Source organism: Cyclopterus lumpus, chromosome 17 (genome assembly GCF_009769545.1).
Source record: "Cyclopterus lumpus isolate fCycLum1 chromosome 17, fCycLum1.pri, whole genome shotgun sequence".
In the NCBI taxonomy this organism is placed as follows: Eukaryota; Metazoa; Chordata; class Actinopteri; order Perciformes; family Cyclopteridae; genus Cyclopterus; species Cyclopterus lumpus.
In genome coordinates this window covers 12,527,824-12,670,613 of record NC_046982.1, presented here as the reverse complement: position 1 = coordinate 12,670,613, position 142,790 = coordinate 12,527,824, and the positions used below count along the sequence as shown (strand labels likewise).

The 142,790-nt window shown below is 40.9% G+C and overlaps 9 protein-coding genes across 17 annotated transcripts in view; 6 read left to right on the top strand and 3 right to left on the bottom strand.

Moving 5' to 3' along the window:
* The window catches only part of insra (insulin receptor a), a 48,672-nt gene extending 46,143 nt beyond the window's left edge, over positions 1-2,529 (top strand). For both annotated transcript variants that reach the window (XM_034554670.1, XM_034554671.1), the window contains exons 20-21: positions 1-41; positions 926-2,529. The exon at positions 1-41 is cut by the window's left edge and continues 94 nt beyond it. In XM_034554670.1, coding sequence (XP_034410561.1) covers positions 1-41; positions 926-1,283 — 399 coding nt within the window. In that variant the 3' untranslated portion in view covers positions 1,284-2,529. The remainder of the gene's footprint in view (positions 42-925) is intronic.
* A 2,018-nt stretch (positions 2,530-4,547) lies between these two features.
* On the top strand, positions 4,548-21,563 carry arhgef18a (rho/rac guanine nucleotide exchange factor (GEF) 18a). 3 transcript variants are annotated; one of them, XM_034554672.1, is made up of 20 exons: positions 4,548-4,759; positions 9,967-10,095; positions 10,348-10,454; positions 10,988-11,128; positions 11,537-11,787; positions 12,795-12,920; positions 13,178-13,295; positions 13,495-13,746; positions 14,736-14,812; positions 15,012-15,193; positions 15,809-15,864; positions 16,467-16,646; positions 16,915-17,046; positions 17,497-17,570; positions 17,664-17,726; positions 17,846-17,893; positions 18,127-18,600; positions 18,793-19,093; positions 19,499-19,600; positions 20,568-21,563. In XM_034554672.1, the coding sequence occupies exons 2-20, from the start codon at positions 10,028-10,030 to the stop codon at positions 20,714-20,716; spliced, it is 2,901 nt and encodes a 966-aa protein (XP_034410563.1). In that variant the 5' UTR covers positions 4,548-4,759; positions 9,967-10,027; the 3' UTR covers positions 20,717-21,563. The 3 variants fall into 3 exon arrangements, with proteins under 3 accessions (XP_034410563.1, XP_034410564.1, XP_034410565.1); XM_034554673.1 differs by having other exon boundaries at positions 4,592-4,759; positions 16,915-17,031; XM_034554674.1 differs by lacking the exon at positions 4,548-4,759 and having other exon boundaries at positions 9,984-10,095; positions 10,364-10,454.
* A 562-nt stretch (positions 21,564-22,125) lies between these two features.
* On the bottom strand, positions 22,126-32,499 carry sppl2 (signal peptide peptidase-like 2). 2 transcript variants are annotated; one of them, XM_034554675.1, is made up of 15 exons: positions 32,374-32,438; positions 30,991-31,107; positions 30,266-30,448; positions 30,069-30,158; positions 29,669-29,808; positions 28,599-28,741; positions 27,523-27,619; positions 27,054-27,170; positions 26,428-26,509; positions 26,229-26,303; positions 26,071-26,133; positions 25,855-25,954; positions 25,399-25,476; positions 25,021-25,181; positions 22,126-24,267 (listed from the first exon to the last, which is right to left on the bottom strand). In XM_034554675.1, exons 1-15 carry the CDS (start codon positions 32,419-32,421, stop codon positions 24,100-24,102), a joined length of 1,662 nt encoding a protein of 553 aa, XP_034410566.1. In that variant the 5' UTR covers positions 32,422-32,438; the 3' UTR covers positions 22,126-24,099. The 2 variants fall into 2 exon arrangements, 1 of the variants encoding a protein (XP_034410566.1); XR_004611288.1 differs by having other exon boundaries at positions 23,026-24,267; positions 24,899-25,181; positions 32,374-32,499.
* Positions 32,500-35,534: 3,035 nt separating this feature from the next.
* Positions 35,535-41,967, top strand: dapk3 (death-associated protein kinase 3). Of its 2 annotated transcripts, none has more exons than XM_034554676.1 (9): positions 35,535-35,667; positions 36,410-36,507; positions 37,721-38,081; positions 38,844-38,973; positions 39,170-39,218; positions 39,309-39,335; positions 39,448-39,600; positions 39,695-39,740; positions 40,095-41,967. In XM_034554676.1, exons 2-9 carry the CDS (start codon positions 36,446-36,448, stop codon positions 40,623-40,625), a joined length of 1,359 nt encoding a protein of 452 aa, XP_034410567.1. In that variant the 5' UTR covers positions 35,535-35,667; positions 36,410-36,445; the 3' UTR covers positions 40,626-41,967. The 2 variants fall into 2 exon arrangements, with proteins under 2 accessions (XP_034410567.1, XP_034410568.1); XM_034554677.1 differs by having other exon boundaries at positions 35,588-35,693.
* Positions 41,968-43,322: 1,355 nt separating this feature from the next.
* Positions 43,323-52,216, bottom strand: phc3 (polyhomeotic homolog 3 (Drosophila)). The gene is made up of 14 exons (XM_034555969.1): positions 52,043-52,216; positions 51,471-51,626; positions 51,298-51,378; positions 51,066-51,218; positions 50,872-50,958; positions 50,411-50,633; positions 49,568-50,199; positions 49,349-49,472; positions 48,753-49,024; positions 47,986-48,150; positions 47,769-47,887; positions 46,527-46,659; positions 45,189-45,450; positions 43,323-43,721 (listed from the first exon to the last, which is right to left on the bottom strand). The coding sequence occupies exons 1-14, from the start codon at positions 52,214-52,216 to the stop codon at positions 43,567-43,569; spliced, it is 2,736 nt and encodes a 911-aa protein (XP_034411860.1). The 3' UTR covers positions 43,323-43,566.
* Positions 52,217-54,912: 2,696 nt separating this feature from the next.
* On the top strand, positions 54,913-84,017 carry prkci (protein kinase C, iota). The gene is made up of 18 exons (XM_034556440.1): positions 54,913-55,346; positions 63,090-63,211; positions 67,230-67,319; positions 69,948-69,998; positions 71,010-71,095; positions 71,467-71,604; positions 71,742-71,796; positions 72,997-73,046; positions 73,904-74,071; positions 76,176-76,273; positions 77,036-77,122; positions 77,239-77,374; positions 77,525-77,612; positions 79,519-79,644; positions 80,053-80,132; positions 80,328-80,417; positions 81,970-82,085; positions 82,188-84,017. The coding sequence occupies exons 1-18, from the start codon at positions 55,264-55,266 to the stop codon at positions 82,273-82,275; spliced, it is 1,752 nt and encodes a 583-aa protein (XP_034412331.1). The 5' UTR covers positions 54,913-55,263; the 3' UTR covers positions 82,276-84,017.
* A 5,502-nt stretch (positions 84,018-89,519) lies between these two features.
* Positions 89,520-119,566, top strand: skila (SKI-like proto-oncogene a). Of its 2 annotated transcripts, none has more exons than XM_034556439.1 (7): positions 89,520-90,790; positions 107,628-107,720; positions 108,368-108,456; positions 110,440-110,582; positions 112,826-113,184; positions 113,791-114,021; positions 115,132-119,566. In XM_034556439.1, exons 1-7 carry the CDS (start codon positions 89,669-89,671, stop codon positions 115,378-115,380), a joined length of 2,286 nt encoding a protein of 761 aa, XP_034412330.1. In that variant the 5' UTR covers positions 89,520-89,668; the 3' UTR covers positions 115,381-119,566. The 2 variants fall into 2 exon arrangements, with proteins under 2 accessions (XP_034412330.1, XP_034412329.1); XM_034556438.1 differs by having other exon boundaries at positions 107,625-107,720.
* A 5,103-nt stretch (positions 119,567-124,669) lies between these two features.
* gpr160 (G protein-coupled receptor 160) lies at positions 124,670-126,332 on the bottom strand. Its single transcript, XM_034555404.1, is given in 3 exon segments — positions 124,670-125,246; positions 125,248-125,626; positions 126,233-126,332. Coding segments are annotated over 2 exon segments (885 nt in total). The 5' UTR covers positions 125,556-125,626; positions 126,233-126,332.
* Positions 126,333-130,726: 4,394 nt separating this feature from the next.
* nadkb (NAD kinase b) lies at positions 130,727-141,164 on the top strand. Of its 3 annotated transcripts, none has more exons than XM_034555956.1 (12): positions 130,727-130,864; positions 132,072-132,365; positions 132,477-132,560; positions 133,142-133,271; positions 133,681-133,789; positions 134,471-134,556; positions 135,091-135,193; positions 135,344-135,519; positions 137,390-137,489; positions 137,585-137,742; positions 140,104-140,186; positions 140,278-141,164. In XM_034555956.1, the coding sequence occupies exons 2-12, from the start codon at positions 132,073-132,075 to the stop codon at positions 140,435-140,437; spliced, it is 1,482 nt and encodes a 493-aa protein (XP_034411847.1). In that variant the 5' UTR covers positions 130,727-130,864; position 132,072; the 3' UTR covers positions 140,438-141,164. The 3 variants fall into 3 exon arrangements, with proteins under 3 accessions (XP_034411847.1, XP_034411849.1, XP_034411850.1); XM_034555958.1 differs by having other exon boundaries at positions 130,727-130,943; XM_034555959.1 differs by having other exon boundaries at positions 140,127-140,186; positions 140,278-140,395.
* Positions 141,165-142,790: the final 1,626 nt, after the last annotated feature.

The window sequence follows — 142,790 nt, the reverse complement described above, 5'->3', positions numbered from 1 at the left end:
GGGGGCTACCTGGACCGGCCAGACAACTGCGCCGACAGAATGTGAGTGCAAGAGTAGGGCTGAGGTGGGATAGGGAGAAAAAGTTGTATTGTAATAATTACATTATTTCAGGCTACTTGATACAAGTGAGTTAGTTGTTATTGCTTAAAATCACAAACTTCCAGCTGTAATAAAGCTGTATTTGTTATATCATTTATCAATAGGAAACTAATCTGCAACTTTTTAGATACTTTATTTAGTTAATTCTTTTTCAAGTAAAAAAATCCCCCAAAGATTCTGTGGTTCAAGCTTAAAAAATGGTTGAGGATGTGTTGCTTCTCTCTCTTTTTATCACATATCATTTATATTACATATTCTCAAACTGAATATCTGTTTAGATATAGATTAAAGATTAAAGACAAATGAAGACCTTATCTTATATTCTGGATAAATACATAGGACAGTTTGCTCAGTTTTCTGGCATTTCTTTTTGCTAAACAGTTTAATCAATAATGAAAATAATAGTTTCATATTCTGTACAACAGACAGGAAAAAAAGAAGAAACCTGACGCATATAGACATAAACTCTAGTGACAACAGTAAAATCACAAAATAAAGAAACAACGTGACAACAAAGATTGATAGTATTTATAATACATTTATTTCTGATTATTTAGAGATAGATGGTATAATAGGTAAATATTAAGTATGCCAAAGGATGAGGCGGATGATGTTATGCATTTTTCTTATAAAAAAACAACATGAAAACCAATAATGTGAGTCAGTCCCGTCTGTGGCACTCAGCTGAGTGGATATTTGTGTAGTTTAAAACAAGACAACAACGTTAACAAGAATAAGTATGTTATGAAAGGAACCAATAACTCTGATAATCAAACTAAAATTCATCCTCTAACTGTGATCTCGCTCTCCCTGTGTCCTCTCCCAGACATAATCTGACGCAGATGTGTTGGCAGTACAACCCCAAGATGCGTCCCGCATTCCAGGAGATCATCGAGATGCTCCGCGAGGACCTGCATCCTTGCTTCCGGGAGGTCTCCTTCTTCTACAGTGAGGACAACAAGCCGCCCGAGACCGAAGACTTTGACCTGGACATGGAAAACATGGAGAGCATCCCGCTGGACCCGTCATCCTACTCCCAGAGGGAACAGTGTTCAGACAGGGACGAGGCCTCGTCTATGGGCCTGAGGGGCAGTTACGAGGAGCACCACATCCCGTTCACTCACATGAACGGGGGAAAGACCAACGGACGAATACTGGCCCTACCGCGGTCCAGCCCCTCCTAACATACTGCACACATCCCGCACAAACATGTCATTGCTATAGATTTGAATATATTTTTGTTTTTTGTTGTCATTTTATATAGATCACACTTTTAGCACTCTCTCTACAGGAGCCCCTCAGTGCATATCTCAGGACGTATTGTTCTCCTCAGATGCCACAAACACACACTACAGCAAGTCCACACATGGACACACTTTTTGTATTTAAGGACAAAACCTCCCACGTCTCTCTTGTTCATGATTGTAGTTTATATACTGTGTATATATTGCCAGGTTTGTGCGAGACTGGGTGGATAAATGGATTCAACTGTGAAACAAACTCTTGACAAACAAGAAGGCTGCTAAACCCACTCTCCCTCCCCGTGTCCAGACTTTGTCCTTCTCCCCTAATTCAACAAGAGGCTTCATCCCCGAGTTGCTAAATTTTGAAAAAAAAGTGCCCTTCTATTATGTTTGTGGTCTACTTTAATTGTCATGGAACTGTGTCGGAATCTACACACAAGCGGATGACGAGCTGAAAATGGTAGACTTTGGAAAATGTTGGATGGTCAAAGATGGTCCATCCTTGAACAAACTCTTATCCACTGGAGAAGCTGATTGAAGTGGCTTACCTCCTCACACTCTGCAGTATTCCAAAATGGCACACAGGATAAACACAGAACTTGTGTTGGGTTATATTTGTTTTAATTTATTTCCGTGTCTTTCTTTCTTTTCTTTTCCCTTTTTTTCTTTTCTTTTTCTTTTTGTTGAGTTTTCAGCTGAAGGATATTTAAACTGTTTTCAAAAACATGTTGGTGAATGAACTCCTCAGATTGACCAATAGCTGCTTCTTTGGTATATTTTAGTGGGTATAGAAGATTAAAAAGATATATATATATATAATATATATATATGAATATATATATATATAAATATTTATATATAATATATATATATATATATATATATATAAATAAATAAATATATTGTTGATGTTTTTGTACATAGTTGATATGTTATCATTCTTGAGGTATTTACAGTCATAGAAAATGTTTTTACATGTTAGTCTCTTATGTTTATTTTTTCTAATCCAGAAAATCATACTAATTAGCTTTTTTTGGACTCATGATCAACCAACAGCACTTGGTCTTTTTTGCTACGCGATGCCCGGTAGAAGGAGAATTTGGCGTCTTCAGCTTAAGATGTCTGCCCATCATATCAAGATCAAATAAAAAAGGCTGTAAATAATGCAGCAATGTGCATTCATGAAGAGGCTCCCGCTGTGCTTTTGTTATTTTCCATTCTCTCAATACCTGTGTTTTTCAAGTTGAGATTGTTGTGCGTGTTTGTGAAGGTAAGTTGTGCTTTTATCTATCAGTAGAGTATGAAGAGGTTTCCAACTGAGCCAGAAAATATGATGCACACACACTCAAAACTCAATTTACATACAAACTAAAGCCTGGTTGAGTTTTGTTTTTTTAGGCTAATACAGATACTGATGTTTGTGGATAAAAGACAAATCCTTCGGCATTTATGAATTTTTCAAAAAAACACTCAACGTTACACTCAATTAATACTTTTGGCAATGATGCCTACAATTTGGTTATTTTATAGTTTTGATAAAGGTATATACAGAGGAAAGGAAATGCACCTTTTCACGACTGATATTTTACAGATGATGAGTGACATTAAATTCAAAATAACTTAATATGATTAAGAACTCAAATAAAACTATCTAAGAAAAATAAGTGTCTATAAATCAAAATGCCACCTATAAAATGTTTATGTGTATGTCTGCCAACATATATGCTGATAGCAGTGACTTATCATATCTGTCAGACATTAATCAAAAGCATTTATCAAATTGCATTAAATGCTATGTGAGGGTATCATCTGTAATTGGTTATAATGTAGGTTTAGTGCAATGATGCCACCTGCTGGACAACATTGGTTTAGAAACTATCCTCTGGGACGACGATATTATTATACTGTATATACTATACAAGGCCAAGCTTTTCCCTTTTGACATAAGTTTTGTTTCTGTACAATATTGGATATTTACATGTTTTAATGACAATCTGAAAAAAATAAAAGAGCTTTCAAGCTAAATTGTTTTAACACTTGCAGTGTAACTATAGTGAAAACTATGTATAATAATTGTGACACTCAGTATTTCTCATAAAGACATAGGAGCTTGTTTATATGGTATTACATAATAGGTTCACGTTTTAATACAACACTCAAAAGGCCAAATGTTCTTTGAAAGTCATTGGTCGCTGTAATGCATGAATGTAAGTCACGGGGGACAAAAATCAAAAGTCCTTATTCCGTTTGTTCATCTTAAGTTAATATGACGCTTCAGCAGTCTGAATTTAAGGACTGGATTGTGTTGCACCATCTCTAACATTAGAGACCAATAACTCTTTAAATGTACATAGGGGCATGTGGGTGGTTTAAAACATATATATATATAACTTTCCCTTTAACTGACTAACACTGAACATGAAAAAATGCACTTATTTAAAAATATATTTTTGACCTTTGGGTTTCTGGTCAAAGTGTTCATAGATGGGTGTGTTCTGGAAATCACTAAATGCAACCTAAATCAAAGTATGTACCTGATATGACCAACTGAATAACCAATGCCTTCTCAACACATGGTCCACTCAGTGGCCGTTCAGGAGCTTTCAATTGTAGCAGACAATCTCCCCCATCAGGTGGAGTCACCCAGAATCATAGGCATGCACTTTTCTGGGCAATTAAAAGGACTATTTTTTTGCTTCAAATTTTTTGATTGAAAGTTTATTATAGATGCTGTAAATAGTGACACAATAGTCTCATCCCGATGTTCATTTAGCAGGGTGACTTTCTCCTCTGCTGTCAATATTGATACCTGTTGCACTCAATAACTAGCGGTACTCTGCTATTCTGGAATGGAACTCTAACCTTTTATAAGAAGGGGTGCACTCGAGCACTCCCTCTCAATATGTCTGGATCACAGCATGCATGCAAAGGTAGAGCGGTAAAAGCTGTTTTAAATATCATCTGGGTTCCTACCTACCCTGAAAAGCCATTTAATAATTCAAAATAAAAAAGGCATCTCAGTTTTCACACCAACTGGTTTCCACCCTGCTGGTGTGATTTGGATGGATTTTTTCTTTTACAGGAAAATTCATTAAGAAAAAGTAATTTATATCAATGCATGCAGGTTCATACTGGAAGCATGACACCTGTCTGCATTTGCCAAATGTGTTGCGCTGAACTAAACGATATCCCACAATGCTTAGCGAGAGAAGGAGGTTTACTTTTTAAACACCCTCCTCCCGCTCGCCTCCATTACTTCTCACGAGTGCACTTGTTGTTCCCGAGGCATCCTCACTGCCTCTCCTTTTTAGTGTGACTTGTTGAAAGACATTTATTCCCCTCAATTCCTATCCTGCCTTTGCCCTGGAAATAAACAGAAAGTCCTCCGCACTGCTGCTGCTTGGTTTCAACACCGGGTAAGAGGAAACTTGTTGGGTTGTTTAATTGTTATTGTCAGCAGTTGAACTAACAGGGCGGACGTGACAAGCAAGTTGATAAACGGGTGGCTCACGTTAAACAGTAGGGACGTTAGTGTTCATAATGTTGGCCTCAGGTGGTTAACTTTAGCTAACGTTCGCTACCTTGGTGTTCCTAAAGCGGTGACCTCACTCGACCTCGTAAAAACCTAGCTACGTCTTAATTTTGAGTTCGAACAGTTGAGTCGAGTGAGTAATTTGTCGTTAATGTCGATGTCAGCATTAACGATAGCCAAAGTAGCGTCGCTATGACGTCACATCTTCATTTGGTTGGGATACCTGTTTTTTATTTTTATAACAGCTTGGCAAATTCACCCAAATGAGACCGTGATGTGGTTTTCACGATGTGCTTTGAGGGAAACTATTAAAAAGCCTCGTCTATTTTCCATTTGGAGTAACGTTAATTTAAATTAAATAATGTTGAACGCGGAATGGTATGAAAAGAAGCCGTTCAAGCACCGCAAGGATTTAAAACCATCAAGTGTCAGTTGAAGGAAGAGGAAGTCATTAATGACTAGAAAAAAATTATAAAGAATGTATTTAGCAGCTGACCAAGGAATTCATTTTTTTTATTGTCACCATTGTGGTGTATTCTATTTTCAAGAGCGTGATATGACCTCTAAATGTTATAGTCACAATAAATACCAGGGGGTTTGCATCCTCTTGCCCATTTAACTCAAATGCACGTATACGTCAGAGCTCAGCGAGCCATTCTGCAAACCATTCTGTATTTTAGAAACTTGAGTATTGAAACTATTCCTTGCAGCCATTGGTTTCCATTTATTTTCTGGACAGCAAACATTTCAGGGTCTGGTAATCCATCACAGTAAACATCAAGTCCTTATGTAAACATTACAGTATTGTTAGGAAAAATTGCAAAGCAGGCTGTTCAAATTAATCTGAATCCATGAATGAATCCATTCAGCTCTAATGCAAGATACATCAATCAATGGTGTTCATATTGGAAATTAACTTAACCAATGGCTGCACGAAACTGTAAGGAAAATCCAACAAACGTTGTATAGCGTTCATTTGAAAATACTCGTACAAAATGGACAGCAAACATGAATTATAGTCAAAGAGCTCAAATCTGATAATGCCAGGATTTTATATTTAGGGTTAAAGCCCCTGATGCTGACCAATCATTAAAAAGATTAACATTTATTGGCAGACTAATACAGTCACAGGAAGGAAGTACTGCATTACCCGGGTCTCACGCAGCATTGTATGCACACATAAGTATATCTTGGTAAGGGAAGGATTCACCACCTTCACTGACAGAAATGCATGGCGTGCGTTTACAGATTAAAAACACAGACCGTATCCAGAAATTAATAATTCAACTGTGTCAAGGCTGGTGGATGTGAAGGCAACATGGATTACAAGCAAGACTCTGTTGTCTTTGAGGGTAGATTTCACTACGTCTCTGTTTTTGTAAAATTCTGCCTCTGTGATGACGTTAAACAAATTCAGTCTAAAGGGTTTATTAAGAACAAGAGCAACACGGATCACTGGTTTCTGTGTATCGGTCAGTTTTTATGGTCTCCTCGGACTAATGGGTATATTGATCATCAATTGCCTGGTTTCACTTTACTTGTCAAGGCAGAACATCAGCCACTTATTTGTTTTCACGGTGTTGTGGTGTTGAAGTGATTAGGGCCCATGTCTTTCAAAGTAAAATTACTTTCTACAAACGCAACAAACTTTTCCTCCTTTCTCTCTGTCCTCCGCAGGATACTTGGCAGACTTGCTGGTCTTGTTTTGTCTCTTGCAGGGAATGACCTGTATTTCATGCTGCTCTGTTTCCTTTCCACTCAGTGTGGGTGAATTACTTTAGGTGTGGTTGTCATTACCAACAAGGGGCTGAATAATTATACAACCACAATATGGCTAATAACACACCACAGGGCTTTAAAACAAGTCTTAAAGAAAGTAATGTAATCCAAGTACCTTGGGGAAAAAGTGCTTCAGCAACTGGTGCTGTAAAGTTTTTTTGTTAGTTTGTATGCTGAAGACATTCGTAGATCTTAAATGGGCCATATGGTAAGAAATTATGTATTTTGGAAATACTTTTAATATGGTCGGTTAAGTCCAAAGCACAGTTGTTGCTATTACTAAAATAGAAACAGGAAAGACTAGTAATGACAAACATCATGTGATTCTTTGGCAGATTATTGTAATAGAAACTGGGACATTGTGATTCTCCTCCATGACTGTTTTCAGGACACAACAAGAAATGGTTGATCAGCAGGTAGAGTTTTGAGATTCGAGGCTAGATGAGGGCTGCAAACAACAAATGTTTGTGTTTATTTACAAATAAATAATTATATGTTTATTTATTCTGTGAAATTGCAGTATTAAACACATCCTCACACTTGTAACTCTGACAGGAATGTCTGGCATATTCTAAAATTTACGGCATGGCTTTGTGGATGGTGAAGTTGGTCTTTCAGTTTGCCCGTCTGGTGGTCGTTCCACCATTTTCACCAGACTGATATATTTCAACTTATTAGATGAAACGTTGGTTCTGTCATTCATCAGGGTTCCTTGACCATACACTGTCTGGTCTGGTCAGATGGTTTATGACCAAATACCTTAAAAACTAATAATGATAATAATAATGCATTTTATTTGTAATGCACTTTTCATTCAAAAGAATCTCAGAGCCAGTAGATAGTTAAAAACAAACTATAATAGAAACGGCAGTGATTTGACACAAAGTCAAAACCACCTTCCTGAATAAAAAGGTTTTTAGGCCGGTCTTAAAAGAGTCCAGTGTCTGTTTTGGCCTCACGTGGTCAGGGAGACTGTGGGTCGCCCATGGTGCGGAGCTTGGTCTTGGGGACCCGGAGGAGAGAGATGTTTCTGGATCTGAGGTTTGGGCAGTAATGAGTTCTTGTAGATGGGGAGGTGCATTTCCATTTATGGGTGAGTAGTAGGACTTTGTAGTCAATCCGGAATGAGACAGGGAACCAGTGTAGTGAGTGTAGAACGGGTGTTATGTCCTCATATTTACGGACTCTCATCAGGATCCTGGCAGCGCTGTTTTGAATGTATTCCAGTTTCTGGATGTTGTTGCCAGTGATCCCAGTGAAGAGGGAATTATCAAAGTGGGGCGGAGTTTGGAGATGTTTTTGAGATGATAAAAGGAGGTTTTGCACAGGTATTTTATGTGGTCATCAGCTGTACTTTGTGTTTAGTGCTAATTTTAGCAAGCTGACATAAGCTTTAGCTCAAAGTACTACTGGGCCTAAACGCTTGACTGTGTTGTTGCTTGATAAATGACTTAAGCAGTTTATCGAAAATCACAATTGTAAGGATCTGTTCTCTAGTGAAGAGAAATCGAGGAACTTTGGCTGAATATTTGAATACAAATTTGCACATATTGACTCTACTTTCTCCTTCATTTTGTCATGGGGGTTCAACAAAAAAAGATAGATATGAAGTCCTAGACAATCAATCTACTGATGTGACTATAGCATCTACATTAAATCACCGCCCATATCACACGTATCAAATTAACAAATATAAAGTTTATTTTTTATTTTTTTTTAAAGACGGCCACCTGTAGCAGCATATAAAGCCGTCATGAATATGAACTGCTATAAGCCTCTCTAAGCTGTGTGTGTCACAGTGATATTGTTGCCTCTGCTCTTGTTCTGCAGGACTGAGACGGAGGCGAGTAAAAGAGCTCCTGTGTCCGTTTCTGTCACAACTCCTTTAGTCAAACAGTAATGTGTAAGTTTGAGGTGTGTCTGACTTTGAACAACTGCTGCTCCGATGCAATAGGAGAGCAGTTTCTATTGTAGATGGAAAATTAGTGGACATCTTTTAGCAATTGTGGATGTATTTTTTACATTGTTCTTATTTGTCCAGTATGATTTATTTTAGCACCCACATTACCACCCGTGTTATAGAGTCTTCTTCCTTCTGTCTGGTTGGCCACAAGCTTTGCTACTGCTGCCATTGAATCAGGTGGACCTTTGTAGTAAACACTGGATCAGTCTCATTGGCCCTCCAGGGGCATATAGACATACATTACATTACATTACATTACATGTCATTTAGCTGACGCTTTTATCCAAAGCGACTTACAATCATGTTACATTAACACACGTACAGGGAGCAACGCAGGGTTAAGTGTCTTGCTCAAGGACACATCGACTAGGGCGGGGATTGAATCACCAACCCCCTGATTGAAAGACGGACCTACTAACCACTGACCCACAGTCGCCCCACATAGCCAGCAGGGTCACGGTACTAAAACCAGCACACACTGCTTTCTGTCAGTTGGCACCAAATTCAATCAGACTGTTCAATGTCAGTTATTTTTCTGCATTTTTCTCTCTGATTTTATTTGCAGGATTTTCTTCCTCTTTTTTGTGTTCTCCAGTGTCACAAGGAAACTGTGGAACACTCAAAGTAATAAACAGAAGTGTATAGATGTGAACAAAGTGAGTAATTCCTGGTCACAGACGTAGAGATGATTGCCATTTAAAGTCATTCAAGAGCAGAAATAAGAAACTTCAAAGCTGGATTTTAAAACATGTAACAGTCATTATTATTATGGCAATTTTTACACCCAGTTCTGCAGAGATGTTTAGCTCATTGACATACATGTCATGTAATAGGGTCATAGGAATGATTAAGTATTGATATGTATGTGCAAACAACAACTGCACCTGTCACTGTAATCATGTCGTACAGTTCTGTGTTCTCTCTCCTCTAGCACTATTTAGTTATTTTATTTTTGCCTGAAGCTGGTCTGACGTGAGCTGGGTCGTTACAGTTTGCCAAACCAGTTCCCTCTCTACAATGCTAGATTAGTGATTGTGAAGTTATGTTAATTTGCATTTGTTGTTGAGTAATAACTTCTTAATCCTTGAAATGCTCATTGCTTTTAATGTGTCACTGGCCAATTATCTGTCCATTGTTATTGTATTGTGGTGATATAAACATTAAACTTTTTTCAAAAATGTAATTATTCAAAAAAGTTTACAGCTAAAGTTAGTCTTGTCTGATGTGTTGCATAATTGTAGATCACATCTTATTTATTTGACAATTCACTGTGATTTTACATAAATAACCAGGGGGAAGAATATATCAGTTTTCTGATGTTTGTTGTGTGTTCTCTCTCTCTCTCTCAGCTCTCAGCTCTGGGGAGAGCATTTCTCCTCCAGCCTCCCCGCCTGCATCCTCAGTCCAGGCATGACCGTTACCCCTAAAAAACACAGAATTCAGCCTGGTTCCTCCTCTTTCAACAACACAAGTCCCAGGTTGGTGAACATGAACTAATTTCCATTGTGTACCTTTTTGCTGACTTTTAACTACAAAATAAACATTTGCATGTTTTTCCGGGTTCCTTATCAACTTGATAGAGATAAGCGTTACAAAACCTGATTCTGACTCATGTAATGGTCAACATACCAAGAAGCTCCAACAAAAATGAAAACTAACAAGATGAGTGCAGTTTTGTGTGCTGACATAATTTTTACCCATGGAGCTTTATCTCGTCACTTGCTAACTAGATCCAGTCCCGTGCAGATGGATGAGGTCGAAGGCCTCCGATTGAAGCTCATCCCTGAGGACTCTGTGTCACTGGCTTCCTCTTTGGCTGAGCCCATCAACCTAGAAGGTCAGTGGGTCTCTGCCAGCAGGATAAGAAGCTGCTGAAAGCTCCCTGTACTTTTGGCACAACAAAACACAGACTTGGACATTATACCAAAAAGCATATTCATTCAGTATCCCAAAACGACACAAACAGTTATTTTTAAGAATTCATACCTCCTGTGTATATTTTTGATTGGAGATTTAACAAAGGGCATCTTTCCAGGGAACCTTTCAAAATAAGAATGACAACGTTTTTACACATTATAAAATAGTAACTATATGTTGGACAGAAAGAAAGATCGGTGCGTTACTTGACAGTGGCCTTTTTGTAAAGCATGGCCATAAAACCTGCAGTTAGAAGTGGCTACAATTGCTTGTTTTTGTTAAATTGAACCTTCCCCTTTTTTGAATGAAACAATAAAAATGTTAAATATATTTTTGCCACTAAAATAAGACTTTTAAAAAAAATGACCCGTACATGACTACTAATGAATCACTGAGATACATAACCACATGACCACAAAGCACAAGCCTTGTGAATGTCCATGTTTCATCCAGATTCCCATTATGCTCTGCTGCGAGGAGAGCTGGAGTCCGACCGCCAGAACCTGGAGGCGGAGTCGTGGGGCTTGGCTGTGGACCAGAACTACCTGAGGGCCCTGACAAAAGAGGCTGTTAAGAGACAGGAAGTCATCTATGGTAGGCTCAACCAGCGAAGTCTGTAAATGGATAATCCCCAAAATATTTTCCGAAATCAAATGGAGTAATCTTTGTTTTCTGATTGTAGCGACATAGTTGCAACATAGTTGCACTGTTTTATCTGAGATGACAGTGCCTATAATTATGTTGCTTTATGCTGTCTTTAACTCGGAGGACCTTTTTGAAGGTTAACATCTCAACTATGATAATAAGTATAATGACACCAGTAATTATAACAATTCAAGGTTAAACCTGGTGGCCTACTTTTTTTCACTTTCAGAACTTTGTTTGCTTTCGTTGTTACGCAAGGCGCTTACAATCACTTTCGCCCACACACATTTGACTGTACGTTTCAGGCACTTAACCTCGACGTATTAATCAAGACATCTCTCTTGATCAATTTTCTAGAGTTGATCCAGACGGAGAAGCACCATGTACGCACCTTAAAAATCCTTCTCCATGTCTACATGCACCAGTTGAAGAAGTCTTCGCTGTTAGAGGAGGCCAGGCTAGAGAGGCTCTTCCCTGTGGTGGAAGACCTGCTCATGGTCCACCAGCACTTCCTTGACTGCCTCAAAGTACGCAAACACCAAAGTCAGGAGGAAGGAAGCTCACACAACTACCAGATCACACAGCTAGGAGATATTCTCATCTCTCAGGTAGGGTTGAGTCATATTTTACAACAGCTAGCTTTTGTGTAAGTCATTGCAGTCAATGACAGGGGAGAAAGTTTCCACAGCCCCCTCCTTATCATAATACTGATTAAGCATAAGATTGCTACCATTTGTACTCTTTGATGCCATTGGAACTATTTATAGTCTAAAACTTTTCAACCTAAATACTTCATTTCATAATGATACACAGAAAAACATTTACATTTTAATCATGTCAAGATAAAATGAAATAATCCTTTCTTAATCCCCAAAAAAGCAGGTACATTTGAATGTTAAAACACGAGAATTTCGGTGTTTCAATTATTTGATCTTAAACACTTTTTCACAAAGTGAACAGTGGCAAGACTGGCATGGTCATAATAAATTCAGATATTTAAACATGGCAGTATAAAGCTAACTTTCACTTAGTGCTTCACCTTAAAGTACAAAATGTTTATTTTATTGGTTCAAATACTCCCCATCTGCAAGTATTGTATAGTACCATTTTATAATGTATTTACTTGCCTTCAGGTCAAATTGCCTGTAGGTTTGCATCTCAACATAAAATGGCAAGTTAGGTTCTTTTTCCATTTTTATCTTCTCCAAAATAACTGATGACGGTTCCAAAAAGGACCAAAAAAAATCATGAATTCACAATACAGATTGTTTAACATTATCCAGACGTTCATAAGACAAAGAATTGTATTATTGCCAAATACACTACATTGCCAATATTTTCATATTTGGGTTTCAGAACAACAGCTTCCTACAAGCTCCGTGGCGTTGTTTGTGTATGTTGCATTTTGTGTTCGCCATACAGCCACGATATCCTTGTTTCACGGCTTGTTTTGGGGTCTTTATGCTCAGCTTCTTTCTTTCCTCCATTATTCCCTCTACCAAAATAGAGGGAATCTTTATATTTTTTGTCATAAATTGGCAGTTGAAACATTGTTACTACGTCGTATCCTGTCTAGAAATACACATTAAATGTTTTTTTCCCCCTTTTGTATTAGTTTTCAGGTGCACTGGGAGAAAGAATGATGGGGTATTACAGTCAATTCTGCAGTAATCACAGTGAAGCCATCAGTCTCTACAAAGAGCAGCTGCAGAGTAACAAGAAAATGCAGCTCCTTATTAGGGTGAGCAATTTGTACTAATTGCTAAATGTATGTATGTATATGGATGTGATTTTTGTGTGTATTTGTTGCATGCCTGGAGCTTCAGAAGCAGTACCTAAGAGACTGAACTTTTCACAAGCAACCGTGATGACGTTCTGCAAAGAATGATGCAGCAAACAAAAATAGTTGTCTGTAATGTTTATAACCTAAGACAGTTTTCTGGCAGGAATATTGCACGTTTTAAAAAACAACGCCCTTCTTCTTCTTTTTAAAATCAGAAAATAGGGCAGCTTCCCCTTGTGCGACGGTTGGGAATCCCTGAGTGTTTTCTGTTGGTTACTCAACGCATCACAAAATATCCCGTCCTGGTTGAGCGAATCATCGAGAACACTGAAGGTATCATCTCATCACTTACCCGGATCTCAACTAGTCGTTATAGTCGATGTTCAGGCTTTGACAAACTGAATGAAAGGACTGCAATCCAATTGGCTATCTTCTTTGGCAATGCAAATGTTGGCTAGAATGCTGCCATGTATCTGATGTTATCAACTCTATATAAAGACTGGTTTATTAATATGTTTCACGCTCCTTTCAGCGGACACAGACGAGTACAAGTCTCTGGTACAGGGTTTGGCGCTGATCAAAGACACCATCTCGCAGGTGAACGATCAGGTCAGGGAATACGAGAAAGCCACTCGTCAGAGAGAGATCGCCCTTCGTCTGGAGCCAAAATCTCAGGGCCGACTGAAGGACGGCCGACTGCTCCGCAGGGAGGATCTGATCCATGGCAACAGGACACTGATACATGAAGGCACCTTCACCTGGAAGTCCTCCGGGAGACAAAAAGGTTTGTGGCACTGTCAATAATTGTTGCTCACAGCTATGTAGTAAAATGTTTTGCCAGATATCTTATTGTTAAGAGCTGTCATTAATTTGTTTGCTGGCTCCTAAATGGTGGAATGAGCTCTCCAATGACATCAGGACAGCAGAAAGTATCTTCTGCCACAAAGTAAATACATCTTTTCCGACTATACCTTGAATAAAATTTGTAATAACATTTTACAATATGTAGCATTTAAATGGCACTTAGAGCACTTTGTAGTTAGCCTTTCTTGAAGAAATTCTACTTCCTTTGATTTTTGTTTTGAGTTTGTACTCTCATGGTTGAATGCACTTATTGTGAATCGCTTTGGATAAAAGCGTTAACTAAATTAAATGTAATGTAATCAATGAAAACTGGCAATGTAGTGAGACTGATGGTCTGATGATCACTGTGCTTTTCCTGCACTGCAAGGGAATACATCTTCAATTAAAGTATCTTTTCATACGCTAATGTAGCAGAACAAGACAAAGTAACTAACTCTGCATATTGACCTCGACAAGGAACAAGTGTATCACGCAATACACCTGTATGGAAACGTCTGCAGTCTTTATGGTTCTCTACTCATTCAGGTTCTTCTTTTTAATGTATCACCTTTTTTGTACATGACACAAAACTTTGACACACTTCCAGCTACTCTTGCACGTTGCCTTATTGTCACCAAAGCGCGCGTGTGTTCTCACTGATCTAATTTTGAAGCTATTTTGAGGGATCAAGTGACTGACGCCTCAGTTGATTACTGCAGTATTATAAGGATGTGTGTTTTTAATATGTCGTTTATTTTTTGCGTCATTTTGCCTTTGTGAAAGATTAAAGAACCAGTATAGCAGCATATGTTATGTTTATGTCATTACATAGCGTCAAAGGTTAAAAGTCACATGCTAGACAGACGTGGCAGCTTGAGTCAAAACTTCAAGCAATTGTTTTGATGCTGAGCGACATTTGTGTCTCTTTAGAAATTCATGCTGTGCTGCTGTCAGACGTGCTCCTCCTCTTACAAGAGAAAGATCAGAAGCTTGTGTTTGCTGCTGTGGTGAGTTATTTTGCTGAATCACTACCTACTGTATCATGTATCCATTCCAATTTCATCCTGTTAATCTACATAACTAACATTCCTCATCATTTCATCAAGATGCATCATATCTTGCATGACATGTCATAATCTAGGACCGATTGTGATGATTATTTGAATACTAATAATAACACCTGCTGTATTATGGTGGCTCATGCAGGATAACAAACCCCCAGTGATCGCCCTTGAGAAGCTAATAGTTAGGGAGGTGGCTCATGAGGACAAAGCCATGTACCTTATCTCTGAATGCACCACTAGCACGCCGGAGATGTACGAGATCCATACGCCCTCCAGGGAGGAATGCATCACATGGACGGCTCTCATACGAGAAGCTGTGAACTGGTAAGCTGATGACCCCTCAATCTGTTTTGATTACAACTCTATGAACGTTTCATAGAATAGTTGCATCTGCCTGTGTTGATAGCATTGATATCTGATGATGGCTAAAAGACTGAAATGTGACTGAAATAAGAGCCTCATAATTTAGTTCTGTTTTGGTCAGTGCATTCTAAAAATAGTAATCAATAAAATTCTTGAAGCTTTATCACCATTACATGTCATGTCTCTCTGCCCATTAGATCATGATATATGGCTTGAATGTGACACAAATGAAAATCTCAGAGTTTCTAAAGTGAGAACTTTGATGTGCTCAAATGTCACGGAAATGTGCCCATTATATTAACAATGTCTTCTTCATAAAAATAATCTGTATTTTTTTTATATATATAAATATGGACACAGCATTTCATGATTATCTTATCGGTATTACTAGAGTTCTTTCCATCCTTAAATATACCACATCACGAGATGAAAATAAAAAGCAAAATGAAGAGAACATTCTCATAAGGGGGAAAAAAAAAATATATATATATATATATATATATATATATATATATATATATATATATATAATAATAATAATAATAATAATAATAACTGGTCAAATGTCTGATTCAGCTATCCAGAAGAGGAGCTGTACCTTCAACTGACTGCTACACTGCAACAATTTCAAGGTACTCTTTCATACACAAGAATCTAAAATGTGATTATGGGAAGAGATTTCTCGGCTATGCCACGCATTCAGTCAATTATCTTTCCCACCAAATAAATGTCCAGGTGGTGCTTAAAGCTTCTTTCCACGCATGCTTAGTCAGCTTCACATGGAGCCATACTTAAAGGCATTGAGGGTCCTATGAAACAACCTTTTGTAATTTATAAGTTTAATTATTTTGTTCTGTGGTTCAGTATTCCTCTGTAGATAGAGTACTTTTTTATTTGGGAAAGGTTGGATTGTGTATCATATGGTTTGGTTTTCATAAAGGAAAAGAAGAGGTTGTCCGCATATATATATATATATATATATATATATATATATATATATATATCTATCTATCTATCTATCTTAATTAGTTATAGTCATGTTTGTGAACTATATAGATCCAGAATCACTGAAAAGGAGTCAACTTCAGCTCTTTGAAGATAATTAAACGTACCTGTTTATCCTTCCAGTGCCCCTCAGGAGGGAATGCAGTAATCCAATCAATTTACTTTTCTCATCCTTTCTACTGCATCTATGAGACAAAAATGTTTCTTTTTTTATGCTGTTACTCCTTAGATAATCTAAAGATGAGGGATGAGCTGATAATGCAAAGTCTGGCGGAGAAGCAGCAGCTCTTTGCTGCTCTCTACGAGACAATTACGGAGCAGGAAACCCCCCATAAAGGGCTGCTGCTCCGAGGTGACGCCACTGACCTCCAGCAGGGGACGACTCTGCTCAAAGGAGCCATCAATGAGGGTAAGAGCTCAGTTTTTACTCGGAGGTTAGCCTCAGTTTTGAGAAGACTTGTTCATCCTGGTTGTAATAATGAGGCGGTAGTCAGTATTTACTTTTGGCATCGGCTAGCTATGAAAACACTGTCATGCCATAACAGTCCGTATTTTAATTGAGTTATGCACACAAGAAAATATCCTCTTTGGTTTCCATACAGCCAAGTCGTGACTCAGCACTGATGTCTTTTCAGGTGAAGATCTTTTAAGGGTTTGTTTTTTCCTTTTGTCTGCAGTGGAAAACCTGCAGAACCTGCTCTTCACGAGGATAAAAGACCCAAACCTTCTTATGGAAGTGAATGAGACGCAGGAGGGGCTGCTCTGGAAGGCCGAGACCTTTGTAGTGGCTGATGGTAACCCTGATGAAAGTAAATAAACTAAGATAGTTGGGACATTGTGTGCGTGCGTTGTGTGCGTTGTGTGACCTATTTACTTGCGTGATCTATAGCAAGACATTCTGACATGAGTTTTAATAGAAGTAGTCAGGGAATTTGCCAAAAACCTTCTTTTGAACGCAAGCATTATACTCACATATTACACATCAGGTTTACATATGGATACTCGGGTGTGTTTTAAACATTCATTGCATTGGTTTTACTTGCAACAAGCTTAATAATCCAGCAGGAATTGGGTGACATCTGCCATCTACAGATGAAAAATAGCCTATTGGCTAACTCTGGCACATTTACAGAAATATTTGTATTAATGTGCACTGTCCCTTATCGAATAAACCAAAGTAACCAAGTAAAAAAAGAAGAAGCTCATATTGAGTATATGAAAGTTTTTAACTTTGGATGTGTATGATTTTATTTGGTCAGACGGAGAAGCAGCTCACACCACTATTGACCCTCAGCTCCAGGAAAGTTACTGCTCTGCGAGCCTGGAACCGTCTGTGAGTGAGACGGATGTAAATAATCTAAACCTTACTTCCATCCGGTGATAAAACATCAGGTATTTACATTGCTTGTGCTATTTTGCTTTCAAGACTGATGACAACACACAGACACCAAACTGCAGTTTCACCACCAGTCATTTTTCTGAGGCAGAGGTAACCCTTTCCGTACTTTATTTTATTAATTGTTTTCTGTTTTATCTCTTTTCATTAATACGGAAATGTTTACATGTCACTGCAAGTCTTTTGGTGTGCATTGTTATTTTTCTCTGTAGGTGTGTGACAAGGTGATACTGCTTGCACAGAGGCTGTACAGCTTAGAAGTAAGACATTGTTGATGCTCTTAATATATATTTTATTTATATTTTTTTTATATATATATATATAATTGTTTGTTTTTTTAATTGCTTACTTTTGGCTATATTTGTAAAACGAATGATGTGCTTTATGTAAAGAATGCCAGACATTTTCGACCACAATAACAAAGTGTGTGCTTTCCTATGTTAGATTCCATATGTTTCACATTCATGGTTATATTCAATTCTTCAACGTGCAGGCAATAATCGCCCAGCAGGACAGCCAGATTGAGCTGCAGCACGCTTTTCAGACAAAGAGCAGGCAGCCCGCTCGTCATTACAGCAGTGTGCTGCTGGAGCAGGAGAAGCAACGCAACTCGGAGAAGCAGAAGGAGAAGCTTGCCAACATGCACAAGCTGCAGGCCCAGCATCGAGAGGAGCAGCAGCGCTGGGAGAAGGAGAAGGAGCAGCAGAGGATGCAGATTGAGAGTCTAGAGGCTCGGTTGCAACATAGGGAGGTGGACTGTCGAGAGTGGGAGGAGAAGCTCAATAAAGAGAAGGCTGAGCTGGAGAGCCTGAAGGAAAGCTATCAGGAGGACCTGGAGAGGCTGAGGGAGTCCACAAAATCAGTAGACAGGGACAAGGAGCGTCTAAATCAGGAGAGGGAACGTCTCGAACAGCTGCAGGAGAAGATAAAGAAGTTCTACCCGGGAAACTATGATGATCCTGCACAAGTACGGGATTGGGCGAGAATCTAATTAATTGTTGTTCATTTATCCTTTATAAAGTATAATCTAGTCAAGAAACATGAAGTCAGGAGAATTTATATAACACTGATGTTTTAAATCTTATGAAACAAATCGGTTAATCAAAAATATATTGATCCTTAACAGAGTTTGAAAAATGCATCTCCTCTTTCTCTCTAGTTCTTGAGTCTCTCCAGTCACCAGTCGTTCAGGGGAAGCATAGTGAACGGAGGTGGGACCTCAACTCTGAAGCCCCACTTGATGCTCACAAACTCCAACTCCTTGGAAATTCCTCCAAAGGTTCCACCGCGCAGGGAGAGCATGAGCCCCCTGCAGGTCCACCTGATCAGCCCCACCAACCAGTTACACAAATCTGCGTCCATGCAGCAGCAGCAGATCCCCACCAAGTTGGCTGCTCTGTCCAAGGGAAAGGACAAAGTCTCGAAGAAGAAAGGGTCGCACCAGAGAACACACAGTGCAGGTCAGGCCTGCACACCTTATCGCCTTGTGTTTCAGTAAAAGTGTTCAATTTGAGTTTAACATCTTTATGTATTTTCTTTCTCAAAAAGAGTTTAAAACTGCTATAGAGCACACAAGAGACTTCAGAAAGAAATCAGGGGATGTTTATTCTATACAGAGAAACATTTGCAGAGGCTGGACAGTGACCAACACTGCTTCATTTAGGTATTGATTGGTTTGAAACATTTATCTGCAGCTGAACTTTTAGGACACATTGTTCATCAAAAGTGGGCCAGTTGTTGGCACCACAGCAAGCAAAAGAGAAGCTTTAGAATTTCTTCAGAATTAAAGGACTTAAAGTTTTAGTTAGTGTGCCGACCTGCACGTGGTACCAACACTGACCCCAGCCCTGCCTCTCTACATCCAGCCTCTATAGACGTTAACCAGGTGCTGCCCATCCGAGTGACCGGGAAAGAAGGAGGCAGTCTGAGAGCCAAAAGTAACAGCAGGCCATCAACCTACCAGTCAGGTACAGACACTCTAACATAAGTGTCTTCTCCCTCACACATAAAGACGTCACCCCTTATAATCAGAAGTGTTCCCTTAAGTGATACCAATTGATTTGCATTGAAAGTCTGTTCAAAAGTCTTGAACTCTCACTAACTCCTGTGGTGTTGTTTATATGTAGAATAATTAACTCTGTAGAGGTGACTGTTTTTGCAGTCAACTTGATGGCCTTGTTCATAGATGAAGGTTAGCGATTTATTTTTATTAATTATAGTATTTTTAGCTAAGATGTAAAACAAAAAATAAACGGCAGCTGCACAAAATTGCAGCAGCTACTACTTTCTTTACCTTTTTTAGGTGGCGACATCAACACGTCTACCTCTACAAGCATATTACTCCTTTCTTTTCCTGCATGTGGTGCAAAGTGGCATGTGTCCAACTTGGTGACTTAGCACCTCTCTCTTGTGGAGAATCTGCAACATGCCAGATATGAGTGAAAAAGATAGTGAGTTCAGGTTAGTTTTATGACCAGTTTTATTTTCCACAGCGGCAGTTGCCTTTGGGAAGAGGGTGCAAGCGCATCTGTATTCTTTGACTGGATTTCCACTCTGAGTCAATATTGGCAAAATAGAAGAAAGCTCAGGTTCAGTGTCTTTCAAATATATATCTGATTGCAGTAGCATGAACAGTGTTGAGTGAAACGCAACATATGACAGTGAATTTAATTTGTTATCTAAGATATATGGGTATCCACTGCAGCCCATAAACTCTTACACTTGAACACTTTAATGTAATCCTCTGGTATGTTGGTACATATGCTTGATTTCCATAAATCCTACTTGGATCAGAAGATCATGTATGCAGTACAGAGGTGGTCAGGGAGATTTGTCTTATATTGTTGGCTTTTGCTGTAATTTTACCGGCATATACTGTAGCTCCGTTACTTCTCTTAATTTTTTTTTATTTATAAATGTATATGTATATTTCAGGTGCCTTCAACCTACCAGGATCTGTCCACAGTGGGAAGATATCTCAGTCCTTCAGCACGCAAAAGAGGAGCAACGAGGCTCCACCACCACCGCCTCCTTTTCCTTCTGAGGTTCTCGATGCGGGCAAAGAGAAGGTAACATTCCTTTAATCGTAAACTACAGACTGGAGTTTGGACGAGGACTTGTCCATCAAAAATACTTTTACACTTGGAAAGACAGATGGGGCTGTGGAAAGACATTGGACATGACTTCATGACGTCCATGTGTGTCCAGCATGAAAAGGACAGTTATATTTTATCACTAAAAACCAGCTGTTTGCATTCCGATTAGCTGGACAGGGTAAAAAAGTACAGAAATACTGATGGACATGATTTATAAATATATGTACATTTGTCTTGGAGGTTAAAAAAAAAGAAAAGTAAAAAGCTCGACCAAAATGGACATTGCGGAAGATACTATTTTAAATGAAGATTTTACAAGACTTTGCCAAAGTTTTTTTTTATCCTTTTTTAATTTAAATGGAAGTGGGTTGTCTTTAAGCATTATAACTCATGTCTTAACTCTAATGCATTATTTTTTATTTAATGAATGATAAAGACAGAGAATGAGGTGCCAAGCACAAATGTTTTATTTCAGAATGAATCAATGATCATAGATTTTGTGCTGTGGACCTGCTCCTCAGTATGTCTTGCAATCAAATCATTAATTAATAGGGTATATGGAAGAAAGTTCATTTTGGCTGTAAAGTTCTTGTTTGTAAATACTATCAGCTGTTTTGTGCGCTTCCTGACTAGAGACTGTGACAGCAGGTTGTTTCAGTTTACAACCAGATAACTGTTGGAAGCATTTATTTCTGAGTGACATTATCTGTTAAATAATGTTCCGGCATGATTTAACATTATGTTGATTGACCGCTGTCTCTTTTTGGTTCCATTTCAAATTTCATCCAAGTCTCAACTAAAGGGTCAGGGAATTAAAAAAAAATGGTTGACTTGACATCCTTGAGTTTTTTGTGGCTGAAGAAAACCTAAAATAGTTTTAAAGATACTGAACTGCAGGTGACTCAAAACTTTAAGTGATGTTGAGGTGCGTTCGGGTACCTTTTACTCGCTCCAGTAATTTCCTTTTATCCAGCGTAGAATGTTAACTTAACACACCCTCACAATCATCAGAATTATTTAATAGTGGCTGACTAGATCCATAATTATTAAAGCATATATTCACTTAATTTCTCTTGTTGAAGGAATGTGTGTTTAAAAGAAAGCCTGGTAGAGGGTCAGATAGTGATCCAGTATATGAACCGCCTTCCACTCTGAGCTGAGGCAACAAGGAGGCTCTTTGTCAGACTGCTGTTCATTTCTGCCGTCTTAACAGCAGTGGACCTTTTCCACAGCTGGATGTTCGACGATGAAAAGACACATTCAGACTCAGAAAGCACTGCAAGGAGCTCGTTTGTGCTCAGCATGAAGACATCTGAAAACTAACTAACTGATCAAAACCTGTAAACAAGTCTTAATCCGATGTAATATTGTGCAACAAAAACCCAACACACTAAATATCATATACAATGTTTCTTTATTGTATGTATTCCTCAACAGAGGCTTTAAAAACACTTGGTGACAACAAACCATACTTGTGGATGAATAATCTCATGTCCTGGAAAACACTGCTGTTGAATCAGCACATCCAGACAACTAAGCTGCTCTCATTTCAACTCTGAACACATTTTGAATTTGTTTTCCATTTGACCTCAACTTGTACACAGGGATGTTGAACTTGGTTAATATGCATCATAAATGGATGAGAATCAAGTGCTTGCTGGCCTCTGGTGATTTAAGATGAAACCCTCAGGTCAGAAGTGGACTTTCATAACAAAACCAGGATGAATATATGATATATTGATGCTGTGGTTTGAGTTAAACCCATTGCGTATACATAAACATACAGGCATGAAGCAACAACTTCTGTCAGCCTATGAATTAAAAAATATTGTGCAAATGCTTCATACAAACTAATCTAGGAACATTGGTAACACAACCCGTCACTCGCTCCTCAACTTGTACATTAAACTACAACACTGCATCATTTAGAGTTCAGTACTTTTAAAGCAACTTTTACACATGACATATTCTACTTTACCTCCCAACATGGACACAGTAAGGCTGAAACCAACTATTAAGACAACATGAATAACTGGGGAGAACAAAACGGCAATCCCAACATTTTAACTGTCGCACCAGGTTATACACTGGTTCAATATAAAGGATACAAATCAAAATGATAGCATGCAAAAGAAAATATATCAAAAGTAAGATGAAACCACTTCAACAAATGCTTCAGTAAAAAAAAAAGAAGAAATTGAATAGCTTTGGCTCAGTCATTTTAAAGAAACTCCCCCCGCCGTAATTTATATTGTGACACTGTAGTTTAGAGTAATGGAGAGGAAACAAGTATAATGGCTTGTTGAGTAGTGTGTATTTTCAAGCATACTGAGACCGTTAAGGCTCTGTCGCACCAGAAAATGGCACATTATACGTGGTCCAGGAGGACGACTGTCAGGTGGACTTCTGTGCCTGGTGAGCTAAACGCCAAGAACACGCTAGTGCTACTCTGTCACTAATGATCTCGAGCTTGTTTCTTTTTTTAAATAGTACACCATTTAATTTTATAGTTATTGAAGAGGGAAATAACTGTGGGATTGCATCTAAATATTATTTCCATTATCGATTTAATACGGCAATTATCCAAATCTGGATTAATCGTTTGTCCGTAAAATGTCAGAAAATATAAAATGCCTGCTTTAATTTCTTTCTTTTTTCATTTGAGTGCTTTGTCTGATCAACAGTTCAAAAATCAAAGATATTAAGTTATGTATGAGACAGAAAAGCTAAAAATCCTCCTAATTGAGAAGCTGAAACCTGCAAATATTTGGTTTTAAAGAAAATTCCGATACAATTATTTGATTATTAAAATAGATACTGGTTAATTTTCTGTTGATCAACTAATAGCTGCAGCTCCTCTTTTGTGGAGCACTTCATTTCTCAGGAGGTTCAGTAAGTTGTTGCTTATTATTATGACTCAAAGTTGAAAAGGTAGTGTGGCTTTACTTTGCTCCTGTTTTCAAATCCACTTATTGTATTGATGAATTGGTTTTGCTGGAAAATGTAGCTGTTCTTAAACACTGACTGGGCCTTTAAGGCTTCCAAGAGCCTCAGGTCAGTGTCATGGGAGTATTTAGTGTTTAAAAGTTTGTGTAGCTTCTAGATTTGGCTTTCCATTCCCTTAAGAGGTGGTACAGATTGTGGTGCAGGTTTGATACCTGGTGTGTTTGTCAGTTTCAATGCCTCGAACCTTGTGTGTCCAATCCTGGCGCCCTTCTGAAAGCACAGATCTCACCTCTTCCCTTCACGCCAAGTGCAAATAAACATCTGTACTGAAAATGCCCATTGACAGACACAATGCAGGAAATAAAAAAAACTCAATGACAAATAATACATGAAGTGAAATGTAAAATGCTCTACTAGACGTCCTTTCAGTTAGATTTGTTTTCCACTTCATCTTTCCTGGCTGGGGGCGTTTCCTGAGGCGGGTAATGGGGCGAGTCTTCTTCTGTGCTTTGTGTCTCCGGTTTAGTCAAGTGATCCTCTGTCTGCGGCGCTGCAGTTTGTGTACAGTTGATCGGTGCGAGCACTAGGGGAGGCTGCAGGGGACAAAAACAGGGTCTATATAAGATGGCTGAATTGTGTGGAGCAGAAAACTAAATGTAATAAAAACGGAAGACAGAATAGCCTTAGATAGGAGAAACAAAACCAAAGAATATACAGTTATTCCTCTGTCTACAGGGTAAATGGACTTTGTTTTTCATCACACATCCCCATTAAACCCCAATTAAATGTTGTCAGTATTCCTGTACGCAAAGAAAGGCCCAGATATGCATATGGAAAGGGGAAGCGTATCAAAGAAAACCCCACAGATAACACATGCTAACTTTGAGAAATAATGTGAGCCAATCTAAATCACTATGAGCACCATTGACATTAGCTGTCTAACACATGTGTGTATGCAACAAAAACACATCTACTCTAAAGGGAAAAACACAAAAAAGGGAGCTTAAGTTACACAAGATGTTTTAATGGTAGAGTGTAAAGAAGCAAGCCCAGATCGAGTACCTGCAGTGCCATTCACAGACAGCTGAGCCCTCAGCAGCAGACTAGAGCACACCCACAGTAAAATAAAGGGCAAGGAGCAGCAATGGGAAGGGAAGGGAAAGGTGGACAGTAAAACAGAGAGGCAGTTGGAACGGATGGAATTATTTAAAGGGGTTACTCAACTTAAAATTCTACTTTTAATCTGCACGTTATTTAACACTAGATTTTTTTTTTTTGGTGTTTCCTTTTCTTGATTTTTGTTTTGTTCTTCTGGCAGTAGGCGGTCATATCAAACTGGTATTCACCACAAATCCACTTCCAGTCCAGAACTGGGGCAATTCCCTGCGCCACAGTGCTACAGTGAGGCTGGTGAGCAGAGTGCAAGGCACCAGGTAGAGCAAGGCCGGCTGACCCATCTGCATCACGGCCAGAGCCACGAAGGTGATCAGCAGGCCGATGCCATAAGCTGAGAGAGAGAGAGAGAGAGATCAAAAAAAAAAATTCCTGTCGAAAGAGATGCTCTACTTTACTATTAAATTACCTCACTGTGAGCTTATCAGACGTGCACAGTCAATATTCTGTTCCCCACATGTAACGTTGATCCCATACAAATGGGGCTTATCATAACACAACAGCAACATTTCACCAATTTCAACCCTCACAAGACCCGCCCGTGAACATACCAATCGTACAGGCCACAAAGTAGATCCTGGAGGATTGTGTTAAAATGTCAAACCTGTGACAGTACACCACCAGCAGACCTGACAAAGAAACAACCAGAAAGAGGCCATCAGATGGATTAACAAGAGAAACACTGAAGCTTAATTACTCAGGTGACAAAGTGTTTCCCGGCACTTTACAATAATAACCTTTAATCTTAATATACCAGATATGCTAAATAAAGCTTTCACAAAGACAGTGTGAAGTTATTAAATTGTGAGAACAAAACCTTTAATAATAAAGTGTGGGTGTTAAATAGTTCTGTGTTCACACTACTCGCTACCACATCTATGTTTTCTGCTCCAAGGACAAAATACGGTGACTGTGGTCATTGTTAGTGAAACAATTTTCTGGTTGCGATCAGAAAAACAAATCTCACATGATGAGCTTTAATCAGTTTGAGGAATACAGTCAATTACCTGGTACTAAGATATCGCCAAAGCCCAGGAGGGAGAAGGGCCGGTCACAAAGAGCCAGGGGAGAGAAGTTTAACCGTGGCACTTTGAGCACCATGGGAAGCTGGAGGAAACAAACTGTGTTACTATCAACTATTTAATTTTGTTTACTCATTTTGAGCTGGAAATAGCCAACCCCACTCACCCTAAGGGAGTTTTGGAATTTGAAAACAAGCCCACCTTTTCATGCACGGAGGAGTCGGAGGGACCAGCCGCTACCTCCACCATTATACTTTCACCGCTCTGTGGGGGGAAAGCCATGGGTAACGTAAGTATGACACACAGTAACGGAGACATACACATCTGAACAGACTAAAGTGAAAACAGTATTGACATACCTTGGTCAAGAAGGGTGTAATAAATACGAAGAAAACATCATAGATGAACAGGACAGACAGTAACAAGGTGCAAGCCTGCAGAGAAAGAGAAATCCATCAGGTGAGTTTACAACTAAAACAAGCCAAACATGTATTATTCAAAACACAACAAAAACATAAACACCTTCCGTGTATAGTTTATATTTGAGTGCTGACTCACCTTAAATGTGGGGAGTCTGACTGTTTTAAGCATGTAGAGACAGAAGGCGATCCCCAGGGCGTCCTGTAACACCCACGCCCACCTGGAGGATACAGAACAACATCATCGGACGTACCTTCAACATATTATCACACACATGCACAGGAAACATTATTATGTCACCTAACACAACAAACAATCAACACCCATGTGCTCTCAAACCAGAAGTCTTGAGAATTTAGCCAGAGCTGTGGTTACAAATACAATCCATTTTATAAAAATAAATCTAATTCATTTTAGTGCATTTGCAGCCCAAATTATTTCTGCCAGGATGGTAAATCATTTTGTGAATGATGGACTAACGCACAGTGTACAAATTGTTCACATGCTTTCAGCACATTATTGGTAAATGTCAAAACATGGATCAGTTCAATATTTTGATCCTTTGCATAATAAGTGAGACGCTATTGCTCAGACAATCAGGTGGCAGGTTCTTTGAATGAACTTAAACTGTTTCTCAAGGCTAACTCAGAGCTGATGAGATCAAAACTACACAGGCAACACAGTAACATGCAAACAACTTGTCCAAAAAAAATACATATTTTGTTGAATACAATGCCTGGCTGGTTTTCTCTCTTTGTACGTACTGGTCTTCATTGCGAAACACCATCCAGGTGATGCTGACAGCGATGCAGAAGGCCGACAGCAGCAGCATGCGGATCTGTGGCCGTTTGTGCAAGTATGGCAAGTTGTTCTCTGGGACCCTGGTCACAAGGGGGTCCACAAATCAATACATATAACCATAATTAAGACATCTTAAACAGGGGAGAGGGTTTTTTTCAGGCTAAACGGTCACACAAATATTTAAATCACAAGAAGGTGTGTGTATACACACACACACACACACGCACACGCACACACACACGCACACACACACACACACACACACACACACACACACACACACACACACACACACACACACACACACACACACGGTTATGTGAATAAATACATTTGCAGCCACGGCTGACAAAACCTATGCCACTGGCTGAATGGACATTCAGGAACACAAAGAGACGCGTTATGAAACCATATTGATATGAACTGTCTCACCTGCACTTGCAGAAAGGGAGTCTCCTGACAAAAGGCCACAGACAGCTGTGGAGGCCGACAGAGGAGGCCACACAGAAGATGGCTATGACCCAAATAGCTAGACAGTGAGGAAACAGTGGAGGAATGCAAATTATTATCACAGCAGCCACTTATATTTGACTGAGGAAATTTTATTGGGGTGTTTTTCTCGTTGGCATGGTTAGTCCTTAAATATATAACGAATTGTTCAGTTTCACCACTGTCTCCAGTATTTAATCTGTTGGGTGGTCAACGATGCTAAGTAGTTCATCAGCAGCTGCCAGGCTTTTAACTACAGAAATCTTCTAATTCTACATCTTGTTTCTCAGCTGCTAAAAAACATCTTGAATATATAAATATACGGGCAGTGATACCATGTTATTTCTCAAGAATGCCACATCTAAGTCAACGATGATCTAGACGAATAATTGCAGTTACAAATAAAGAACAACTCTACAACTACGTTCCTTCTTACTTTAAATACATTTTAGTACCAGGAGAATACTCTCAAGGAAAAACCTTGACAGCATTTCCATCTAGCCATTTTTTTTTCACTTCTCTGGAGTCGTGGGAGCACGAATCTCTTCACTAAAAGTGTTCCAGCTCTTCCTTAGGAACCACGAGATCCAAACAACCAATTTATCAAGTTAAAAATGTTTCTTCTATTAAGACAAATGGCAGCCGAGCAAGTGGTTTGCTTATATAATCCAGTGTCAGAAGTTGCAGTGATGTCTGAGTCAAGGTCAACAAGGAAGCCTGCGAGATGCAGTTGAAAGCTTAGAAAAGGTCGAGGTAATTTGTCACGAGGAAAACAGTCAACCGTATTCTTCACAGCCCGTATCTCATGCAAATGCATTGAGTCAGGCCAGACCACAATGAGTGAGCACATCAATAAATACTGGGCAGACAGGTATAAAACCACTAACGTTTTGGTTGCATCAAAAAGGATCTGATGAAAGGGCTTCAAAATGTGAACGAGTATCTTTAGTCAGCATATTCCAATTGATATACTTTGTGTTTAGAACATTGGTGGTCGAGTGAATTTGTCTGCATCATACCCAGACTGTCATAGAAAAAGTAGAGTAGCACCAGCATGCTGCAGCACATGACCACAAACACGCAGATCATGATGGGGGTGACGTCCACGATCTCCTCGTCCTGCTTCTCCCCCCCGTCGTCCCGCTTGTGCTTCATGTAGCGTCTGCAGGAGGAGGAACGAAATTCAGAGATGCATGAGGACCTGAGGAGGCTTGTTCAGGACGTTCACAACTGGAGAGATTAATGATCAGTATCTATGCACTAATCTGCTTGTGCCGACTTATTAAGCAAAAAAGGGGGTGAGGCCAATGCAGTTAGCCAAAAAAAAAAAAAAAAAGAAGGTATTCACTGAATGTTGGTGAGTTGCCAAAGCAGCCAGGATGATCATCCTAGTCCAGTCAATATTGACCATCATTTGGCTGCCCAGCTGGGACTCACTTCCTTCCCAAGTTCAGGACACCGATTCTAAAATGGGTTTTTGCCCGTGGTGCTGTGCGTCAGAAACCCCGTCTGGCTGTGCCCTCAGTCACCTTGGCAACTCTTTCAGGAAGGACTGACTCGAATTGGATCAAACCGATGAGTCACTCAGGCAGCCTCAAAACAACACTGCCCTTTAGTGGAGTTGCAGCGGTACAATGCAGACAACACACTCCTAAGAGAAAAGACAGAGCTATCGTACGCCTGTGACTCATTTTCCATGGAGATGACTCCCCTGATACATTAACTGATTTAAATGTAGCTGTCACTACTAAAAGCAGAAGGAAACGTTGTGTCCTTGTGTAATGTAGTGGAAAATAAATTGGGTATTGTGTATTACATTATAAACAGCATCATAACTGAAGATCAACTTCCACTTTTGTCCCTAAAAAGGACTGTTGTACTAGTTTCCAGATACTGATTTGATCCTCTATTCTGGAAAAAGCAAAAAGCTTTAATTAACTTATCATCCAGTACATCACTGCCTGTAATGTCCTGCACATTGTGTGGAGTTATTCCAGTATATAGTTACCTTCAAACCAAACTAAACATTCAAAACCATGGAGTGATGACCCACATTAAATGTTTTGGTTCCTTCGTTGTGTCCACTTACTTCTTGGTGTCTCTGCTGCCGGCCCAGTAACCTCCAATAGCAACTGTTCCTACTGCCATCAAAAAGATGATCACCATGTTGTAATCCAACACCGGTTCACTGGGTGCGTACATGGCGACCATTCTTCCTTTGCCAAAGGTCTGCAGGAGTTAGAAACACTAAGTTAAGGCTAAAGAGTGTGTGAAATCGGTATTTAACACTTCGCCCTTGTAAAATCTGCATTATTTAACATTTGGTGAGGATCCATTTTTTTGTTTTTGCTTCCCTAGCACACTATAATCATAATATTTAGTGAGGATACATTTTGCTGAGCTACCAGGAAGAGAGGAACAGATCCAGTAGAACCCTGACAGGTAGACAGAGGGTTTATTGTATCAACTGTTAGTGGATGGCCTCTCACCTTGCTTATGTCCAGCATATCAGAGTAGCTGAGCAGTGCGACAGGAATATCAATCTCCTCATACTGGGTCTTGTTTCCTGCTGGTGGTGTCTGTGATTTAAAAAAACAAAAACACACATTTCTGTTTTATGAAGTGTCAAAAATCTATTTAATCTTGATGCACAACAAAGACACATCATATTTATAAGTGGGGTTACCAGTCTGTCCTTGCTGACGATGAGCAGGCCCTTCGCGCCGTTGATCTGGGCAAGTCGGACCTTTTCATAGAAAGTGCAGTTGCCTCTCATCACCATGGCGATGCGATTTGGGAAGCCTCCGTCCGGGACGTCAGAGGGGGAGCACAGGACCGACGTCGTCAGGTCATAGATCGGAAGACGTGACTTCAAGACAAAAGGTTTGCAATGTTACCAGAGCTGGACGACAATCTGTTATGGTTCAACACTTTAATGTTATTAAAAAATGACAGCATTTAATTTGTTTATTTATTAATGGCCTGGATTTACATGTTCCTGGATCCTGAAAATGAGATGGATCATACCGGTTGCAACTAAGAGACTGCAGTCTGGTCCTTGATGACTGATGTTCATATCTATCTCTGCTTTTTAAAAAGTCAATTTCAAAAATACTTGTGTGCACGACCTAACTTCGTATTCAAAATGAGAATCATTTGAAATCTACTAGAGTGCATTACTGTAATCTATCATTATGTCATTCATATAGATTAAGCTTTGCAGCCGGTTCATAAAGAGTAGAGATCAGATTTCAGCATCCTGTCCAGACTTCCTGAGATATTATTGATTACCTTTGTATAAGTACATACAGTAGTTGATCCCACTGTTCTGTGTGTCTGTGAAACACGTTGTCAGAGGTATTTATTTTAAGTGTCAGTATTATCATTGCTTCAATGTTGCTGTGCACTTACTGCCTTATTGAGGTCCTGAGGTAGACGTGCCCACTGTGAGTTGAAGAATATGCAGTAATCCTTTCCTTTGCTCTTGCCTGTGTCACTGAAATGGGCCATGCCGTATTCTCCCACGACCTGTCAACGCCACACCAATGTCTGTCACTTCACATGTCCAAGAAATGTTTGTAACTTGGATTTTTTTCATCATAAACCTGAACATTATGTCCAGCCCCACAAACTGTCGTTGATGTCGTGCAACACGGTCAAAGTTAAAAGTGAGAGTGAAAAGAGTATGATGTTTCGAAACACAGGCTTGCTTCTCTGCAAACACATGTGCAATACGGTAACCTTTGTGCATGCTTAGGGTCCAACTAATGACACTTTTAAATTCACAGAATTGTTTTGTCTCCTTTACTTTAAATAGTGAATATTAGCCATAACACCACAGCTTATTTGATGGAAGGGACCCGACCTGCTCGGAGCGACAACAAAAAGTGAGGTTTTAGTGGTACTGAATAAGTTGTATTATATATGAAAACTATATATAATATAACTATACTTCATATAATATAAACAGTGCTTGTGCCCAAAGCAGTTGACAATGAAGCAGCTGGTGAAAATTTGATGCCACTTAGCTGATTACTGTTGTGGCAATTTGTAGTTGTGAGAAGTGAGTTCTTCCTGCGTGCGTTTTATTTGCATGACAATGCAGTACAATTTGACAAACAAAGCAACCCCAACTGATTGAGCAGTGTAACGGTGATTTGAGAACAGGTGTGTTCCCAGTCGCACTATCGTCAGAGTTAAAGTGTGAAATAGGGCTTTGTGTCAAAAGGCACTGCACATTGCAAACATTGGTAATCTTTTGTGTTTGCATCAGTGCAGAGTAACGTATTGACCATCTGTATATTAATATAGTCACTGTAGTGAGAGGGGCAGACTTAACATAAAGTGTAATCAACACTTCTATACATGACATTGTAATGAGGGAATTGTTTGGTGTAATCACGGTTTACTAGAAAAAACACGTTTAGATCCTAAAGACTCAAAACTTGTAATAAATAATCTATTATATTTAACATTAGTTTTAAAGACCATAGAAGAATTCGACAACTAATGTCAGTTACAATTCATCTCTTTGGGTCAACGTACGGTTGTCGAGCAGCGTCTGTCATAAACCTCCTAGTGGTTTCAGTGACGCAATAATCGTGGCTCGCTAGTGTGGCATCAATTGAGTGAGTTTCTAGGGCCCGCAGTGATCTCCGCAAGCTAACGCTCTTAGCATCCGAGCTAATCATCCCGAAACACGACTGTTATTGTCCGTTATTGTCCGCCACGTGGTACAAAGCGAAGTCAACGGACAGAGGAAGGGTTTTTGAAGAAATGCAGTCGGTCTCTCACCTTCTGGATGAGAACAGCGGCCCAAATCAGTATTTCTGGGACCCTCATGATGCCTAGCTTGTTGTTGTTTCATCCATCGACCGACCAACCAACCGCTTGGCTCGAGCCACTCTCACGAGCCCCCACCAGCTGTTTTAACAAGTCACGCCCACTTTACTGTTGTGGAGGTTTTAATTGGTTGTTAATGCGTAGGGCGAGTGAACGAGTCCCTGATTGGTTAAAGTTAAAGTCAGTCAAAAAGAAAAATGAACCTGATATTTATATCAAGCCCCGGTTGGGTTAAACTATTTAAACTATCGTGTTTTAAATCAGATTTAAATAAATGTATCTTACCACTGATTCGGAAAAAAAACAGTTCATAGTGTACAACATTTTAAAAAGTACAGATTTTTTGTAACTGTTTGGTAAAAGATCAACTAAATTTATTAGAAACTGCACTATCAATAAGCCAACAGACTTTATCATATTTGATTTAATATGTTTTGAAATGATACATATAGATAATAAAGTAGCCTCGCCTGTATACTAATAACTTGAGCAGCACATTACGTTAAATAATACAAATTAAGAGTACAATTTAAGAGACTATTGGATGATGTAGGTTTATCTGAGTAATCTTTTTGTATTTTTATATATGCTAAGTTTCTTTATTTTATTATTTTTTGCTATTCACTGAAGATTGTGATCTTTTCAAAGTAGAAAAGTTGGTCCAGAATTATGTTGCCCATTACAGACAGAAAAGTCCTCATTAGTTTAAAAACCTGCAGTTCCCACGAATTAGACTCTTGAAGTTAGAATTGAGCCAACAAGACTGACGACTGCTTTCCATCCCAAACCCTGTATTCTCACTGTAATAGATCACTGGTTAGCCTCCAGTATAACTGCTAATCTGCTGCTTATTCAGACAGCAACTTTGTAGGCAGTCTATGAATTGTTCTTTACACTGAATGGCCTCTACCAACCGACTGACCTGAATGTCAGAGCTAAATGGTGTACTTTTTACTCCACTACATTTATTTGACACTTAGTTACTTTGCAGATTCAGATCATGTTTGAGGTTAGAGCGGTTCATAAGTATACTTGGTAGTGGAAAAATCGATGATTGACTTTGTGGTCGTATTATCAAATCTGTGGCCGTATGTGTTGGACACTCGTGAAGAGAGAAGCAGAGCTGTCAACTGACCTCCAGCTGGTGGTGAGTTGGATCAGATGGCGGGGGAGGCTGTCGGACAGACCTGGTAAATCCAAACGTGAAGTGAGGGTGAACTAGGATCATCAGGCTGTGGGTCCTGTCCACAAGGTCTTCAACTCCCAAATACATATTAATTTGTCCATGCTTCCTGGGATAGGGAGGCTTCATGGGGACACAGAATCCAAGTGGGCCCAGTTCCACACCTCCATTGTTGAAGGCTGCTTGGAGATATGGATTAAAGGTCATCTGTGCCTGTCTCGTTGACAATTTAAGAACCCGCTGGAGGAGGCATTTCAGGCTTGGATGGCCCAAGGGTCTCCGATTCAGCAGACGGGTAACGAATAGCCAAAAGTGCTGCCGTTGTTGCCAAAGCAAAAACCAGAGTGTGGGAGGAGTTTGGAGAGACTATGGAGAATAACTTTTGTGTATCCTCAAGGAAGTTTTGGGGAACTGTTAGACAACTTATAAGGAAAAGCAGGGCTTGGTTTAGGCTGAGATTCTCCACTGCTGACCTGGACTGGGGATATTGTCAAGCGGTGAAAAGGGCACTTTAAGGAACTCCTTAAGCCAATCAACACCTCCTCAGTGGAGGAGGCAGAGTTTGAAGACTCGGGATAAGCCCCAGGTAATCAAATAGTAAATGGATTGTTGAATAAACAAGTTGAATACAAAGCATGATTAAAAAAAACAACCATATTGATATATTTTTATGGATAAAGATACGACTGTATAGATCCCTTGGTGAAATATGCAGCATTATAGTAAAACTACAAGCTCCAGCTTTAACATTGCTTTTACTTTTATAACTTTAAGTATACTTTTTTGCTTTTGTACTTAAAGAACAATTGGAAATGTAGGAAATATTATTATTATTATTATTATTATTATTATTATTATTATTATTATTATTATATTGTATTATGTTTACATTGTGGTAAACTTGTAAAATAGCTGAGTACTTCCACTACTGCTTGACGGAAAACTCAAATCGAACTGACAAAAGATATTGTTGAATGGTAATACATTTGTGATAGCAATATAATATTTTTTGTTTTACTTTCCCCTTGGGTTACTCAGTTATTCATCCAAGTTTAGATAGTTGTTGTTATCGGTGTACAATGTGTTTTGAGGATCTTTCAGTGTGCACTAATTGGCCTACGTCATACTAACAATGAACACGTTTCTAACTATGGTAACCAGTGTCATTTGCTTCCTTGTGGCCTGATGCAATGCCTCTTTAATGTGTGCTGTTGCATGCTCAATCTTGTTGCTCATTGGCGTGCTGCAGCGTCTTGATTCACTCAGCATGATGTCATTACATATGTCCTTCCGTCTGCCATCTAGTGGTCTGCTTCAAGAGAAGCATCGAGACCGGAAAACAAGCGATTTCTGCCTTCAGAATAAAAGAGTAAACGTTTGCTCCACTTTGCAGTTCTGCTCCGATTCATGGTGTTGTTTCTTTTGTTTTGTTACCAGAAGACGATGGTACTTTTCTCCCATGTATTCTGGTTGAAACACTGACCTCCATACTTCACTGTCTTTAATAATGATGTGCTCACTAAAGTAACATTAAGTACTGAGAGAGACTGGTACATATTTTAACTACATTCTCTTTTTTTTTTTTACATTTGAAAAATACTAATACACATATATCCACAATCCCATATTTCTAAAAAATAAGTCAATTTTAATCATTTCTTTTCCTAAAAATAATTCGCTCTAGAATACTCTAAAATACTAAAACGAGTGTAATTTAAAGTGCCATAAAAAATAAATAACTCCAGAAACACACTAAAGTACAACACAATATACAATAAAGGTTTATATGCAAGTGCCAGACATGCGGTAGTATGATTACTCTATTTACTATTTATTATCTACTTACCACTGCTTTACAAACGCATGCTTAGACCTACACTAAAGACAATGTACCGTCAATCGAGGGGAGCTTCAGCGGTTAATGCGGTTGTTGTTATTTTGAATCGAGAGACCGGAAGTCCTGTTTTTCACCTTCTAGCTTCACTCCGATCAGTCTGGGATTATTCACACTAGTACTTTTGAAGAGGAATGCAGCGTCGTAGCGACTCGTAGCCAAACGAACTGTACGTAGACTTTTATATATATAAATGTAGGTGTATATAATGCTTTCACATTGTATTTAGTTAACTGTTTACTTTTCAGTCAATCTTTAAGTGTTCACTAAAGCCGGTGTTTATACGTCAGCTAGTTAACAACCAGCTAAGCTAGCTGTCTTCCATCGATGGATTCTCCTCATTTCTTCCTTAAATAGTGTATCTTCCTTTTGGTTAATATATGTTTATCAGTGGCACGAGTTTACTGTTGTATTTGTGGCTATAAGCTCGACAGTGTTGCTGTTCTCACAACGGGAAACGGTCTCTGTATGCTTTGTGAAATCGGTTGCTTTAAACGGCAGATTCGGCCAATTTTAGTCCTTAAAAGCTACAATCAGAAATAGTTGTATTTTAATCGTGCGTTTTTTTTTAAATTATAGACCAGCCACATTAAACAATATTTGAAAAAAAGCTAAAAACTCGTACGTGTTTTTTATATCCAAGTCCCTTTAATTGAGTGTGAGCTGGCTGGTCCTGGGCAGGAGATGATGTCAGTAGGACTGGTATGCAGAGGTCTGACATCAGCCATAAAGTCTCTGAAAACTAAAGCTGAGCGGGCTCGGGCCATTTAAGGAGTAAAGAAGCCCAGGTAGTCAGTCTGGTAACTAACCTCTTCTAACATGCCATTGTTTGGGTCACTGCGCTGTCACGTCCACGCCAACCGCTGCCAGTGTTCATTGAGTTTATATCTTCTATTTATTTTCCACTGCAGTGAATCCCAAGGCATCGTCGTTCCAGTCAGCACACCATGGCTGGCTTCAGACAAGAGGATGTTGAGTTGTATTATGAAATGGAGGAGGAGCTGGGCAGGTATGTTCTGCACATTTATTGTCGTCCCTTCTCTCGTAAAACGTGTAGTACCTGAAAACATCTGGTACCACAACTGTAGTCGGTGTTACAAAAGACACTCACTCCCAATGTGTGTCTTTAGTGTCCCAGTTCCAAATAAAAGTATGAATGCACTTCTTAGTACGTGTGCTGCGTTTTGAAGGTTTTAAGCTGTATTGCTGAGCACGAATGTTTCTTAAATAAAAACAAATGTGAGTGTGAAGTGTAATCAAATTACACATCGTTGTATTAGATGCATTTTGATGCCACATATGAGCTGCAAACCATCCAAAAACATTCGATCTGATGAAGGCCAACATATTTAAGTATGTGTCAGCAACATATTAAATGCCCTATAATATCCTTTCTATACTGTGCTTGGTAGTTTGTGACATGTCGTTTTGATAGTTTGAACTTTCTACCTAAGCTACTTTTTTCTGCAGTGATGCAGCAAAGCTATGATGTCACTGCCTCTCAATGTGCCTTTTTCCCTTCCACTGTGGTGTAGAGGCTCTATAGGAGAGGGTTGTGTGTGTGCTGAGATATGCAGACATTACATTCTGCCTGGTCATGCTTTATGTAATGCTTTCTCCTCATCTATAAAACAAAACTATAGATTACATTTATTTCTGGACTTATAGTTAAGACTGTATGTTGCACATATACTGTTTCAGCATCACTTAATGTGTTTAAGGTTATCTTCTAATGACTTGGGCAACTAAACAATCATTTTCATTCCAGTTATTTTATTAATCCTTTATTTAGAATAGTGTTTCCCAACCTAGGGGCCAGGGTCCCCCAATGAGCCCTCAGGGCTATTTCAGGGGTCACAAGGTCATTGCAAAAATATCTTCTTCAACAAGTAATTTATTCCTTAAAGTGTCCTCTAAAATAAGTGAAAAAAATCAAGCAATTAATACTATAAAAAAGTTGAACTACATTTCCACATTGAGGCCATAATATGTGACAAGGGTTCAGTAGGAGATGCTTCAATCTAAGGGCACAAGTAAAACTAGTTAGGAAGCACCAACTCGGTCCATCAGAAGTACTCATAGCCCAAATGGATGTCTTGTTATATCTTCTGTACTCAGCCCCCAAGAACTCAATCCCTGGGACAACAAAAACAAAAGACAAGCAGGTCTATGTTATCCTTATTCTATTTATTTAACATCCCTGTCCCTTCTCTTTACTGCAGTGGACAATTTGCCATCGTTCGTAAGTGTAAAGAGAAGAGCACGAGTATCGAGTACGCAGCCAAGTTCATCAAGAAGCGCAGACTGTCGTCCAGCCGGCGGGGGGTGAGCCGCGAGGAGATCGAGCGTGAAGTCAACATCCTGCGGGAGATCCAACACAGCAACATCATCACCCTGCACGACATCTTTGAAAACAAGACGGACGTGATCCTGATCCTGGAGCTGGTGTCCGGAGGAGAGCTCTTTGACTTCCTGGCTGAGAAGGAGTCTCTGACGGAGGAGGAGGCCACCCAGTTCCTAAAGCAGATCCTGGATGGCGTTCAGTATCTGCACTCCAAACGCATCGCTCACTTTGACCTCAAGGTCAGTGGTCTGTGTGGTGAAGGCGGTTGGTCTGTGAGACCCTGGGTCGGCAGTCGTAGTTGACGCATTCAAGAACGTGAGAATTCCTGTTCAGGTGGAAGAAGTTTACGTCACTTTTTAAATATCTTGCACTTTCAATGTGAAAGACATGACTGCAGACACCCAAAGTTGTCAATCTACATGATGCTGGCTGGCTGCATTGTGATAATAATAAGTTAGCATCAGATATGAAGATATTTTGGGGCGTTACGGTACAACATTTTAAAAATAATTAGTCAAATAGTTAAAGTTTAAAAATGTTGATTAACAAATCCCAAGCCACATATCTTGTATGAAAGTTTTAATACAGTTTTATTATTATTTTATTGAATGTCTCAGGCCTGATGGCAGTATGACACTTTTATTTTAGTTTCTACAATTGTGCAGTTTGTTCCTAATTGATGAATCCTACTACAAGTAAACTTTTTTTGTCATATGCCGATTGTTAGTGTTATGCTGCTGTTACCTACTGTTGCTGCTTTACTCGCATTTAGCATGTATCTGTTACCTATGCCAGATACCACGTCCCATCAGCATATACCAGTTCTTACCGCTGCTGTGTGCTACGTATAAAAACTGTATAACCTCTCTGATGGCCCAATGTGTGACAATGGAGCTAAAGACTAATATAATGACGGAGGCTCTTCAAAAGTTGTTTTAATGCACAATTGTAGCTTGGCTCGTTCTCTCGCTAATGTTTAGCTATATTGTTTTATCTTTCAGCCTGAGAATATCATGCTGCTGGACAAGAATGTCCCTAACCCCAGGATCAAGCTGATTGATTTTGGGATCGCACATCAGATCAAAGCAGGAAACGAGTTCAAGAACATTTTTGGAACGCCAGAGTTTGTCGGTGAGACCCTGTTTTCCCTTCCTGAATATCCATTTCACCAAAAGAAAGTAAAGAAGTTCCCCTTTTAAAAATAAAATTGTTTTTGTGCTAAATTTGTTAGTGTGCCCACTCCGGCAAGTACGTTGAACATTGTAGGTGTATTTCAGATCTCCACATCTGGTTTGGATTAAATAGTTAATTCCTCTGTGCTTTACAGCTCCAGAAATAGTAAACTATGAGCCACTTGGCCTGGAGGCAGACATGTGGTAAGATGTCAACATCTTTTCCCCCTTTGTAGCTATACACTGACCCGTGTGACGGTTCTCATTCATGTTCGCTTCTTCTCTTCTCTGCAGGAGCATCGGAGTCATCACATACATACTGTGAGTAATGTTTCACATCACGACCTGTTGTTGACATCTGTGGAAACATAAATCGCTTCACTCCTCCACGTTGTTTGTATGAAGCAAATCCTTTTTATCTGTGTTCCTGTAGACTAAGTGGTGCTTCACCTTTTCTGGGCGAGACCAAGCAAGAGACACTGACGAACATCTCAGGCGTGAACTACGACTTTGACGAAGAGTATTTCAGTAACACCAGTGAGCTGGCCAAGGACTTCATACGCCGTCTGCTGGTCAAGGATCCTAAGTAGGAACTTTTTAAAATATATTTACGCGCCAAGAGTAAAGTTTGTAGACATAAAACGAAGTTTCTGCAACTTTCACATTATTTTCATTTGCAGGAAGAGAATGACAATTGATGACAGCCTTGAGCACCCCTGGATTAAGGTGAGTTTCTATTTAGCATCTATATCCATTGGTTGAGTTTAAAATTCAATATATGATTTTAGTTTCGTATCGGGTTTAAACTCATACACATTTAAATGGATTTGGTTCTCATCAAATGGAGCAAGAACGATATATCGGCAGATATTTGCTAAGAAATTGCATTATAGGTGTGCCAAGATATGTTTGAGGTTATTTTTAAACGGTCTCTTCTTTGGATAATTTGTTCTAGTCAGTACATACTGTACCCTGGCCACTCTTCTTAAATATAACGAATTTAAGAAATCAAGAAACATTAGTCGGGTTGTCATCAAATCACAATCCTTATTTCAGACCGTTACATTTTTCCCTCTGCAGGTTATTAAGAGGCGAAATGTCCGCCAGGAGGAGCGAGACCACAAGACTGAGCGCCGACGCCTGAAAACCACTCGTCTGAAGGAGTACACCATCAAGTCCCACTCCAGCATGCCTCCTAACAACACGTACGTCAACTTTGAGCGCTTCTCCCAGGTCCTCGAGGAGATCGCGGCCGCAGAGGAGGGCCTGAGGGACCTGGAGCGCAACCAGCGCTCGTGCCGGGAGGATGTGGCGGCGCTGTTGTCCATATACGAGGAGAAGGAGGGTTGGTACAAGGAGGAGAACCAGAGCATCTCCAGCGACCTGAGCCACATCCGCCAAGAGCTCCAGCGCACTCAAGCCCAGCGCAAGAAGAGCCAGGAGGAGACCCGGCTCACCATGCAGGCTGCCAACATCCTCAAGCGCAAGTACGGGCGCCTGGAAAACCGCTACGAGGTCCTGGCCGAGCAGGTGGCCTCTGAAGTCCGCTGGGTGGAGGAGCTGGTCAAGTCCATATCGGCGGAGAAGGACGGCCTCGGCAGCATGCCCTGAGCCGGGCTGAAGTCCAACAATGACACTTTGATTCTCGAGTATCCTCCTGCCGTTTGAGTGGGTCAGTCGTCGTCGTAAGCTGTGCTGCTGTTGCCCATCGGGGAAAACGTTCCACCCTTTTTTATGTCACGCTCCAGAGAACCAGCAAGATGCTCAGAGGCGATATGTTGAACCCATTCCAGTTTCATTCCTCTGTTTTTATAAGTTAATTTATCATTTTTACGGTTAAGTGACAAATAATTCAAAGTTTGCAACTATATTGGCCTTTTTATTTCGCAATTTTCCTTATCTTTTTATTTTTTTATGTAATTACATCTGAATGTCTTAGTGCTGTGGAAGCCAGAGATGTCGGCTCATCTTGCCAGTTGTGTGAGAGAACTTCAATATTTAGCTTATAGCTTCAGGTTTCTTAATTTATCCGTTTACATTTCCGATCAGATTAACAGCTCACATTAATTGTGTCAAACTACAAAGGATTCAATAATTGTAAACCAAGAAAGATTTTGTTTAATGTGTTATTTTACAAATCTGTCATTACCTAATTATTTCTTCAAAAAAATCTTGTGAACGTTTCCTGGACAGAACTAGTTCATTTAATTTATTATTGTCTTCTAGAGGAATTTCAATTAATGACATTACTCCATTTAAACCCCAGTAAATATGTATTCACCATACAGTCATTATTGAAAACTGTATTCTCCACATACGCTTAATTTTATGTTTATTTCTAGACACATGTCACGTCTTGCCTGTCCAACTCATCTCTCTATAATCACCACCCGATGACATGGTTCTTTCCTGGAAACCGCCTCGGAAATTATTTGGAAATTAAATAAATTCACAGACCTATAAAAATAAAGCACCCCCATATTTCGAATGTATAAACTCATCTTTGCAGTGCCTGTTAACTGATCGACCGTATCTCCTCTGTGAGCACTCATCCGGCATCGAGTTAATGACGTCTCTATCACATTGATATTGCTCTTTGTCTTACACGCATCAACTTTTGCACAGTAGCCTTTTAAACCAAATAGTGTGCATGAGAACCTTTCTCTATATCCTGTTATTCTCTATATCCTGTTATGTCCTCTGCCTCTTGTTTCTGTTTTCGTTCTGACCATCTCTGCAAACTCCAAACATTCCACTAATAAGTCCCAAATCCATGCAACACATTCCCCATGTATTGAGTAGCCGGTGTACGATACAGGCGATCGTATTCATCAGTAGAGATTTGCACTTAGAAGATTATAGAAGTGTTTCAAACTCTTAACTTTTAATCTGTCTCTAAAGTGTCATCTGAAATGCCTTGGCTTGTTTCAAATAAACAAAGTTATCACTGTAATCCAAGTCGTATTCATGTGTTGTTGTGTGAATGGAAACTAACTCTTGTAACTGTACAGTTTATCCTCACCTTCATAAACGTTCAGAAATATGCATCCTTCCGTTTGTCTTTTAGGCCACATTTACTAATTTAGTGCATTTACTCGAGTACTGTACTTAAGTATTATTATGAGTTACTGGTACATATATAAATATTTGTATATATATAAATAAATATATACATATTTATTTATATGTATATATGTATTTATAAACTCAGGCTTTGCTAATTTGACTGCAGTAAAGGGTCTTAATACTTCCACTACTTTTTTGACGCTTTTTTTATTTACAGCTTTATTTATTTTTTAAAAAGGGACTAAATGAGGTGGCATGCAACGGTCAGTATTATCTGTCACTACTATTTATTTATAACTACTTATTGTTGTGTACAGGAAAGACGACATGAAGTTCTCTACCAGACTTTAGACTTGTTTTCGTTACGGCAGCAGGGCAACTGTTTAAAAGAGGCCCTCTGGTGGTGGGTCACCAGAATACAGGAGAATTATGGGAAGGCTTTTTAGTTTTTTCTCACTTTAACTAGACAAGAAGCACAAACATCTAAATGATTAAACAAGTTTGATTAAATAAAACGCCAATAAGTATTATGAGACATGAGAGCAGAGTAATTTTAATAAATTATGTATCAGTCTGTCTGTCTGCGTATGTAAATCATTGAGAAGCAGAGATGGAGGCCAGTTGGAGCCAACACTCAGACACTTTTGAATATATATGTTATTAAGATTCATGTTTATCTGCTGCAGTAACTTGACTTTGTTCAGCAGAAGTCAAGTCAAGGTCCATAGAAAACATAGTCACATTTATTGTTGTCTAATATAAAGAAATAAATCCTTATATTTTACTCTGTCAAAGCTCTCTTGGGCGTTTTGGCACCTTTTTTAAAACATGTTACAAAATCCCAAAACAGTGCACAATACTTTAATGGTTTTATTTGTATATTAATTATGACAATAATAAATACATCATAAATAAACTTGTCATCAGTTTGGTTCCATAAGTTATTAGTTTGCTGATGATAAGTGAAATCATCTGTAAGATAGTAAATCTGTTTTGTAAACTTTGAGATTGTGCAGCATCCTTTAACTTTCTGTGTAATCGTTTTAAATAAAATAAAATGTTAAATAAAAAATGTTTTCTTTGTTTACAAATGATACAAATAACTTTTCATTTACCATTTTGGGACAAATGGATAACTGGAGCCAAACTGCTACAATCACTGTAATTGAAAGACAAGAGGAGATATAAAAGAAACACTCATCTTGTGTGTTAAAATCAGCTGTTACAGTGTGTGGACTTCACTCAGGAGTGAAATGCTTGGCAGTGGTTTCAATAAAAACTGAAGTCTGTGTATTCGTGATTTCAGTTCAACACGATCCACTCTGTGTGTGTTTTAACTGTCTGTGTGTTTAACTATCTGTGTGTAAGTCCAAGGACAAGTCAGACCACAACAAAATGGATAGTCCTTCATTTTTTCGAGACCCCGTCCTCCTGTTTTTCTTCATCAACACACATCCGTTCTTGGGGAGAAGGGATGTTAACATGTTTATGCATCTTTCAGAGAATTGATGTGGGCACACAGTTTGAGTGCAGGTCCCAGTTTAAGGTTCATGGTGCTGACGAGGTGGTCTTCGGTTAGAAGCAGCAGAGCCTGTCCGTCTATTTCCTGGGAGCGAAACTCCTCGGCTACATCCTGACCCCCTGGAGAAAAGACAGAGTGGCCCTGTTCATCTTGTGGCATTTTGCTACTTGTATACAAGTAATTAAATATATAACGATTAAATATATACATAAATGTTTAATAATTATATATTTAATAAATTCATTATATCAGGTTTATACAACAACACAGCCTTCCTACTTTGAATATCTAATTGTAATTTGATCCAAAGGAGATACTTCGCTTTATGTCCTTGAAGGCAGAAACAGTGGCAAATTAGCAATATACTGTAAATGAAGGAAAAGCTGGTCATTTTGCCTTAACTGTGAGTAGAATACATACAAAATGATGTAATGCTTTAACATATTTTGTTTGGAAAAGGCAAAGGCAGAAAATGGAAAATAGGCTTGAAAACAAACCTGGAGTTTGTGTTTTGGGCTGCTTGGATCACCAATTTTATTTTATTTACAGGTTACTGCATCAATATGTTGTCATGTTGAATGTAAACGTAAAGTTGTTTTCAAAGAAAAGAATCTTGTAAAACATAAGAAGAGACAAGGAACTAAACTAAATGGTAGTTATATAGATATGGAAATACTTAATTTATATTCTAAAGTTAAACGCAAATTCTGACACAGCTGGAAAACATTAACTGTATATCTGCTACAGATATGCATCACACTTCACTACTTTTCTTTTTTTAAACATTATTTCTGGGGATTTCTTATTTATTTGTACTACCCTGATACTGTATACAGCAGTGATAGAGGAAGTATACAGATCCTTTACTAAAGTAAAAGTACTAATACCACACTGTAAAACTACTCTTACTGAAGTAAAAGCCTGTCAGTCTAATCAAGAACATTTACTAAAAGTATCACAAGTATTACATTTCTTCTTTGCCTGTTGTACTATTGCAGTTAGTTAAGGTGGAGCCTTTTAAAGTATTTTGTATAAGACTGCAACTTATGATTATTTTTCATGAAGGATTCATTTGCAGATTTCTTTTCCTAATTAATCGATTGTTTGGTTTGTTCAATTTAAAAACAGTGAAAATGCCATCACAATTACCCTAACCCAAAGTGACACATTTTTATAATGCTTTGTTTTGTCCAACAAATAGTCCAAACCTCAAAATGATTCTAATTAATTAATTTTAAAAAATGCAAAAATGTAACGATGTACAAAATTGTTGCCATTAATTTTTTTGTCGATCAGCTATAATAATTGATTAATAAATAATTTTTTCAGCTGTACTTTTATCTTCTGCTAGTTTGATTTACAATAAAACATCATATTTTATGTTTTGTAGGTCAGAATTTGAATCTGTCAAATAATTAATAGGAAGTAAAAATCGATCGATTACAAAAATAAAGTAGTGTGAAAAGAAAAAAAGTCAAAAAGTACAAATACCTCAAATTTGTACTGAAGTACAGTATTCGAGTACATGCACGTTGTTCTATTCCACCACTGACAAACAGGATGCAACTATATTTGCAATTGTTTACCTGGCAGGGAATTGATATAAGAAAACACTTGTTCTACGTTCCACTGAGACGGACAGCCGGCGTCTTCTTCTCCGTCAGAAACACTGATCGTTTCTGTCATCCTCTGCTCCTGCTCCTTCTCCCTCTCCCTCTCTCGCTCAGCATGTTTCCGGAGCCTGGTTGTCATGGGAACGGGAGGCTCGTCGTCCTCTTCTTCGTCCTGCTCTTCCTCCTCTCTCAGGGAGCTTTGACGGCTCCCCTCCGAGCCAAACGACCCACAAGCCTGTGGTGCACGAAGACAAATGAGACACATATACCGTGTTTTGGTCTACACGACTTGTAAAGGTCAACCAGACTTAGCTTCAGTCATCTCAGATTGGATTTAGGTTCCTACGTGGGAACGCTGCAGTTTTTAAACAATTATTGTCATGATCTTTTTAAAATAAAGGTGTGATTTAAAGGAATGAATGCATTACAGGGTTTTTCTAATGTTGCATGATTGGTTATTGAGCCGTAAGCTGCTTGTAGCGTTAACATAATTAAAAGTGCTAGCATCAATATTATGGTTTACATGCTGCTATAAATATAAGCAATTATTATCAAAATGACATTTACACCTTCAGTCTACGTGAACCTTCAAAGACATAATCAGTGAAACCTAAATATCATTTGATTGAAACATGACGATTTTTAGAAATTCTACGACTCACTTTAAAAACTTTTTACAAGGTTTTGTTTTACTTTACTAACTCTCTTCCTCCCTGTTTTGTTTTTACTTTTAAATGAGTTAAAATGATTTGCTTTTACTTGTTTTATCTTCATATGCCCTTTATTGTTGTTTCATTATTATTATTAGTATATATATTTTTTGTCATTGTTTTCCCTTGAATAGTACTAGTGGTAAAGTTACTTCACTCCTTAGAAACAATTTTGATTCGGTTTGACTCTGTAGCATGTCAGCATGCAGCAGCTATGAAGTTATTATTAGTTAGCCTGAAACACCAGTGGTTGAACGATACAATTAATGATTACCAGGATTGAGCAGAAATAAAAACATTTCTGCCACAAAGACTTGTGTGTCTTCTGTCAGACTCTTCTCTCCTATGTGTTTGTTTCTGAATATATATTTTTTAATCTCTTCAGGCCACTTCAGGCCAAATCCCTCAAAAAACAATTGTTCAGAACCTCCGTTATTAACAATAAGAATTGTCTTTTTGAAATCGTGTTCACTGACCAGGAAGCTCCTTCAAAGCTTCGCTCCAGTCATCTGTTCCCCAGAGAGCAGCGTCTCTAGGACCTGTGATCCCTGCAGCACTCGTGCATTTCGCTACATGCGTCACGTCAGTTGGTATCACTGACCCGTTTCATAAAATGTTCTCTGGAGGCTCCGTTGACTCTGCTGCTGGGGGGTCGTCCTCTCCTGCCCACCGGCCTGTGACCCCAGCGACCTGCTCTCAGCACAGTGATACGCTTGCTGCAGCTCACACTGAACCTGAACCAAAATATCAAATTAGATTCATACAGTTCACCATAATGACGACAGTCATGATGGCATTCTCAAAGCCCAAAAGCCCATCGAGATTGTGTGTACTGATTGCAGCCAGTTAGAGCGGCTTTTGTCATCGCACCCTCAGCTGATAGTCTGCATCTGGACTCTTTGGTGCCTGAATGGAGACTCAAAAGGAAACCTGGGAGTGATTATACACTCGAGAGACGTTTTCCTAGAGCCCAAATGTAACTCAATGGGTTCCAGATGTCAGACGATGTTTCTCACCACCACTGAGACGGACGGCACTTCAGTTTACTTGTCTTGTGTGGTAGAGGCTGCTTCTTTTAAAAGCTTTACTCATACGACGATGGATGCTCATTTGCAGCAAAGCCACGCTTTTTAACTCATCAATAATCAGATTGCAATGAATCTTTTGTTGACCTGTGAGGAGATCTACTGCAGTAAAGTAAATACACCTACAGTGTGATAAACTTCAAACTAAGTAACAACTCACATTAAAACAAGGCTGAAATACCCAATGCAGCATCAGAGTACCTCTTTAAACTAATGTACATCCAACATTATCAATTAATTAAATATCATCATATGTTTGACTTTTTAAAAAGAAAAGTATGACTAATATATAATTGTATTTCTTGAAAGACTCAGTAATTTTTACAGTACAGCACACATACGTGGCGATTTATGTGTCAATCTTTGCTCCCTTAGTTCTGAGACATCGAGACTGCAAGTTTTAAAGAAAAGTAAATGAAGGCTTGTGTAACTTAACATTGAATTAGCATCAATATAAAATATAATTATACTGTATCTATAATGCAGTTGTATATTCAGACTTTGCTTTTGTTTTCTATGAGCAACTCACTGATGCAAGTATACAAAGCACAGGCAATGTGAGTGTTTCCTGCAGTTGTGTTCTTGAACAGTCTTGAAATAAAAATCTCTTAGTCGGACACCGAGACAAATGTGTTTGTTCACAAAACAAGACCTTCAAAAAGTGGTCTTGAGACCAAGACCGATCTGGTGTAGGCCAACACTAACTCATGCTTTTGAAGTGTTGTTGGTGCATCTCGATGTGTGAGTGCTTTCTTTACCTTCTGACACACGTCATGGAGCAGAAGCGTTTGGAGCGCAGGAACGTGTGAGCGTAACCTCGACTCCCACAGAACTCACACTGCAGCACACCTGCCACACTGTCTGCAACTTCAGAGGGCTAGCTGTTAGTCACAAACACACATTCACACACACACACACACACACACACACACACACAACCACACACACACACACACACACACACACACACACCACCTTACCATCTGCTGCAGGGCCATCGTCTTCCATCTCCGAGTCAGTTGAATCCGACTGGTCAGCGTCCAGCGGACTGTCCTCTGCCTCTGCATCCCCGTTCGTTTGTGTCTCCTGGGATTCAGGAAGTGAAGCCTGCTGGTCTGCTAGCAGCGAGGTGGAGACCACCTGCATTAAGACGTGCATTTAGAAAAAGGTCTGTCTCCTATACGGACGTGGAAAGACACAAGTTCGGTGTGGAGTGTATTTTTACTCCATCTCATCCTTTTATATTTGGGTTGCTAATTCCTGTCTCTAATTTTACTTCCTTTTAAACTTGCATCTTGAAATACTTTGTTTACGTGTATTTATCCTATTCCAACCCTATACTTGCATGGTTCTTTTGTGTAACTGTTTAATTTGAACTTTAATTGTTTTGCACCTTACAAATTGGTTTGTATCTTAAAGTTTGCTGTACAAATTTAATTATTAATTATTATTATGGTAAAATATCTCAGCCACATCTGTACAATATTTCTACTTAATGTGAGTACACTAACTATTCTGTCAGCAGAATTAGTTTTTGTGAGCTCTAAATCTTTTATTTTCCATTCTCCATTATAATATTTGAATGTTAATTACCCACGGATAATACGACACGTATGCCATCTAACAATGAAACACAAGACACAAGGTCAGTTTCAAGGGCTTCAGGATGAAATGTCCCAGTAGCTAAAACCTCGAACTCTGACAGACATTCGCTGGTGATACGGCACCTCCAGTGTTCATACCGGGAACGGCTCCAGGCCCTCTCGGATGACGAAGCCCTCTATGAGGTGCGTAAGGACGTGAGTTGTTAGTATCCGGTCAGGGCTGCCTGGGACGCTGGCTGGGGAGGACGGGGGCTGGCTGGGACCTCTCACTGCTGCTGGCAGGACGGGAGGAGGTAGAGGAGAAGATGGAGGAGGAAGGATGCGGCTGGTGGTGGTGAGCTGGGAGGGTTCTTCCACCACAGGGGCCCTGATCACTGAGCGACTGGATATGATGGAGGATGAACCCGGGACTGCTGAAAGGCATAAAAGATAAGAGAAGCATTTTGTTAACCATGTGGAGGCTGTTATGCCTCTTGTACAAAACAAGGAATATTTGATACATCTAAAGTATTTTATAGTATGTTGCATCTTCTACATCTACAACAACACTGATTGTACTTTCAAACCAACTTTGTGAAACAGATCCCGGTTCAGATTTTCACGTTCATTCTAGGCTTTCACAATAAGCTCTGCTTTTCTGAGCCAACACCCCTCTGGCTAGTGAGAAGAGTTTCTACGGTTATAAATAGTTATATTCTAATCCTTTTTACATTTTATTTATCATCATACTTTACCTGCGCCATTCTGCTTAGGAGGCCGAGTGAGAGGTGTCTGGGTCCTCTCTCGCTGTGGACTGGGAGAACATACATCTTTCCTCTCCTCTGAGCTCAAGCCATTCACTTTGCACGTTTGCCCCGACTGAAATTCGAACCACAACGAACCCTTCATCAACATAACAGATACTGTGAACAGACAACGCTTACAGAACTTTACCCCAGCACACAGCGGCTCACCGATGGAGTTTCATTGTGTCTGACTCGATGCACTTTCAGATTAACAGCCACCGTCTGAGGAGGTGTGAGGTTCTGGTAGGGCATCTGGACCAGAGCCTCTGCTACAGGTAGCTGCTGCTCTGTCAGCAGCATCCGTCCAGACTGGACGGCCAGAGCCTGGACCGAGTGCAGGGACAGCCTCTGAAGGGAGGCTGGGGGGTTCCGGGGCAGCCTGGGGAGAACCAGAGGCGGAGGAGGAGGTGGAGGTTGGTTCTGAACTTGTGGGAATGACGTCCGCCGCTGCGGAGCTGCCACCAGAGGAGGAGGCTGAGGCTGAACGGTGGCAGCTGGGATCGAGGTCTGAGCTAAGGATGCAAACACGCTGGTAAAGGACGAAGAAGAAGAAGGGGCATGGAGGTCGTTGTTGGTTTTGGATAGAGTGCTGGGAGTGGTGAGTCTTTTCACTGAAAGAGGAAGAGGGTTGGAGTTGATTTCTTGAGGTGCTACTCTGAGAGCGATGGGATGCAGCTGCCTGTGGTTTGGAGTTCCTCCTGCAGCCTGCTGGAGGATGAGCTGGTGGTGCGCGACCCGCTGGCCCGACGCACAGGACAGCTGCTGCTTGACCAGAGCGTTGGTCTGCACTGGAGAGTAGGCTTCAAGGAGAGCAATGCATAGACAGACGTGAAGAACAGAATCTAGCAAATACACAAAACAAGTATCTCTTTCTCAAGGTGGACTTGAAGGTTATGGCAAATGTCACAGCGTGGGAGTTCATTTTTGTTACTCTGACTCATCGCTTAAACCTGGAACACACTTTCAAGTAATCTTTCCTTGAGACTTCAGTATTTGAACACGTTATCTCACCTGGCGTTATAATCTGGGGTCCTGAGGCCAGCCGGGTAACATCAGTCAGTCCGGTTTCTGTTGAGGTGTCAGTCAGCTGATTGGCTTTCAGCCCGCAGATTGACGTCTTGGATGAAGAGGTGGTGGGAGTCAGGCCTTGTGACTGGGCGGATGGCTTTAGGATCACACCATGGGCTGTGGCCAGAGCTCCAGGCAAGTGGGCACGCAGAGCGAGATTCTGCACCTGAATGTGCACAGACAGAAAGTCACTTTTATACTGTTTATAAAAGCAATAGTTGGTGAGGTTGACAGCCCGACTTTATCAATGGTTCCTCCAACATCCATGAAAATCCCGAACCGCGCTGACGTACCACATAACTCTTAATTTTACAATGTGGCTCGTGCTCAACCTGAAGTCTATAATATTGCAGGCTTGTGGTGTGCATGCATTAGTCAATTGTTGTGCCTGGCAAAGTTTGTACCTGAGAGGAGGTAGGTAAAGAGGAGCAGGAGGTGACAGCAGGGAGGTCTGATTGAACTGCAGCCACCGTGGCTGGGGTTAGAATAAGCTAACAGAAGAAAAGCAAAGAGCAGGAGAGATAGGTGGCTAGAAATAAACACACTTCATGTTGTGAGAAAACACAAGACAGCGGGACATCATTGAAAAGCTTTGTACCATCTGAGTGCGAAGGTACATCTGAGCCTGGTTACAGTTGGCCGGTCGGTTTCCCAGGAGCATGGCCTGCTGGGATATGGTGGTCGCAGCACCGGTGGATGTCTGGGTTCGGCCAATCAGCTGGGCTGTCACTGGAGATGCTGGTAAAGTAATCTGGATAAAAGAAAGACGCTGAAATAAATATCTGTGCTCAGGTCAGGTCAGGTTGATTAGAGTTGAAACAGATACTAACTGAGTTTTGGGAAACACCAGTGGGCTGATGAACCAAACTGCCACCAGATGAAGAAGGCGACTGCCGCTGACAGACTGAAGCCTGAAAGACATTGCAGCAGTATCACAAACCCTCCAGCTCATGTTTCAATGACTCTTCATGCTCGCACTAATACATAACAGACACCATCTGACCTGCTGTATGGTGGCCAGACTCTGCAGGTGAGGGCTGTGCTGGTGCTGCTGCAGGGCGGCTGTCTGCAGCATGAGGTGCTGCTGCTGGGCTGCGTACATCTGGTGCAGATACTGAGCCGCCATGCTCTGAGGTCTGTGGATGGCGTGTTGGATCACCTGTTGGATCACATGATGATACATCAGGCACTTCACAAATTAATTTCAGTTGGTTAGTCTTTTGAGATGTATTCCATTTGTTTGTATTGCACTGAGACATTTAGAAAAATAATATTATTTGACATTAGGATTGGAATATTCCTATGATAATATAGAGTTGCTTTGTAAAAGGTTCTTTTAGTTTTGATGGCCAAAAGCTTGAGATATTTGAATTTGGTAATTTGATGTATACTAAGTATAGTGTATACTTAGAAGTCAAATTTTTAAGATAACTTATAACTATATTTTCTGAAGTACCTATATTTTATTTTACCAAATATAATTATTCTGTACTGGCTATAAAAGTTAGACCTGGTCATCTACTGGCCTGCCAAGTCAAAAACAATCATGCAGGGGTCCCAGGTACTGTCTATTACCTGGACTGCCTGTCTCTCGGGGGAGATGATGTTCAGGGAAGTAGAGGGCGCCTGGGTGCACGTGGAGCTGCCGGAGCAGACAGTTGCCATGGTGACGGCAGCTGATGTGATGGGGGTGGTGGCTACAGTCCTATTAGCGTTTGCCGGCTTCTCTCCCGGGCCTTGCCTCTCCATCTCCTAGGTCACACACAGACTCAGTAATGGGAAGACTGTGGAGGTAAAATAGACATAAATTAACCGCAGGAAGTTAAATAAAACAGGCACACCTTCAGTTGAATCAGTGATGGATCTGCGCTGATTAACTACTTTTTTGTTGGGAACTTTTCTCAACTGACACTGTTTATTTATAAAAAAGCTAAAAAAAATAGTTGTTTGTCTATAACAAAACAACCAGTGCTGCAAAAAAATGTGATTATGTTCATTTATTACCGGATTGAGGAAGTGTTTTTTATTATCTTTATGCGACATTATTACAAATGAATCCTATTTCATCATACATGGAGGAAGATATACTTTAGGCTTTTCAGTTTTTAGGTTTTATCTTGCTGTAGGCCAATTCATCCATAAAGCAAATCAAATTAATAAAAATCCTGTATACATTAAAATAATACATCAAGTATAGCATGAATTGTGGCTCATTTAAAAAGACATACATCTATTTGCTAATTATGTACAAGTATTATCTAATACTATATATGTGGACCAGCCTATATTCTTGGAGAAGTGCATGTTATTTTAAAAGAAAACCTGATAAAACCAACTACAATTTTAGTTTTTTTAAAGCATTTTAAATATTTGATTACCTTTTGGTCTTTTCAAAATAGAAAGTACAACTAAATCATTAAACTGCATTCATTGCACGTAACCTGGGAAAACATTTTTATAATGAATATATGTATGAAAAAGGTAAATCATTCTCATTATTGATTTGTTTTTTACAATATGTGTTAAGGTTATTGCAACACATCTGTAAAGAGACAAACATCAGACAAAGGTGCTATAATGCTGGAGGGTTATGCTGATAAAGCAGCAGCTGAATATTAGTATGATAATGATGAATAAGAATAATAGAATATAAGAATAAGAATAAGAATAGTAAGAATAATCTGAATGAGCTAACCTTAAAATAATAAAATAGTTGTCCACATTTCACAAAGCTAAACATATGGCCTATATGGCAGCTTGCATATTGATTGCTTTTTGCTGCAGAGCCGGTCCTGTCCAATTAAACACCTAGGACGATATCAAACCCTGAACCACCACATATGATCTTAAATGCATATTGAACATAATTCAGGAGCCTAAGCATAACACATTCCACAAATCAGGATGTCATTCCCTGTCTGTCTGCCGGTCTGTCTGTCTGCCGGCCTGCCTCTCATCGCGCAGACGGCGCTTTATGCATGCACGATCATTCACCTCTTGTCGGCGTTACCGGCCCGGTATTGATAGACCACCAGGCCATCAGGAACTGACCAGACTCCGGCACATTGTCCCAGTCAAGAAGCCTACTGATGCGCCAGTATTGTCTAAAATGGAGATTAAAAAAATATATATATCTGACGGCACACAGCAGGCAATAAAAAGCGGCTTGGTACAGCACCGCTCGCAGTGCGGGAGGACCTTCCACAGCCAAGACACAGCCGGGGAGTCCGCTGCGTGCACTGCGTGAGAGTCAAGGAGGTGTTTAACGGGTTAAAATGGCTTTTATCCAAATGGCTTTTATTAAGTCACATTTTGTCATGACGACGCCTAATAAAAAGATTAAGATTAGAAAAAGAATAAAAAGAATAATAATATTAAGATGATGGATTTGCTCCCAGAGGCTGTGACTTTCACAAACCGCCGATGCGCTGATATCACAGCATAAAGTAATCCTTTAATACTCCTTTACCGTGGATTTGTTCTATCAAAAGACACTTTAGTTCACTTTATTAACAGATACATATATATGCATATGACTGTAAAAGAAGACTCTACGGCAAATTAGATTTAGATCTGCAGACAGAAAAGGTATTTATGTTGGTAAACTGAATCATGAAAGAAAAAGATTAAGTAGAGGGCAAAATCAGTATACAAAACACAAAGGGAAGTTGGAGCATCTGCATCTATCTAAACATCTGTAGAATAAAGATGACTTAGGAAAGAGTTTTCATCCAGGATGAAAAAGAACAGCTCGTTTTCGGTTGCGAAGAATGCTCTTTTTATGTAAAATTGAAGCTATTTATTTAAATACGAGATAAAACTGCCTGTATTATTCGAAAATGTTTGAAACACAGACCACAGAAAATAATATGAAATACGGTTTGAACACACCAACAAAGATACAAATGTATGTTTAGTGGTGAAGGGAGCCGAAGCAATAACTTACAACAACAGTGATATATTATTACCCTATGTTAAGTTACTGTGGCCTATATTTGTTATTGTAGCCCAATGTTGCATTGCATGACATAAACAAATAAATATAATGCTAGTATTTGGAGTTATTGTTTAATGTTATTTGTGTAACATATGTAAACATTTATTGTGGAGTGTAGGCTAATGTGGTTTCCTTCTTTCTTCATACTAGCACAGCAGCACAAGTATTCCACTCATTTCTAAAAATAAACGGACATTCACAAATGCTTTTTCCTTTTGTTCCTGGTCAGTTTTGATGTTAGTTCCAAACCACAGCACTTGAATGCGCGACATGTCTTGAAGGCCTATACGATGTCCGAGCAGAGATGTTTGAACATGAAGGCAGCACTCACCCATGTAAAGTGCTTCAGTTGGTACAGTCCCAATGCAGGCAAAGTATATATTGAACTTTTCGGAGATATTTAACATAATACCGGTTTCTTGTACGTTGTATACTTACAACCTGTACATAACAGTGGATTTAAAAGTAAAATATTGGTTTAACGCCAGTATAAATGTCTGTGTGTCTATATGTACCACCCCCAGCATTCCGAGAATGGACTCGTCCGTCGTTAGGCCTTTGCAGTAGGGAGTTGTTTGGCGTATCCCGCAAGTTTTTTTTAACTTTACATGTTATTGTTGTTTCTCTAAGGAAGGCCAAATTCTCAATTTTCACCTACACTTGCCCCCTCGTTCACTTGGCGTTTAGACGGACCTTAAAAACAAAGTGTTTCGGGGCGCGGTACTCAACTAGAGAGCCGAAGAAGGAAGGAAGGAAGGAAGGGAGGCATCGGTGACTCGGACTGACCACGGCGGAGCTTATGATGCCGACGTTGCGGGACAGCACCATGTCCCACCCCGGCGAGAATTCCCACCAAGTCCGGGTGAAAGCGTATTATAAAGGGTAAGAAATCCCAGTCCCTCCCATTATGTCTCGGATCTTGTTAGTCGGTCCTATAGAAGCAGGTTTAGACTCGGAAAGTCGCAAACTAGTCGGCTAACGTGAGCTAACCCAGCTAACGGCTAACGTCGGCTCCCAGTTTTAGGTAAACTTAACCAGACAGGTGAGGCTGTCCAGACGCGTTGTCCGGGGGAAGACGGTGTGCTGTTCAAGACGCGTGTCAGCTGGACCCGAAAGCTGTTTAAATTCAGTCCAACAATTGTTGTGGATCGATTGTGCTATTTATCTGACATCTGACACAGTTTGTAAGACTTGGAGCGAGCCTGTCTGTCATCTAGTCAGTCTGTCTGTTAAGCTGTTAGTCAGCTGACAGTCTCCTCTAGTTCTACTCTCTCAGTCAGTCAGTTTGTCTGTCAACTAGACTGTCGGCTGATAGTCTCCTCTCGTTCTTCTCTCTGTCTGTTAGTCTTTCATCTAGTCAGTCAGTCTCTGTTTGTTCGTTTACAGTCTCCTCTAGTTCTACTCTTTTGTCACCGGTAGATTAACCCCGTTTAATAAGGTTCATAACGAGCCCACCATGCTGTTATACACCAGATAACATTAATCTAGTACAGTATATTTTGTTTTGGCAAGTTGACAAGATTGACGTTATATATGCCATTTAAGGATTGCCAGTATGTCATCACGATTACCTTTGTGGAATGGTGTTGTGTTGTTGTTGTTTATTATGTTGGACTGACTGACAATGTGAGGTCAAGCTGTTAATAAATATGAGATAGTATTCTCGAGACTTTCAGAAGTACTGATATTGTATTTATAAGACAACACATCTTTTACCATCAAACAAATTTCTCATCTATTTGTTCTTCCCCTCACCTTCCTAACCTCAACCCTAACTAGGGTGGCAACTAATGATACTTTTCACCATCAATTCATCAATTGATTATTATTTTTTAATGAATAATACATTTGTAACTATGAAATAAAAAAGAATTGGACCGTTTTTATTCACTTGAAAACTTAGGTTACTCTGATTCGTTCATCGCGTTAGTGGCTGGTTAATTTCCTGTTGATTGATGAATTGTTTCAGCTCTAGCCCAAACGAGTCATTAATTATAAACACATACATATCAGTGTGCTATTGATCCCTGATAAAGTAACATACAGGAGATACCAGTGCTCTGAATGTCTGTCATACCAAGCCTGGCAGAGGCAGTTCAGCTGTTTTTAGTTTCGCGCTTAGATGCGATGATGGAAAATCATTGGTCACCCTGTTGTTTAAATGACACTCCCAGCCTCTCTGTCTCTATTAGAGCCAACGATTGGAGCCCAGCCAAGACTTGAAAAACGTGAAGTGCAAGTCACCTCAGCCAGACCTGTTGTATTTCTCACTTACTCTGGGACACACCTCTGAAACCCTGTAATATGTGCTGGCCATTTAGTGTCATCGCACAGAACGAAGCATCTGAAGTATTCATGAGGTGGCTGCTGAGGAATCTCAGCAATGCTGCCAAAGAGGGAATGCAGTAAGATGGTCTCGTTTTGCCATCGGGACACGTTAAGCTGGGACCTCATCAGTGTTGTTATTGTTTCACTACAGAAGTTTGGAATGGGAGAAAGGAGTGGCACAGAAACAATATATTAGATTAGCACTCATAGATTAGGTATCTATTAGGTTTCCTTACGTTTTTTATTATACATCTTATTAGATTACAATCTTTTATATGTGTATATATATATATATATATATATATATATCTTTTGGTTCAGACAAAACAAGACATTCAAAGATGTCACCTTGGGCTCTGTCTGTTAAAGTTGTAACTGGCATTTTTCATGTTTTGACTCTTGGTTGCTTGGTTTAATTAATAAAAAAAAACACCCTGCAGATCAATCCGTAATGAAAATAGTTGTTAGTTGCAGCCCTTGTTAATGTGAACATATGGGTCGGAGAGAATGCAGGTGTCCTAAACACAACAGAAGCTCACTTCACTGATTAGTTCCGTTTCTGTGCTTCAAAGTGGTAATCAATTAAATCAGCTTGTCCCTCCTTCAAACCTGAAAGAAATCCCCCCACGGCCTTACTCTGTTTTCTCAGCTCATCTATTTTCAGTCTAGTTTTTGAGTCCATTTATGCCTATTTGCATGTCTGTTGTCTGTCAGGGCCAGCTGGTGTCAGCCGGTAGCAGTCTCAGCCCGTCACTGGCCCGTCTTCATTTAGCTCTCTTTAAGACAATAGAGAAGGCTTCAAATGCACTGACCACATGACCAGAAACGGACAGTGATGCAGATACTGTACAATGGTAGGAGATTCAATTTAAAGTGTGGTGGTGAATCATACAGTTAATTTTTTTTAAATTATCACTAAATCTGCTTACAATTTCACAATCACTGTCAGAAATGTCAGAAAACAGTGAAAATACTCCGTCCTTTTCCAGAGAGCCCCAAGCAACGTCATGTGCAGACGTAGCTCGACGTCACCTTTTGCGGGCCCTCGCCCTTTTAAACAGCGGTGTTTTGAGGCTGCTGTTTCAGGGCACTCTTCTACAGTGCAGGTGCAAGCTTGTGCGTCATGTAGGCTGCGTCGGTATCCGGATTGGTTGTATGTATGTCATGTGTTTTTAATAGTGCACAAGTGAGTGTTTTTGACAGCTGACAAATATAGGAGCGAAAATAGATAAGGCTAAAAAACAGTCCATAAAAAAATAAAAGAAAGCATACCAACCTTTATTCTGAACCTGCAGGTTGGCTCTTGATCTCGTTACATAATGTCTGGATAGACAACAATGCCATTTATAATTTGTAATGACATTTTTCCAGGAATCTGTTTTTATTTGCTCAGGGCAGCAATCTTCTGACACTTGTCTCTTACCAGTCAGCTTACTGTAGTCCTGTTTTGTGAATATTGCCACAAACCTTTTTTTGTCATTTCTCTTCTTTCCCATTTCCCATTTCTAAAAGATAAAGCAAACAACTCAAACTCTGCTTTTCTTTTGGCACTTTTGGCTGTGCCGAGTCAAACCATGCCAAGCTGATTTGCGTTTCCATTTGGCAAGTATGTGAGCGTCCGTGTGACATAGATTTTATACACCAGAGTGCGTACGGATAGGATCTGTGCAGACGTCCGCATACTTACGAGTTGCGCTGAGTCGCGCCCAAAATGAACCATCGCCGTCTCACAACCCCCCTTCTTTCCCTCACACAAGCGTGTGCTGAGAGACCAGAGAGAAAGACATTTTCAAAAGTCTCTGTGTTCAACTCAGTCCTTTTGTAGCTTCCAACTGAATCTCTGTGTTTTGAAGTTAAGTTTCTCTCCTGTCCTCCTCTTGGTACTCTTTATATCAGCTTTATTTTAATGTTTCACATACCAGCTGTAAGGGAGTTGTTGCTGCTGATGATAACCCCACATTTCCTGATTTGGTGCTTCATAATGAAAGCTTTTAAATAACAAAATAACTCACTTTTGTGTGAGGAATATAGAGGAAATGAAATGTGTTAATCACAGGATTAGCAGAGCTTTGTTAGCGGCCATTCTTCAATAAAACAAGTCTACTAATGCTGTTGGATGGAACTTTCCAGCAGCAAAATAAAAACTCGGTACTTTGATTTTGAAGAGTATCGGAAATTAAATGTGTGTCGTCCACCTTTTTAGAGCCCCTCTTTTGACCACTAACCACTAGTCACAGCCATAGTTACACACACCTTCAAGCAGGTGGAGGTGTAAATCACTTCCTGGGCTGACACATCCAGCATCTGTGTATGGAAAAGAAGTTTACAAAAATGCTACACTGTTTATACTGTAGTCTTCTTAAAATACATACAACATTTCTGTACGTTTCTGCCAGTTTGTAACCATGTCAGGCCAGAAACATTATTTTGAGTTGCCAGCACCGACTAACACAAGACTTCTTATGTGCCAGATCAACTTCAGGCATGTTGTTTGGCAGGAAGCTGGGATTACACCCGCTCGACGCAGCAGTTCAGATATGCTCAAGTGGTTGCATGCACGTGTCAAACCTTGTCTCTCGCGGGATTGCGTTTAGTTGGTGCCATTGTGTTGCGACGAGCGGCACAATGGCACCCTCATGCTCGGCACAGCAGGAGAGCTGTGTTGCCTGGAGACCACAGCATCTTGCAGTTTGTTTTAGTCATCCTGACCTGTTGTGGTTTTGGTAGCCTAAACTTCAGCACGTGCATTTCCGTATTTGCATCGCCGTGTTTGTTTATGCTGCTTCAAAGTGTGTATGAGTGTGAGCACTTCCATATTTCCGAGTGCGAGTTGCGTGAAGCTGTCGCGGGGAGGAGGAGGAGGAGGAGGAGGAGGAGGAGGAGGAGGAGGAGGAGGAGGAGGAGGGAGGGGGCATCTCCATGTGTGGCAACAGTGACAGAGAGACGGATAGTACAAGGTGTTCATGGAAGCCTAGAGCGGCACCCGGACCCTTCTTACTGCTTGAGCGCTCACAAATGACGAATGGCTTTATGCTGGGCAGATGGGGCCGCAGAGTTTTACTCATGGCAGTTCAGATGCCAGGGGCACAAGCCAGCACCCTCCTCCTCCTCCTCCTCCTCCTCCTCCTCCTCCTCCTCCTTTTAATTTAGCTGTACTGTGGGACGTCACCTAGCAGAGGAATGCCAAGTCTGTGTGGAATGCTGCTTCATCCCAGTTACTCACCAGTGATGAGCTCCCAGTCTCGCTCTACAAAATCCTCTCTGCCTTAGTCTTGCCTTTGTTTTGTGTAACAAAGGGTCCTCTCCTTTTTTGAATATCATTTTTCGGTTCCTCTTTTAGATTAATTTATTGAAAAGTGTTAAAAATGCATTATTTTCAAAGTCGAAGGAAGCAGTCAACCAACCGCTGCTTGCTTGTCAGCCTTGATTGTCACTTTCACTTAAAATAAATTCAGTTGTTATTTATCAGCAGATTAATTTCTCCAATAATCAGTATGGGTTGTAAAATGGTAATGATAAGTGAAAAATGCAGCAAAGGCTATGACAAAGGACAAGGTCCAAGATGACATTTAAAGAATTCTTGTTTTCAGTTTATCATAGAAGAAAACCAGCAAAATGTCACACTTGAAAAGCCAGATAATTCTTGACAGTCGTTAATAAATTATCAGAATTGGTTGCTAATTCTCTATCGATCATCGAACTGATTAATTGGTCGATCATTTCAACTCTAGTCATCATTTAGTTTTGTGAAGACACATCAACTATGTACGTACAAAAGAGAGAAAATGTGCTTTACAGCAGACCTGCCGCTAAAGATAATATGTTATCAGCCTGTGGATTATATGTCTATCAGTAATTTAATGCAAGTATTATTACATTTCATTTAGCTGACGCTTTTATCCAAAGCGACTTCCAATCATGTTACATTCATACACTGTAGACACAGCTACAGGGAACAATTCAGGGTTAAGTGTCTTGCTCAAGGACACATCGACTAGGGCGGGGATTGAACCACGAACCCCCTGATTGAAAGACAGACCTGCTAACCACTGACGCACAGTATATATGTCAACGTTTTTTAAATGATAAAAAAACAGAAAATTAGGGCTGAAACAAAAAATCTTTTTTATTGTCAATTATTTTCTCAATTATCTGCTTTTTGTTTATTCTGTAGTAAAATAGTTAACCGGCGTGACACATTGAAACCTAAAGATATCAAAACCTCATATTCTATCAGCTGGAACCATTGAATATTTGGCATATTTTGCTTGAAAAAAATGACAAACGATGAATGAAGTGTCTATATAATTGCAGCTCAACTATACAGCAATCAAAAACCTATAAAACAGCAGTTATACGATAGGAGGAACGTTGATGCGTGCGTGCGTTCGTTCGTTCACGTTTTCATACACTGTCTATCTTCTGAAGGGCTTTAGGAGGAAGAAGAGATGCCATCCTGTTCCTAGTGTCGTTGCCTGTCCCCCCTCACACAGGAACAGTTTAACACCAGCAGGATGGAGGACGAGAGTCAGAAAGGGGAGGAAGGAGGAGGCAACCGTCTAAATTTATTCTTGCTCAACACGGTTTATTCATTCTTGATGTGGGATTTTCGCTCAAAACTGTTTAATACATGCTGTGCGGAAACTGCTCTCTTTAACTGCTCAACATTAATGTGAAACTGAAATATCAGTCCGATGTTATTTGTGTGTGTGTGCGTTTGCTCCTTTACAGGGTCTGACCCTACAGTCACCTTACACACACCACCGTCTTTGCTGACCGTGGACGTCCTTGAAAGTGTGTGTGTTGTTCACACCACATGTTGTGATTTTATCATTCAGCTGTAAAGCTCTCAAGTTGATGAAAAACTGTCTCTATCTTCGACGATGGCAGTAAAGAGAGTAAGGGATCCTTGTTCTTGATCCACTCCATGGCCGGTGGGACGGCTTTTACACCCTCCTCTTTGTTACTCCACTTCTTTACCGCGCTTAACCCTTCATGTTGACCACCGTTTCCTAGACCCCATGTCGCCTGCAGACCTGTGAATGTGAATGTGTGTACAGTCTCCATCCCCCATCGTTGGCCTGTAAACATTGCAGAGGCTGCAAGTGCCATCCATCCTAACGCCGCCATGAAATGTTGGCCGACAGATGATCCCACCTACAGGGTATAGATGCTCTCGGTCACCCACCACTGCACCCCCTCCCCCACGTCTCACCATAGTGTTTGAGTGCATGTGTGAACTGAGGAAGCTGCGAGTGATGTACTTGTTGATTACGCCAAGTGTTTTGACTGCTTTCCAGGAAGTGATGGAGTGCAGTGGTGGACAGTGAGCCTTCACCAAAGCGGTCACAATACACAATACTACAATCACCATCGACTGTGATTCATTCTGCTCGAGTGTGTGGCTCGCTCACTCTCCTTTTTTCTTTTTCAGTTTTTCTCGCCCCTGATTTTGCTCTTTTTTTCAACCACCCACAATCATGCTGTACAGATGAATGCCCACATAAATGTGACAGACTGCAAGACTGTGACTCACACACAGCAGCGTTTTGGGGGAAAGGACGCTCTCACACCTCAAAAGTCTTTTTCTGAGGGCATCAGAGATGTCGAGTGAGAAGGAACAATGGATTCATCCATTAGTTATCAAACAAACACTAAATATTCTCTGTAATGTTTTTTATTTATAGATGTCACTTTGGGGACTGGGATATTTTGATCAGTGGACTATTTTCACTATTGGCCATAGTAACTATGTATATTAATATGATGGGGTGTTTGCGGAGTCCATCTTTAATATTGATTGCCAGTGGTAATGCATCATATTGACTAATTCATATACAACATTTGAAACACAGATACTATTTTTGTAGATTTAATGCACATTAAAATATGTGTCTCTGTTTTTATTTCCCTTTTATTGTTTTTGAGACAGCCGTCATTCAGTACTCAATAGAACTATCAAAATGAATGAATTATCTTTATTAAAATATATATATATATATATATTGGTATTTATTGCCTTAACATCAATACAGCAAATGTGTGCTTTACACAAGGTGGTAGATGTATTTTATAAAATCTTTTTGCCCACTAGGGATGAATGATCTGACTTTCTAATAATAATCTTATTCTAATATCACAGCTCTGGTTTGCTTCTGATGCAGAGTACCGATTTGATACCAGTGCTGGCTAAAGGAATGTAACTGATGCTTAACACAATTCCACACGTTGGATTGGTGCATCCAGAGGAATTGCGAATGTCAAATAAAATGCTTGACTTATTTGTCTTCTCTGCAGGGACATCATGATCACTCACTTTGAGCCGTCCATCTCATACGAGGGTCTGTACGGGGAGGTGAAGGACATGTGCTCCATGGACAATGACCAACTCTTCACCATGAAGTGGATCGACGAGGAAGGTACGTCCCCCCCCTCCCTCAACCTTTCCACACTTTAATGCTTCAAGTGGAGGCATAAGATACAAAATTCTCATTACAGGAGAAATACATTTCCGAAATGAAACTCTAGACATTGTCACATGTGACATCATGTAAACTGGCTACATGTGCCAGCATTCAGCAATGCCGTGTGTTTCTTCTCAGTCAAATAGTGCAGCCCTACCACACCTAATTCCTTGTTGTCAGGCAGCAGTAATAGTGTCATAGGAAAGATGGAGCCGTCGGACTGCTCTGCTCAGGATAAGGTCAGCCTGCCCAAACTCATTAGACTCAGATCGGCTCCCACTGGTTGCCACCCAAATACAATCACTGGAGTCATTTGCCTGTCTGAGAAAGAAAAGCTGCTTGATGGTCGTAATGAAGTAGTCTTGCTGTCGCTCCTCCCCCGCCCATGGGAACCACATGCAGACAACTCCGCGATGCCATGTCATATATCATTATCACGATAATTAAAGAATGCACCTTGGTTTAATCAATACTTTTGTAACCCTGGTTTAAAAGGTACCAAATGCCAGCGACAGGTCTGTACTTCTTGTGATTTTTTTAATTTTACTTACTTTACTTAGACTAGGATTTTCTTTTTGTTGTATGTGACGGTTAACTCTTGAAGAAGTCCTACTTTCAAACTGCTGTCTAAATTTGGCTTCAGGAAGTTGTGATGGTTATATTTCAAAATGTTCTGACATTTTATAGACCAAATGGTTAATTGAGAAAATAATCAACAGATTAATCACTCATAAAAATAGTTTATTTATCATAAAACGATTTTGGCATATACTTTTATGCATATCGCAAAACAGTTATTTCTTTTTTTGTTAATGTGTTTGTATGTGTAAATTAATGTCAGTTATTAAATTGTTATTAGTTTTTTTTAAACTCTTAAGTATTGACATTGGTAGTTACCTCAAAAATCCTGTATCAGTCGGTCTATAATCCAAATCAAATGTGCTCCATTACCCCAAAACAAAAATAGAAGTGCATCACTCCGTATAGTGATAAACGTTGACTGAGCTTCCTGCCGTGGGAACATTTAGATTGGAGAGCGATTCATCCTTATCAGTACTTTTACTGTAAATAGTTTGTCTCTCTTCCTGTGTTCTCTCTGTAACATACATGGACTTCCACTCACAGACTTAATGACTCTTCCGGAAACCATAACTTTTCCATAAAAATAAAACCCCGATTCTAAGGTTATCTTAGTCCACCCAAGTTCAAGTTCTTCGTCATCCTCCAGCACTCTGTATGTTTTTAAATTCACACGGTGTGTCATAGTTTCTCACAGTGGTTTGTAGATGTGATTAGTCAGGTAGAGCACGAAGAATAAAATCAATGGCCTCAGTATCGGGTCTCACTGCCTCTCCGAGTGTGTCACCTAACTGTTAGTGATAAGGAAATAAGTAGATCTGCGTCTCAGTGGTATTTTAATTATTTATATAGTTTGATCACTGTGCAAACAGGCCAAGGAAGGAAACTATTTGAAATTGCCACATCGACTGTCACAGTTTGTTTTCACACTTTCTGCAATGTTTACTCAATGTTCATGTATTGCAAATCACACCCAAAACGGTTGGATAGGTTTAAAAAAAATAAATAAAAAAAATGGCATGTATAACCCACATTTTACACACAATCTTTTGCTCTGGAAAATATAGTGTGTGTAACACTTAATAGTCTCTACTTTGTCTATTGATTCTGTGCAATTAAAAGTACTTGTTCGCCTTTATCGGATGTCTAACATGTTTGCATGTGAAAGATAGAAACTTGATAATAAAGGATGGGACCTGTCAACAGGTAATTAAATGGAGGTGAGGAAATAAAATGTGTTAATAGCTTGCACAGATACACGCACCTAATGAGGAGCACGGAAAGGGCTTGGATTAGCTATTCTCACAAAAACATGATTAAAGCAAAGCGGGAAGTATATCAGTTTGGCAGCAGTGCAAACTGACAAAGGAAAGGTTTGTTACCTTTAGCGCTGCCAATTAATTTCTAGAAAAAGAAAAAATGAGTCAAAGGTTACAACTTTGAGTGTCTTGTTATTTCCGACAGACCAACAGCCCCAAACCAAAGCTATTTAGTTTACTATCATGTATGGCAAAGAAAGCATAACGTCCTCACATTTGCAGAGCTAAAGCTCTGCTTATTTGCCTTACAAAATACCACAAATCACTAAACAGTTATTCAAATAATAAAAATAAAAAATTAAACACAAAATCTGATTTAAAACTAAAATAAACAAGTCAGTTTCCAGCAGTGGGTTATTTGTGAAATTTAGACTCATTTTCTTACTCGCACAATAAGAAGTATACTGTCCACACACTACAGAGCCTGTCCTCTCACTCCAGGGCCTGTCCTCTCACTCCAGGGCCTGTCCTCTCACTGCAGGGCCTGTCCTCTCACTGCAGGGCCTGTCCTCTCACTCCAGGGCCTGTCCTCTCACTGCTGGGCCTGTCCTCTCACTCCAGGGCCTGTCCTCTCACTCCAGAGCCTGTCCTCTCACTCCAGAGCCTGTCCTCTCACTCCAGGGCCTGTCCTCTCACTGCAGGGCCTGTCCTCTCACTGCTGGGCCTGTCCTCTCAATACAGGGCCTGTCCTCTCACTGCAGGGCCTGTCCTCTCACTGCAGGGCCTGTCCTCTCACTGCTGGGCCTGTCCTCTCACTGCTGGGCCTGTCCTCTCACTCCAGAGCCTGTCCTCTCACTGCTGGGCCTGTCCTCTCACTGCAGGGCCTGTCCTCTCACTCCAGGGCCTGTCCTCTCACTGCTGGGCCTGTCCTCTCACTGCAGGGCCTGTCCTCTCAATACAGGGCCTGTCCTCTCACTGCTGGGCCTGTCCTCTCACTGCAGGGCCTGTCCTCTCAATACAGGGCCTGTCCTCTCACTGCAGGGCCTGTCCTCTCACTGCTGGGCCTGTCCTCTCACTGCTGGGCCTGTCCTCTCACTCCAGGGCCTGTCCTCTCAATACAGGGCCTGTCCTCTCACTGCTGGGCCTGTCCTCTCACTGCTGGGCCTGTCCTCTCACTCCAGGGCCTGTCCTCTCAATACAGGGCCTGTCCTCTCACTCCAGGGCCTGTCCTCTCACTGCAGGGCCTGTCCTCTCACTCCAGGGCCTGTCCTCTCACTGCTGGGCCTGTCCTCTCACTGCAGGGCCTGTCCTCTCAATACAGGGCCTGTCCTCTCACTCCAGGGCCTGTCCTCTCACTCCAGGGCCTGTCCTCTCACTCCAGAGCCTGTCCTCTCACTGCTGGGCCTGTCCTCTCACTCCAGGGCCTGTCCTCTCACTCCAGGGCCTGTCCTCTCACTCCAGAGCCTGTCCTCTCACTCCAGAGCCTGTCCTCTCACTCCAGAGCCTGTCCTCTCACTGCTGGGCCTGTCCTCTCACTGCTGGGCCTGTCCTCTCACTGCTGGGCCTGTCCTCTCACTGCTGGGCCTGTCCTCTCACTCCAGAGCCTGTCCTCTCAATACAGGGCCTGTCCTCTCACTGCTGGGCCTGTCCTCTCACTGCTGGGCCTGTCCTCTCACTCCAGGGCCTGTCCTCTCAATACAGGGCCTGTCCTCTCACTGCTGGGCCTGTCCTCTCACTCCAGGGCCTGTCCTCTCAATACAGGGCCTGTCCTCTCACTGCTGGGCCTGTCCTCTCACTGCTGGGCCTGTCCTCTCACTCCAGGGCCTGTCCTCTCAATACAGGGCCTGTCCTCTCACTCCAGGGCCTGTCCTCTCAATACAGGGCCTGTTCTCTCACTGTGCTGCCCGTCCAAATAAAACATAAAAATATTGCCTTCAAGCTGCAGGTTCGTAACTCATTAGTGTTCTGTCGAAGAGCAGAAATCTAATTCTAGTAACCAAGGTTTTATAGAAACCCGGTTAGTTCAGAAGGTTGTAAAACATTTGCTTCCTGTCGTTTTACAACTGATTTCTCCCAGTAATCTTATTGTATTTGTTGATGTGGTGAATGACATCTTGTCTCTCCTCTGCTGTCAGGTGACCCCTGCACCGTGTCGTCTCAACTGGAGCTGGAAGAAGCTCTGCGTCTCTACGAACTCAACAAAGACTCAGAGCTCATTATCCATGGTGAGCCTCGCTGCTTTTCACACCGTTACAGCTAACCGTTTTAGGATTTAACTCACAGGATGTTCTCCTGTTCTGTACACAGTAAGATGTTGATTGCCACCAGGGGCTGGTCAGTAAGAGGTCCATATGAGAAGCCTGTTATCTTTTCTGCTCTGGAAATAGTCCTCTCGCCTCTCCAGTGAACTTTTTATGACCAGTCAAGTTTGGCAGCAATACTGTACTGCATCTCTGCTCATTGAGCCGCAGTGCACCCGACCTGTGTAGTCTGTGTAGTCGTTAGCTGCCTGCCAGTACTAGTATTTATTCTTATCTGCTAATAGTGTAGAAAAAAAAAACAATCTTCACATTGTTTGTTAAAAATATTTTGGGGTTTGTACACAGTAGTAATAATAGTATTAGTATTACTGCATTTTCGTAGTACATTTTTCTGAATATAAATCTATGTCTGCCAACCGCATTGTTTGCAAACATTACAAAATGTTAACAGATCTTGAACAGCATCTAAACAGAACCAAAAGATATTCATAATATACATAATTTGTATCTGTAATCTAGTATTTGTGTATGTATTTCAAAAATAATCAATTCAGGAGTGTTGGCATGTTCCATATATTTGATATCTCAATCTTGGAAAACCCTAAACCAATTGAAAATGTAGACTTCAATATAAACAATGACATACAAATTAAGCAATGTGTGTCTGGGGCATGATGTACCACAAAGTAAGTTCAACTAAGTCTGGCTCTCTTTTTAGGTTAACAGGTTTTAATGAGCCTAGCATTGGTGAATCAGGACAACTGGTATCAATAAGCTGCTTAACTGGTGCTCTCTGATCCGCTTTACTATTCAGCTATGAGCACCGTCACGTGAAAGAGGTGGATTTGCTAATTACAAGCAATATCATGAAAATAATGAGTGAAGTACTTTCTGCTTAAACTGAGATACTGAATACAAATTCAATTATAGCAACAGAAAAGAAAAAAGGGACATTAAACCAGGTGAAATGTATACAGTATAATCCCAATACATTTTATAAAACACGTTGCATTTATAATCATAGGAGCTAATTAACAATGTGTAGATTATTTCACACCTCATGTAAAAGTATCAACAATGTCAGTTTTGGGATGTGGCAGGAGTGGGTTTGGTTATTAGAAAGTATGAAAATGTAATTGTTGACATTATAAAATTATTAACATATATTAATAATACTGGGGCACCACACTGGGATCAGGGACCAATAACCAAACTGGATTATGTCTCAAAATTGGTGTTCAACATGTCAATAGTCAAAGTACTGTTCCACATTCAGAGTGAACAGTAAAGCGCTGACTATAACAACCAGCTATTAGCACAATACATACACAAAATAATCACAGAAAACGTCTCTTTAGAACTATAAAAGAGTTTATTTATCTTTAACAATACTGATCAAAGATCTATCGTATTATAAATTAACAAATATCTGTTATACCATTTCAAGCATACTACCTAAAAGCAAAGCCAAAAGATAGCTGGCAATCTATCCATCTCACTAAAATAGACATCTATATTTGGGTTACTTGGAGTCTGGAACAGTTTCTTCGTCTGAACACGGTTTGAGTGAGATTTTTTTTTCCTTCTCTTTGTCTGGCATTATGTCGGGCCACAAACATGTAAATAACATATTGAAATTTGGTTTACCACCAACATTTAAATCTCTGGGTTTGATAACTAGTTTATGCTGCTTGCTTTAAAATTATTTTCCTTTAAAAAAAATTTTTTTTTACATGTTGATAAAAGCTGAACACAGATGTTGTATGTATGTTCTGTACACAACAAATAAGCATCAAAGCATCGGGTTAATGCGGCACTGACCTGTAAAACTTACTTCTGCTCTTGGCGTCTGTCTGTGGGCCCTTGAGCTACTTAACATCCTCGTCTGAGCTTAGCCTTCTTGACAAATAGTTGCACAACTTCGTGAGTCTAGAGGTCAGGGCTAACTCAGACGCAGAGCAGCGGGGTGGAGTGACATGCAATCCTTGATTGACAGGCTCTTGTGTGTAGAAACATGTAACCCGTGGTGAAAGGGAACGGGGGCTGGGTGGTTAAAGTAAAGATGTAATCTTATTAGAGGTGAAGGGATCAAGAGTGCAGTCGATGCAAGCAAGAAGGCAGAGGATGAATGGAGGATGAACGGAGGATGGGGGACGGAGGAGAGGATGCAACGGTTCCACGGGGAGTCGTCAGGTCTGCTCGTTAACGCGTTTGTCGGCTGTAGCCCACGCCTCGCCTCTGACTCACACTGCCCCCAGTCTAGCGCGATCCGTCTCTCTCTGTCACACTCATACAAACATGCACACGCTTGTGTAATCTTTGTCGTCTTTTTCTTCAAAATTGTGTCTTTTTTTTCCCCCCCCACTGCGTGTTGCACACACGCTCTGTAAGAACAACATGAGTGAATATCAGTGTGAATTGCTCCAGGCGACAGGTTTGCTACAGGTAGTTTTAACTGCTGTCATGATGAGAGGAAGTGAAATGTACCCAGCAGCATTCAAACACCCTCACATGAATGCTGTCAGACTCGTCTCCTTTTGTTGAAATAGACTTCAGAAATATGATTTTTTTGGTGATTTTTTTTTCCCCCAGTGTTCCCATGTGTACCGGAGAAACCTGGTATGCCGTGTCCGGGGGAAGACAGTGAGTTAAACCTTTTCCTTTTTTTTTTTAGTTTGACCAATCGAAGCAAATAAACATCTATTTAATTTACATTTTTAATTTGGGGCACTTGAGTAAATTCTTATATACCCATGAGAATTTTAAAAAAGCCATGATTCACACTTATGGACTCAATTAAGGATCAATAAGGCTTGAGTTTGTGAAACAATAATGATTTCAAAAGCCTGTGGTTGTGTATCACCCTAAAAAAAAATCGGCTTTATAAATTAAAATCTAATATTTTAATGTTTACACAAATTCTATCAGAAAGAAATTATTATTTTTTAAACATCTGACTACAGATTCAAAGCAGAAAATGGTGTGAAGTTCCCACACTGTATAAGTCACTGAAGTTACACATGCACAGTTTAGCCAGAAGTATGAATTTTGGGAAACAAGGACCCAAATGAATACTTTAAACTGAAATGTGTGTGCGCGCATGTTTAACTATCGTGTAACAAATAGTGGAAAAGTTGAGCCACCCACTTCATGTTTATAACATTCAAATCTATACCATTTTTTAGAAAGATTTTAGAAAATGTAGTTTTATTGTGTGAGGGCGATGATTACAGCCCATAAAAATAAACACACACTGGCTTTAGTTTATCTTACCAGCAATAATGTGGGAGAAAATCATACTGCAGATGAAAATTGTAGGTTCCTCATAGAGATCAAACTGGTTTTCTACACACTGATACACAAATGCGCACACACACAGGTGAAGCAGCACTCAGCCCTCCGTCTGAGTGGCTGTGGCTCAGGAGGTAGAGCGTGTCGTCCTTTCAACAAAGGTTTGATCCCTGATCCTTCTGTCCACATGTCACTGAACCCCAAGTTGCTCTCGATGGACAGGCCATCACCTTGCATGGCTCTGGTTTCTGCCACCATAAGTGTATGAATTAATTAATAGGTGAATTACAGGCAATTTGCAGAGACCTTTGGTAGAAATCCATAAATGAAGTCCATTTACCATCCATTTTTCCCTTTTCACAGAGTCTATATATCGGCGTGGAGCGAGGCGCTGGAGGAAGCTTTACTATGCCAGTGGTCACGCCTTTCAGGCCAAGCGCTTTAACAGGGTGAGAAGTGACTATGAATTTTGTTGAGCAGTATTTCACACTGAGAGGCCATTAACTCATTTAATAATATGTATTTCACGTGTTTGACATTGTCGAATTATTATACTTGGATTAAAATCTACTGTGTTACTCGTGAACCCTAAACGCATTCTATATTTAAGAGCTTTGTTTTTGTATGTGTATTTAAAGTAGAATGAGACATCCATTGCCCTGAATTAATTTCACTTTGTATTGATTGATGAAGTAAAAAGGCATGGTGGTAACGCGGAACGATTTAATTATCGACCATCAGGGCTTCATGTTTCATCTCCTGGAATATAATGTGTGCTTGCTTGTGGTGATGGTTGTTCTTCGTCTGCCCTCCTGAGCAGCGAGCCCATTGTGCCATCTGCACAGACCGCATCTGGGGTCTGGGAAGACAAGGCTACAAATGCATCAACTGCAAACTGCTGGTGCACAAGAAGTGTCATAAACTGGTCACAGTGGAGTGTGGCAGACAGATGATCCAGGTGAGAGCTGTGACGAGTGTCACAATTATCAGCTTGATGGCATGAAACGTTACCATCCATGACTCATACACATATACTTACGATTGTATTCTGTTTTTCAATGCTGATTATACTTAATGACCAATGTTGTTGTCAAGGAACCAATCATGCCCGGCGCGCCACCGAGTGAATTAGACTCAATTGAACAGCCAGGTAACCAACACACACACACACACACACACACACACTGATGTACACACACACTTTGGAGAGTGTTTACAAATGCACAACATAACTTGGTTTAGATTAGCACATAAATGTAGAAAAAGCACATGGGAGACGCCTTCTGCCACAAACTGTGACTCAAATTACAGGCTTTGGTTAATTTATGCATTTTTGAAACTTTACTTTACAAACCAAAATGTTTTAAATGTTTTTTTATCTAACTCTCACTTCTGAATGTCTTTGCCATTCTTTTGTCTTAAATTGGCTTGTTTCCTGCAGCTTATGACCAATGCTCTTTTATGTTAAGGCTGCCGTTATTGTTATATGTTGTTATTGTCAACAAATACTATAGTCAAGCCAAGCTGCTTCATTGATTTGGAGGACGTGAATCTTTAAACACAGATCACCAACATATGTTTAATTTGAAAGAAAGGCTACAACAGGAGCATCCTGGTAGCCAAGTGGTTAAGATGCTGGCCACCTTTTGTTGCGTGCCCTACCCCTCAGTCTACACATGTTGCCTGTCTCTCCACACTGTCAGCTATCAAATACAGGCAACACAAATAACCATTGTTTTTAGCAGATGTTACTCAAACAGTGAATAAATAGTGTGTTTGTTTAAATAAACTATAGAGCCCATCGTGTGTTCATCGTAATAAAGGAACATTTGACTCTATGCAACCCAGACTACAAGTTGGGTCAGCTGCATTTTGGGTTTACGTACAGCACCAGACTTAAGTCCAGTCAGGTGGTTGAGAGGCTGACTGGAATGAGAGGGCTTAATGTCGCTGTTGCTGCTGCTAGTAAGGCAGTTGAAACACCTTACACCATAAATACTCACAGGCCACCTGGGAAGTAGTGGGATGCAATCCTGGAAACATTTGGATGCAGATATCTTTGTTTAAGTCGGTTTAAAAATGCATCTATGTAGATTATTATGATTTTAAATGATCACAAGTACAACAATTACATTATACTTATTATTTTAAATACTGTGTCAAGGGTGGATACAAAATGGTATTTCTTCTACTAACCAAGCACAGAGAAACGACTGCAGGGCTGTGAACAAAGCGTGTGACTGTCTCTCACCTACTTTCTCTCCTCTTTCTCCCATCTTTCCTATATTTTTTTTCTTCTCCCCTGCCTCCCCCTCTCCTTCTGTCTGTCTTTCACGTTCTCCTCTCGCAGGCCCTCCGTATAAAGGCTCCAGAGAAAGCTTGCCTATCGACGAGGAAGAGGTGAGAGAGAATCTTTTCAAACACTCTTGGTGTGTGTGTGTGTTTAGCACTTTTTGTGTGAGAAGATGGAGATAGAGAATAAAATCACATGTAATTGGAAGCAGGTTTTTTGCCATTGTGTACATTTGTGTTATCCTTCTTCCACCTGTTGTGCATGTGTGATATAGAGCGCATGCAGACGTAGGCACCCTTGCAGTGGTGTGGGTATTGATTTCCTTTGGTGGAGCTAATAAAGTAACCTTTTATCACAGCTCTTAACACCCGAGGCTGATTAATGGCCAGGTATGTAGTTTGGAGTGGGGGGTTGTTGGATAGAGCAGGATTGATAAAAATGGATCCAGTTGGACATAGATAGAAGAAGATAAGAGAGGGCAAGCCAAATGATCTTATCTTTGGTTCCAAGTTGACTCTGGGGATGGGGGTTGTCAGGTGGAGGGAGGTTAGATGGATACGTATTGGAAACGGTTCACTTATAGAACAGATTACAGGGGAGATGAGTAGAGAGGGGAAGATAAGTGAGGAAATGGTGAAGATTGTAATCAGGTTTACAGAGAAGTAGGACTAATACAACAAGCGCTCAATCTGATGGAGGCAGCAAGATGGTATTTAATAAAGACAAAAAAGTCATTACTGGGATTCACTTTGAAAAAGTGGTGCAGTTAAAACTTAATTTACAAACCACTCAAAGGAAATCACCCTTGTGTGCAGACCAAATCACCAGCTCTATCAATATTTCATTAAAGAATCTGTTGATGAAGGCTGATGTTCTGAAATGTTGCATGATACATTGTCGTAGAGTTGACTTCACGTTATGTTGTTAACCGTTTCACACGCTCACCCTGTTAATTTCCCTGTAGCCGCGGTACACGGGGAAATCGCCTTGCAGCCTGGGCCTGGCAGACTTTGATCTTCTGAGGGTGATTGGCCGAGGCAGCTACGCTAAGGTGCTGTTGGTGCAGTTGAAGAAGACGGAACGCATCTACGCCATGAAGGTTGTGAAGAAAGAGCTGGTCAATGACGATGAGGTAAACAACACCAGCGTATGGCCAACCATCAGAGTCGTTACGACAGTTGTCGGTCAGCTTTTGCACGGACTCTGACAGCGTTGGTGGGTTTCGAGTAAAGGGATATACAGTATTTCGTTTTTATTTATTGGTTATAATTATTAGGATTAGGATGGGTTTGATAGCTGATCATTTTGGATCCAATTCCGTCCCCAAAGAATCCCATATCGAATTTCCCATTCACAATCTCTCTTAGATATTCTCTTTTGCCTCTTTTTCACACTACAGGCATCTGCAAAGAAAAAAAAGATGGTGAGGTATACAAACACGTGCTAACTCAGTGACACGGTTGTTAACAAGACTGACTTACTGAACATGGCGGAAAGCCTCAAACCATAACTTAAACCATGTATTTTTTATGATCTAACTGTTCCAAAGAGTCTATATATTTTACCGAAGTCCACTTTGAAATGCACTGTTTGTGGAAAGGGACTCACACGTCCCATGCTTAATGTTTCTTCTTGTAGCAATCAGTCAGTACATGGTTAATTAATATCACAGAGCAGTGTAGTAAGTGGTGAAGGAAAAAAACAAAACGAAAAAAGATGTCTTCATTCCCCAAACGAACTACCCAAATAGATTCAATATGGGATTTAAAAGGATTCTGATTGAATACAATGAAACTAACTTGACCCACCAGATGGATTGTGACACAGAACCATCTGAGAAGCTGTCCTTGGAAACTTTGGAAAAGGGCAGGCATTTTCTAAAAATACTTGACAGAGATTGGATGAACCATCTGTCAATCAAACTCATGCCCTCAGTGTCATTCTTTGCTCTTTGAAAGACATTTTAAGTTCTGATATAACTGATACTATTGGAGCATCTACGCTAACCGCGATTGGTTAGTGCTCTGGTTTACCGGACAGAAACTCATTACTTGAAGCCTGACGAGATGGATTTTCATGTGATCCTTAGATTCTTGTGTAATCTTGTGACATCACAAAAATCCAGCTGCTGTGAGAGGTACCTATCGAACCTCAACAGAATTGTTTTTGTACCACTTACTGTCAATGAGACTTTTGCATTTTTTGTATCTATACGTGAAGTTTAAAGGTATGTTTGATCAAAGACAACAATCATCCCTGTGGGGTTTGAACACATTTGTCAAAATAACATATAAAATGATCATTACAACTGCTGTTTCCACTGATAGTAAATAGTTGAAGGAATCATCTTCAGGTATTTTGTTTTGACCGACCAACAGTCCAAATTAAAATATATTCAATTTACAAAGCCATACAACAGAAAATCAGCAAATCCTCATATTGGAGAGGCTGCAATCGGATATTAAAGTTATGAACATATTTAATGATGTCAATTAACTTATCAATTAATCAACTAATCACTTCAGTTTTAAATGTTTATACCATCTTACTTATTTGCCATCTTCTTTTGAGATTTAAAGGTGTATATCTACATCTCATGAGCGTAACTGTCCCTTTAAGTCCGTCCAGTGTGACAATAACCTAGCAACTGCAGCTATTGAGATGTGAGAATAGTTGATAGTGTAGGCACAAGTCTTCTGTCACTGCCATGTATAATTAATACCATTAGCACAATCGATTGGAGCTGTTAGTCATGGCACAGTGAAGATGTGTGTCATGTCATTGAAGACCCGCCTTGTGTATCTTGTCTGAAGCACTTTGAGTTTAGTTGACAGACCTCTTCCAAGCCATCAGTCTCTCTAAGAAGGTGTAGATAAACCATCATGTCATCAGAAATTGATCTTGCATGTAGCAACACAGCCAGAAGCAATGGGAGTAGTTAGCCTTGATTAGACGCACTTAGCGTGATTGACAAACTGACAAGTGCCTTTCGATCAATGTTGAAGTGTCCTGCTGTCCCTGTCCTGTCGGCGCGCGCCGCATCCGTATCCAGACATCTTATCATACAGCCATCAATAGAAACCTGCTTCTACTGGCCGGTGCCCACCCTGGTCTCTATCTGTACGGGATGGTCGATCAAGCACTATGCTTATTCAGCTTCCAGAAGTTCATGGGTACTTTGTCAGAATGAGCTCAGACTTACACTTGGGGTGTGTCTTTGTGTGTTTCTCTCACAGGACATTGACTGGGTCCAAACAGAAAAGCACGTTTTTGAGCAGGCATCCAATCACCCCTTCCTGGTCGGCCTCCATTCCTGTTTCCAGACAGAAAGCAGGTGAGAGCATCTTTCCTGTGTGAGTCATTCTGTTTCTTCAAGGCTTGGAGAAAGTCTGCAATTATTGTATTTGGCGCGGGGGGGTGGCATACCCAAATGTCAATCTGTTTGTCAGTGTATCACAAACAGATACAAGTGTTTGAATATGATGCAAAAGAGCATTTCCTTGCCTACTGCTGCTGTGGTTCAGGTCCATTTAACACAACCAGAGCAGTGTGGTCACAGGAAGATCTCCATCATGGTTAGCACTAGTATTTCTTTGTAATATTAAGGTTAAAATGAATAAATAAGCAACAAAGTAAAAACATTTATTCATTTAATTAATTATTTGTTAACAGTTAAACACTCAAAGACTGCTTTCTCTGGACTGTTTGGTGTGGTTTGATCAGATTTGAATGACAGCAGACTTGCAATATAATCAAAGAACCATGCAACTGTCATTATATTTTAATATAATGACACCTGATTGGTCCAAGGAAGTTACACATTATACTTTGGAGATTAATTTGGAGTAACAAAAGCATCAAGCGCCAGAAAATGTGATGCTTTTATAACACATTTCAATTTTAAAATATTCAACATATTTGTCGTATATGCTGATGACTGATTGTGCTGCAACTCTTTTTGTTGATTTTGTTTTGAACAAAAAGTGTGTTTTTTGTTTTCCTTTAAAAAAAAAAAATCGTAGGTTAAAAAACTCCCTGGTTAATAACTTAAAATTGGAGAAACATAAACCTCCATAACAATTGCTTCTTTTTACAGACTTTTCTTTGTTATTGAATATGTGAACGGTGGAGATCTAATGTTCCACATGCAGAGACAAAGGAAACTCCCAGAAGAACACGCCAGGTAGTCACACATTTTGTCTCACGTCTAATTAAAGGGAATAAGATTGAAGTCACGTTCTGTCTTTTTTTTAAAAATGTTATCATGTGATGTTGAATACACTTGAATCTCTCTTTCAGATTCTACTCCGCAGAGATCAGTCTGGCGCTCAACTATCTCCACGAACGGGGAATCATCTACAGAGATCTGAAGCTCGACAACGTGCTGCTGGACTCTGAAGGACACATCAAACTGACAGACTACGGCATGTGCAAGGTGTGGATTGCAGTTGACTGTGTATGAAAAGCCGAGGCTCTAATGAAATTGCAAACCACTTCGGATAAAAGCCCCTGCAAAGCTGCATAGGTGTAAGTTTACAGCCCTCTCAGAGGATCTCACAGCTGATGATCTTTTTGTTTTTCGCAGGAGGGCTTGAGACCGGGCGATACAACAAGCACGTTCTGTGGTACACCCAATTACATCGCCCCCGAAATACTTAGAGGAGAGGATTACGGTGAGAGCTGCAACACACAAGCACTTACTAGAAATGCCATCCTTATATTTGCTATGAGACAATATAGGAAGCATTATGCAGTAATGTCGGGGATGCTGCTCTCGGTCATGATTGTGGAGGCTACATGGTGCAGACTACTTGAGAAGTCTTCATCAAATGAGTATACATAGATTAAGATTTGTAAAATGTGATACAATTCAGCACAATCCCTGCATCAGAACAATGAGCATCAAGAGCTAGAATTGAGTAAATGGACAAAAAAATCAAGAACGTAAATAGCAAATACATTAAAAAGGCAACAAAGTAATCGCAGAAGCAAAATTCTGCACATTCATTATTATACATTAACTCATTATTTAGAGTGTATTGTTCAACAACAATGTGGGCAAGGATGACTAACATGTATCAATCAGAAAATTGTTCATGTGTAACAGCAATTAAGAACACAGTTCAAGCATAGTCTACTACAGTGCTGGATGTATCTAGAAATACAATACAATGAAAATAGAAAAACATCTCCATGGTTACCAAAAGAGGTATGATGGCAATGGGATCCACTGTTAAAGGATCAGACCAGTGTTTTGCATGTGAGTCAGTACAATAGAATAGTACAACACCATTGTTAATGTTATTGGTAACTCTTTATTGTAAAATAAAGGCCTTCAGAAAACTCTTATATTCAGGCAGAACAATACATTTTTCCACCATTCAAATCTCTGTACATGCAACGTAATACTTAGACCCACCACGATACTTTACACAATCCATTTTTCTTCTTAATAGGAAATGAAACAAGCAATGTTTGCTTTTCGATGAAGACAAAGTGTTTAGTTTATCTGATAAATAAAAAAATTAAGCCTTATTAATTCCACATGTGCTACTGATTCTTGCATGGGGTCCTGCCTGCACAGCCAGCGACCAATTATAATTACTTTCAGACTGTTTTTTTTTTTTTTTTTAAATGTTCACCAACAAAATAAAAGAAGCAAAATGAGTCCACTTATCAGGTGTTTTCACTTCCTTTAGAAGGTTTGGAATATGCAAGAAATCAGTTTTTCAATCAGTTTTTTCATTAAGCCCTGACGCTAACAAATATCTTGTCAAACCGTTTATCTTTCTAACATTTCATGTGTTGTGATGCTATTTTCAGGTTGTCATTCCAAGTTGTAAACATCAATTAATTAGGCTGCTTCTAGAAAATTATAATTATACTGTTTATACTTTCTCAATAATACACCTATAAGTTGTAGTTGTTTTCGTCATTGCTTTGCTCCTGTCTGCTTCTCCATCTCCTGCATGCTAACTGCCTTCTGCAATACACAGTCTGTGGAAAAGTAACTCATACAACCGCACTTCACAAAAATTTGAACTATCTCTGGTTATTAAGTTCACCTAATAAGTCTTTGATAAGGGAATGGAAAGGATTCTGATTCGAAGTGGAGTCAATACTGGTTTTGAATTTAATAAAAAGCTGTCAAACCCATTCCTTTGTGCTATTTTGAAGTTTATTGATCTTAAAAATAGATCTAAAGGTATATATCTCTTGTGAAATAATGAAACACTTTTAATACATCACCTGTGTGTTATATTTCGGTATGCTGTAGTTAAGCCCTAATTGGCTCGATCTGAAAACCATTTAGCAAGTATGAGATTTGTTGTCGAGGGGTGAAAGGATGCAAAAATACTGCTATTATGCTTTTATGGTGGGAGTGGTTGCTATAGTAACCCTCAAATTCTGGTGGAATTTGTGCAAATAATAAAGTATATGAGTTCTTAAGAACATTGCTAATTTATTCTTTGTTTTTGCTGCTCTATTAATGATGAATGTTTAAAATATCCGTGCTCTGTCCCCTTTTGGTCATACATCGGATTCTAACATACAATGTGTGTGTGTTTATGTCTTCAGGGTTCAGTGTGGACTGGTGGGCGCTGGGCGTGCTGATGTTTGAGATGATGGCAGGCCGGTCGCCCTTCGATATCGTCGGGAGCTCTGATAACCCAGACCAGAACACAGAAGACTACCTCTTCCAAGGTAACACACACACCATACACACACAAACACAGCTAAGATTTATAACTGGAGCAAAAAAACAGCACAGTGGAAAGATGTAACACCTTTGTATTGACACCTTTCCAATGGCCACTTCTCCCAGTACCAGGCACATGCCATCTGTTACAGGGAACTGTGTGAATACATGCCCTTATTTCATTGTAAATACTGTTTCAAAATGTTTTCTTATAACAGCCAGAACAATGTTGGATTGATGGGGATGAAAACGTTACTGAAGTCATATTATTTCCAGACAGTATTATCAAAAGCCATTGACACTTTATTGAAATGCTGTATATAACTGCAGGAGTGTCAGTGCCATCTTCTGTCATTTAAGACTCAAGAGACTGTCTGTCTCCCCCCTCTCCCCTTTTCTCTCACCTCCTGCAGTAATATTGGAAAAACAGATCCGAATCCCCCGCTCGTTGTCAGTCAAAGCCGCCAGCGTCCTCAAGGGCTTCCTCAACAAGGTAAGAAGGGTCGCACAGGCTTGTAAAACAATGTTGACTCCCGATGGATCAACAAAATCCACTCTTTTTTTCCAAATTCCAAATTCTCTCCTTTCTCACCCTCTCCACTTTTCTTGCTCGTCTGATATTTTTGTCCGTCTCCTCCCCCATCATTACATACCGTCTCTCACCCTCCTTTTGCCCTCGCTCCCACAGGATCCCAAGGAGCGTCTAGGCTGCCACCCTCAGACAGGCTTTGCCGACATCATGGGCCATCCATTCTTCCGAAACGTAGATTGGGACCTTGTGAGTCACTCACTTTTATTATTATACTTACCTTGTGTTGCCTTGATCGTCACCTTAATCCCCTTTAATAATTCCAATTGAAGGAAATCCGTTGACTCTATGGAACATTCCAGAATCACTTCTAGGAATCTCACTGAAAGTTAAACTCAGATTAAAAATCAACACTTGTCAACACTTATCGAGACATAATTTAAGTTGGGTTGCAACTCCTTATTGATCAATCTCTTGATTATTTGTTCGATTAGACTTTCAGAAACTCCTAAACATAACAAATATTCAATTTTCAATTACAAATCCACACTTGAGAACCAACAATTATTTTTTACATTTCCGCTGAGAAAATTGATTCTCAGCGGACTATTTTGACCATCCATTTCATGTTTTATCAATTTATCAGCAAATTGTTTATAATGTTATACAGAAACCCTTTTGCTAATTGCACATAGGTAAAAGCCTAGGATATGATTTACCAATACAACATTTTAAATCACCTTTTTTTTGGGCTCGAGACTGACACCAGTTGAATTTAATATTATGCTACATATTACTTTACATAAGCTGGAACGCCAATTCATTAAATAATATATACATAAAGAAAAAAGAAAAAACTAACATTTTGCTATCTGTAGATTAGAAGAGCATGTACTTTTATTTATATATATATATATATATATATATATATATATATATATATATATGTGTGTGTGTGTGTTTGTGTGTATGGATACATACACACACACAAACTGTACATGTGTAAATGATCAGGCACATTTTAGTCTCTTCTCAGACTGACAAATTACCCTTACAGACAGACAGACAGACAGACAGACAGGGCAGCTCGCCAGGGATCACAATGACCTCTTTTTCCCTGTTTGGTCTGGAGCAGCGACCCAGCAGTCGGTCAGAGTGTCTGGAGGGATCGGTTTACACCCTTCCCACGTCCCTCCCTCCTCTGTCACATGCACATGCACACTACCATTAAATTTAGCCCTGCAGGGCCCCTATCGGCCTGCAGGCGGAGCATTCTTACAGACATGAGTTGCTGTGAGTTAACTCTATACTGAGATGACTGTAATCTGAGGAACTGAGGTGCTGAGTGCATGTGCGTCATCAAAGTTTTTGTCACGGTTTTAAATGGCTCGTTCTGCTGAAGTATTTGTTAATGGAAACGGATATGGTGGGCTGAAGACCAAAGAAGGATTTTAGTGTCCTTTTTCCAATGCATTTTACATAAATGATCGGCCCCGATCTTCCATTTATTTTATCAACTGACCCATTAGTTATTTAGTCTACAAAGTTTCAAAGAAAAAGTGAATATAAGCATCACAATTTCCGAGAGCCTAAAGCGATGCCTACAAACATCTTGTTCTGCCTGACCAACAGTCCAAAATCCAAGGATATTTATTGACTATAATAAATGACAAGAAATGTTTGCAGATGAATTATCTTTGGATCTGCTATCGTCAATATCACTCAGTTTAAATATTGATTTAATGTGTTTGGGCAGATCCGGTTGTTAAGGTCTCACCTGTTTCCTGTGTTGTTATTTCAGCTCGAGCAGAAACAGGTGGTCCCTCCTTTCAAGCCCAACATCTCAGGGGAATTCGGATTGGACAACTTTGACGCCCAGTTTACCAACGAGCCCATCCAGCTCACGCCTGATGATGAGTGAGTGCCCATTTTATATCTCTCTTTTTCATTTAGCTTCAAAAAAATATATCATGCAATTTTCACAAACAAAAAAATAATAATCTCTTTTCTTTATCGTAGTGATGTGGTCAAGAAGATCGACCAGTCTGAGTTTGAAGGATTCGAGTACATCAACCCACTCCTGATGTCGGCGGAGGAGTGTGTGTGAGGGGACGTGACTTCTGTGCTCATACACACCACACACCCTCCCACACACACACACACACACACACACACACACACACACACACACACACACACACACACACACACACTCACACACTCACTCATGCACATGTTACGTGGCGTCTCAGTGTCTTCAAGCTGCATGGTTACGAGACAACCCGGCAACATCAACCTTCTGTTCGAAGGCTGCACATGCACAGTAGAACGCTTATTTGCCAAAACCAGTCTCACACTCTGCCATTTATAACCACTTGCCCTTAAGCCTACTTTCTTTTCTCATTATTTTTATATCATGTAAATCTGCACTGATATTGATTTTCTCATCGGGGCCTCGTTATTGGTAGCCAACAAGGTTACAAAGTTCTTCCAAGGTTGCTGTATGTCGGGGGATGAGGCGCAGCCCCCTGACGGATGAACTGAACATCCTTTCCTTCCAGCTGGTGGGGTGTTTTCAATGCATATTTTATTTGTACATATATGAATCTTCTATAAATATTAGACCTTTTTAGCTTCAAGCCACAGTCGGACAAAACTGACAACTTAATCACCTTAAAGACGTTTTGGATTCAGCTTTGTCGCAACGGCCCTACTGTAGACGAAAGAAGAATCATAACACTAGCCTTTAAACAAACAAAAAGATAAAAAATCTATATATTTTTCTCATGTTTTATTTAACATCATTATATATGTTGTTCTAATGTGTCACATGTCCAGCCAGAGTAACAACCAAAAGGTTCAGGCTTTGTTGTTTAGATGAAAACACAAAAACATCTGGAAACCAGAAGGTGTCTACTTTGAGTCCCTTCTCCCCAGAATGAAGGAACGTATACAGCAGCATCCAACCAACACTAATAATGAGTTAATACTCTCAAACTGTGAATGAAAGAGCCCACAATGCAGGGAAATGGGCCGAAAGAGAAGCACATCATACCTGAACGCTGGAGCGCAGGTTACATTTTACTGTGCCGACTATCCATGAAATATGCATTCACACGGGACCAAAAAACATTTTAATGTCTTTGCTGGTATGAATTAGAAGGTACAGTATACATACGGATATGTGCTGTCCCAGGTCAAAGAATTTATATATTCCGATTTTTTTTGTTCATTTTTAATGAAATGCTTTTCTGAAATGAATGGTCTGTCTTTTTTTTTTTTTTTGGTACTTTCTCCATTCCATGTACGTCTTTCATTGTAAATCAAAATACGGATTGTTTAAGCGAGAGATTGGTCAGAAGACACAACACAGTATTTACCTTAAACTGTGTTTGCTTTATTTTTACCATATATACCATTACCCAAATTAGATATATTGTCAAACTGATTTAAAGCACATAAAGGCTACATAAAGCCGTTCTCTACCCCGGACTGTAACGACATTAAGTGATGGTGAGTGAACCTCCAGACTGTGAAGCTTCTCACTACTTGGAAAATGTTTTTGTGCTTCACGTGGTGACCAGAGGAACTCATTCATCTGTTACACATGTTACTTTAGCTTTTTTCTTACTTTTTTGTGAATCAGATTGAATTTTGATTCTCTTTTTTTTGTTTTGTTATCACTACATTGATTCCAAAATGTTACTGGGTGAATCCAATGAAAACACTATTTGTTGTATTTGTTGTGTTTTGGGGATGTTTACCACCCAGAGGACTCTGCTGACATGTATTCTTAGTGTGCAAAGAAAAAAAAAACACAGACGGTAAAATAAACATTTTATTTCTCTCCTTGTGGTAATATGTGCATGTTTCAGTGTGGGTCTGTCAATCATTAAAGAGTGCTGTTCAGCTGAGAATATCGGCTTGAATTTTCCTGACAATCCAGCCAATAGTTGTTTGCGATATTACAGTCCAGTCCAAAGTAGTGAATCAACAGCCATGGGGCCACTTTGGTAGAGTGGTTAAACGACCCTACCTTTTAAGAGTTGTAACCAAAGACTGGGAAGTAATGCAGCCTATCAGTCCTACTAAAAATATATATCATTTTGGTGACGAATGGTGCACCATTGAGATCATGCCTGTCTGAACAAACTCGCACCATCAGGCTTGTGATGGTTTTACTGCTGAGACCAGACCTGAGCTCTCAGACCCACATGGGCGTCTGGAGAGAAGGGAATTAGGCTTGAGTCGTTAAGCTTGAGCTTTTCCACTCCAGCTGCTTGTGTCTGCGCTGGTCACGTGACTCCCGCCTGGCTTTTAGAAGGCCCTCGGTGTACTCGGGGGTTGAAAGGTCATTGACACCATTGCCGCCCCCTCTGTGCCTCTCACAGTGCTGAGCTCTGAGAGGTGAAAAATAAAAGGGTCATGGAAATGATGATGTGTCAGAAATAATAAAACGGATTGATTTGTGTGCTGCAATAAGTCGCACAATGGTGGTTGGAAACCGATTGTGTGAGGCTTATTTAATATCCTGCCCCACTAAACCATTGTCTAGTGTCTCAATTGAACCAGATTTTGTGGAAAATGACTCCCCTTGTACTACTACAGCAGTCAAATACAGCATTGCTGCACGCAGGACAAGGATAAATGTCTTTGCATAATTTTGTATTCCCATGATGGTATGTTTGACATTGTTCCTGTGCCCTCTCCGGCGCTGAACGAGGTACGCCTCCCCAGGCACTGTGGCTCCATATCACCCTGTGGAAGACACAGGGAAGGCTAACCTTGTATAATTAATGATGTAAAACGGAGGAGGATCTGAAAAAACCTCCTGTTTTAATTGTTCTTATCTTGTTGGGTGTTTTATTTTGTCCCTTAAGGGATTAATTAAGCAGCAGAAGAATCATACTTGGTGCTAAATGCGATCCCTTAGTAAAACACACAGTGCAATTTAAGGTGGATAGTGTTCTACTTGGCACAGTGTCCAGGCTATCGCACTTTATTTACCTTGCTCTTGACTGTAGTGCTGGTAATGACTTGTTCCTCAGCATCTCTATATAACACCTTCCCTGTAATTTAGTTTCAAATGGTGCATTTTCTATTTAAGTGATTGTAATGATATAGTGGCGGCAATTGAGTTGATTCCTCATGACCGTCCCTTCAGAACACCTACATAATGTATATGAAGAAATGGGATGCACTCGTAGTTAACATACAGTGACGAGAACACAAGAGAAGCACAATTTACAGGAAATAAACCTGCAGGATTTACAAGAGACAAATGCCACTTTAGAATAAAAGAAGCTGTGTGTACCACTGATTATACAAAATACAAATAAAAATGTGGCATTATGTTGTAGTTATGCAAAATACTAGTACCGATATTATAATACAGCATGTACATTAAAGTACGAGGGTAGTTTATCTGCATCGAGTACTTTTATTTTGACACCTCAGACTTTGCGGTGAAGGTGTCGTTTGACCTCGGACCAGCACTTCAGCAAGCTTCATTACCCCAAATTACAAATACATCCACTGAACATCTCAGGACATATTTCAATATCCCACATTGATTCCAAACAGGATGCCTGAAAACGGCAGTGAGGTGTCCGTCCCCAGGGCCCACTTAGTACTAAGCCCAGTAACAGTTAGACAGATTCTCGGCTAATGGAGAGGCTTATCAATATGCTTGTCTGTTACACTCTGTCTGTGAATCTCAGCTCTTTCACCACGGCTGAACCTCATTCTTCAGCTTTTGGCTTTAACCCTAATGAACTATCAGCGACGGTCACAATATGGCAGATATGAGATTAATTTGGTCCCTGCAGTACACAGAGTGATGTTATTACAGGAAAATCAATGTCCCTCTTGTTGTTCTCTGGGGCTGGACAGGGTGTACGCACATCTGCTCTCATAATACAAATGCTGACCTTGCTGTCAAAGAGTGAGCCAGAGAGAGGCTGTGGCGAAACGGCCGACGGTGTTGTTTATCAAAGCTTTATCAAGCCTCTCTGCTCTCACAGACATGTGACATCACACTGTGGGTCAGTCAGCCAGCCAGCTGAAAGAAACCAAGTTTATGTAGAGACAATAACCTTTAGAGATTCAGGTTACAGGCAAGAACAGGAGTTATAGAAGAAAAGGGAATTTAATCTTCTTAAAAAATAAATATTGCTGTAATTTGCAAAAATCTCATTCCTGACCACCTCACACTCAGATTTCATTAACTCCCATCAGCACTAGAGGCACAATAGACTGCCTGAATGACCTCTTGACCTTTTGCAGAGGATAGGTTCATAAAAAGAGTGTGGGGGAGGTGCGGGAGAAGAAGCAACCCTTTTGCCCATTCAGTTTGTCCTCTCATTTTAACACAAACTTGATGGAAAGCCAGCGTTAGAGATAAAGCTTTCTGTCATGTCAGTTCATGTCAGCAAAGACCATGTCAAATAAAACTGGCCTCCAACATAATTCAAACCAAAGGAACATGAAGGTAAATCTCTAAAATAATGGATTTTGCGGGAGGTATTACCTAAAAATTAGATATATAGTATGGGGGGAAATCCTGCTGAAAACGTATTCATTTGAAATTTCCTCCTTGAAATAAAAATAAATAAAAATGTTTGGCCTGAAATAAAAACAAACGTGCAGTGAAGAACACCTACAATGCATATACAATACAATACAGTGAGGACCCAATTCTGGACTCCTTTAAGAACCTTTAAGCATCCGCTGACTGCCTGCTGTTGACGTCTAGCTCCACCTCTCTCTCTCTCTCTGCTCGCAGCTTCAACTCCTGCTAGAGGAAACACAACTCCCAGGCTGTGCGAGACAGACAGACAGACGAGAGACACCCCCGCATAGTTTCCGTCAGCCGGGTGACGTCTCCGCCTCTCAGCCCGTGTGCAGTGTGACGTCGCGGGGCTGTCGTGGAGCCTCTAGCTGCATCTTGTTGACGGTCCGCCAGGCTTTTCCCAGTACCGAGAAGACCCCGCGCGAGTGAGGACGACCGACACACGCAGCTTCTTTTTTTCAGGCAAGTGTTCAAGCTACTCGGGTAAAAAAAGATGGAGCTTCTAAATGGACGTTTTGATCAGGCGTTTATCTGCTGATAGGCGGTTGTCAAACTTAACGGTTAAGTTATAATTCCTGTGTTCACACTGACGGTGTGGGGGGCGAAGCTAGCCCGGTTTAACGTCAGTTAGCCAACGGTGTCGTCCTGAGTCTGGGGGTTAGTCTGCTTTAATGGTGGCCGGCTCTATCGCGTCACTCGCCGACCATCATATCATCGTGGGTTTTGTTCCTTCTCTGTTGCGACGGACACGGCTGTTTGTCCCTTTCCGTGCGCTGGGTGAGCATTCAGTTTGTATCGCCGCTCTTGCCGTGGGGGTGACCCGGGTTAAGTTAGCCTGTCTGTGCTCATGGGAGCTGCGTTAGCCTGCTTCACAGTCCCTCTATTCGGATCAACGTGTGAGCGCTTCACAGCCACTGTCCCGGGTGAAGCTAGCGAGAGCGGTGTATATCTAACGTTAAAAGAAAAGAAACATGATCGTTATTGAATGTCAGGTGACTATTAACGCGTTCACGTTCCGTATGTATGTTTGCTAAGACGTGTTTATTTGTGATTCAGACGCAAATGTATTGCTTTAAAACGATTTGACTGTGCGGTGTAACGGCACCGGCACTTAACGTCACCGGTATGTTTTAACAAACGGACGGAGAGCTGCTGCGGTTGTGAACACCAAACTGTGTGTGCGTGTGTGTGTGTGTGCGTGCGCGCGCGTGTAACGCTGGACCGCGGTGCCTTCCCCAGACCAGACTGTAGTGTAGACAGTGAATGTCATTATCAGCGCTGTCTACATACCAGTGCGGTCGTGGCGAGCCAGCAGAGGAGGCGAGGTACGGTGTGCAGACTGGAGAGAGAGAGAGGAGGAGGAGGAGGAGGGGATAGCCGTGGATGGACAGGGAGCAGGAGCATTATTATACGCGGTGTCCTTGCAGCAGCATAAAGGACACCAGAAGTGGAGGTGACATGGAGAAATATTTCCCAATTTTTTTTATGTGCTGTTAGGTTGTTTTAGAAATGCCACCGCGTTGTAATTTATTGTAGCAATGCGGGTGTTGAGATTTCTGACGGAAATAAACCGTTGAGGTTTTCACAGGCAGAGGTGGAAGCTGCCCCCCCCCCATCCCCAGTAAACCCTAATTTATCGGTCGCTGGTCTGATTTTACACGTTTTTTTCCAACCTTACAACTGGCCCACGGTTATATTTGCTATTTTACATTTCATTTTTTTAAACGCCCACAAACATCAACCCGTTTCGGAATCTGCTCGAGATTTGCTCTGCCGCAGCATATAAGTCAGTGGAAAAAAACGATGAGATGCTGACATTTGCACAAGCATGCACATCTTTGCACCGTGGTCATTTGACCGAATGAGCGTTTTTGCCTTTTTGAAAAGCCGAAATACCAATTTAGTGTCAATTTCTAAATCAAATGCATTTAACGACAAGCGCAAACGATGCACCGAATGATGTATTTTCAAGCAGAAGTGCATTCAATCTGCCGTCTTTTCGTGTCATATTGCAGCAGTAGCCATTATCATCTACATTGCGTTTTGAATTGGGGATACCAGCTAAGTGTTGTTACCCTGTTATAGTCCATTTAGATTTTCCGCATTAAAGCCCGCGAGTAAAAAGGGGGAAACCACGCTTTCCATACCGCTGAATGTCAAGCTGTGAACGGCCTGAGAAAAGGGGACGACTGCTGTTAACGCTTTTATCAATTGTTTTTCAAGGAGTTGATGGGGTCAGCGTGGGGTAAGCAGACCTAGGGAAAGGCACAATATGGTTGGGAAGGGCACTTTCATTTGCTAATTGAAATGTTTTTGACTATTGTATCAGCCTTACATTAACAATGTAATGGGAGAGGGGCAGGGTGGTGGGGGATTTCACTTTAGTTGTCATGTCTGGTCAACTGGTTTCGCTTGTTAAAATTCTCACTTTGTGCTGGAAAGTTTGTTTCGAAACCTTTGGTGAAACCCCAGATGAAAATTCCCACTGGGGTTAAATTACAAGGGCTGAGAACGCCTTGTGTTTGTGTGAAGTATGGTAATGGCCATTTGGTTTAGTGGGCAGCCATTGACCTCATCAGCCCCCAGCCGGGACAGCGGCATCAAACACTGAAACTCTATACGGAAATATCATGCTTCACAACAGATATTAATCAGATTGTTTTCAGTTTTGTTTATTCATCTCCAGGAAATGAATTAATGAGCTGCATTTTAAATACTGACCAAATAATTATTTCCCGGCCTCTTCTCTGTCTTCTAAATCCCAGTTTTTTCATACTCAGGAAGCGGATCAGAACAAAGAAAACATCAGTCATCATCATGCATGTTTCTCACTACCAGAAGATTTGTGTCATTTGAAAAGACTTGAATAGAAAAAAAGATTACAAGAACTCAGTCAGCAGACGAAACGACAATAACCAAGTGTTTAGACATGGCCAGCACCCAGACCAGTTTGAAAACCCCTTTCAAAGACTTGACCTCATTCAAGGGCAACATGAAACGGCTGTACAGAGAGCGACTGGAAGACGCGCCTATCAAGAAGCGAGTGATGGCGGAGATCAACCTGAAGCGTCGCAGCTTGGATTCCCTCCCCAAAACTCCAAAGGTGAAGAGGGAGCAGATCGATGATCTTTGCCACGACTCTGACATGGATGTGGAGGGCCGGGCTGAACTGCACATGGTGGGCTCTGCTAAAGCCCTGGACCTGAGCCCTGGGCTCAAACACACACTGGCCCAGTTCACCCTGAGCAGCCAGAGCTCACTCGGGGGCCCAGCTGCCTTTTCAGCCCGCACTGGCCATGAGTATTCCCCGACCGGTATGCCCCCCCTGTCCTCTCCTCCTGTTCTGGGAGGGGGCCCTCTGCTGGTTCCCTGTGACAGCTCTACTGAAATCACCCACTCGCTGCTGGAAGGAGAGTCTATCTCCTGCTTCGTTGTTGGGGGAGAGAAGCGGCTTTGCCTGCCTCAGGTGCTAAACTCTGTGCTCCGCGACTTCTCACTGCAGCAGATCAACACTGTGTGCGACGAGCTCTATGTCTACTGCTCACGTTGCGACGCTGAGCAGCTGCATATCCTCAAGGTGCTGGGCATTCTGCCGTTCAACGCACCTTCCTGTGGCCTCATTACACTGACGGATGCACAGAGGTTGTGCAACGCTCTGCTGCGTCCGGGGGCGGCATTGCCTGCAGACCCCAGCGGAAAGCTGTTGACCCAGGGCCTGCTGAAGGAGAGTGAAGCCAGTTTCCAGGTGGAGCACCAGTGTTTGGGGAAGTGCCAGGGTCTCTTTGTGCCCCAGTTCTACACCGAGCCTGAGGCTCCCTGCATCCAGTGCGTTGAGTGCCAGTTGCTCTATTCACCACAGAAGTTTGTCATGCATTCACACAAGTCACCCGATAAGAGGACCTGCCACTGGGGCTTTGACTCAGCCAAGTGGCCCTGCTACCTGCAGCTTGCCAGGAAGTACCAAGGCATGCCGGAGGAGCCCAAACTCCAGCAGCTCCTGGATGAGGTCAAAGAGAAGTTCCACTACCAGATCAAGAAGTCGCTAGACAAAGTGAGTGCACTTCTGAATGATTCCTGTGTCTTTGTTTGCTTGCATGCATCAACGTTTCATTCATTCATCATTCTCGTAAAGAAGCCAATTCAAAATGGTGACCAACATGGTGATGTGTATTCGGCAGGTTTGACTAGAATACTTTACAGCTGCTGTTTTCCTAAACCTGCGTTTACCTAGTATGTATTAAAGAGCTTGGGACAGGTGGTGACATCTGCTTGGCTAGGTCTGATCAGACAAGGTTAGGCCAGCTGGCCACAACTGAAGGGCACCTGGAGGTCACCGGGAATGTCACAGAACAAAAGGCCAATATAGGTGAATGAGAAAGAGCCTCTTTAATCCCCAAACTGTATGTTGACAGTTAATTGTTGGACCTTTTTATCTAACTGTAAAAGAAAGTTAACTGACATTAACTGTTAGCATATTCCTACACAATTTGAGAAAATGGAATCAATATTTAGTGCAAACCAAGACATTTTTGGCAGGTAAGACGTTGTATGGCTTCTGGTATAGACTTGTTTCATAAATCCTTATAAGAGTTGCTCATCAACAAAATACAGGTTCTTCTTGTCTAGAAATGTCTAGCCACGACTGCAGGACCGAAACTGAGACATCATTAGAGACTTGTTTACCTCCAGGCAAAACTAAAAGTGAACTAGCATTGCCAGTAGTTATAACTAAAAGCCCAAATACTACAGTCGTTCAAATAATTTGGACCGATGATTGATGATTTAGCAAATTCCTTTTTATTTTTGCTGTGTACAAATATATCACGTCAATGCAGTATCCAAGCCACAAGGGCAGCAAGCCTTTTGAAAAGTGAGCATTCAGGGGACAAACAAGCTCTAGATTGTTTCCTTGCCATTGATGAGTTTATGTCTCATGACCTCCATTTGACCACGGTGGACTGCCCTTTTTCTATTGTTTTGCGGGTTACGGGGGGTTGTGTTTTTGTCTTTCGCATTGTTTGTTCACATCCAAATCCTCTGGTTCAGATTGATTTTACTTGAAATACACCGGCTTTAACCTGCAAACACACATTTTGAACAGAAAGGGTCTGTACTACAACCCTTGCTGGCAATAGTTATTTTTGATAGTAGTGCAGCAGGTTATGTGAGTGTGGAGTAGAGCGATTGCAGTGTTTATTTATAGTGTGTGTACAGGTATAAGTAGGCACATGTCTGGAACACATGAGATTGGGAAATGCCTCGCTACTTTCTCTGTCTGGTTAACTTGGTGTCTGAATGTGCAGGAAATACCGTCTGCAGTCTCGTCTAGCGTCCTAACCACATTCCTGTCTCGCCTCTTCTTAATGGTCCTCCTCCTCTTCCTTTGCCTTGGTTTAAGGAAAACGTAGACATTCTTTTTCAAAGGCAGAGGTGTTTTAATACCACAGAGGAAACACACATGCACAAACAACAATGTACACTCACCACAGACACAACATATGCTCAAGTTGTATGATGAGTCCTACAATCCTTGGTGTGTGTTTAGTTTGTTTGCGACATTGCCAACCTCTGTGTGTAATGAGCTGTTAACTACTGGAGGCTAGTATGACCCATTTTGTCTCTCGCCGTCTCACACTTTGCTAGTCTCTTTGGAGTCTCACCACAATTTCAGGTGTCTTCTCAAATTGCTTTCCCTTTTCGTTGTTTCTTTATTTCTATTGCTGGGCGGTAGTGACTAGGTTTTATAAAATGTTGTTCGTTTTTTTTGTGGGTTGTCAAATTTAAAAGAGACTTCAGCTACATTTGTGCAGAGAAACACAAAGTCACAAATGGCCAAATTACTGGAAAGACAGTTAGTTGCCTGTGAGTTTACAAGCAGATCATTTTGGCATTAAAAGAGGATGCCACTCCAACACCACTCCTAAGCGGATGTACGGGTGTGCGAAAGGTCATTGGTCAGAGAACGAGGTGACCTGGCACTGTCCTACTTCAAGGCCGTCCACTCTGTTTTTGTGTGTGTGTATTTGTGCAATGAAAGTGTGTGTTTGACTGAACAGGAAGTGAGGCAGACGGACATGTCTCTCACCCTGAACATCCTCCAGACTCTCTGTGTCCAGCTGCCATTACTGCTGTGGCTGCGTGACTCATACTTTCCACATCCCAATAGATGTTAGTGGAAGTCCAGCCAGGCAGCTTATAGTCACACATGCTTTTTGGAAAGATGGCTCACCTCCGTCCGTGTTTGGTCTAACTCGGACTGCAGATTCTTTTCCCAATTACCCTTATTTACATACAAGTGTATATGTTCATATTTACAATGGGTTCATAGTTTTACTGGAGAGCTCTGGGACCTCTAGAAGAGAAGAGACACAAACAAGGGAGCCTTCTGGAAGTTTTTTTTTTACCTTCTCCAATGGCTACTGGTCCCATATCCTGTTAGGAGTATTTGGTTTGAGAAGGTGCAGTTCAAAACTCCAGGACTTGCTCTCTATAAATGGCGCTTTGTGCCTTTAGGCACTGCACCATGTCTACTGATCCCTGCTGTGTAAATAAAGTTTGCTAGACAGACGCCACCAACAGACAGCAACAAGGTGAGCCTTATCTCCAGAGTTACATTAGTATCTGATGGACAATGAGTTCATTTTGCCATCAGGGGATGTGATAGACATTGTACATCCCACAGAGACAAGATAATGTGTCATAATCTGTATTGGGTGATTTTTCATTTCTTTTTACCTCGCAAGACAGAAGGTAACAAATTCCTATTCATGATTATTATTTTGTTTATTTTGGCTGCTTGTTGACATGGCATGTCACCAGGCAAGCAGTGTATTACAAAACATCTGAGAGACAAAATCCCTTGGTATAAGGTCAAGTTATATTTTAAGATGCAAAGATACACAAAAAGCATTTTACGGTCAAAAAGTGTAAAATTTTGTGTGGTTCACTTGGAAAAAAACATACAACTGTTGATCCGCGATTAGTATGGATCCCCCCTCGTGGTTTGGCACGCATGTGAACCGCGGATTAATTACAGAGTTTAACGATTTTACATTGTAAACAAGCAATCTTTGTCTAAATTGACCACAAGAGCCTGAACGCATCATAATGTAACTGAACGGAACTTTTGTATTGTATTTGTATACATTGTATTTATAAATTAAAAAAATATAATACATAAAATATATATATATATATTATATTTATAAATAAATACAATATATTAAATATATATATATATTAATATATTATACATTGTATTTTTTAAAAATATATATATTTTTAAATATTTTATTTAATTATAGGAGGAGAACAAACGTGTCTGATGGTTTACAGACTTCAGAGCAGTTGAAATATTTGGGATGATGGCAAAAAAGGAGCCTTGTCAACCCGCTGTATAATCAAACAACAATATGGATCAACAATGATCGGCAATTAGTATCGGCAGCAAAAATAGCCTGTTCAGGGATCTCTAAAAGTTATATTTGACCTCCTTTTTTATAATTGCTTTCTTTTGTTCTGATCCGATTTGTGACTGGTCCGTGACACGATCCGAATCGCTATATGATCCTTTGCACCACTAATAAATATCAATGTAATGAATTGTTTGAATAATGGTAAACAATAGCAGTTATCAGTATCGATATAGATGACTCTCTATTTATAGCTCTAAAATAAAAAATATTCCTCCCTAGCGAGCATAACCCCAGAGGAACATGGTGTTATAGCTGTATGTTGCTTACTAGCCTCCGCCTTGATTGTGGCGTTGTGCTGGCCCAGAGTCGAGTCAGAAGTGTCAGATGGAGAGAACAGTCTTCCTCTGTCTGTCTCGCTGGCCGGGCTGACACAGTGGCTGCGGCACAGACGGCGGACAGCTGCATCTTTCTGGCTTCCTCTATTTGCTATTTGGAAATGAGTGACTTCATTACCGCAGACCAGTGCAGCTGCACTCTGTGGCTGTCTCCTGGTCTGTCTGCTATGTCTGCTTGTCACTCATTCTCTTGGGCTGTATCTAATTGGATTTTGGCGGGTATGCCAATCGCACACTGTGCTGCCTTTGCTATCTCTTTCTTCTTCCTCTCCCACTATCATGATGTCAATCTTTCATCTGGCTTCTTCTGTCCTCACCCATCTTGACTTATGGCCTTCACTCTGCCATCTGTTGCTCACCATCATCCCTTTTCTTCTAACCAAACAATTCTGCTGTTGCCCACATGTGTCTGTAGACAGCCAATACCCCCTGGGCCCCAATCAGCGAACAGTAACAATATAAGCAGCTAAATGACCCGATAAGTAAATCGATACATAAGCAATAAGACCACTTGTGTGCATCTGCGAGGCGGGTGAGAGGAAAGCCAGTGGCTATTGATCAGTTCTCCGACCTTGATGGATGTGGCGAGTTGTTGGGTGAATCGGACACTGAATATAGGAGACGATGGACCAAGAGGGAGGCAAGAGAAAACAAAAGAAGAGTGAAATGAGAATACTCTGTAAGAAGGGCCGCAGCTGGTGTTGCATAAGTTCCTGTCTAGGTTTTGACATGTGGATCAGTTTCCTGAGTTAACCTCATCTCTGCTTCTGCTGCCGCTTGCCTCAATTTTTGCAACTCAGACATGCGGCCAGACAGCGTCACTTAGACACATAAAGGGTATCTGTTGTCAGAAAACACACCACCCCTGGTCGAAGGCACTTGAGCAACTGAGGTAAGGGTGGAGAAGAGAAGTATGAAACTAAGTAGATGATAGGGTAAGGCCAAGAGGGGTAGGTCTGGCTGTTGTTTGTCACAACTTGCTCTACTCTTTGGTCGTCTTCCATTAAACAAGCTGTGTCCACAGCCATTAGGTTGTTACAGGGAGCCTAAGCTCTCCAAGACCTGAGCTGAACCACAAATGTAGCCTGTAACAGCCCTCTTGGTTGGCCAATGCCGTGCTAGCTAGCATGCATTTCCCTCAGCTAACACTCTCCTTTGCCCCCCACCCTACCACAAGACACCCATACACATATTTCTATGTCTGTTTGTGCATTTTCCAAAGAACAACTATCCACTTATACTGATTACACAGTAGCTTCTTTGAATGCCGGCCCAGAGTAACATACAGTCTATCATGCCTGTATGTAGTTTGGAGTGGGAGGCTGTCCTTGTTCCCTGTACACAACAGGCTGGGCCTTGGCCAGTATTTGCTGCCTGTTGTAAAGGGCTAAATGGGGCCCCGCAAGGTAGGAGGGGCTGAGCCGAGGGGCCTCTGGTATGTCATCATCAGGTCAGTGCCAGTATCACAGCTCCATAACAGCATTGTAGCTCACTGGAGGAATGCCAAAGTCATTACTTCTCAGGCTTTTTCTTAAATAGATAAAAATCTAATCAAGTTGCTCACAAACCCCAGTTCACCACCTGAATGTATTGTGCACCAATTCACAGCGTATCTTCTGCACTACATCCCCACATTTAAAGATTTACCATTCGTTGACTGCTCCTGCTTGTTATGTTTGACTGTTTCCTCGGCTTGGACACATTTCCCACCTCCCCAAAAGAAAAAGAAGATAATGTGCTACTGTATAACAGCAGAGATAGGACAGTCCAGATACAGTGGAGCCTCTGCCACGTCTGCCAACACTCTCAGAGACTAAACAAGCTGACTAAGACCCTCCCACCCAAATGTCCTCTGGGCTTTAAACTGAGTCTTGGGAGTGACAGCCTGTTTGCATGTTCACTATTCTATGGCTCTGCCCCCCAGGGTGTCGGACCAGTTTGTTGCCTCTTAGGAAAATGAGAGCGAGAACAAGTGAAAGCGAAGGGACTATAATGGGCTACGAGTTCAAACAAGATTTGAGGAAGGGGCTTGGATCGTAACATGTCTGACTAGCTTGCCTGGGTTGTTTTGCATTAGACCGGAATAATGAGGAGTCTTGGTATTAATCAATGTGTTGATGAAAAGATTAACAGTCCACTGTCTGGTCTCCCTGGGAGACAGTCAGACTAGCAGGTTGTGTGTGTGTTGGGGGCAGGGAGTCGGAGGCGAGGGAAGTATACTGTAAAAGGGTTATGGGAGACTGCCAGCCTGTGCGTGATGTGTGCAAGCAGAGAGATTGTGTTTGCATTTGAAAGGCTTTTCTGTGCCGCCTTCCCAGTGGGAACGGTGATTAATGAAGATGTAAATGAAGAGACCCAGAGGCGGAGCTTACCATAGCAGCACCATATACACAGAAGACACTCACACACTATATAGGCACTTAGAGTAACTCTTTCGTATTTTCTCCCACAGCCCGAGTCTCCCAGACTTGGGAGATAAACACTGGATATCAAAGGCGTGTCACGAGTCCTGCTGGGCTGCCATCCGGCACATCCACAACACATTAAGCCTACCACTACACTGATCAATAATGCATAATGTTGCGAACACAGAGAAATCAGGGGAAAGAAGTCTGTCTGTACTATTAAAGTAAACCTTTCCATGTTGCCAGTAATTTATTTGCATGTTTGGTAATGGCTCCAAAATTGTTTCCATATGGAAGTGATTCTGCTTTGTTGCTGGTATAGGTGTCCATGTTTTTTTTGTCCAACGACCCCCACATGTGTAATTACACAACAACAATGACAACCAAGTTAAGTGCTGCTGTGGCTCATGCTAGTTTTGACCTTCAGCCTACGCTCCAGATGAAAGCAGATAGCAAAGCAAACCACTGTGAGATGCGAACTTGCCCAGCTTGGATAGGTGATTACTTGCCCTGTGAGTCCTCTATTTTGCAGCCTACCCTTTGCTCCACTAACATCAAACGCCCTCCAACTGTTTATTTTCCTTCCACTGCTTGCAGCCTCTATACTCTGTAAATCCTTATCTCACCAGGGGCCAAACAGATGTTGCTCAAGGCAAGGCTGTAAAGTTAGCACCTGAGAAACTGACTGCATTAGTTAAGTGATATTTTGTGGTTTGCCTAGTCTTCAATCTCTTTCTGACTCTACCTTGACAAATCTTGATGTGTTTATCTCACCACTATTCCCATCTGCAGTGATGCCGCTCATGGGAATCATCTGTCTCCCTGATATTTCTAATAACAGTCTTCTTTGCCTCATACCCCTCAGGGGTCTATACCAGCTCATTTAGATCCAGTAAATAGCAGACTGTTTCCCTCTGGATCCTCAACAGCCCCACTGCACCCCTTTACAGCGTAAACTAAGTAGTAGACGATCCTCAAGGTCGTTGACCGCCAGATGCAATTAATTACCTAACTGCTTTCATAAAACGTATTTTGTTTATCTTTATTTGAGTATACTTTGGCTATGGAAACCTAATTAAGGATTGCGTGTGGTGAGTCTGAGTGCTCTTGAATGCAAGCTAGCTACTAGTGCTTCTTAATTGTCCCCAAGCAACAGAGCGGTGTCTGCTTGTGTGTGCGACTCTTGCCGAACATGTGGCACTGATTCTCGCTCTTTGCATGTCCAGTTCTTTTTCTGGCTTCACTGTTGCTCGTATTAAAACAGCCTTGCTGCTGGGGCTTTCTATTGCCCTTGACTGTATCCTTTGAAGAGTGAGGCATTCATTGCCTTGTCGTTTACAGTCTTGCTACATTTTAACTAGTTCCGATGACTAGTGCACTTCGTTATGCCAGACATTTTCTTTGTCATCACTAAGAAAATGTACCGGCTGAGACGCATCCTGATCCCTGATGAGGCCATATGTACAGTAGTTCTTCAAAAGACTGACTCATGTTGCTGCAAACAAATCTAGCCCGCAGCCAAATTTATGGTACGATTTGGCATGGTTGCCTTTTTTTGTCGGCTTATTTGGCAGACAAGGAGGCAGCCTTATTTCTGTAAAAAACATTAGAATAAAAGTTACTTGTCAAATCTTGAATCCAAAACTGTTTGTGTCATCAGAGGTGAATGACCCTGATGTATCCATATGATGACACCTACTAGAGAGTTGACACACAAATAGACACCGTGACACCGCTGCATGGGATGCTGTGCAGATGACACAGTCCACGATTAAAGGAAGTCAACGGGTCAAACACAGCTAGAAACACAGCCAGCTACACACACAACCACCATCAGCAACTTCCTCTCGTCACCACGCCAACCCTATCCTGCAGAGTGAGTCACAATGCTCCATCAGTGCTGCGGTCTGTTCTCCGCTCATCAGCGTCACTGTGGAGCCAGGACAAAGATTTATTGCTGTCCCGGTCTCTCACACAGTCTGTTTGATCTACGCCCAGGTGTGTTCACTTAGAGCTCTGACTCAACCGTAAGGACTTTTACCAAACCCAACTGTGCTTATTTGGGGAGGTTGTCAAGCGTGCCGCAGACGGTGACTCTTTGAGGAGGAAGTCTGATGATCAAGTTTGTGTGTAGACTGTAGGTTCACCCGTCATGTGTTGGTGCATTAATATCAGTATGGGCAGGATGGAAATAAATACTCTTCTCTAGCCAAATGCTGGTTGATTTCTGGGTTCAAGTTCTTCTTTAAATAATTACATTTTTCAGCCCACAAGCTATCCTGAAAGTAGAGAGAATGGCCTTTGGAGACTTGATTTGACAACTTGATCTTGTGACGTAAAGAAAGAGTCATGGTAGCTTATGGCTTTGCATTACGGTAGCTGTGTGTGTTTGTGTGAGAGACGGGCGAGCCCGAGGGTCCAGGACAGCAAAGCCAAGCTGCCTATGTAGAGACCGGCAGTACAGGCTTCAAACAAGCTCCTCTATGTAATATGGATGAGACCGGAGCTCCCTGCAGAACAGTCAGAGGACCCAGGGCCTGTTTGGATTTAACTGTCTCTCTTTCCATGTGCGTGTGATTGACTTGACCCTGCAGGGTGTTTTGTCCAGGTGGATCTCCCCCTTCGTCTGGCTGTCACTACTATATCCAAAGTCAGCCACCTTACGCTTGCATTCTATTTCTTTAACCGTCCCTTCCTCTTTCTCCACACCACCCCCCTTTGGCCTCATTGCAGACAGCGATGACCAACCAAGCATTGACATTTACTGCAGTATTCCACATTACAGCAGAGCAGCCTCCTGTGCTGAGGAAGAAGTAAACAAACCCCCGATCAATACTTGGCAGCATTCAAGGGCCAGTAAAGTAGTGTTTTAGTCTGGGCCAACTCCAGCTCCTGCATTTAAATATTTAAACACTTGCTTATTTAACCGTATTGCCTGTGAGTTGTTTATAGCGATATAGCACAATAATTACAAGAAAAGACGTATATTTCTACCTTTTTACCAAGAGACAGTAGCTCATTATAATGTCTGATTGCTTTAAGACTATTACATTCGTAGACACTTAAAATGGCAATCAGTCCACATTATGAGGAGTTTCTTGTTGCTTGGTGACGTATGGTACAGTTGGTTACTGAATAGCTGTAAGAAGTAGGCGTCTGCATGTATTTTGAGGCATTTTAGTTAATGTTGTATTATGTTTTGCAAAGAGAGAGGTTTCGACAGTGTCTCCATTTTGTGTTTCTCTCTGTAGTGATAACAGTGCATTGCTGGCTAGCTGGCAGCCTCTCTCGGCTTTCAGTCTGCTTAGCAACGCTCGTCCTCTCTGCAGCTCTCTCACTCCCCACTGTCTCCAAGCACTCCGGGTTGTTTCATCCATCCGAATAGTAATCTGAGTTCCCTCATAGAAAACCAGGCAGCAGATTTCTGTTTTTGGTGGGGCGTTGGGTTGTGTGTTTCTCTCCCTAATTGCAAATATTAACTAGTAACCTACCTTCAAAAAGCATCCCAAGGCAGCAAGCTTCTTGGGAGACTTTCTCTTTCTTTATTAGAGATGGTGGCACGCACGCACGCACGCACGCACGCACGCACGCACGCACGCACAGGTCCAGATGAATCTCAAATGATAAGTACAGACATCTACAGACAAGACAAGAGCCCACTGGCCTCATTCTCAGTCGATGTGTCCTCCTGGTAGAATGAAGAGTGTCTTGCTTGTGTGCGTATGTGTCTATGACAGTTGTACTTGCAGTAAACTACGTCATCCTCCTACACGACTGTGTGATGGAGCAATTGTTTGATCGGTCTGTTTACGTATGTGCCTCCGTGTGTATATGCATATTTCTCCTGGCTTGGTTGACTCACATAGGTGAGCCCCGACAGCTCTGGTAGTAAACACTGTGGGGGGCACTGGGGAAAGAAATTGGAGAACGCACACGCGCACACACACACACACACACACTGAGCCGCTGCTGGAGACAGTAAGCTGCGCATGCATATAGATAGAATGCTCTCTTGCGCATGAATGATTTTTAAATGCCCTTCACCGACTCAAACACATTTCCTTATGCATAAGTATGTGTGTAGATGAACATCAGTGGCCATATTTTATAGAGGCTTGTAATGATTTATGGCAAACCTAATGATATTAATTGAGAGTGTGTGTGTGTGTGTGGTAGATAAATATATTTTCAGAGTCACCGTGCCGTACCTTACATTTCAGATAACTCTCTCAACCTTCATGCTGTATGTCTTTGACAAGGCTGAATCATATTTGCTTCCTCATAAAGCTGCGTGATGGCTGAAATGATCTGATGCTTTGTCTATTCATGACTATTAATCACATAACTAAAGGTTGATGATTTGGTGAGTGACATAATTGTGTTTGTCTTTTTTCCTCTGATGCAATGTCTAGATGCATGTAAGTAATGTCATTTTTACTCGGGCTGCAAACAATTTATCTATTTTATGTTATTGATAATATCATTTTCAAATTTTCTTCTGATGTTACCAGAGTTGAAAGTGTTAAACTTGCTTATTTTGTCTGACCAGTGATGAGGTATTTCTACTTGATAAATGACTTAAATGATTAATGATCCAAGTTTCTACAGATTAGTTTTCTGTCGTCCAGCTAATCGATCACCACTGATCATCTTAGTTGCAATAACGGCAACGAGATGCATAATATAACTCAATCATGGACCGATATTACCATTTCAAAATCAGGTTAGACCACTGCGTAAAAGTAACTTGCCTGGGACAAATGTGAAATTATTTGTATAGCATTTTCTTTTTTACGGCTGAAACAATTAGTCTATTAATTGATCATAACATTTGTCTGCAATGATCTTGTTAAATTTAATAATAATTTCAGTCATTTGTTCTTAAAATTTCCAACATTTCATCAGTTCCAGCATCTCAAATGTTGACATTTGATGCTTTCTGTGTCTTTTATGATAGTATGTTGAATATTTGCCCCCGCCCCATTTTCTGACATTTCACAGACCACACAATTAATTGATTTATCCAGAAAATAGTTACATATAAATCATTAAAATATATTTCTTTCTTTTCTTTTCTTTCACTACATAAATAGATACTGGGTCATAGATACTGTCTGTGTGTTTGACGTGGGGGTTACCTTGGCCTGCCTAGTGTATTCCAGTCAGACAATTTGTCCATTCGTGAGGTAATGTTATTACAACCCTCCTCATGTATTGCTGTGAATATAGACTGGAAGCCGCCTCCTGGGACTTGATTGTGAAACATGAGAAACGGAGGAGGGAGAGAAAAGATGGGGGGGAGGAAGATGAATAGAAAAATTGATCGAAAGAGCCTAAATAGACTTTTTTAAGTGAAAGACCATCGAGAAATACTGTTGCTTGTTTCCAAATTTAACTCCTGGCTATGGTAAATCAGTAGGTGGACAGTTCTTCTATTAAGGGGAGATTCCTCACAATCCCGTTCATAACTTTATTTTTCCCATAGACTCCCATTCACTGTTTGTTCATTTGGGTCCCTTTTGGCTCTGGTGTGTTACGTCTGTGTAGTGTGGATTGTAAAATGGCTGACTGTAGCTGTGGGGAAGGAGCTCAAAATGTTGGGAGGGGAAGGGCTGTGTGTTTGACGTGCGTGTGATGACTGTCTAGACTGTGTGTGTGTGTGTGTGTGTGCTTGTCTGGCTGATGCTTATCAGCGTGCTTGTCTGGCTCTGTTCTTTGTGTTTGGAAAGAGGGAGGAACAGGTGGGTGTCTGGGGGGAAGGCACAAACAGACACAAAGTCACATGGTGTCTCCTCATCTGTCTTGGCAGTCTGCCTGTTCTTTTTTTTCTTTCCTGTTTTCCTCTGCCACCTGTTTGTCTAACCGTCCACCTGTCAGACCTGTCCTCATCTGTGCGCTGTACCGTTGTTAATACCGCTTTATTTCTGCAAAGCTAAAGTGAAAGAACAATAACGTTACCTTCTCAGCACAGTCAGAGATACAGTTATTGTGTTTCTTTGAGCACCAGGTGAGGGGTCAAACCCTTTAAACACTGAGCAGAAGACATGAAAATACTATACTTGACTTCTCTACCATTACAACTGAGACATTCGTAGAAGATAACTCGTTATGCAGACTAAAAAAAGAGTACATTCTTTTAAATGCCCCACTTGGCTGCCTGGTTCCCTTGTGGGCTCTTATTGATTTGGCTGCTGAAACAAAGTGTGGCTCCCAGGCCGTGGATAAATAGCTTATTGGATTAAGACTTCCGGGGGTGTTGGGGGGACTGCCAGAGCCCCGGTCTCCAGTAGAACGCATGGAAATAACTAGTCTCCAAAGGCACAGAGGCACCTTTTTTATTTTATACATTATATCCCTGTTACAAGCAAAAGTATACACACTATGTAGAATAATGTTTGGGGAAACGTTGAGGATGAAGAGAAGTTAGATGAGTTTAAAGAGAAGGCATGAATGAGTTTTCTGCAACACACATTCAGGCAGGCAAGATGCTTCAATATCTTGTTGTGGCTTGGCTTTGACCAGGAAGTACATGCATCTTCGTATCTGTTGCTTGATCTTTGACACAGTCGACGACTGCAGCAGAACAGGATGTGGTCTAGAAACAGACAGGGCGTGACTGACTGTCTGTGTGTGTTTCTCCTTTCCTCTCTCACTGTCTGAGAACGAATGAAAAGGCACCCAAATAAAGGCGGTTTACTTCCTCCTGAAAAAAGGAGAATGAGCTGCATTATTCTGTCTTCCTCGGTCGCCTGCCGCTATCCCTCACCTTCTCCCCCTCCCCTCCTTCTGAATGCCAGGCTCATGAATGGGTCAGACGGGAGGAGGAGGATGGGTGGCAGAGTTTTGTTTTGTGAACCCCTCTTGTTTCTGTCCCATGAGCAAGGTTGTGGTGCTCGCCTCGGGTTTGTTTCAGTTTTTAAACACGACCAGTAATGGCTGCCAATTCAACAGATGTGCAGACAATCGGGCCCAACAGTGTTTATGTTTTAGTGCACCAAAAGGAATTGAAATGGTGCTCTGAGATGAAAGGTCAGACTAAGGCGTGCACACTTGTTATGCTGCCCTAGATAAGATTTGCCATTAGGCTTGTTGAGACTAGTTGTGTTTGTGTGTTATGTCCTGTGATTATCGTTTACAGTGTTATCATTTCAGTAGCATATTCTCTGAAGAATCAACACATGCTACCAACTTAAAATTAGTAGCACACGGATCATGAAGATTGAATCATCAGTTTTCAGTTTTTCCTTTTGTCTTTTAAGATATCATAAAATAATAATCACAATTTTCCTGAGTTTAAGATAATGTCTTTTAAATAGTTTGTTTGTCTAAAGCCAAACATGATCAGCTTACAATTATATAGTAGTAGAAGTAGAAAACAGGAAAGTACTCATTTTAAGAAGCTGGATCAAGCAAATATTTAGCATGTTGCTTGAAAAGTGACAAAAATACAATTAATCATTTGTTCAACTTATCATTCCAGCTCTGGATGTATCTTTACATGCACACAGATGGCAGTTATCTGGAAAGTGAGGAGAGCTTTACCTCCGACCTGTTTGCACAATATGTGTTGAACTGCGTGTGTATTTATGTTCCCTAGATATGAAACCTATGAATTAAAAGAGCAGACACAAAACCAGATTATCCTTGTTGTTGGTGGATATGAGCAGAGACTGGCAAGAGCTGAAAAAGACTCACTTATATCCTCTGGGGTCTTTTGCTACAAAGAAATTGGTTATCTGTCAACTTTTTGTGAAGTTGAAAGCCTTCACCCCAATAAGAAATCAACTCTTCATGAATAATATGGTGGCGCTTTCACTAGCACGGCCAATTATATAATCATTCATTTCTAGCTTAAACAAATACTTAAAACTACACTGAATGTCAGCCTCTATTTCAAATAACCCATATAAAGTAAAAAATAAAGCTAGAAAATAATTGAGACAACAGGTATTCCTGATGTAAAGGAAGTGTTGGTGCTTCGCATTGGGAAGCGGAGATGGAGCTCACGTTGTGAATGCACTGAAGTGCATTTACTCTCCGCCTGCGTTTGCCAGACTGTGTATGGTAATATACCGTCATGGCTGTCTGTGGAGTAGAGTGGTGCTTGTTATTGTTGGATTTAACAGCACTCAGGCTACACACAAAAAACACTCTCTGCTCCATTAATGCGTCTGCTGCAGAAATGTCACGTGTGCTAATGGTCCGGGGACTAAACTGGGGCTCCGGAAATGGGTCATTGTAAAAGTTTGCATGGCCGTGTGTCTAAAGCAGTATGTTTCATCTAGTTTTACGTGCGCATGCATGCGTGTGTAGCTACAGCGACGATCAGGCTGCTGGTGATTAGGAACAACAGGGCATAGTTCAGCTGAGCGAGTGTGTGGAATGCTAATCCACATTGTCATAAGGCGAGCTTCAGCTCGACAAAGGGCTGAAGACATAGGTGGTTAGAGGCTGTTTGTGTATGTATGCGTTTGTGTCACAGAAGCAGATAAGAGAGTTACTTCATTATAGTACATTAGGGAGTAGAAACGTGGTGTGTGCAGGAAATACAAAGAGAGACAGGCAACCATTAGTAGAACACACACATACATGTATGTTCTGTATGTGGATACACATGCCCATTCATAAGCACTTACACTCCTTGGTTGTTTTTACACACACGCATGAACACAGGAATGAACACAGGCCTACATTTTAATAAGCTGTCAGTCGTCTCCTCAGCAGAGCATCTGCTCTCGTAGGAGTCAACCAGATGAAAGACCTTTGGATGACCTGGTGTTAATGCCAGTTTGGTCCTAGGCTCGCTCTCTGTGTCTGTGTTGGTCTCATAAACATACACACACCTGTGCAGGGGGCGGGGGACTGGTTTCAGATTAGAGGAATGTAGTAGCAAGTGCCATTAACACACACATTCAGACAACAATAATATTGGAGGCAATCAAGCTAGCGACACCCAGTTCGCCTCCACACCACTGCAGTGGGTTTTATTGTTGTTTTTGTTAACTCTCCTCCCACTTTCCCCTCCTCCCTCTATTTCTGCTCTGTCCCATCATACCACTCTCTCTTTGCCTCCCCTTTACTCGATCCCCCCCTCCTTTTCAGTGCTGCAGTACTACCTTCTGGAGGAAAAAAAGGAAAAAACACCAACCACAAACGCTCGTAAATGGACGAGCCCCCCTCTATATTTATTTATAGACACACAGACACACCTGGCTATGCATATGGCGCCAGTCTATTACATTCGCAAGCACATACTCATTCATCCATGCCCTCGGAAATAAGGGACTATCCCCTACAAACAGTAAACATGAATTCAGGGTTTTCTTGTTGTCTTTCACAGAAAGGGTAACTTAAACGAGTGTAGATGCAGACAGCACAATTGTTATGATATATATATATATATATATATATATATATATATATATATATATTTTTAACACAATAGTTATTTTTTCTCTCCGAGCTGAGACAATATGATTCTCGTGTTTGTGCGTGAAGTAACGCTAAACCTGATGCTAGGCGACTAGCCACTATGAATGTTAGGAGTCTAATTCCTGGCTGTCACTGTAATTTGGACGTTTTGATCTGCGGCTCTGTTAATGGTAGTGCTGCAAATTGTGCGTGTATGAATAAACGTTCAGAGATGGCTTTAAGAGGCTAGTGAGTCAATTATTGATGATTTCTACAACCTCAATCTCTCCTTCTTCACTCTGCTTTTAGACTTTTCTCCCCATTGAATTCTATTTCCTGTTTCTTCTCCTCCCACGTTCTCTCCTCTCTACACCTCCCTTCTCTATCTCTCTGTCTGTTGCTGTGGGCTACCGAGCGGTGCACGTATCAATGCTGAATAGTGTTGTTCCTCTGGCGCCTGTGCTACCTGTCAGTTTGGTTGAAAGTGTGTGAACTGCAGGCAGCCGGTGTGTAGTGTCAGGCCTGTCTGCCGCTGATAAGCATCAACTCCATCAGCATGCGGCCTCTCGCTGAGCGTGTCCTGGATTTGCTCAACACACACACACACACACACACACACACACACACACACACACACACACACACACACACATGCACACACAAATACAACTAGAGGCAGTGCCAGCAGTATTTACTGAACTGACATGGCTCAGGGGGCACAGTGAATCATAAACATTCAACACACAAATATGTCTTCACGTTGAGAGAGAGGCTGATTCCAGCCGTGTTGCATGTATACCGATGAATCACACACACACACACACACACACACACACACACACACACACACACAGAGGCACAGAATGACAGGCCATGTTGACTATCATCTTGATTTATTCATAGGCCTTCCTCAGTGGGCTCATTTAGCGTCTACTCTTATCCATTTTCCTGCTGTTTTTCACGACCGATTCGGGCCGTAGATCACACGTGCTGCTCACTTTTATTGCCATTCGTCTCCATTTGCTATCTTTTGTATCTCATTTGTTTCTATTTCCGATCGTTTAAATGCCATTTGTCTATCTTTACCCCCTGTGACTGAGGTTGTACATTCTTTTTCCGCATGATTTTAGTTTTCAGCATATTCTAACCAATATAATCTATGCTGCACTCGCTCTTTTTCTGTTCTGTTTAATCTTGCCGTGTGTGTGTGTGTGTTTTTTTTTTTTATTAACCGCCATCTCTTTCTGTCTGTGTTTCAGAAGGCAGTGGAGGAGGAGGAGAGCCAGGTGAGGAAACCCTCAGCAGATCTCTGCTCCCCCAGCAACAAGTTGACTGATACCGACCCTGCAAGACAGGTCAGTTGTCGGCTTGCTTCCTTTCCAACCATCCCTCCATCCCCTCCTCTCTTCCCCCTCCCCCTCCCCCTCCTCTACACACAGTTCGGCTCTCAGGGTCACCACCCCTACCCTGACTGACAGACAACCCCCCTGCTCACCCATTCATAGTGGCACGCTTCTCCTCTCTGACCTGTCAGGAAATACACTCATACAGCTGCTGAAAGGCTTCTCTTCTTTACCACTACACACACACAAAACAACTTTACATGCACACACAGGGAAGAAGCTCTCCATATTGATCTCTTTTCTCCAACATCTCTTTCTCCCAGCCGATGCCTTAATGGATGATCCTTCATCCACATGTATGCATGCATATATTAGCTTTATTAGGGTATAGCTCCAAGAGCGCCATGTGCAGTACAGCACATTCCCTTCACCTCCTGCCGCTTCTCCCCATGTACTCATGTGTATGCACATGTGTGTATATTTGTGTGCATGGGCATTCAACTCATCCGTTGTGATAATTCATCTGCTCAGCTGCAAAATTGTATGTAAAGATCAATAATTGTAGATGGAAGATGCCTTTTATAATCCTTACACAGCGACTTAAAAGACGGTGTTGCTGTGTTGTGTGATATTTATTTGTGGGTTTTTATTATTCTCAGGGCAAAACATTTCCACCTACTCTGGTGTTCAATCATCTTTACTCGGACATCAAGGAGGAGCCAGAACACCCCACCCTGGTCCATCCCAGGTACTACACCTTCTTGACTTGGATTAAACAACACCAATACAGTGTTTTAGAGTTGCACTTATTATCATTATCAATTATCTAAAGGCTACGTTTTGATAAAAACGACTGTGAGAAATGACCATTACGTGTTCTCAGTCGAAACGGACATCTTCAAATGCCTTATTTTGTCCAGCAAACAGTCCACAACTCAAAGATATAGAGTTTTACAAAGTGGAAATGAGAGAAGAGCAGATATTGTTTTGAATCTTTACATGACATTCTTGTTGATTAGTGCACTTATACTTCACTGATAAAGAAATCTGTTTTTTAAAAAACTTTTTGCAATAAAGTTGTTTAAGTTGGCTGTTTAAAGTTGATCAAGTCTTAGTTGTGAGTGTAAGCTGTCTCTGTTGGCCTGGTGCTATTCTCACTAGCCTGCTGCCTCCGTGCCAGATACTGGAGGTGTTTTTTTTTGCCCCTCTATTTCAGTGAAATAATGACCAAGTAAAGTTTCAGTACAACTTCCGTTTCTGTCTGAGTAAATGAAACATCCCTAATTTCCCTAATTGGCGCTGCACTCTCTCTTCTGCTCTGTTCCCTCCTCGTCCTCTCTCCTTCATCACATGTGCCACCCCTCTCCCTCCCTCCTTCCCTTTTCTTTTCAGAGCCCTCGTTTCCTCTCTCCTGGTTCTCTGTTCCTCCCTCCATTCCTCCCCTGAGCACACCAGCCTGTGTTTGGATATGGCGCTCTGATAGCTCACACAGTAATCTGACCCAGATTAAAAACTGGAATTAGATGGTTTACGGCGCCATGTGACCGCTTTGACATACTGACTGTATGGAGGCTCACAGACATCAGGCCAGACAAATTAGCAGGATTAGGGTTCTGGTCACCTACCAGCATCACATGACTGCTACTCTCTCAAACCAGTCAGGACTTGCGCAGACCAGTTTGGAAAATGTCTTTTGCATTGCAGCGTTACTAATAATGCACTGCTACAGCCGAGCATCGTGCTAGACATCCACATCACTCAATGTCGTATTTGGGTTCTACCAGCATCCATTAGCGGGACACTTGTCAAATACAAGACAGGCTTACATTATTCAATCACATCTTTCATGTGAAGGAGTTTCAGATTTCCATTAAGGTGAACAGTTACCAACCAGAGGAAAAGAAGCAAGGCTTGGTTGGTTGGGCTGTAGTTTTGTCAGGCAGAGCCCCACTGAGCTGTCATGCTTAACCTAGTTCACAACTCAGCTCTGTCTGGAGGGGACTGCTGGTGGGGGAGGGGTTTAGAGCTTCTCTTCTCTTCTCTCCTCCATCTGCTTCTCTATTACTCTTTCTCTTTCTATTCCTCTCTCTACTACCTCCCTCCCTCCCCACCATGCAGCCAGGAATAGACAGATAGTTTTGGCTCAGTGGCTTCAGTCCTTCTCCAGGCAGTATCTTTCTCTCAGTTGTATCCACTACCTGGACATTTGTGATAAGCCGAAAGGTCTGTTTAGGATGAGATCCTGTAAACGCACGATAAGAAGTATCCGTTTCCCTCACTGTTTTCGGCTCTTGAGGCGGTGCAGTTAGTGGAGGACGAACAGCTACCGAATGAGTGTTGTTCCGTTACTCTCAGTCAACTGTGTTTTATTGCTGCAGAGTTAAAAAGGGCCCCATGAGTTATTGCAGGTGTATATAGCTTTATGTGTATGAGCATTGCAAAGTCCATAACTCAGAACATTTTACGATGTTTACTGCAAAGACTGAAGTATGTGAAAGGTGACACTCCTTTATGACGAGAATAAAAAAACAACAAAGAAAACAGGTGCTCGAGTCAATACTTTACTGTAATAATCAGCAGCATACGTCACCTTAATGTCATGGAAGAAAACGTTTTAAATTTATTTAAATTACATTACATTTCAGTGCTGTTGTATGTCAGTAAATTGTTAAATGTGTAGTCATTTCAGCTCTTGAAATGTTTTCTTTCTTTATCTCTGTCTCTCCTCCAGTTATTACCTGTACACGTACAATAAGATGGTGGCTCCCAACGTGTCTCTGCAAAGGGAGGCGGAGATGAGTCCCGAGATGTTCGGAGCGCTGCTCAAACACCACTACAGCCGCAGAGGGCTGGGCCATGACGAGCCACCCATGGGTCAGTAATGAAGCACGCATTAATGCACACAGAGTCGACTTGCTTTGGCAAATGTAAACATGCTGTAGTGACTAAAACCACCATTACAAATTTCATATTGCAATTTTTGGAATTGCGCAAATATTAGCTAAACTCACACACGTTCTAGCTACATTACACAACAGGAGATGGCTGATGAAGGGACATTTCTTATTCAGAATTTGACTGTGATTAACAATGGAAATGGTTATGATATAACATAAAGTAGTGCTAATAAACAGTAAATAATCTTTTTTTTTTTTTACCATGGTGTTTCTCTTTGCTCCTGGAAAAAGTTAATGATGATAATAATAATAATGCATTTAATTTATATAGCGCTTTTCATGATACTCAAAGACACTTTACATAACATAATTATAATATCCTAAAAACTAAAAAAACCAAGAATAACTAACTAAAATTACAGGTAAAACAAATATTCTCAAAATGAAGCACGCATTAATGCACACAGTCGTGATAGTCCATTCTATAATATATGTCCTTCAAAACTGTTTGATACTTGAGTAATATGTTACTACAATGTCCCTTATTCAGAATGAATAAGAAGTATATTAACATTTAATAAATAGTTTAATAAAAGCAGGTTGAAAGCTCAGGGAAAAAGCCAGTAAGTGAGCGCCCTTGTTCTTAATTTTGTATTAGAACCAATTTCAGGTTTAAGTATTTCCACAAACAAGAGGCAGACACCACTGTTGATATTTGATCAATACTTAATCAGTACTTAAAAGATACTCTTGTATGTACATTAGATGCAGCTGACGCATGCCTACTATAAATACATGACACACAATACAGCAAGCGATTTACATGCATAAGCAGAATAGACATGCAGATCATGCAGAGCAGACACGTGATCTCACTGTAAACATTCAACCTACAGTCAACTACCATCCAACACGCACACATGCACACGCACACACTTCCAGCCTGCAGCGATGCACATAATCATGCATTGACCTTCACATAAAGACTCTGGGGGCATCTCGGTATTGATGAACTAGAGTGGTGGAAATGGCAGTGACCTCTTCTCTGCCCCGTGTGAGTTTTTATGTGCATGTTAAAGTGTGTTTATTACACCTGCATTAATAAGAGCTGTGTGTATATATTTCTAGAGGAAAAAGAAAGAGGGTGAATCATGGGACTGGTTTCCGTCTGCAATCATTACGCCACGTCTGACTGTCTCTCTCATATCTCTCGGGCTTTCTGCTCCCCTTTTTCTTCTCCAACCGATCTGTCTCTCTTCCCTCCATCTTCTCATCCACTCTTTTTCCTGGCAGCCTTTTCCACATCCTCTGTGAGTCTGTGTTCCGTCTGCTCCTGCACTTCCTCTCCCATCCAGCCATCCTCGTCTCTTTCTTCTCTAGCTCCCTTCATCTCTGCCTCCCTCACAGTCTGCTGTCACCCCCCTCTTTCCTGATCATCCTCTTCTTTTCTTCTTCTTAATAAATTATTTCCTCACCCAGTTTGTCTGTGTGCCTCTCTCTCCACTGCTTATTTCCTTTTGATCCACTTCCAATTGACCCACGTGGGTGCGTGTGTATGTGCGTGCGTGCATGTGTGTGTGTGAGGGGGGTGTTTGAGTCAGTAAATGAGTGTCCTCTCCAGTGCCTGGCATGCTTTGTACGTCATATAGATTATTCACCTTTGTCTTGCTCTCTTTCACTAGTTCTTCTTTTCTTTCTGTCTCTGCGCTGATACCTTCAAATACACCATCATTAGTAGCCTACACATGCCCCACAGCAGCATCTGTACACATCTGTGTGTGAGTGTGATACCGCCTGTTTGATCCTTTTTATCATGATGTACCCTCTCAGTGAGGGAACGAGGCAACATTGTAACAGAGAAGGAGCCCACGCAGGGTGGCGTAGTCCCTTTATTTCTCTCTCTTCTTTCTCTGTGTCTGAGTGTGTGGTACACACACACACACACACACACACACACACACACACAAACAAACAAACAAACAAACAAACATACAAACAAACACATAGACAGACAGAATTTCTGGGTGAGCGTTTGATTCTTCTGCTGTTGCCATGTTGTGCTTGCGCTCCCGCTGAGAAAGTGGTGTGAGCTTTTATGAGGTTGTGCGAGGGTGTTGCCTTAGTGTAGGCGGGAGTGTGCACAAGCTCGACTCGCACTTCCTGTCTTTCAACCACCTCCTCTTTCTTTTTTTCTAAACTCCTTCCTTCATCCCTCCACAGATCTTCATGCGTCGCCTGCCGTTGCTGCTGGCGCCGAGGAGGCCAAATCCCAACATGCCGCTGCTGCCTTGGCCAGTGAGCAGGAATGCCAAACCCAGGCAGTTTCCATGGAGACAAGCAGCCAGAACTGCAAGAAAGCCACCCACACCCCCGCCCACACCCCCCCTCCTCCTCCTGTGTCGTTGTCGTCGCCGGTAACGGAAGTAGTGTCTAAGGATACGGGCTCTGACATGAGCATCGCTGCGGTGGGGGGGCTGGAGGACGACAAGGACAGGATTGTTGTGGAGATCATGCAGATGTACAGCAGGCAGCAGGAGAAGCTCAACTCCACCCTGCACAAGCAGCTCCAACTGGAAATGGTAAATTAGCGGTCGGAAAAAGAACCAACACAAACATAAATGAGCCCTCGACTAAGACCATAACTGTCGTGGCCTGTTAAAAGTGCCCTTGACATAAATGTGACCCCTCTCTCGCCTAAAGCCTGAATGTTGGTATCAGATGGTTCTGCAATTTGTCAAACAAGTCAGCACCCCTGTTTATGTAAATAACATATTGTTTATTATTTAAACACTCAAGTTTAATTTCAATTTTAGCATATGGAAATAGAGTTGACCTACATTGTAGTGACGTTAACATCTACGGCTGAACTATGCCCCTGTACTTAAACCCACTCATGGGATTCTTGAGAGATTTGCATTTGTATTGTAAAATGAGAAATTCACCAAAGAAAATACTGATAACAAAATGTATGACAGTATAAATGAAGCAAATTGTATATTAAAAAAGAGAGACAAGTTCAATGCATTCTGGCTGCAAGGCTTTTTAAAGCAAGAGAAGCTTGCCTTCTACTGTTTGTGGTATAAAATGTCTGACCTCTCCGTGGAGGGGCTGAAATTTATAGCACTTTACTCTACAAGGGTCAGTGAAATATCACATCAATATTGTTATTTCCCCTGTATCTCCAGGAGCTGGAGGCAATGCGCGGGGGTGAGGCTGCTAGGCTACGGGAGCTGAGCGCCGAGCAGCAGGAGCTGCGCAGCGAGCTGGAGGCGGTGCACAGCGAGCAGGCACGGCAGCTCAGCCAGGCCCGCCAGGAACAGCTGGAGCTGGAGACCCGTCTTGAACAGCTCCGACAGCAAGCCTGCGCCTGCGAGCCGGGGGCACAACGCCAGCAAGAGGCCCACTACGCTGCACAGGTACGGACTTATGGGGGAACAAATGCTTGCAAAGCACCGGTTTTGGCATCAGAAACATTCTGAGGGAACCACAGTGACACGCAGTCTTCATATTGGCTTGAATCGCTCAACATATGCCATTTTCATCTCGGACACTACAGTGCCGCGCTCCAATCACTAAATGAGGCATCACTGCTCTGTTCTACATAGTGTTCTAGGTAGTTTTCTTTTTTCCTCTCCTATATGAGTCACTATGCTGTTGAAGAGTGGGAAAACACACACACACACACACACACACACACACACACACACACACACACACACACAGAGCCTTTGTATGGGTTTCCACAAGACTTATCTTGAGGTAGGTTCTGTTATGTTGGTCCGAGCATCCCCCTCCTGTCCCGCCTCCCTTGGCATTAAAAACAGGATGTCTCTAAGTTAGTTAGGGACGGGGTGGGGGTGTGCATGTGTTTGCGTGGCTATGATATTAATACTGGCCTGAAACTAGACATTGTCTAAAGTAATTTACCAGTTTAGCACACATTTCCAGAGACACAGAAATCTATCGAACTTGAAATGTAAAAAAATCAAGAATGTCTTTTAAATCTTTTCTTGTTTGATGTTGAAATCACAGGTGGTTGTTGTTATTATTATTATTATTATTGGGGCTCTTTTCGCTTATATTTATTTTGCTAACAGCAGCACATTGGCTGTAGTAAACAAGGTTAAGGACCTGCTGGCTGAAAGAGTAACAAATCATGAGGGTTATGGTCTCCAATCAGAATGTGTCTCCATCTTGACAGATACAGTGCAAGTCCAGTAGATAGCCTCTCTGCTATACTGATGGCCTACTGGCTAACAGCGTTTCAGCTGCTAAGTGTTTGTTATCTAAATGTTGTGTGTCGGGTCTGTTTTGTGGACTTGCCTTACTGTATTTTCTGAGTTTCTGATAGGAATCCCGTAAAAATCTAAATGGAGTTTTGTATTGTCTGACGCTGTATCATTCCTACTCGACCTCAACATCAATAATACGTCGAGAATGACTTAATGTCAGATTATTGTTAAATGTGTTTGACTAAATGTGCTTGAGGCATAAGTTGACCTCATGTTCTGTCTCTCTCCTCCCAGTTGTCGGAGTTACGTCAGAGGCTGGAGCAGGCAGAGACGGACCGGCAGGAGCTGCAGGAGGAGCTGCGCAGGGAGCGGGAGGCGCGGGAAGAGCTAGAGCGCACAATCACCCAGCTCAAGCAGCAGATGGTTCATTCTGCCACAGTGGGAGGCAGCCCCTCTCCTCCTCTTACCCCTTCAAACGGACCCCCTAACGCCCACTGCCCGCTCTCCTCCTTCTCAGAGGCCCCAGCGGCTGGCCAAAAGTAACTGCCACCACCTCAGGCGCCTCCCTCATTCCTCTCCCGATCACCCGCCAACTCTACAGACACAAACAATTCAGCCTAAAGCAGAAAGGAGCTTTGCATCTCCTCAGGCTGTTTTTAAGTTTTCATTTTACCCTACCCTTTTATTTCAGTTTAGGACTGACTTTGATTTTGTAATCTAACATCACTTAAAAGATTGTGTTTCTTCATTATTCATTTTGTTCTCCCTCCTCTCTTTAAACAGTATTTAAAGATTTTTTTCGAGCATGTATGTTTGATTTAATTTATAGTTTTTACTGAACAAACAGCTGCTTTAGATGTTGACGGTCAAGTAGAGACCAACTCAACCCATCTCTATTTGCTCCCCCCCCCCCCCCCCCTCCCTCTCACACGATTGTCACCCACCTCTCCCGTCCCTTCTCGTTCTCTCTGGATTCTGGAGCTAAAGACTTTGAGATTTCAGACTTAAGCTCAGACACAGACTTGTCCTGGATTTCACTTTGTGCTACTACCCGGCACAGCTCGGACACATAATGGAGCCGGGTTGCGTGCCCCTTCTCCGTCTCTGTACTTGGAGCCCAAACGCTTAAGTACCAGCAACTGCGTGAAACTGCGTAGACATTTCCATACAGCTTTTTTGTTTTGCTCCTTCTAAAACACAGAAAGAAAGGTGTAACATGTCAAAGAATATGAACTCTCTCCAGGAGAAAGACCTTTACTGTACAAAAAAAGGACATTTTGCGGATGTCGTAAAACCTCATGAAAATATGCCAATAGTGACGCTGAACTTGAAATGAGTGTTTTGAGTGTGACCCCCACAAGGTAGCTAGCTAGCAAATCGTCTGGCCTGGACCCCCCAGCTGCTCCTCACACAGGCTAGCCCTGCTCTTTACTCTGCTGGGCTGCACCTGGACTCTCCTGTCGTAGACCAAAGAGTCTGTCAGTTGATCCAGTGTCTCCTCTACACAGACACAGACACAGACACACACACAAACACACAGACAGACACACAGACACACACACACACAAAGACAGACACACAGACACACAGACGCGCAAACACACCTTCCACCGCTGTACAATAGCGCCATTGCAGTCTGCTGGGAAACTCCATAACACTGTGGTTTTCACCCACTTTAGGCTAGACAGGAAACACTGTGCTCTTTTCAGGCTTGGCATGAAGAAGCTCACAAGTAGTGTTATGCACTTAATACGCTCTCCTCCCCCAGAGACCCCGGGGAAAGGAATGTGTCTGGACACGGGGGCTGCTTGAACCAGTGTAGCTTTTCTAAGAAAGAGGGAAAGGCAGAGTCTCAAATGTGCAGTAGCCGTACTGTGTAACCATAATACATGCAACATCCTTACATGCACGCACACACTGTGTCAGTCCAGGCATTCAGGTGGAACAATGGCCCCAGCGTTCCCAGCAGATGATCAAAGCTCCCGTCTGTCCCTGTTTTGTTTTCTGGGCTTCTCTTTTTGTTTCATTCGACTTCATTGTCAGCAGACGTTTTTTATCCACCACCCTGTTTGTCAGAGCGTCTTCTAAGAATGTGGGTCGCAGGTGAAAGCAGTTAGTCTAGGATGGTTCTGGCCTCAGGTCCGGCCCCTGCTTTATTCTGCCTGGCTGAACAAACGACAGTGGGCAGGAAGAGGAAGACAGGGGAGGCGAGGATTGAGGGGAGCACTCGGGGGGGACTGGTGCGCTCTCCCCCAGCAGCAGACTGGGTGGCCCAGACGCCAGGGGTACAGAAGGAGCCCTTTTTTGTTATGTGCAGTCAGAATGGAGGCAGCTGTTGTAGTCTGTGGGCCTCTGTACAGGAATTCCCCCCCCTCAAAAAAAATCTCTCAACACCCTCCCTCATCTTCTCCGAGAAACGACCGTCACTCACTCACACATACCCGTCCATCCATCTCCAGTGCCAGATCAGCTGGGGGTGTGCAGTGTTTTGTAGATGCCCAGGAGAGCGAGCAGACGTCCAGCCAGACGAAGAGAGGACTTTTATTGTGTCAGTTGCCAGGCAAAAGCTTGTGTGTGTGTGTGTGTGTGTGTGTGTGTGTGTGTGTGTGTGTGTGTGTGTGTGTGTGTGTGTGTGTGTGTGTGTGTGTGTGTGTGTGTGTGAATAATAGTTTAAAAGGAGAAGGGGATCGGCCTCAGCTAAACTCTGAGCTTTTTTATGCATCTGCTATAAATGCAAATTAATAGACATTCCACTGTGCTCCATCCTGTTGAATGCAGATTTTCTTACACAGCTTCCCTTCCCAAACGGATGTTAAAGACCGGGCAGAGTACAGTTGTGGTTTGTTGATTGTCATAAAAGCAGGTGCAAGCCAGTAAAATCAAACCCACGCCGCAAATGTACACTCTACTGTTCCATTTAAACCTTTATTGAAATTATGAAAGAAAAAATATTTAACGTATTAACTAAAGATTTATATTCACTTTGTATATACAGTAGTCATTAATATATTAACTGTTCTATGAAAAAATGGTTTACTGAGACATGATGCAAGACAGAGGCAAAATAGGAATATAATACTTGTTACATACTTTGCCCCCTTTTCTGAAATAATGCTTTTTTTTTTTTTGTGGATTTCATCTTGACCGCCTGTTGATCGTGTGATGTAATGAGCTTTTTCCTCTTTGTTGACCCATCCCCCTCTGAGATAAATTGAAAATGAAACATTTGTTTCAGAAAATGCATTTTGGAAAAAAAGAAAACAAACAAAAAATGTTTTTTCTTTTGTATGCATGTTTTGCTGTCCCTTAAGTTTTGTGTCACCGGGCCAATTTATAAACATTTTTCATTGTGAAAAAACAAAAGATGATGTTTCCCCCTCGCGTAACGCACAAACTATTACGGCTCATATGCATGAACATTGAACATGTGCAAGTTTTATATCATTATTGGTTTAGAGGTTGATGAGATATCAATTCAGATTATGAAGATCATAAAATGTAGCCTAATGTGATTTTGAAATGTGTGTGTGTGTGAGAGCAAGAGTGTGTGTGTGTGTGTGTGTGAGTGATGGCCTCCCACGTCTGACTGAAGCACAGCAGCTTTGTAAAGGGAAAGAGAAAAACCTGCTCATGTAGCTCTGGATGTGTAGTTATGTTTTCCGATTCTGATCATTTATTCCTGTCTGGATGTGTAAACATCACTCAAAAGATAATCAGTATTAGTTTTACTGACTTAATTACCTCTTAGGAGGCACCAACACACTTCTTTTAATTCATCACATGGGCAGATAACTAATGTTTACTCTAAATCTTTATTTGTGTAATTTGCATTTGATACACAAGGGGACGTTGTTTAGCTTCTTTAATCATAGTCCATCATTTTAAAGAGGATTAAATGAAAGGGGAGAAACAAAATCCCATGTAACACTGTTTGTGGGGCCTTTTTGCATTTTGCAGTGTTATGAGAACTTGGATATGCTTTGTACAGAATATTTACAGGTGTGACGTTTTCAAACAGACAAGAAAACCGGGTGAACTGAGCAGAGTTTTATAGCATGTGGACACATTTGAATACAGGATTTACATACTCGTCATCTCCTGGCTATGTGGAGAAAGCTAGTAAACAAATCCAAGGTGACCTTTGAACTGTTGCAGGTGGTCTGCTTTCTAGATGGCTGTGTGATTTTCAGCCAGTAATTATTCTGTGCCAGTGGGAGAAGCCAGGACGTGTGGCTGCATTGGTGATTGATCACACAGATCACTGGTTGCTAAGAATAAGTGCACCATGTTTTAATTTATAGACATCCTGCTATAGATGGGAAAAAAATATCATGGCTTTGCTAAAATGAACCCTTTTCCCCCTCGATGCTGTTCTGAAACATGAAACACAGTGTCTGTGTTGGACCATTGCATACTACGTTGCCAATACTACAGTGTGATGAGACTTTTGTTCTTGCATGAATCGAGACACTGTTCTCCTACCTCATGTTGTGATATAAAAAAATATGTTTTTTAAGCAGAAGAAGCTGCATCTCTAACTGTTTATCATCATTGATATTTACTAGTAAATGACATACCTGTAAATGCTTTTAGCTAATACCTCAGTTGTATCTAGTGTTTTGTTTTTTTCTGTTTTTGCCCTTCCCTGATTTCAGATCTTGTAAATATATACCCTGTATAGATAATGAACTTGGATCAAATTCAAGTAAAGTTCTGTAGTGTCAAACCAGTGCAGTCGTTTGCCTTTTTTTTATGTTGATTTTTGTCCTCATAACTTCCTTATTTACTTAAGACCACGACCACAATATGAACAAATAGAAGCCAGTGCTGTGTAAACAAAAAAGGGCGGCATCTCCAGAGCCGGGCACTTGGCAAACATAAATGTGCAGAGCAGTAACAACTGGTCAGGTCGTCGCTCGGGAGCAACAGGAATGACTCGTCTTGTTCCAGCCACTCGAATGTACAGATTTTGTTTTTCTCTTGGTCATTTAGAATAGTGAAGTGAATATATGGGAAGATAAAATTAATCAAAATAATCATAATGGTAGCTCTGAATATGTGACAAACAGTATTGGAAGAGGTACTCAAATCTTTTTAGAAAAAGTACCAATACTAGTGTTGAAAATACTAAAGAGTAAAAGTTGTGTTCAAAATATTATCATTCCATAGTCCATTTCAGAATCATTTACATTATATTATTGGATTATAATTATTGATGCATTAATATGTTCACCACTTCAAATATTGCATTGTGTTAATGTAATTTCTTTTTTTTTTAATCAAAGCGCTAGACATTCAAATGGATGTGACATAACACAAATTAGACTATAAATCAGAAATTCAATGATTACGGTCTAGAACATGTCCATAGGCTTGGTGAAAGTGTTGGCCATAAATCAATGAAAATGTGTCCAAACATCACCAACTATAATTTCAATTAAGTTGTTGAAACATGCATTATTATTATTAACGCACGTATTGCAGTGTAAAGGATCTTTTTCAGATCTCAACTCCTAATCCGTCTGTTGGCCTAAACTCTGGAATCACTACTTGCGGCTATAATTTCTACATATTACTACATTGTGAATTTCCCGCTTATCAATATAATATAATTTTTTTTAAATTATATTTTGTTTTCATAATATGAATCTGTAAAGTTAAGTAAACGCAGTGGTGTAAAAAGTACAATATTTCCTTTAAATGTAGTAAAAGTATCAAAAGTGTACCTCAAAAATGTTGCTTCAGCACAATACTTGAGGCAATGTACTAGTGGGAAGTATATCTCATGTTGTACTGGCTTGAGTTGTGTGGAGCAGAGACAATTTAATTGGACCCACCATGTTTTTATATTTATTGCATAAATGTCACCATTTGATGCACTGTACCAGATTGTAGCACAGCTAATTTGCATCTGTAGTCCCATGACAGACACAACAAACATAAAACAATAGCAAACAGTACAAGATAAGACACAATACAACAGTATATGTGGTAAGAAGAACACACAATACGAAGCTACAGTACATCACATTAAAAGTAAGTAATACAAACTATTAAAAGTAAGTAATAAAAACCAAATACAAACCATAATAATTTTGCTCAATGAGTACAGCGCTGACCAGCTTTCAACTGATTTTTAAAATTATTTTTAAAAGTGCTGATAGAGCTGCAGCTCTTCACCACGTCAGGTGTTCCACTGATTTGTGGCTTTCACAGAAAAGGATGACCGAATGCAGTGCGGTGAAATGAAACGGTGCAGTCGAGTAAAGAGGCTATTCTGGTGGATCTGATTGAACTCACTGACTGTACACAAGGTCACGCAGTGGAGGAGGGGCCAAACCATTTAGAATTTTATAGACCATGCACACATTTGAAAATAGTCTAAAATTCACAAAGCTCAGCAGATTGTATTCCTCCAGTATCCTACAGTGATGAAAATCCAATGACTTTTTGTCCAACGTTTTAAGAGATTGTTTATATAGGGATTCCAGTGGTCTTATGGTTGTTTCACCAGCCTGCCCACAATGAGTAATGCAATATGACATATGGGAAAGGAACATGGCATGCATACAAATCTTGGCAGCATCCAGAGAGAGAGACAGTTTCTGATATGTTTAAAATTAGCCAAATTGTACTTTATAGTTTTAACCATTCTCTTTACATGTTTCTTGCAGTTCACATTTTTATCCATATCACGCCAAGATATTTAAGATCAGTAACAATTTCAATCCTTTCCCCTTTGATAAGAATATCAGCATCAGGAGGTTGTGTCTTGGTTTTGGAGAAAAACATACCTTTTGTCTTGTTGACATTTAGACTCAGACATGATTGATTCATCTGCATACATTTGCAGTTCTACATCATGACACTGCTCAAGGAGATCATTGATGTATGAACTAACTAATAAGGGACCTAACACTGACCCTTGTGGAACAGCCATGGTGCATTCCCTGTTTCTGGACAGTGTATCACAAACTTTAAAACATTGCATCCTGTTCGATAAGACATTCATGCCAGTGCTCCAGATGAAAAGTTACATTTAGAGAGTTTAGATATTAAAACATCATGATTCACTGTATCAAAAGCTTTATGCAGATCTAAAAATACAGCACCAACTACTCCTCCTTTATCGAGCCTTGATTTAATTTGCTCTATTAAGTGCAAGTTAGCAGTTTCTGTGGAATGATTATGTGAGGGTTCGGTTGTGCTGGACCCAAGCGCAGACACGGGGAGGCAAGGTTGGGTGGATGTAAATAGTTTATTGTATAGAACTGGGAGAGTGGAGATGGAGTGGTGAGCGGCGGCGGCTGAGCGGAAGTGCAGGTACGGGATTCCTGGGCACAGGGAACAGGGGTTAGCAGGAAATCACAAGTAACAAGCAAAGTACGTTTCTTAGTGAAGCCGAGAGTCGAGGTACCACTTTAAATGGTGCAATAATCTAGCAACTGGAGAGAGGGAAGCCAGGGTGTTTTAACAGGGAGGACTTGATGATGTCATTGGAGACAGGTGCCGGAGATGACGTGCAGGTGTGGAGATAATTGCCAGTTGCCGGAGGCCACGCCCATGAGACACACACACACACACTCACGTAACAGGGGACAAACCAGGAAAAGAGAGAAAGGGACGAGAGTCACAGACAGATTAGTTCTAAAGCCAAACTGCATAGGATGTAGTCCAAAAGTGCTTGTGTTAAGGAATGTTGTCAGTTGTTGAATGACGACTTTCTCTGCAATGTTTGACAGTATTGGAAATATACTTATCGGTCTATAATTGCTGGCTTCAAGGCGGTCTCCAGATTTAAAAACAGGTGTAACAATTGTGACGACCCTCTCACTCTGCAGCTGGGTCCCCGGCCTAACAAGGCTTCCTGGTGGGAGGAGCTCCGAGAGGGCATAAAAGGCAGCACCAAGGGGCGTGTCTCGTTCTCTCTCTCCATGATGCTACCACTCAGCAGGGCCTGCTGCACCAGCCTTGTCCTGTGCTGCTTGGAGCTTTTTGGGTTGTTGTGGCAATAAACAGGTTGCGTTTTGTGAGATCAATGTGTGGCCTCCCTTTTTGTTACTAGCCGTGAGCTAGGTGGTAACACAATGGCACGTTTACAGTCATCAGGGAACCAGCTGTGTTTAATGGGCAAATTAACTAAATGAGCAATGGGGGGAGTTTTTGAGAGATTTCACAAACATGGTGTCAAATGGAAAAGCATCTCTACATTTGGAGCTTTTTAAAGAGCTTACGATTTTGTTAATTTGTGCCTCGTTGGTCTGTACCAGCTCAAAAATCTGACCTGTAGCATCTGTTGGAACAATTTCCAAATTCCCTTTTGTAAAGGATTTTCCTAATTCATTTAAAGACTCCAGAAAATAATGATTAAAAACAGAAGCAACAGCAAGATGATCATTAATGAACTCTCCCTGTACTTTAAGTTTAAAATCTCCTAACAAATGTGGGTCCCTCCTTATAAGATTGTCTATATTTTTCCAAATCATCATTCAGTATATTGAGATACGAATGTGATTTAGCTAATCTTAGCTCATGGGTTAAACCTTATAAACATTATACATCAGTCCTCATCAGCTTCCAAAGATTTTCATTAAACCAGGGTAGATTGTTTTGTTTTTTTGATTTTATCAGAACTCTCACATTAAAACTTTCCCTTACAGTGTTGATTCTATGAGTAAAGTTATTACAGCCATAGCCTAAATCGTCAGAGGACAGTACATTGTCCCAGCACAAGCTGTTAATTTCACTGACAAATTCTTCTTGCTTAGCTTTAGGTATGCACTGAAGGATCTTTGTCTTACTTGCCCTATTCCTAAACCTATTTTGTGTCTGTTTTCTGGCATATAGGGTTATGTTGTGATCTGATAAGCCAGCGATTCAATTATAACTTTTGGTTGTTCTTTCTGGTTTGTTAGTAAATATCAGATCAATGTGTGTACTGGATTGTTTGGCAATCCTTGTTGGGCCTTTTACTAATTGTTATAGGTGAAATCTGTCAGTTATAATTTTTAGTTTTTTCCTCTTTGATTTATCTTCCCAGTTCACATTTAAATCACCCATAAGAATGAATTATTTCTTCAGATTGCACTCTTTCAAGACTTCTGCGATTTGATCATAGAAAGTGTCATCTGCAGCAGGGGGCCTATAAACACCTAGAATGTCAAATGATAAGAGATTATTCTTATCCCGACATACTCTAACTTGTTACCCGCCATGAAAATCACACGTTCACGTTTTACGTCGTCTCTCACATAAAAAAGCACCCCTCCTCCCCTCCCTTCGGTTCTATCCCGAGAGCGGTGCGAGCCTCAAGAGCCTCAGTTCTGACACCTGACTGACACCTGTCACTCACCTGACTGACAACTGTCACCTGACTGACACCTCCTCTCCACAATTCATTCTTTAAAACATCCATATAATAGTTGTTCATACATTTCACTCAAAACCACAAAAGTCAACCTTGTGGCGGTAAATAAAAAGTCTGGGGATCACCAAAGTCATGAGGATTCATTCTCATAGGACCATGGACGCATCAAACGTTACAATCCATCCAATTGTTTATATCACTTGTTTTTATCTTACTATGTCTTGTGTGCACTTTACCCCTTTGCTGCTGTAATCCTGTACATTTCCCCACTGCGGGAATATTAAAGCTTTATCTTGTTTTATCTAATAGTTGTTGAGGCCTTTTATTCTGAGCCAAAGTGGTGCACTGGCTGATGGACACAAAGTGCCATTTGTAAAACCGTGCCGCTACCATGGCAATCCAACTTTTCTTCAGAAATTCACATTATTTCCTCGGTATAAAACATTGACGTCTAAGCAGCTAATTCTAACCATGAGTTCTGTTTGTGTTTGTCATGTTCGGTCCTCTCCATACAAAATAAATTGAAGGAACTGCTGCCAGGCCCTGCGTTATCTGCGAGGCAGGACAGACTGCACATAAAACGACAGCTATCAGAAGGCTGTTGAGGAAGCAGAGCCAGGCAGTGTTCAGACCCAGGTATGCAGGTATCCCCACAGGTGCCAGGAGGAGCACGGCCAGAAAACACTGGAATGGGGCCCGTGTGTTCAAAAATATACGTATGGCCTGATGAACAGCGTCTCTTCTGGAGTGAACTCCACTTTGGTCTGTAATTTGGTCTTGCAAAGGAGGATTTTTTAAGAACCGTGTGCTGAACCCAGCATGCAACACTGCACAGCCCAGAGACAGGAGAAGAAACATGGCCACCTGCAGGATCTGAGTTGTGTGGAATGTCCAGCACTGGTATATCTCGTCGTGAGACACATCCTCCATGACAGGAAAGAAGACGTAGAGAACCGTGAGGTACCACAGGAGGCCGGTCACAAATAAGCAGACAATAAATCTTGTCCTGGCAGTTATGGAGTGCAGCCTCCGAGTGACTGAATAAATGGTCACAACCGGCCGCGACTACAACAAGCCACTGCAGAGCATTGTAGACTTGTCCGAGGATTTGAACCAGCAAACATACACGGTACCTGGTCAGCTTCAAACCAAGGAAGAAGACGCATCCATCGTCGTGCATGTGCAGGGTGGTGACAAAGAGGGTCAGGATTGTGTCGACGACAGCAAGGGACACACTGAAAACTCCCAGGAGGCTCTTGCAGATGTTGTCCCTCTGGAGAATAACCAGAGCCCAGTTGAGCAGACATTTTCCTCCCAGACCGAGCAGGATGGAGGGGATGGAGATAATCATGGTGTGTAGTCTGGCAGAGTTTTTAACCAGAGCTGCATCAGGTGCACTGGGTCATGATGGAAACTCAGCTGCTGCAGTGGGAGACATTAAACAGCAGTGTATCATCCATTTGTTTGTGCCCACCTGAATATACGCACGTCTTCCAAATCCTGCATGAAATATGTGGTTCTTTAGCTGTAAAATGCTGCACTGTGTTCACCAGCTGTTCGCTAACTGTGTCCGTCTGTTGTTTGGTGCTGAACTGTTTACTCTCAAAACAGTTTCTACCTGCAGTCGGAAATTATGCTAAATTGCTCCGTTCGAGCTGCAACGTTATCAAATTGTCAATTTAGAAACATTGTTTATAGCTGCTTTATAGTTCAGACGAAAACATTCAACCCATCACATCGTTTGGGTGTGGTTTGAGCAGATTTGACTGACAGCGCTGGCAACATTAGCAATCATCACACCAACTGGCAACAGATTTGGACTCAAATGTTGCAAAAATCTGATTTCTTTCCCCCAAGATTTTTCTAGCCCACTTTAATCCAATGAGGAGAGATACAAAAGACACAAAATGCCAGAAATATCTCCCGTGAAACATGAAACACTCTTCTGACTTTAAATATAAATTAGTGTTGGACCCCACTGTTTTAATGATTTTAGATAAATTAGAAGACTTTTATGACGAGCCTTACTAGTTTTCACTACGTCTCCATGGAGACAGTGTCTCATAGAAACCAGGCTCCTCTTGTCCTTTTTTAAACCTTTCTTCCAGGTAACACTTGCAGCCGAAACCTCAAGCGTCTCACTGAAGTGTTTGCCTGCTTCGCCGTGCCTCCTGCCTCTTTGGCCCTGCCTCCTGCCATGGCCCTGTTGATGCCCCTCCTCCCTACCTTCTTCTATTTACATGGATTGTGGCTATCTGGATCTGCTCCATGCCTACATTATTCATAATTTCTGAATAATAAACTGAATTTAAATTGAATCTAAGCAGCGGAAATAACCAAAAGATGAACTGAGTATTAACAAATCTTAACCTAACGGTCATCACGTTGCATTTTATGTTTCACTTCCGCTTTGTCATTCAGTCTTCAACCATTTCAACATGTCCTCCAACCCCGTGAAACAGGGTGAGTCAGTCCGTGGGGACAATAATACCAACCAGGAAATGGAGCACAGGCAAGCGGTCTTTCAGAGTTCACAGTGAAAGTGGATATCATACAAGGATATTATATCATTGGAATATTACTGTTATTTGAGTTGGCAATGTATTTGCTTTTTAATTGCACAGCATATTGTTTCAGGGATGATGATATATTTTCTCCTGATAAAGTTTACATTTTAGATTTTAAAAGGGGAGTTGAATTTTTTATTTTTATTCAGAAGACTGGTTGAAAGAAAGGAAAGGAAGACGGGCCGGCACGTATCAGCTCTGACAAGGAGGTTCACAAATCATGAATCTTATTTTGAATTCATTGTTTTAATACAAAAAGGAGTAGTGTTTCAACAACCAATTATTCAAGAAAATTATTCAGGCGTTGAGAGAAAAACACTGTCCAGACTTTACAAATTGAGCCTTTTTATTTGGCCTAATTGTAATTGAATTAAATCAAACACTTTGGTCCAGCTTTCAAATTGATGTGACGAAGAACACACTAAATGACTTAATTTCAGCGAAACATAAAAAGTAAATTATTTTTTACCCGCACACAATATGAACAAGAATAAAAACACATTTGCAATGAGCAGGCAGGATGAACTACCAATATTAACTCTTGTATTTATCAACATAAATTACAACACTCAGTCAGTGCAACTAATGTAAGTTCAGTTCAGCTCTGTGTCCCATCACAATGCCATAAGAAGGCATGTGACTCCAGTCATTGAGCTGTCTGTGACTGAACACCGTCTGTGAGTGCCTTGTAGTTGGGCTCATCAGCACAGACAGACACTATGAGGCCGCCTGTGAGCTGTCTGTGACTGAACACAGTCTGTGAGTGCCTTGGAGTTGGGCTCATCAGCACAGACAGACACTATGAGGCAGTCTGTGAGCTGTCTGTGACTGAACACCATATGTGAGTGCCTTGTAGTTGGGATCATAAGCACAGACAGACACTATGAGGCCGCCTGTGAGCTGTCTGTGACTGAACACCATCTGTGAGTGCTTTGTAGTTGGGATCATAAGCACAGAGAGACACTATGAGGCCGCCTGTGAGCTGTCTGTGACTGAACACCATCTGTGAGTGCCTTGTAGTTGGGCTCATCAGCACAGACAGACACTATGAGGCCGCCTGTGAGCTGTCTGTGACTGAACACAGTCTGTGAGTGCCTTGGAGTTGGGCTCATCAGCACAGACAGACACTATGAGGCAGTCTGTGAGCTGTCTGTGACTGAACACCATATGTGAGTGCCTTGTAGTTGGGATCATAAGCACAGACAGACACTATGAGGCCGCCTGTGAGCTGTCTGTGACTGAACACCATCTGTGAGTGCTTTGTAGTTGGGATCATAAGCACAGACAGACACTATGAGGCCGCCTGTGAGCTGTCTGTGACTGAACACCATCTGTGAGTGCTTTGTAGTTGGGATCATAAGCACAGAGAGACACTATGAGGCAGTCTGTGAGCTGTCTGTGACTGAACACCATCTGTGAGTGCTTTGTAGTTGGGATCATAAGCACAGAGAGACACTATGAGGCAGTCTGTGAGCTGTCTGTGACTGAACACCGTCTGTAAGTGCCTTGGAGTTGGGCTCATCAGCACAGACAGACACTATGAGGCAGTCTGTCTGTGTGATTTTCTGAACTCCACTTACGTGGTTTTCGGGACAAATTTGTCATTCATGAAAGTGTCTCATCTGGGATTCGTTCTGAACGTAGACCGTTGATAATTACGTTCACATCAACTCTACAGACATTTTCAAATGATTATAATAATAATAATAATAAATACGAGAATATTTGTATCGTTAACAATTACGTTTCACAATCATAGTCATGATTCTACGAGGTATCGTGATAAAGATACATCATAAAATAAACAAAAGCACTACACGAACACTCCAAATGTAAGTGAATAAATAAATAAGCACTATACAGCCACAGTGGAATAGAATGGACACATCTACATTGTGCCACAGTAGCTGCACCTCTGCACCGGTGACGTCTCAGTTTACTCGACCGGTGCTCGCTTCCGCTTTGACATGATTTTAATCAGTCTGAAGTTGCTTTCGCGTTGCCTGTGGAGTCTGTCTATGCACACGTCTCTCCAGTTGCATGCCCTTATAAGGAGCTGGCGGGGCGTTTCTGTATGCAAATCCAGATGCAAAACGAGAACGTGCGTTCTCCCTCCATCCGGCGAGCACAGCTGAGAGCACTTCGGCTGTGGAAGAACGCATTTTCAGGCGTTCATGAATCAGAAGGAGATCTTTTTTGACGTTGGTCTTCTGAAGTCCGTAAGAAAACATTTCAGAAGACACTTCGAGAATGAGGCCCAGGGGCGTTTGTAGGATTCAAAGAAAGGGGGGGCTAGGCCCCAAAGGGAGTGTCACTTTTGTGAATATGTGCAAGTGAATGATTCAGGTTTACCTGTAAGTCGTCGGTAGTTGTTAACGATTGTTACCTGCTTACATTCAGGTTTACTTGAGAGCAAAATCACACTCTTTCTGATTGAACCAATCTATAAACTGTTGGAAACAATGGATATGGGGCCCCAAACGTGTAGCAGTCACAAAAGTGACACTCCCCTTGGGGCTTAGCCCCCCCCCCCCCCTTTCTTTGAATCCTACAAACGCCCCTGCACAGGTACGTTTGTAGGTAAAACGTACATGTAAAATAGGTAAAATAAATTCGGAAACACATTGGGCCTCATTTAATTTTATTTTGGATAGCTACAGGGAAAGTCTCCACAAGCGACAGGTTGGCGACCACTGCGTGTATGTGAACAAGCTCTGGCCTGAAACAACATTTTGATAATGAGGAGTTTTAAAATACTTTTATATTATCAATTGTATAATGTCTTAACTTATTTTTTAAATTTAGAACATGTTGGGTCCAATAATAGTAAAGCAGAAGTATAAAGCACATTTTAAGTACTTTAAACTTGCACTAAACTACAGTTCTAGATTATATACTGGTTATATTTTTCTGTTGTGGTTTACTTCTTTTAGTCAAGTATAGAGATTCAAAGGAAATTGTTGTAGCTGATCACAGGTTTAGGACATTCTTAAGATCAAAAGATTTGGTCAATAATAGTTTGCATTTCTTTTTTTGTCTTTAGATAATGAATCAATCAATTAATAGACTTTAATTGCAATTCATTTGTATTTATTTGTACTATTTAATTATTTCTTTTGTACAGTTTCCATTGTACGGTTCTTTTAATTTGTGACATATCTCCTTATTTAAAAATAAGAAAAACAACTTAATAATTGGCAAATTGGATTGTATTTTACTGTGAGAGAGTACTCCAGAGGAATTAGTTAATAGTTATACCACAGTGGAGCAGTACTCTGTCACGTCAAAACATACTTGTATAGCATACAAAATACAAAACAATGTAAAAGGTAAAAGTAATTTAGTTCATTATGCAGAAATTGCCCATTTCAGAATATATTATATTACTGGGTTATATTCATTGAAAGATTAATGTGCATACCACTTTAATGTTGCAGCTGGTAACAGTGGGGCTAATTTGTATTACTAGTATATACTGCTGGGTAGCCTAATCTATAACAAGATGTAATATATTCAAAATATTTTGTAGTATTCTTTTAAGTAACAAGTGGCACAACATGACCTAAATTAATCTTGTGGAGTGCAAAATATAACAAAATTGAAATACTCAAGTAAAGTACAAGAACCTCAAAATTGTACTTAAGTAAATATACTTTTCACGACTGATTACAATTCTATTTATTTATTGTTTAATCTCTTTGTTGTATTGTTTGTTAATCGTGTTACGCCCCTCACTGTGTATTATGTGTGATAGGTATGCTCAACAAAAACTATACAAATTCGTTAAAAAACCACCTTTTCAATTGCTCAGTTTATTATACTTAAACACTGTTTCTACAATTATTTCTCTCTTTCGCCAAATATGGCGCTGTTGCTTTAACTGAACACCGGTCCTGCGCAGTGACCTTCCCGCGGTGAGGCCCCTGAACAGCTCGTCACTTCCCTCTCGCGCATGCGCAGTCTGTCTTATCAGCTCCTAGAATTTGTCGGCGCTGTCCATCTTTAAATATACGTCTTTGTAGAGTCCAAACACATTGGGTCCTTGATGAAGTAGCTAATGGCGATATGAGCATGTTTGCTTCTCTCTGACACAGTAAGGCTTCGTTTCCTTCAGGGGTTCACACCGGCTAACGTCAGCTGGCTTAGCTAACGTTAGCTAAGCTTATCGCTAGGTAACGTCCGCTGTCAACAGATCCACCGTCACTCAGAGCCGTTAGAATCTAACCAAACGTTAGAAGAGCGAATTCAGTCTCGTGTCCGTTAACGTCATCTTAACGTGATGGTGTTTTAAGAAACAGGTTGTTATCTCACTTGAGCTCGGTCCAAGGTGAAATTGTTAATCAATACATTCAACACTAGCTAACTATATGAATATGACCTTAATTCTGAATATAGCGTTAATGCTACAAAGACAGTATGCTGTGATGCTTTTTGCTTGCCATAACATAACTCGGCTATCTAACGTTAGGTTAGTTGGCTTAGGTCGATGGTTTGATGTATTTCAAACCATATTTAATCTGAAGTTCAGCTCTATTCAATATGTGTCTGTTTGTTGGGGCTATAAACAAATCATTAAAGTCGGTTTGCTGTAGGCCTAAAAGTAACAACCTAACCTAAGTGATCAATACATGGATTATTTATCGAGGTTAAACATGAACCCAAAGGAAACAAACGCACCACACCAAGCATCCATTCAGCTCCACATTCGATCTTTAAATGACTAACCTAACTATCAACCAGACGAAAGTTAACTATTTATGTGAGCTGGAATGTGAATCATTTATGAGTGAATTCTTTATACACTTGAAGTTGTTTCATTATTGGTCGTTATATGTTTGGGAATGTAACATAACTGATGTAATTTAGCTTCAATAATGACTTTGAATATTTAACTATTAACAACAGTCATAATATACACATATGCTTTTTGAAATGAATTACTTGTAAACCTACTACTCAAATAATCCACTAATTTAAAGTGGCAATCCTTATGAATTAAGTGATGAATGTGATTGAAAACAAAATAAATTGTGCTTAAAGTATCGCCGTCTGGAGTCTTTGAATGTCCAAAATTATATACTTAACATGCTATTTCTTCAGATTTGTGTGCGTAATTCAATTTTTTGTGTTTTCAATGTAGAGAACTGCAATACAGCACTCTTTCCCCCCCCCCCCCCCCCCCCCCTTGAAAGTGACTTGTTATTTATTGCCACTTCAAGAATCCTCCTGTACATTGTTTCTTCTTTTTAAATTGCAAAAAGAATCTGAAAGCGAAGTTTCTGTTTCTGGCTTCCCTCCAGAATGGAGAACTCAGAGAGCGGTCCATCATCGGAGCACCTGGCGGTGCTGGGCGGAGGCATGACGCAACCCTCAGCAACTTCCAATCAGCTGTCGGAGTCAGCCAGGTCCCCCAAACACCGGGATCACCTGGCCAAGTCTCCAAGGAGACAGCGGAAGGCATCGAGGACACAGCGACGGGGGGGTGGTCATGAACAGCTGCTTCGGGAGATTGAGCAGAGGAGGTTGCCAGGCCAACACGAGCACTTGGAGCCCTCTGGCTCGGCGAGTGACACAGCGGAAAGCTCTCCTAAGAGGTTTGCACTGCAGGTTGCCAGCTGGTCCGCCGTGCCACTGCCACAACTCTGTTGCCCGGGACAAGATGTTATAGTGTCTTGACGTGCCCTGCTCATTTTCTCTCCTCACAGGAGAGCCCACTTTCTACATGGACCGTATCCAGCCACTCACTTTGGACCCAAGGCCTGTATTCTGCCCAACCCAACTTCAGTCATGTAAGCATGAGTGTCAAACTTTCTGTGTGCAAACTGGCATATACTGTTTACACAGAAACGCTTGTGTAACTGCGAGATAAGATAAGATGACAATGCTGTGATTGGATGGTACATGAAAATGGGATGGCTAACCGAACAGACCATGGATGCTTGTTGCCACCTGGTCTAAAGAGTGTTTCCTCGGACTTGATCTGAAAACTCAGACACAATTGTCTGCACAATGCCTGTGATCCGCCACGCAAGGGAGGAGAGAGACAGGTAAAGAGGAGGAAGACGTTTTTTTATATTCTGAGGTTTGGAGTTTGGACCTCACTCCTTCATATGTAACATCTAAGTGTCATAACAGTTAATGAATGACAGCAGCTGTTGTAGATTCCTATTTTACTTAGAAGATGAGGTAAGACCGGGTATCATTGTGGCATTTTACCCTATTTGGAATATAAAGTCTCAAGACAGTATGATTATGTAACAGTCAGCTCTATAATCTGTTTCTGTGCATCTATCTTATTATTTTCAGGCACAGTATGTGTTTGTTTACGTGTGTGTGTGTGTGTGTGTGTGTGTGTGTTTTCGTTTCCCAGGCACATCCAGGACCCAGCCAGCCAGCGGCTCACCTGGAATAAACCGCCTGTCAACGTGCTTGTCATTAGGAAAATCCGAGATGAGAGCCTCGTCGAGCCTTTCAAAGAGCTCTGCAGGTTTCTAGTGGAGGTACAGAACTACTGGTACATAACGTATAGATAGATAGATACTTTATTAATCCTGAAAGGTGACATTCTTGGGCTACAGCAGCATTTGTACATACAGGTTATGCAATAACATATACAAAAATAGTAATACAATGGCTTTGGCTCCTATTAAATTGGACCCGTTTGCAACCCTGAAAAACAGCAATCCGAACAAAAAGAATCCAGTAAATGGAACAGACATGTTTCAGTCTGGTCTCACGCGGCTAAAACACCTTTTGGCACCAAGTTTCCAAAACAAGCTGTGTTTTGTCCAAAAAGACGTGTGTTTACATTCCATATGGACGGCATCATAGTAAACCACACATGTTTGGCATATGCTGAGTACTTTTGAAAGACGGCTGCTGTCACTAAAGCCCGTCTTTGTGTATCAGGAGAAGCAGATGATGGTGTACGTGGAGCGCAGGGTGGCAGATGACGCTACGCTGTCAAAGGACGAGGCGTTTGGTTCCATACGCAATCAGCTGTGCACCTTCAGAGAGGGTGAGACTCCACAGCAGACACACATACATTAATGCTGAGCTGAAGGCATCCTTTGGAAATTATTTTAGTAGAAGTAGATGTGAACTCTGTAAGTATCAGCTGTAAAATGTTAAAAGTTTAGGAACTTTTTCTAACAACTTCCTGTTTTTTATGGTTGTGGTGTTAAACAGTGGTTCTACCGTTGAGTAACAATACATAGTACCGTATGAGCTCATAGTTTTGCGTGTGGAATCTTAATTCGCTCAATAACCAGTAACAGCTTTCTAGATGAATCTAGTGTTGCTAAATATTCTCAACCTATGATGGAGTGGAGTATAACGAAGTCCAGTATGTCCTTTCTTACACGTGAGCACAGTAATCAGTTAAATGTTCATCTCTACTTCTGCACGCAACATTTAGTTTAGATCACATTAATGTTGTCAATACTTTTTTACTATGGTCTTTTATTGTCTCATGATGTTGCTATTGGTCTGTTAGATAACGTTAGTTGTCATACTGGTCACATACGTTTGCCTTTGACTGACTTTAAGACATTATCTTCCTTTTTGGCCTTCTGAAATAGGAAAATAATAACTTTTTTCTTACATTGTTAGATGAAAATATGTCTTATCCTATGATTGGTATAAGCTGTGAAAATGAAAACAAAATATTGAATACAGCAGTGTTTTTGTCCACCTGCAGGTTATGATGATATCTCTGACTGCATAGACCTGATCATCTGTCTGGGTGGAGATGGGACTCTGCTGTACGCCTCCTCTCTCTTCCAGGTCATCACACGCTTATTGGTTGATCACTTCAGGCAGTCTTCAACATTTTATACGACCGAAAAATACAAACCACAGGAAATCAAAAACATTTCTTATATCTTGTCCTGTCATTGGGACATATTTTAAAATGTACAAATCTGTGATTAACTTTTTTAATGTATTATTATGTTGTATCATTGTATTTTACTTTACAAAGAATTCCCACTTTGCCTATTTTCTATTTTTAAATGATGAAAATCAAGAACAAACCGTTATATTTAGACTGCTAACAACTTGAAAATCAAACAAGACAAATTACATAAATTAAAAACTACATCTTTGCCTGTTTAAAAATATTGAGTCTCAGGTTTCATATATAAGTATACGGAATATTTAGTTTACTGTATCATTCATGTGCTCATAATGAGCTCATGAATGATACCATAACAACTTTGTTTTAAAAGTGCGTACTGTAGTTTATTAAACAAATGAGTTTTGGGGTCATGATTCTGCTGTTCTGATGGGGTTGGGAGTCAGACTGTTTTTTCTCTGTAGGGCAGCGTCCCTCCGGTTATGGCGTTTCACCTCGGATCCCTGGGTTTCTTGACGCCCTTCAAATTTGAGTCATACAAGACTGAAGTGGCCAAAGTGTTTGAAGGTAGAGAGTTATGTTTAATATGTGTGAACTTAAACACAATTGTTCTCCTGAAAGGTCAAACATAGAAATATATCATGTTTGCTTAGGTACAATAAGCAGGTAATGTGTATGTGCTTATGTTTGCGCGTATGTCTGTCTGTGTGTTTTCAGGCAACGCGGCCATCACTCTGCGCAGTCGTCTTAAGGTGAAAGTGGTGAAGGACATGCTTCAGAGAACAGGCCGGCAGCCCCACAGCCGAGAGCCGCCGCAGCAGCAAGAACACAACGGACTCCTTCCTCATGGACACACCAACAACGAGGCTGGAAAGGTCACCCTGCAGCTACAGGTGGGGACAAAGAGGGATAATCGGGGAGAGGGGACCAAGTGCTTCTTGAGCTAAGAAATGCACAAAGCAGAGTAAAGATTCCAATTGCTGCCTCCTTTGTCACTGCAGAGACTTTTCCATTCAACCAGGGACTAAATTTAGTTTATTGTTACCGGTGCCAGAAAACTAGAGGGGTGGAGTCAGCAGCTACACCTGTGTACAGCTTTAGTTGCACAATAAGGAAGTACTTGGTGACACTAGAGTCTATATTATCACAGGCGCTAATTTCCGCTGAAGTTTATTGATCTAATGAACAAAGTTGTCAGCTTCTTCACTCGTCTAAAAAGAAAGATGAAGGAGAGCTGTATATGGGAACGAGCTGGGAGAGAAGAGAGAAACGGTGTTTTCTCCGTGCCGTTCAGAGATCCACTCAAAAGCATCAGTGTCACACAACCATGAATACAATTCATTGTTCTTTCCTCATGTATGAAAACTCAAAGGCTGTCCATTTGTGATGGCTGGAGGGATGTTTAAAGGAAGACTTTGAGTTTGGTTTAAAAGGGCTTGTATATTTAGTCCCTATTATTTACTCAAACAATGCTGTAAGACCACAGAGATGATGGAGGCTTAATCTGTCTGTGTCCCTGTGTCCCTTGTTTCCTTTTTTGTCCTGGGTGCGTTTGCACATGTTTACAAGATCAGTGAGCGAGCTGGGTTGCCATGGGAACAGTCATAATAAAGCTGCTGGGCGCAGATATGAGAGAGGAAAAAGTAGGATGTTTGTGAAGTTCTGTTGAGCCAGTTTCCATGGAGACCCCGGCATTAACCAAGTCAACGACGAATCAATATTTAATGAGGTGTGATGCTCTTGGTCTGACAAACTCTGTAGCTTACCAACATGCCTGACTGCTGCAGAGACACACACACACACACACACACACTGCTGTAGTTTGTCATTTTCAGTTCAGCGCTCTTCCCTCTCTCCGTCCGTAAATAAAAGGCAGTGACGGATCGCTCTGGTCTCTGAGCCTGAGTTTGACCTCACATTACATCACGTCTGCTCCATCCAGCCGGACGTTTGCACCGAGTTCAGCTGACGTCAGTAAATTGGTCCGGCATCACCGCTCAGCGCTGCAGCACTGTGTTAAGCGTGATTTGTGTGCTGCTTGTCTGCACGCCAGCATTTTTCTCTGCGTGTAGTTTCCTCTTGTAATGTGGGAATGTATTGCACTGTAACTGTATGTTGCTGGCTGAATTATATATATTTTTTATTGAGTGCAGAGATTACACTTAGTTTAATATCTACTGTCTGTGAAAAGGAATTACATATTGAATACTGCCCCACTGTAAAGAGCATTTCCACATATGACAGCAAGGAGCAGTGCAGTTATTTTGCCTTTATCTGCCAGAGAAGTTGTGTTTAAAATTGTTGTTAAAGACAAACTGATGAGGCTTTGTTGTGGATAGAAACATTGTGTGGACATTTCTAAAGCACTCTACATTGTGTACAATCTTTACAAACCCTTCAATTAAGTCCCATCATATTCTTGCATGAACCGATTATAAATCTTTCAGCTCTACTATACTTTTCATCCAGTTTTCTATATTTTTGGTTCGAAACATATTTGATTGAGCATGGAAAAGATCATTGTTATGATTTGTTATAATCTCTCCCATGTTCCTGAAATTGGTTACCAAATCCACATATATATGGATGCACATGAACACATTTGGCCTATAGATGGCACTACAGTTACATAATTAATTGAAAAGGCCATCAACATGATCACATGTCACTAGTTTGATACCGATTCAGTGTGGAATTAAAAGATTGTGCAGCCTCTGACTGCCTTCTACTCTTATCTTTTGGTGTGTGTGTGAGTGTTTTCAGGTGTTGAATGAGGTGGTGGTGGACCGAGGCCCGTCCTCCTACCTGTCCAATGTGGACTTATACCTCGATGGACGGCTCATCACCTCTGTGCAGGGAGACGGTAAGAGCAGTCACTCTTTCATCATGACTCATATACACGGTGAATAAATATGGTAAACGTGGTAAATGTCCTCCCTCTCTCTCTCCGTCCTCCAGGTGTGATTGTGTCCACTCCTACAGGCAGCACAGCGTATGCAGCCGCAGCAGGAGCTTCCATGATCCACCCCAATGTACCCGCCATCATGGTCACCCCCATCTGCCCACACTCACTCTCCTTCAGGCCCATCGTTGTCCCTGCTGGGGTGGAGCTCATGGTAAGAATAAAGGGGAACACATGACTGTTTACAGAAAACCAAGTGTTTAAATTTGACTTTTGGGCCATCACAGGATAATCATCCAAGTCTGAACTTTACTCAAAGGATGAACCCCATTTTTCCAAAGTAACTTACCTCATTTGGTGGTTTTATGATGGTGCTGTCTTGGGCTACAATCTACAGAATTTGCGAAAGTAATTTATCACCTGTTTTTTGTTGACAAAATAGTCCAGTAGGTTCTGCATTTTTCTCATCATTGTCCTCCTGTTCTGGAGAAAACAACAGCTTCACATACAGTATACCTTATTTGTTTACCTTTAAAATAGTTTAAATCATTACAAGGCAATACTCATAAACCTTTTGCCTCGTTGTCTTTTATGTCATGATAATTAAGTTAATGTGATCATATGTGTCCTTTCTTTTGAGATGCATTAATACCAAAGGACATTTTTTTTCAGTTCAACAAATGACCCTATTAAGTTATTTTCCATCTTATATATTTACCTAGACACTTTGTAGCCATGCCAGGGCCCTATTTCTCGTACCTGGCTAACGTAGTTAGCGGGATAATTTTCCGGATGAGATTACACAAATCAGGGTTTTCAGTTCATTCAGTCTAGCTGGATAATCAGACCACTCCCCCGGAAGAAAGTGGCAGCTCCCTTCCTCATTGATGAAGGAGTGATATTAGTTATATTAACATTTTATAGGGAGAGAGTTCTTCGAGATCGCCAAGATCCGTTATCACGTGATGATGACTTCCTGTACGAGTGCTATCGATTCTGCCCACACATTGAACACCACACGCCGCAGCCGGTCTCACAGACTGTTTGCAGAACCTTGTGGTACATTGTTGTACAGTGTCGGCGATGCAGAACATCGGGAAAGCCGCTGTATGCCGTGGTGTTCGTAAAGTTTATTTAACACTTAAGAAACTTCTGGATGTGTTAATTACGTTTCCTGGCAATATGCAATAAAAGTTCTATAAGGTCATCTCCACATACATATATATACACATATACATTATCTACTTGTTCTAAAAGAGTTGAGATAGTTATTTTAGATCTCATTGGATGATACATGCCATTAAGCCGACTGCCAGCAGGCACATTAAAAGAATGAGGCACTTAAAATTAGTCAATACATTTAACACTTATGCTGCGTTCACACCAAAAGCGTTGCGAGTACATTCCATGAAAGTCAATGCACAGACGAATGGATGTGAATAAAGAGAATTTTCATCCAGTTATCTAGACGTAGTCGGTGAAAGTCATCGAGCTGTGTAAGCCTACAGGTGATGTTATGTATAAATAAATATATATATATATATATATATATATATATATATGTATATGTGTGTGTATATATATATATATATATATATGTATATATGTGTGTGTGTGTGTGTATATATATATATATATATATATATATATATATATATATATATATATATATATATATATATATATATATATATATATATATATATATATATATGTATATGTGTGTATATATATATATGTATATGTGTGTATATATATATATGTATATATATATATATATATATATATATATATATATGTATATGTGTGTATATATATATATATATATATATATATATATATATATATATATATATATATATGTGTATGTGTGATATTAATGTTATGAACCCAAACACGAGGGCGTTTGATGATCCGACGTTTCTGGGATTTCCACAACAAGTATAAAGCAGAAATAGTGGTATTTCTTCCATGGTGGATGGCGGAAGTTATAACTGTTTCCATGGAGATAAGCCACACCCCCTCTCCAGCGCGAGTGAAGTGAATGAATAAACCACAAATAGTCGGGCGAGTAAACTCACGCGTGTAAAGCGTGAATATTCATGTGAACGCAGCATTACGCATTTAACTTGTCTGATATGTTGCCATGCTTCTTGTCTAGCCCTCACAGTGGTGGCGGTGTTAGATGTTAACATAATTATGTTCTGGAATTCCTCATATACGTTCATGATCATCTCCTGCTCGTCAGCGGAGAAAAAAGAGGCTCTTCCTTTTATTTGCCTTTGTGCTGTTAGAAAATCATGGATTCGGTGATTGACGCTTCCCCCTTTTTGAAGTAGGACGGGCACGAGCAAATATCCTGATGGTTTGAGCGCGGATCAGCTTTTAAAAAAAAACGGGATAGCCTGATTTCAATCATCGTGTTAATTTAAGCTGGATAATAGGACATTTGATCGACTTAGTTGAACCACGTGCGAGAAATAGGGCCAGGGACGGCAACGTTGTTGAGCTAGTTAGTCGGTTCTGATACCCGTAACTGTAGCTTGGAAGCTTTCTGTCTGCTTCTCCAAATCAGATCACCTTGTCCCCTGATGCCAGGAACACCGCCTGGGTGTCGTTTGACGGCAGGAAGAGACAGGAGATCCAGCACGGAGACTGGTAAAGTTCTTTCACTGTCGCTTTCATCATATCCAATTGGTTTTTCCTCCATTTAGGATTAATTCTCTTTTTGCTTTTCTCTCGAAAACAGCATCAAAATTACTACATCTTGTTACCCGGTGCCCTCTATCTGTTGCCATGACCTAGTGTACGACTGGTTCGAAAGCCTGGCTCAGTGTTTGCACTGGAACGTACGCAAGAGGCAGGCGCGACTGGAAGACGTCTCCGACTCGTCAGACACCGGAAACTGAATCCGCCGGTGTTCTTTCTGGCCAAGTTAGACTCAACGCTCTCCACAGCAGCCTGTGAGCGACGGTGTCCAAACATCTTCGACACAAACACGGGACTGTGAAAGTGAGAGCATGTGTGTCCAAATCATTGCTGCATTAGCTGATGAATAGCACGTTTATTGAGAATATTTTATACATTCGAGAAAGCATCTCATTACGTTCCAGTGCAAAAACCATCTGCAATTGTATCTGTATTTTACAGGGAGAAAACATGATTCTCTCCCAGAAATGGAAAAAAACTAACCCAATTGCAGCAACTTAAATGACTACAATATATTCATATTATGAAAGAATATTCAGTTGTTTTGAGATGGAACACTTAATCATCAATATGATGCTCAGTGTGTAAGATACAGGCATAAACTCTGGGGGATTATAGTTAGAAAAAAAACACTGATAGATGAAGAAAAATTAGTGTAAATGTAAATTTGTACATACAAGATTCAAGGATAAATGTATTATGTTATATTTATGTTATATTTATTTACATATACACACAATCCAAAGCCGACTCTGTAAATCCGAAGCTGGAAAGGATATTTTCATTGGATCTCTTTTTCTTCTTCTTTAATTCTACAAGTCAGATTGCACGATGTAGAACAAAACAAAATAGAACAAGTTGGCGAAACTTCCAGCAGTCGTGTTATTTTCATGATCATTAAACTGTCAACGTGAAAGGAAGTACCCACTTTTTTTGTTGAGTCTGGTCTTTGTGTGAACTCAAACTTTGAGTTGGCATCAAAAAATTAATTCCTTTTAGATAACTAATTATAAAATATAATTATGGACTGATGAGTAGTTTTGTGGGATTGTACATGTTTATATATGTATATATGTATGTATATATGTATATGTATGTGTGTGTGTGTGTGTATATATATATACACACACATATAGCATTATAGATATATATTTGTACGAACATATTTTACATATATGTATATATAATGCTATATGTGTGTATATATATATATATATATATATATATATATAAATATGTGTGTGTATATATATATATAATGCTATATGTGTTTATATATAAATATGTGTGTATATATATAATGCTATATGTGTTTATATATATATACATATATATATATATATATATATATATATAAAATATGTTTGTACACATATATATACACAGGTATATATAATGCTATATGTGTTTATATATATATATGTGTATATGTACATATATAATGCTATCTATAAACACACACATATATATACATATATATATATATATATATATATATATATAAAGAAATCATAAAAAAGTACAGTACAATATGTCAAGGAAAGTCAAATAAAAGGTTAAAATATAGTATGGGTGAAAATAAATTTGACTGAGATAGTATAGTATGTTGAAAAGTTATGTTAAGTATGTTGAAAGTACAATAAGTCAAAGTATAGTATGTTAAGTCATTAAGAAGTCAGAACAAATGCCACAGTCAGTCATACAAATGCAATTCTTCGAAAGGAAATCATGAAAAAGTCTTTGTGCTTTAATTAAATCAATAATTAATGTGAGCCCTAAAGACGTAGTTATTCATCAATACCCCTCATGGAACTTTAACATTTTTTATTAATTGTTGAAATGCCTCCAGCAGGTACTGCATGCACAAAAAGTTAAAGGTTTTTCTGAACCTCAGTCTATCAGATTTTGCAGTATTTAACCAAATAATAAAAAATGATGTTTTGTTGCATAAAGCATTTTGTCCCAGCAAGGATCAGTAAATACATTACAGGGAAATATGACAATACTTGTGTGCTTTCTATATTTTTATTGCAATGATAAGATACAGATATATTTCCAGACATCCAGTTTTATTAAATTATACTCCAATATTGCATGAGACAGTATTTCAGAATGATATTGATCCAAATGTGGAGAACTAAATCAAAAGAAGGTTTTTGACTGGAGATTAAACATTGATGTTTTACAAGTTCACTTTTCATTTCCCCCAGAAATGTGCGATGAGAAGCAGCAGCATACAGAGTAATAATACTACAATATACAAAAGACCGATACTGTGCAACAGCCGAGAACAATTGGGCAAATCATTATTTCTTTCTCTTTTGTGGTTATGCCAATATTGAGAGTACAGCAACTGGCAACTCAGGACACAGAGATGCACTTTGCCCGTTTGTGGATGATATTAGAAAATAAACATAATGGAAGGTGCAAGTTAGAAAGTTTGAAGAGCTACGAACCTCAGCGGGAGACGGAACTAACTATTCAGTCCAAGTGAGTTTAGGCAAAACAAATGACTGCACAGGAAGCCGAGTGGAATATATTAAGTTATTGAGT

Excerpts from the sequence above, each read along its gene's own strand:
- nadkb (XM_034555956.1), top strand. The coding sequence starts at position 132,073 with ATGGAGAACTCAGAGAGCGGTCCATCATCGGAGCACCTGGCGGTGCTG. Across the intron at positions 135,194-135,343 it reads AGTGGCCAAAGTGTTTGAAG|GCAACGCGGCCATCACTCTG; the intron begins GTAGAGAGTTAT and ends GTGTGTTTTCAG. Across the intron at positions 137,743-140,103 it reads CTGCTGGGGTGGAGCTCATG|ATCACCTTGTCCCCTGATGC; the intron begins GTAAGAATAAAG and ends TCTCCAAATCAG.
- dapk3 (XM_034554676.1), top strand. The coding sequence starts at position 36,446 with ATGGCTGGCTTCAGACAAGAGGATGTTGAGTTGTATTATGAAATGGAG. Across the intron at positions 39,219-39,308 it reads GGCCTGGAGGCAGACATGTG|GAGCATCGGAGTCATCACAT; the intron begins GTAAGATGTCAA and ends TCTTCTCTGCAG. Across the intron at positions 39,336-39,447 it reads GGAGTCATCACATACATACT|ACTAAGTGGTGCTTCACCTT; the intron begins GTGAGTAATGTT and ends GTGTTCCTGTAG.
- sppl2 (XM_034554675.1), bottom strand. The coding sequence starts at position 32,421 with ATGAGGGTCCCAGAAATACTGATTTGGGCCGCTGTTCTCATCCAGAAG. Across the intron at positions 26,510-27,053 it reads GTGTTTCGCAATGAAGACCA|GTGGGCGTGGGTGTTACAGG; the intron begins GTACGTACAAAG and ends TGTATCCTCCAG. Across the intron at positions 26,304-26,427 it reads TCAGACTCCCCACATTTAAG|GCTTGCACCTTGTTACTGTC; the intron begins GTGAGTCAGCAC and ends CTTTCTCTGCAG.
- skila (XM_034556438.1), top strand. The coding sequence starts at position 89,669 with ATGGCCAGCACCCAGACCAGTTTGAAAACCCCTTTCAAAGACTTGACC. Across the intron at positions 90,791-107,624 it reads TCAAGAAGTCGCTAGACAAA|AAGGCAGTGGAGGAGGAGGA; the intron begins GTGAGTGCACTT and ends TCTGTGTTTCAG. Across the intron at positions 114,022-115,131 it reads AGGCCCACTACGCTGCACAG|TTGTCGGAGTTACGTCAGAG; the intron begins GTACGGACTTAT and ends CTCTCCTCCCAG.
- phc3 (XM_034555969.1), bottom strand. The coding sequence starts at position 52,216 with ATGGAGAGGCAAGGCCCGGGAGAGAAGCCGGCAAACGCTAATAGGACT. Across the intron at positions 51,379-51,470 it reads GTCTGGCCACCATACAGCAG|GCTTCAGTCTGTCAGCGGCA; the intron begins GTCAGATGGTGT and ends AATGTCTTTCAG. Across the intron at positions 47,888-47,985 it reads GCCCTGCAGCAGATGGTAAG|CCCTCTGAAGTTGCAGACAG; the intron begins GTGGTGTGTGTG and ends ACTAACAGCTAG.
- prkci (XM_034556440.1), top strand. The coding sequence starts at position 55,264 with ATGATGCCGACGTTGCGGGACAGCACCATGTCCCACCCCGGCGAGAAT. Across the intron at positions 67,320-69,947 it reads CTCAGAGCTCATTATCCATG|TGTTCCCATGTGTACCGGAG; the intron begins GTGAGCCTCGCT and ends TTTTTCCCCCAG. Across the intron at positions 80,418-81,969 it reads GAAACGTAGATTGGGACCTT|CTCGAGCAGAAACAGGTGGT; the intron begins GTGAGTCACTCA and ends TTGTTATTTCAG.
- arhgef18a (XM_034554672.1), top strand. The coding sequence starts at position 10,028 with ATGACCGTTACCCCTAAAAAACACAGAATTCAGCCTGGTTCCTCCTCT. Across the intron at positions 17,047-17,496 it reads TGATGGTAACCCTGATGAAA|ACGGAGAAGCAGCTCACACC; the intron begins GTAAATAAACTA and ends TTATTTGGTCAG. Across the intron at positions 17,727-17,845 it reads GTCATTTTTCTGAGGCAGAG|GTGTGTGACAAGGTGATACT; the intron begins GTAACCCTTTCC and ends TTTTCTCTGTAG.